This window comes from Grampus griseus (assembly GCF_964374135.1).
Source record: "Grampus griseus genome assembly, chromosome: 9".
Taxonomy (NCBI): Eukaryota; Metazoa; Chordata; class Mammalia; order Artiodactyla; family Delphinidae; genus Grampus; species Grampus griseus.
The window spans coordinates 68,268,336-68,405,161 of NC_139003.1; the positions used below are offsets into that span (position 1 = coordinate 68,268,336).

Consider the following 136,826-nt stretch of genomic DNA (forward strand, 5'->3'; position numbering starts at 1 on the left):
CTTCTCCTTTTTCATTTCTAATTCTATTTATTTGAGTCTTCTCCCTTTTTTCTTGTTGAGTCTGGCTAGTGGTTTATAAATTTTGTTTATCTTCTCAAAGAACCAGCTTTTAGTTTTGTTCATCTTTGCTATTGTTTCCTTCATTTCTTTTTCATTTATTTCTGATCTGATCTTTATGATTTCTTTCCTTCTGCTAACTTTGGGTTTTTTTGTTCTTCTTTCTCTAATTGCTTTAGGTGTAAGGTTAGGTTGTTTATTTGAGATGTTTCCTGTTTCTTAAGTTAGGATTGTATTGCTATAAAATTCCCTCTTAGAACTGCTTTTGCTGCATCCCAAAGGTTTTGGGTCGTCATGTTTTCATTGTCATTTGTTTCTAGGTATTTTTTGATTTCCTCTTTGATTTCTTCAGTGATCTCTTCATTATTAAGTAGTCTGTTGTTTAGCCCTGATGTGTTTGTATTTTTTACAGATTTTTTTCCTGTAATTGATACCTAGTCTCCTAGCATTGTGGCTGGAAAAGATACTTGATATGATTTCAATTTTCTTAAATTTACCAAGGCTTGACATGTGACCCAAGATATGATCTATCATGGAGAATATTCCATGAGCACTTAGAAGAAAGTGTTTTCTGTTTTTATTGGATGGAATGTCCTATAAATATCAATTAAGTCCATCTTGTTTAATGTATCATTTAAAGCTTGTGTTTCCTTATTTATTTTCATTTTGGATGATCTGTCCATTGGTGAAAGTGGGGTTTTAACGTCCCTACTATGATTCTGTTACTGTCGATTTCCCCTTTATGGCCCTTAGCATTTGCCTTATGTATGGAGGTGCTCCTGTGTTGGGTGCATAAATATTTACAATTGTTATACCTTCTTCTTGGATTGATCCCTTGATCATTATGTAGTGTCCTTCTTTGTCTCTTGTAATAGTCTTTATTTAAAGTCTTTTTTGTCTGATATGAGAATTGCTACTCCAGCTTTCTTTTGATTTCCATTTGCATGGAATATTTTTTCCATCCCTTCACTTTCAGTCTGTATGTGTCCCTAGGTCTGAAGTGGGTCTCTTGTAGACAGTGTATGTACTGGTCTTGTTTTTGTATCCATTCAGCCAGTCTGTGTCTTTTGGTTGGAGCTATTAATCCATTTACATGTAAGGTAATTATCGATATGTATGTTCCTATTACCATTTTCTTAATTGTTTTGGGTTTGTTTTTGTAGGTCTTTTCCCTCTCTCGTGTTTCCTGCCTAGAGAAGTTCCTTTAGCATTTGTTGTAAAGCTGGTTTGATGGTGCTGAATTCTCTTAGCTTTTGCTTGTCTGTAAAGGTTTTAATTCCTCCGTCGAATCTGAATGAGATTCTTGCTGGGTAGAGTAATCTTGGTTGTAGGTTTTTCCCTTTCATCACTTTAAATATGTCCTGCCCTCCCTTCTGGCTTGTAGAGTTTCTGCTGAAAGATCAGCTGTTAACCTTATGGGAATTCCCTTGTATGTTATTTGTTGTTTTTTCCTTGCTGCTTTTAATATTTTTTCTTTTTATTTAATTTTTGATAGTTTGATTAATATGTGTCTTGGTATGTTTCTCCTTGGATTTATCCTAGATGGGACTCTCTGTGCTTCCTGGACTTGGTTAACTATTCCTGTCCGATAATAGGGACGTTTTCAACTATAATCTCTATAATCTCTTCAGATATTTTCTCAGTACCTTTCTTTTTCTCCTCTTCTTCTGGGACCCCTATCGTTCAAATGTTGGTGCATTTAATGTTGTCCCAGAGGTCTCTGAGACTGTTCTCAATTCTTTTCATTCTTTTTTCTCTATTCTGCTCTGCAGTAGTTATTTCCACTATTTTATCGTCCAGGTCAGTTATCCGTTCTTCTGCCTCAGTTATTCTGCTATTGATTCCTTCTAGAGAATTTTTCATTTCATTTATTGTGTTGTTCATCATTGTTTGTTTGCCCTTTAGTTCTTCTAGGTCCTTGTTAAACGTTTCTTATATTTCCTCCCTTCCATTTCCAAGATTTTGGATCATCTTTACTATCATTACTATGAATTCTTTTTCAGGTATACAGCTTATTTCCTCTTCATTTGTTTGGTGTGGTAGGTTTTTGCCTTGGTCTTTCACCTGCTCTGTGTTTCTTTGTCTTCTCAGTTTTCTTAACTTACTGTGATTGGGGTCTCCTTTTCGCAGGCTGCAGGTTCGTAGTTCCTGTTGTTTTTGGTGTCTGTCCCCAGTGGCTAAGATTGGTTCAGTGGGTTGTGTAGGCTTCCTGGTGGAGGGAACTAGTGCCTGTTTTCTGTTGGATGAGGCTGGATTTTGTCTTTCTGGTGGGCAGGTCCGTGTCCGGTGGTGTGTTTTGGGGTGTCTGTGACCTTACGATGATTTTAGGCAGCCTCTGTGCTAGTAGGTGGGGTTGTGTTCCTGTCTTGCTAGTTGTTTGGCATAGGGTGTCCAGCACTGGAGCTTGGTCGTAGTTGAGTGGAGCTGGGTCTTAGTGTTGAGATGGAGATCTATGGGAGATTTTCGCTGTTTGATATTATGTGGAGCTGGGAGGTCTCTTGTGGACCAGTGTCCTGAAGTTGGCTCTCCCACCTCAGAGGTTCAGGCCTGACACCGGCTGGAGCACAAAGACCCTGTCAGCCACACGGCTCAGAAGAAGAGGGAGAAAAAAAGAAAGAAAGAAAGAAAAATTAATTAATTAAAGTTATTAAAATAAAAAATAATTATTAAAAGTAAAAAAAATAAAAAGTAATAAAAGAAAGAAGAGAGCAACCAAACCAAAAAACAAATCCACCAATGATAACAAGTGCTAAAAACTATACTAAAAAAAATAAAAATTAAAAACAGAACCCTAGGACAAATGGTAAAAGCAAAGCTATACAGACAAAAATCACACACAGAAGCATACACATACACACTCACAAAAAGAGAAAAAGGAAAAAAAAATACATATCATTGCTCCCAAAGTCCACCTCCTGAATTTGGGATGATTCGTTGTCTATTCAGGTATTCCACAGATGCAGGGTACATCAAGGTGATTGTGGGGATTCAGTCTTCTGCTCCTGAGGCTACTGGGAGAGATTTCCCTTTCTCTTCTTTCTTTACACAGCTCCTGGGGTTCAGCTTTGGATTTGGCCCCGCCTCTGCGTGTAGGTCGTCTGAGGGCGTCTGTTCTTCTCTCAGACAGGACGGGGTTAAAGGAGCAGCTGATTCGGGGAGGGGTATGGATGTGGGGCGTGCCTGCAGCAGCAGAGGCCAACGTGACGTTGCAGCAGCCTGAGGCGTGCCGTGCGTTCTCCCGGGGAAGTTGTCCCTGGATCCCGGGACCCTGGCAGTGGTGGGCTGCACAGGCTCCCGGGAGGGGTGGTGTGGATAGTGACCTGTGCTCGCACACAGGCTTCTTGGTGGCTGCAGCAGCAGCCTTAGCATCTCGTGCCCGTCTCTGGGGTCCGCGCTGATAGCCGCGGCTTGCACCAGTCTCTGGAGCTCGTTTAGGCGGCGCTCTGAATCCCCTCTCCTCGCGCACCCTGAAACAATGGTCTCTTGCCTCTTAGGCAGGTCCAGACTTTTCCCGGACTCCCTCCTGGCCAGCTGTGGCGAACTAGCCCCCTTCAGGCTGTGTTCACACAGCCAACCCCAGTGTTCTCCCTGGGATCTGACCGAAGCCCGAGCCTCAGCTCCCAGCCCTGCCTGCCCCGGCGGCTGATCAGACAAGCCTCTCGGGCTGGTGAGTGCTGGTCAGCACCGATCCTCTGTGCGGGAATGTCTCCGCTTTGCCCTCCGCACCCCAGTGGTTGCGCTCTTCTCGGTGGCTCTGAAGCTTCCCTCCTCCACCACCCGCAGTCTCCACCCGTGAAGGGGCTTCTAGTGTGTGGAAACCTTTCCTCCTTCACAGCTCCCTCCCACTGATGCAGGTCCTGTCCCTATTCTTTTGTCTCTGTTTATTCTTTTTTCTTTTGCCCTACCCAGGTACATGGAGAGTTTCTTGCCTTTTGGGAGGTCTGAGGTCTTCTGCCAGTGTTCAGTAGGAGCTGTTCCACATGTAGATGTATTTCTTTCTTTTTTTTTAAATTTTAAAATCAATTTATCTTTACTAATTTAAAACGTTTTTTTATCCCAGAGCAGTCTCACGATATATCAAAATATCCACATTATAGAAATGATGTCTTCTTATTTTTATATCAAAATATCCAGTCTTTTCTTTTGCAAACTTTGATATGGGAACATATGTATAACTGATTCACTTTGTTATAAAGCAGAAACTAACACACCATTGTAAGGCAATTATACTCCAATAAAGATGTTAAAAAAAAAAAGAAATTGCATCAGGTAAAATCAAAGTTTGCAGTAGATGTATTTCTGATGTATTTGTGGGGAGGAAGTTGATCTCTGCGTCTTACTCTTCTACCATCTTGAAGGTCTCCCATACACTCTTTTTTATTAGAATTTAGTGGCTCCCTTGCTTGAAGATTGTGTAGAGGCCTCAAGTAAGGCAGACGCTTTGTAAGATGACACTCACGGCTCCAAAGATCTCCTCCCACCTACCATCCTGGCAACTGTTTCAATAACCATATCGATAAAAGTCAAATCCCAGCATAGCCTGAACAGGAACTTGAGCCTGATCAGCCAAGGAAGGAGAGGGACTCTACACTGAAGAAGATCCCGGGTCGGGCTGATGTATACACTACCAGTGAGAGCAGGGAGAGAATGTATAGAATGGGATTCTGAGATGGGCTCAGGGAAACAGAAACACATCTGATAAGGAAAAGTTTATTCATGTGGGGTAGTTTTCAGTGGAATAAGATTTAAAAGTCTGACAAGGATCCCCGGAGGTAGTACTAATACATGGCTACAGTGACGCCTGGAAACTTGTAAAAATCGATGGTCTTCCCTAAGTGAAGCATCAGTGTCAGAACTGCTGTAGTGGTAGTGGAGTAAGGGTTTAAAAGTCTCCTGGAAATAAACTTTATATAGTAGATATACTACCTGAGGCTGGCAAACATACCAGTTATTCAACTGGTTCCATGGGAGGGCCTAGGGAACATTCTGTTTACCAAATAAATTAGGCATGCCTAGTGAGAGGAACAGTGGCAGCATTGGGAAGTTCAGTGGAGGATTTCTTCTGTAGGCAATAGCTGATAGTAAGACATTCTGCTCCTAGTCTGGGCTTCATGATCGCGATGGGGATGATGGGATGATAGAATGAGAGGAGCCCAGGTGGCAGCACTTAGCTGTTGGGTACAATGGTGGGTGCAGCTTTCACAATGAACAGCACAATGAAGTTGTAGCCAGGGCTACAGTGAGAGAGGTATGGAGAATTCTAATAAAACACAATATCACTGTAGACAAAATAGGCATCCAAGAAGGGTATGTCTTAATTATACAATGTAAACTAATGGAGAAAAGGGGCATGTGGATGGACCTACAGCAGTAAGCATAGTGTGTGAAGATATTTGTATTGCATGTTAATGCCCAGTAGAGAGCATAAACCCCAGGAGAGAAACTAAATAAAAAGGTAGAGATAATGACTAAAACTGTTAAAGATAGCCAGTTGTTGTCATTGGTCACCCCAGTACTTGGACAAGAGGAGAATAATGGAGATGCTGTGATGGCGGAGATGGAGGTTACACATGGGCTGCCCCCGCTGAATGTTTAACTGGCCAAAACAGATACCAATGCTGAGTTTCATATGATGCCAGCCCTAGAGAACCACTTGGTGGAGAGTTGATTGCACTTGACTTCCCCCACCTGGAAGGATGAGCAAGTCAAATTCATACACTGCTTATACATTTGCCCTTCCTACACACAAAGACTTGATCATCCTCTCTATCTGAAGACATACAGAAAATTGTATTATCTACTGACATAGCATCCTGCATGCCTATGCCTTGAACAAAGGGACTAACTTCATAGCAACCAAGGTATGGCAGTGGGCACATGACCATGGGATCCACTGGGCCTATAATATATAAAACCACCCAGAAGTTACTGGCCTGCTGAATGGTGGAATGGGCCTCTTAAATATGTAGCTGATCATATGCGTCAGTTTGGTTTTAGAGTGTATTACTTTGCTAGCGCTCTCATAACAAATGCCACAGCCTAAGTGGCCTAAACAACAGAAATTTATTTTCTCTCAGTTCTAGAGGCCGGAAGTCAAAGATAAAGGCAGTGGCAGATTTGGTTTCTCCTGAGGCCTCTTCCTTGGCTTGCAGATGGCCACCTCTTGCTGTCTTTTCACATAGTTATCTCTCTGTGCAAGCACACCCCTGGTGTCACTTTTTTTTGTCAAAATTTCCCCTTTTTATAAGGACATCAGATTGGATAAGGCCTCATTTTAACTTAATCACCTTTTTAAAGCCCCTGTCTCCAAATAAAGTCACATTATATGATACTGGGGTTTATGACTTCAAAATATGAATTTGGGAGGGGGACACAATTCAGCCCATAACAGAGAAGGAGGGGTGCTATCCTCCAAGACACAGTATATACCCCAAGTCAAGGAACTTTATATGTTGGTTTGTCCTCAATATCTCAAACACAGGAGACTGGGGACCAAAGAGTTGGAGGTAGCAATCGCCCCACTTCTTATCACTCCCAATGACCCACTAGGAAAATTTGGGCTCCCTGTGTCACCAGGGACACAGTAAGAGTCCCACGCAACTTTCAACTTGAAAGTTGCTGTCCAGTAACTTCAGACTCCTTGTACCAAGAAAACATCAGGAAAAATAGAGAATCACCATCCCGACAGGCATCTTGGTAAGAAACCCACCATAAGCGTCATGCTGCAAAATGGGAGTGAACGTATTTTGTGCTCAAGGGATTCACTGGGGTATCTCACTGCTTCCCTGACCAGTTTTCATAATAATGAACAAGCACAGCAGCCATTGTCTGAGAAGAGCATGGTAACTAGGGACTCAGATCCTTCAGGGACAAAGATCTCATTCACTCTACCAGGAAAACCACCTAGCAAGCAAAGGCGTTAGCTGAGAATGAGGAAAGTGTGGAATGTGTGGTGGAGCAGGGTGATGAGTATTAGTTACTGCTAAGAGGTCACACGAAGCAACTGTGGTTCATCCTATAGCCCTTTTCTTGTAAGTTTCCCAGGAAAGGTCAATAAAAACTCTGAAGGAGCTGCTCCCAGATAGGGAAAACTTACTAGAAGATGTTGGTGGATCTGTACCACTGGGTAATAAACTATAATTATTACATGGTGCTTCACTCAGATACCCTCTATAGGGCTGACACACCACCCCCAGCTGCTGGGAAAACAGCCTGCTGAGAGCTCACTGATACATCCTTTGCTGTGAATTTCCTCAGCTACCGCAGAGAGTGCCTTACCCTTTGTTATAAACCCTTCCAGGGTCACTTATAGCCAGTGACCATGAAGAATGCAAAGCTCTGTCCCCTTGCCTTAATTTGGGATAGCTTTTTTTTTTTTTTTTTTTTGCGGTAAGCGGGCCTCTCACTGTTGTGGCCTCTCCCGTTGCGGAGCACAGGCTCCAGACGCACAGGCTCAGCGGCCATGGCTCACAGGCCCAGCCATCCCACGGCACGTGGGATCTTCCCGGACCGGGGCACGAACCCATGTCCCCTGCATCGGCAGATGGACTCTCAACCACTGCGCCACCAGGGAAGCCCAGCCCTAATTTTTCGGCCAGCACTAATTCTTGCCCCTGCCCTTCACAGATGAGCTTCTTGAAGAGTTGTTACATTTGCTGTTTTTGCCTCTTCACTTTCTAGTTTTTCCCCATCAACTTCAGCTTCCTTTGTGGAGTCCATCATTCCACTGAAATTACTCATACCAAGATTGCCAACAATCTCATTGTTAATAAATCCAACAGAATTGTTTTCAATCATCAGATTACAAAGCCTTTCTTAAGAATGTATGACACTCGTCCTGTCTCCTGAAATGCCCTCTTTCTTGGCTTTTGTGATACCAGCTAGCTTTGTATTCCTTTCACCACTGTTCAAAATTATTGTCAGGCAACTTTATTAACTCCTTATCTTCTGGGACTCCCATAACTATTGGAATTTTCCTGAGTCGTTGGCTCTCTTCTCTCCATATTTTATGATGCTCAAAAGATAATCCCGGGCTTCCCTGGTGGCGCAGTGGTTGAGACTCCGCCTGCTGATGCAGGGGACATGGGTTCGTGCCCTGGTCCGGGAAGATCCCACATGCCGCGGAGCGGCTGGGCCCGTGAGCCATGGCCGCTGAGCCTGCGCGTCTGGAGCCTGTGCTCCGCAACGGGAGGGGCCACAACAGTGAGAGGCCCGTACCGCAAAAAAAAAAAAAAAAAAAAAAAAAAAATCCCATTCAGTTCCTTGGCCTCATTTATTCCATCCGTACCTCTGGTGCTAATCTCTATGTGATTGTCAAATTCTACATTCCCAAACCCAAGTTTGTTTTCTTTCTCACTCGCTCCTCCTCCACTCTCCTTATATACGTACTCCATTCACCCAGCAACACAAATCAGAAATCTAGGAATTTAGGAATAATACTTGACTATTTCTCATCTTTTTCTTCAGTTCATCACAGAGCTTTCTGAAATCACAATTATGTTACTGCCTCACTGACATCTGCTCAATGATCTATACTGTCCCTAAGATAAATCCCTATTTCATTTATAAGACTCCTAGACCTTTCAGGAGCTGAACTCCCTCTCACCAGAAATACTTTAATCATTCTTTTCTATCGAGAAAGATAGGATGATTCAAGAGAATCAAGATGCCTAAATTTGAATTCATCATGTACTATCTGTGTGGCATTTATTATCTGTGTGAGGCAAGAGAATTAATTTGTCCATGTCTTTTTCCTTTAATGTTAAAAGAAATGAATAATAGTATCCATTTGTGTATGTATGAGAATCTATTCATATCTGACATGTAAAATTCTACAATGGTACCTGGCAAGTAGGAACCACTCAACAAATTTTAGCTATCTTTATTATTATTATTACCAATAGTAGTAGTAGTATCTCATTCTAGACATTAAATTTCTTCAGGGAAGGTACTATGGTAGGCATATAATAGATATTAATTAAATGATCATTGTGTGGATAAAAAATACAAGAGCTCTTCTTTTGAAAACCAACTCATGACACTATGTAATAGTTTACTACTTTAAATGCTGAAATAATTGCAAAAATAAGCACATTTCAAAGAATTTCAGTAAGTGTAAATGCTGAACTTATGGCAGAAGGAAAATACTCTGATACGTGTAAAATGAGAAGGGACATTAAGACTATCTCGGGAGACTCAAGCACTTCACGTGTAAGGGCTTGAGAAGCAAATCTTTTCTGAAATAATCAAAAAGAAAATGAAAAGTTATGCCACAAATTTATCATGCCTATGGCATAGGAGAAAGCAAGTTATGCAAAATAAAGCTCAACCAAAGCTGACTCTCAAACTGTCTTATTTAAAACTTCTGGCAGAGACCGAAAACTCAACAACTTGGTTTATCAAAGACCGCAATCAATATAGCAAGGCTTACAAAAGATTGGAATGAACAAGCTGCTCCACAGACTCTGAACATTATTAGAGTTCAGTAGAGTCAGAGCCAGCCATACCATATGGTTGCTGAAAAATTCACTCATCAGGAAGAGCCATAAAATTGCAGTATATTTCCAGAGGTGCAAAACTTCTCCCTAGTAAGGATTAAAAAACAAAACAAAACAAAAGAACAACAAAAAACACAGAGAACTTGCCAGGAAGGAAAGGGAAGCAAGAATAGAAGTCTTCTAAAATGCTCTTAGAGTGTTTGTGGTATATACAGCTACACAGCATAACAGCGACGCACAGAAATTCCAGGCTGTTTGTGAATTGTCTATAGACATTCCTGACTCAGTACTCACCCACTACTGACAGACGCCCTTCCAATGGCCTTTTCACCTACTACGTGTCCTGATTCCACTACTGCCATGCATTTCCTTCTATTCCACAAACTTTTTGGAATAAAGCAAGTATTATGTTTTTCAAATAAAACCATAACATTTAGGTATCAAGACATATTTCTGAATAAAAATAAAATTGACTCTCCGTCACTGGTGAGAAATTCAGTCTCTCATATTGCAGGTCCTCAGGTCCCCCAAATTGTATAAAATCCAGAACGTTTAAAGAGGGCCTCCTGTTTTTTTGGATTTCATTGTCTATTTGTCTGTGCATATCAGTCAAGTGGGACTGGTCTCCTGAGGGTGGGAGGCACCACTGGTTTGTCACCAGGCTGAGGAGAGAGCATTTTGCCTAAATTTACAGCTTCAAAGTCCACCATCTGTTCTCCGAGGGATGTCCTGAAGCTCGTATCTTCTGACGCCTTGCTACCGCCTCCAAAGTAGCAAGAATCATGCGTTGTAACTGATCCAAATGCAACTTTATTTTTGTTTCCTGCAGCCCCATTAAGTCTTAGTCAGTGGTAGAATTCTTCCCTATTCGTGAATGAAAACTTGGATGAAATCAAAGTCCCTTTATTTTCTGCTCATTCTGTATGTAATTGGTCACTTTGTCACAAACACTGTCTCATTTCAGTTATTAACATGTCCAGACCAAGATTCAAATTAACCTCTTAACTTGATGAAGCAAAAATCTCTTCTCTAGCCTAGATCAGCCTTAGGCTAGAGCCTGCAAAAGAGATCGCAAGACTGAGTCAGATATTGTCAGTCAGCTGTACTCCTGGACTTGGCCCGTAGTTAAACTAGACTTTCTCTTGTGATGCACTTTCAGTCACTTCAGGGACCCTCACCTGTGGAAACCTCTATTCTACAGCCCCACGCCAATGTCTATTCTGGGCAGATACTTTGTGTTCTTCCTCAGCATCCTGTGACACACCCTGTGATACCCGCTGTGATACACCGTATCAAGTCTCTCTCAGCTGAGGTCTCCTCAGTCTTCTAATCAGCATTCTTGGCATGATCTTAGGTGACCTCATGCCAGCTCACATGGCCCATTCTGATCTGCAGAACATGCTCTCACATGCTTTGCCCTGAGAGACTCCGCAGTGCTGCAGCATCCTGCTGGCTTGTCACCAAGCAATTAGTTGGCACTTCTGCCCACTAGTGCTTTCGATGTGACCCCCACAACTGCAGAGACACACATATTTTAGCTCTCCAAGTCTTCTTGTGAAAGTCCTCCTCACCGGGCTTTAGGAAGTGGTACAGAGCCATGTGCCTTTGGTGGAGGGTGCCCAGGTTGGTTACAGAGCTCACAGCACCATCTTCTGCACAGGTATTATTCTCAGAAATCTCTTGAATAACATCATCTGCTGAGAGTTCTTGGAGTGGCAACACTGGAACTCAGGTATTTTATGAATATGCATTGCATATAAAGATGTGTCTTATGTCCATCCTGCTACCTCAGTCTCTCTTACTGGAACATATTTGAAACTGAGTCAACATGAGACTCATTCCAGCATCCCGTCATGGTAGCATGACCTGCTAACACCATAGCATCTTCAGTTGGGGGCACGGTCTCAGACTTTATACTCTTGCTGCTCTGTTTTCCTCCTTGTTGCTTTCTCAAAAAATACACACGTTTTCCCCTCAATTTAAATTGGCTTTTAAATCCTCTGTTCTTATAGTGGAGTGGGTAAATAAGATGCAAAGACCAGTCTTATATTTTTCTCATCAACAGATCCCACTATAAGAATAATAAAAATGAAAGCAAGAGTTTCACATAACTGCACAGATCAGTAACTACTGAGAAATAATACGTATTTATTATATAATTTCCCAATAGTAAGGGATAAAAGTATACACTTTAAAATTTTGCTAGCCAAATATCCAACGCACTTGAAAGCTCTGATAATCTTTGCAATGAGTGAGACATCTTTAGTGCTGTTGAAATATTCCTTGGACATACGATGAGCGTTCAAAAGGAAATTTAAAACTTTTATGGAGGGCAGATATAACAAAACCAGTAATCACAGTCAACAACCTGTGGTTATTCCCACAGATACTGTGACAGGTGAGAGCTAAGATCATTCATCTCTAAGTTTCCTTTCCTCTTCTTTCTCTAGTTTTTGTCAAATGATGAGTGTACCTGGGCCTCAGTTGTGTGCAGAAGTATAAATAATGCAATGAATAATCTCAAAAGAGGAGCCATTTATTTTTCAGTTAACAAAAGAGAAAGACAGGCACCAACCTGAAATACTTGCCTGGGGTCCCAGAGCTGAAGCTTGATACCTGCATCTTAATAGAAGTTTGAAATTACACCAAGTATTGGAATAGAGAAGTATGTAAAAAATGACAATGATGTCAATTATTGGAGACATCAGGTAAAGCATCAAGTAAAAAGCTCATGTGGGGGCTTCTGTGGTGGCGCAGTGGTTGAGAGTCCGCCTGCCGACACAGGGGACGCGGGTTCGTGCCCCGTTCCGGGAAGATCCCACATGCCGTGGAGCGGCTGGGCCCGTGAACCATGGCCGCTGAGCCTGCGTGTCCGGAGCCTGTGCTCCACAACGGGAGAGGCTGCAACAGTGAGAGGCCCGTGTACCGCAAAAAAAAAAAAAAAAAAAGCTCATGTGGATAAGGAACTCGACTGTAGATGTGGTATTGCTTTGCTGTCTACACATAAAGTATTGCAAGGGAAGGGCAAGAAATATTTAAACTGCCAAATGAATAACTAACAATGCCACTTATCTCCCTCCAATACAGTGAACGTTCATTTAGTTCAATTCAAAATTATTTTTCTTAAGCTTCATTGTTTTAGTTGGTCATAGAATTTACGCGCGTGTGTGTGTGTGCATGCGCATAAATGGAGTGAGACTTAGCTCATTAATGGTACGGAAGTAATACAGTTGATGAATGAAACTGGCAGTGTGGGAGAAGAGTAGTTCATTGTAAATGCTGTGCAAGGTATGATATATTTACCTGTGATCAGAAAATAAGGAAGGGAGTGATGGTGTTCCATTCTCTACAACAGGAGTGTGTTTGGGGTGTGCTAAATGACACATTTTTAAACGTATTGGGATGAACAATAACTCACTTAACAATGTGCAATTAAGAAGAGAAACATGACACCAGTTAACATTTTAAAAATGACAGAAAGAGCTGAGAATGTTTTCTCTGGAGAACAATATTCAGTTGGACATGTAAGCTGAGGGACGTAAGTACTATCTTCACATGTTTGAAACTACCATGTAGAACAAGGGATAGATATTTCTTTAGATGCCAGAGGAAAATGAGCAAAAGGTAGAGGGAGATCATGTTTGATCAAAGGTAAGATGGGATATCTCAGAAAGAAGGAGGTTCTCTGCCATCTGAAGTGTTTCGATAGTAGATGTTAATCATATCTGAGATAGAATCTCACTTGCCTCATGTTTCTGGACTCATGAATCCCGGTCCATCACCTACTAACGCATTGGACTTATATGGAACATATTCCAATAGGTTAAAGAGGCAAATGTATAAGACTACCCCTTGGCTCCCTATCCCAATTAGGGACCCCATATTGACTACTACTGTTGAGCCTGGGGCTGAGTAGACATGATAGCCAAATCACAGAATTCTTTTGTGTCTTAGACCTTTCAAAGTGGATAGCTCCCTCCACTAGGCTCTGAATCAGTTCTAAAGAATCCTCTATTTCTTTGTTCAATTAATCCATACCCTCCTTTTCTGTTTTCAGTCCTGAAACTATTTTTTATGGATTTCATAACTTAAAAATTCATGTGACACACTGACAGACCAAAAAAGCACTTTTCCTTTTCAACATCTGTACTATTGTGATTTATGACCTCTTTTTATTTAGTTTGCTGTCCTACATTTTTTAAGCAGTAGGTAGAAGAATGAGAATCAGTTCTTTGAACTGTATTGTATATAAATATCTGAGCTGAAGTACAATAACGGGTCTGTTGTGCATCACAAAGTAAAACCAGTAAGATAAATAATGTAGCCACATAAAAATATCTTATTATTATAAACACCTCTGATTTTACCTAAACACGGCCAAGTACAGAGTAGCCATATCATCCTGGTGTTGTGCATAGCAACTGTGAAGCACATAAACTTGTATGGGTATTTGTTTTCAATATTTTCTAATCATTAAATGGAGGTTAGCATTAGTTCATCTTTAAATTCAGAGCATTACTCTATACATATGGAGCTTTAACATTTTTTCCCATGTGGTGTCATATTTATTTCTACAAAGGAAAAGTGATGACAGAATTTTTTTTTAAAAAAAGTTCCAAAAAAATATGTATTAAAACAGCAGTAGATTTCCCATTAAGCAAAGAATTCCGTACCTCATTTTTCAGCCAGTTGAAGGAGCACCGAGAATGTACTGGCTTTAGAAAGGATACGTCTTTCCAGCCAAAGTCTTCAGAAAAGTTCAATAAGAATAATTTCCATTCAGGAATTCCATCTTTCATATGCCAGGTGTCAGGACTGTCAAATCTTTGGACTGTTTAGTCTTATCAAACCTAATAAAACAATCATACATAACCACTAGGAAACATTTTGTTGTTCTTTTCTTCACAGCATCACTTTTAAGTTCAACTTGGTTTACTAAAAACCAGTTTTGCGTTCTTGAACATCTTGTTCAGATTTCTAAAGAAAATTTTCTTGAAAGTATGTCAATATAAGGAGTTATTCAAATATACACATAATACAAGAGTGATATTCAGATGCTTGTATATTGAATGTAAACTATGAGACATAAAGTTTAAATGGTATTCTTTCTTAGGGAAAAAAAATCAGTGGTTGAAACCTTTTAGCCTTATTTTACTGACAGTTCATGGGGAGTTGGATGATGCTGGCTGGATATTTCTTTGTGCCAAGCATTTGAAATTCAGTAGAGAAAAGGGGTGTGCAGATGGCCTTCTTGCACCATGATTCAGTTTTGTGATATGATGGCTTTCCTTGTAGAGCTTTGAGTTGAAGGGGTCCTTGTTTTCCTTAGTTCCCATAACGTGTAGTTCTACAAAAGGAATGGGGTGGAAAGAATTTCTCAAATCAAATATTTTAAGTGTCACCTACAATTGATATTGTTAAAACGAATTCCTTGGCTTAATAACATTGAGGTCTCTTAATTTCTTCTTCAATATATTAGTGAATAAGAGGGAGCTTTATTTTCAGAGGGGGCTGATGCGATTGCTAACTGTTGCTCTGGCACAGGATGAAGCGTGATATAGACTGCATTTTTATAATCCTCTGTGGGTTAAATTTCTCTGGATTTATGAGAGAATTATAAACAGTAAATGCTGGAGAGGGTGTGGAGAAAAGGGAACCCACTTGCATTGTTCGTGGGAATGTAAATTGATACAGCCACTATGGAGAACAGTACGGAGGTTCCTCAAAAACCTAAAAATAGAACTACCATACGACCCAGCAATCCCACTACTGGGCATATACCCTGAGAAAACCATAATTCAAAAAGAGTCATGTACCACAATGTTCACTGCAGCAGTATTTACAATAGCCAGGACATGGAAGCAACCTAAGTGTCCATCGACAGATGAATGGATAAAGAAGATGTGGCACATATATACAATGGATTATTACTCAGCCATAAAAAGAAATGAAATTGAGTTATTTGTAGTGAGGTGGATGGACCTAGAGTCTGTCATACAGAGTGAAGTAAGTCAGAAAGAGAAAAACAAATACCATATGCTCATATGCTAACACATATATATGGAATCTAAAAAAAGAAAACGGTTCCGAAGAACCTAGGGGCAGGACAGGAATAAAGATGCAGACGTAGAGAATGGACTTGAGGACATGGGGAGGGGGAAGGGGAAGCTGGGACGAAGTGAGAGAGTGGCATGGATTCACTTTGTTGTACAGCGGCAACTAACACAACAATGTAAAGCAATTATACTCCAATAAAGGTGTTAAAAATATATAGATATAAATCACTCCTTTGCATACCTGTCCTGGAGTGGTTGAGGATGATCTTACTGCATTTGAAAAAGAGATAGAAACTTTATTGACCAACTGTCAGATAATGGGCCAGGTGCTTTTAGGTATATTGTCTCCTCTCACAGTCTCAGTTGTCCCTGAGGTTGTCAACCAGTCCTGCCATTAGTTAAGAGGAACTCTAAGCCATGACTTGTTTTCAAATCATTGGGGCCACTAGATCTTTTTTTGACTGTAAATTATACTTCTAAATTCAAGGATTCTGTGTTAGGTTTAAAACCAAGTCCTTGACCTTTGTATCAGTTTTAGTACAGGAGTGTTTTGGTTTATTCTTTCAGTACTGGCCTGATACTTGAGTTCATCCAAGAGTACTTGGTTCTGTTTGCTTTAACCATGCTTCTCCAGAGACTTGAGTTCAGTCCTAATAGTTGCCACTGGGTGCTGATGACCAGTGGCATCTGACCTCCAGAACATCCAGTCATTAAACTGTTGTAGCCTCTATGATAACCATTGCTTTAGAATTACCACTAGTAACTAGTGGGATAGAAATATTCATAAGCCTGTATATGCTCATAGCAGGGCAATGCATTTGAATATCAGCTATCATATGTGCCACTTTAAAAAAAAAAGTTGAAAATCATCAGTTGTAGGAATTTTGAAGGTACCGTCAAAGTACAGTTTGTCATTTTGTCCCCTGAGTGCATAAAATCTTCAAAGCCAGAGAGCCCTTTTCATCACTGTATTCCTAGCAACTAAAATGGGGCCTGGCCCCAGATGCCTGTGTCCTATCTTGAAAAGGCAGGTCTAGTTGCTACATTCTAATCCTTTCCAGTCTATTTCCAGAGTTTGATTCTAGTATCTGATAGCTTCTTTTTTTAGAGCCTTAGGAGCTTAATTTTTTAAAAAAATGTTTAAATGAGATTAGCAGTTGCAGAAGTTGGTGGCAGAGCAGAGCAAACGGTAAAGAAATTGACGTGAAAGGGAGAAGAAAGAAGGTATACCTCTTATTACCTCCAGAAAATATCATAGGTGATTTTGTGATTGGTCATAGAACCATATTTGACAGATAACATTTAGTTTTAAAAGAAAAGCTTAGTTTAAAAAATGGATATTTTAGGGGGAAAGTCATATAATTGACCTATATCATCTTCTTGAAGAATACTTAATATACTTAAATTACAGTTTTTTTCCACATCAGTTCCCATGGCAATCGATGTTCCCATACCTGACACTGTGTGGTCATATCCACGTTTAGGCACCAAATCTAGAATTTTCTCCCCAGTGGTCAAGAAAGCAAGGAAATGAGGATGACACATACAGATTATGTATTCTTGGTTCTTGTCTAATCACTTCTAAGTAAAATTTATATGTTTATAAATTAATAAAATTTACAAATTTGATACATCTAATCTTGTTAGTAGGAAATGTTTAAGCAAAAACAACCATTAATAATAATTATGAAATAAGATATGAAGTGAATACTAACGAAATGTGAAGGTAAATCTCTATACTCGTAAACAAGTACAATTGGAGGACAGAAATATGAATTATCCAAGAGAACAAATAATTTAAGAAATACAGGAGAAATCATTTGTTAGGCAAGAGAAATAGTTCATATTTTATAGAGACTGTGTTTAGTCTGCTTTGGTAAAGAATAGCATGTCCTCTCAAACATTAAGTTAAATGATCATGTAGCAGGTGCAAAAGAAAATATTTTGGAAATATGCCAAAATTTCATAACTTAATATATGCAAGTTCCATAAAAGAATTTCTAAGTGATAATTTTTACACGGTGGCGTATAAACATTCTTGTAGCTTATAGAACTCAGCAGTATATTACCCTTCTTGAAGAAATATTCTTGAATCTCAATGATGATTTACTGGGGTTTGTAAGAATATTAAAAGTAAAAACCAATAGTTACAGTGATTGTAAAACTATATATATAGAGAGAAAGCATTTTTCAGAAAATGTACACAAGTAATTAATTTGGGGTTGAAAAAACATTCCTTCAGAAGATAGTAAGAAGCAGTTAATACCAACAAACTTCATAGCAACATGTTTTCATGGAATCTCAGTCACATCTATATTCTTATCTCTTGTCTAAAATCTCCAGCATTTCACTGAATAATTTTAGTTGAGATTTTCAGACATTGAAAAGCTGACTCTGTGAGAGCGTACATGTGAAATACCTTCTAAAGTGGGTGCCTTTATTCTTTGTATGTTAATTTTACCCATATTTTTACTCTTCTATTTTTTTTCACATATTTTCCTTCAAACTTTGACCTGCATATCCTGAGAGGAGATCGCCCTACTTCCTGACACTTCCAAGTACAAAACTCTCTCACTCCGTACGTCTCATGGGGATCATGGTTTCTTGTCATGAGAAGGGGTGCTGTGAGAGTCAATCTACTGCCACTCAGTGTAACATCTTTCTAATCCTGGGTGATGGTCAGAGGTCCAGGTGGCATATAATACTGTCACACACATACCACAGTGGAGCATAAAGGATGAATATTCATATTTAAATGCTTACAAGGATATCCATGATGACACAGTTGTTAGTAGAATTTGTGAGAAACAAGATTTTTTTAAAAGTCTCAGCTAACATATCTTCAGGAGATTATTTGACGTGTAATTTTAAAATAGATTTATGCTTTAAAAATACAATCTTGAAGGAAATATCATAATTATAATTCATGAAAAATCAAACCACAAATAGTGACCAAAAAATATTTTCAGCAAGTTGAAAACTACATTAATTTTCATAAAAGTATCAGTTTGATCATCTTTTGAGACTTAGTATTGAATTATTTTCATACGTTTGAAATTATTTTTCTATTTTATTTCTAAATTTCTCATGCCATCCATGTAAAATCATACTTAAAGATTCAGAAACATTTCATAAATGTATTTATTTATATATTATATAAATATAGTATACATTTGTATATGTGTATATGTGTGTATATATCTGTACACACACACACACACACACACACACACTTTGGAGAATAGAATATTTATCTGTGTTTCTCTGTTCTGCCTTGACGTAATTCGAAGCCTGTGTTTTGAATAAGATTATTAAGTGGTTTATTGGTTAAAATTTAATGAAATACTCCTCGTTTTTTGCATGTACATTCTCCTTAATGACGATGCTCATTTTTTTAGCTACCTTCTCTACTACAAATTATCATTCCAGATGGCATTCCATTGTTTAAAAATTGATGCCACTTGCCTTCTTTTAGGAAAAGATTGTATTTAATAGGAAGTCTGGGCAGTGTTTTTCTACAGAAAGGCAGAGAGGGTGTAGCTTGAGGAACAATATTAGGCTTTGCAATTGAATTGTTCTTCTATGAATTACTTCCTAAAAACTGATGTAAGCAAATAACTCTTCCAAGTCTCTAAGAACTGTTTTACAATAGGAAGTATCTCAACAATTTGCTGAAAATATTTTCATCCCTTCACTCAGGAAGTGAAGATCAAAAGTGATTTATTATTTCTTTTTCCTTAAAGAAACACATCATAGGTGCCATGTGTCATAGAACACACACCTTAGCTGTGGGTGTGTACCCGTGTTGGAAAACACTAGTACACCCTTGAAAAGAAACATCTCCCTTCCCCCGCTCCTGCCGACAATACGTTTTTAAATAAATTAAATGTAAAGATCCCTGGGAGTAGGAAGAGACTTTTATATACTATGGTCATCTCAGTGCCTAGCTCAGGGTCTGACACAGATGCTCTATAAATACTGACCAGATGAATGACAGAAAGCTGTTGATAGTCTCAGCTGCTGAGCGGCGATCTGAGTGAACTAAAGGATGCTGGGCTCTTTCCTCACTCACTATATTAGCCCCATAGCTAAGAAAGGCCTCAAGGATATCTCAGTATCAGTTTACCCTTTCAGGTGATAAGGTGATAAGAACTGTCTATATTATGTCTGGGAAACACCAACTGTGGAGATAAAGGCTATATAGAAAATTAGGAGGAAAAAAAAAATCACACAAGACTGAGCCAGGTAGGGACCAGATTATCACTAGCCTGTTGTTAGGTGGAGGAGATGGTCTAAGTGTCTGGATCTCTTTCAGGGTCTATATTCTATCATTCTGTGACCATTTTGCCCACAACATACACTAAGTTTGCTTATATACATGGGTGTTCTTGTACTAACAATAAACAAACCTAGATTAGATATTTTAGGAACTCCAGAAAGTCACTCAGGAATGTAGAACCTAGAGGGTCCTAGCATCTTCCCTAGTTCTGTTTTTGACCTTTCTCTACTCTACATGTAGAGTAACTTTCTCTACTCTACATGTAGAGTAACTTTTATTTCAATTTCAGTTTCACACTCACTTTGTAACTTTTTCATTGGTTGAGATTCTGCAGGATGTGAATTTTAAGTGCTGTAATAACTATTTTTTAAGGAATGGATTTTAAGGTTATAGTATAGTAGTTAAATTCTGGTTCATCAGTAATCACTTCCCTTTTTTCGTTTCCTGTGGATTTTTCAACTGGCACCCACTGTGCCCTAGACTCACGAAGTCATGCTGCTCTTTCTCTTCTAACGTTCCAGTTAATAATGTTGATCTACGGGCTTCCCTGGTGGCGCAGTGGTTGAGAATCCGCCTGCCGATGCAGGGGACACGGGTTCGATCCCTGGTCCGGGAAGATCCCACATGTAGCAGAGCAACTGAGCCTGTGTGCCACAACTACTGAGCCTGTGCTATAGAGCTCGTGAGCCACAAGTACTGAGCCCATGTGCTGCAACTACTGAAGCCCGCGTGCCTAGAGCCCGTGCTCTGCAACACGAGAAGCCACCACAATGAGAAGCCCGTGCACTGCAATGAAGAGTAGCCCCCCGGGCTTCCCTGGTGGCACAGTGGTTGAGAGTCCGCCTGCCGATGCAGGGGACACGGGTTTGTGCCCCGGTCTGAGAAGATGCCACATGCCGCGGAGCGGCTGGGCCCGTGAGCCATGGCTGCTGAGCCTGCGCGTCCGGAGCCTGTGCTCCGCAACGGGAGAGGCCACGACAGTGAGAGGCCCGCGTACCGCAAAAAAAAAAAAAAAAAAAAGAGTAGCCCCCGCTAGGCCGCAAATAAGAGAAAGCTTGTGCGTAGCAGCAAAGACCCAACACAGCCAAAAATAAATAAATAAATTTATTAAAAAAATAATAATGTTGATCTAAATATCCCAGTAAACTTTATTTTTAGTGAAAATAGGAATGACAAGTTCCAAATTTTTTAATTTTATATATGCTACATACTAAACTTTTATGGTTACAGTAACTTACATAAGGGCATGCCATCTAAGAATTCTGAGCACTTCACTCATTTACCACATTTCTTATACTGAGAAAAGACAAGGGACTGCTTCTCCCAGACCCTTGGTGATGAACCTGGAGCAGTTCATGTCTCACTTCCACTACAGGTTATTCTACTCACTTTCACTCTGCTGGGGCCTTTTATAGTGAAGAAACATTGTTTCTACCAGCCCAGCATCCCATTCTCCTTCTTCTGATATAAATACCCTGATTTTTCTTAGGGAGCCACCCCTCCCTGAGTCTCAACTACATGGTTAGAACGTGCCTGACATTGCTACTAGATTCAGGACAGGACTTGTAACCCGAGTTTGTCAGATCATTTACATGACATTGACACAGCAGCTTGTTCAAGGATAGGTGTGTCACTCAAGCCAGTCTAAGAAAACTCAAATATAGAACTTTATTTGGAACTATTAGGAAAGAGAAACTTTTACTGGATTTAAAGGTGGCACAGATATTTTCGGCACCGTAATGTGGAAGAGTCCTTGGGAAAGAGGATAGTATGGAGGGATAAAAAGTGATACAGAGACTAGTTATGACATTATTTAAGGCATGGATTCAGCTACACCAAAGCCACGAGTCTCTGCAGTCTACAGTTATATGAGGCAACAAATACCCTTTGTCTTTAAGAAGTTTTTTGGGGGAGTGGGGTGGTATGGTAGTCAGAAGATAATAGAGAGATAAATTGTCACTTGTAACTGATAGCATCTTAGTAGCTAGTTTTAGCTTTCATTTCTGGAATTTCATGGAACTTTAAGTCAAATTCCTTCATTCATATGCAGAATAATAAAAACTCACCTAAATTTCAAACCTTATACCAAATCATCTGGAAATGGACCATGGACCTAAATATAAAAAGTAAATCTAAAAAAAAAAAAAAAAAACAGCAAATCTATAAAATTTCTAGATGAAAGCATAGAAGAAAATATGTATGAACTTGGGTCAGACAAAGAGGTTTGTGACCCAAGTTTGATGACTCAGACACCAAAACACAATGCATGAAAGTAAAAATGGATAAATTGAACTTCATTAAAAGTAAAATTTCTCCCTGCAGAATAACCAGTTAAGAGAATGAAAGGACAAAATACAGTGGGGGAAAAGAAAACCTGTGCAAAGTATATATGTGATAAAGCTGTCGTATCAAAAAAAATTTTTTAACTCTAAATAATCAACAATTAACAAAAAGCGAATAGCCCAGTTTTTTAAATAGGCAAAAGATTTGAACAAACATTTCACAAAAGAAAGTGTAAGAAGGGCTAATAAGCATATGAAAAGATGTTCAAGATCATTAATCTTTAGGGAAATGCCAGTTAAAACCACAATGAGAGACATGATAACACATCGATTAGAATGTGTAAAATCCGACAACTAGCAATACCAAATAGTGGTAAGCTTGCTGAGCAGCTGAAACTCACATCCATTGCTGGTAGGATTAAAATATGTCTCAGCCATTTCCAAACTGGAAAAGAATTTGGCAGTTTTTTAATAAAATTCAACATACACCTATTGTATGACCAAGCAATCCTACTCCTAGATATCTACCTAGAATAAATAAAAAGGTATATTCACACAAAGACGTGAGTATTTATATTAGCTTTGTCCATTATTGCTAAGAATTGGAAACAGCTACGTGACCTTTAACTGCTGAAGGTATAAGCAAACTGCAGTATGCATATACCTGCAATGAAGTATTAGCCATAAAAAGAAGCAAACTATTGATCCACACAACAACATGGATGAATCTTAAATATATTTTGCTAAGTGAAAGAAGCCAGTCCCCAAAGGCCACATATTATATGATTTCTTTTATATGGCAATAGAAAAGGTAAAACTACATGGTGAAGGACAAGTCAGTGGTTGCCAGCAGTTGGGGAATGTCTAGCTTGGGGGGAATGTTGCGTGATAGAACTGTTGTATACGGAATTGCTGTGGTGAACAAATGACTCTATGCATTTGTTAAGACCCGTAGAATCGTACACAATAAAAAGAAAATTTTATTAAGTGTAAATTAAAGAATAAATCAGCCAGGTAGGGAATGTTGGGGAGGAAGGAGAAGCAGTATTACATATAAATCACTTAATCACATTCGAGGGGACGGGGGCAAAAGGAGCTAACACAATGTGTTCTAGTGTGTAAATTTCTCTCAGGGGTATGGATTAGAAGTCTAAAACTATTTGTATACTAGGACTGAACAAATAATTAAGTAGACATAGATAATGAGATCCAGTCTCATTCTAGCAGAGAGCGAAGTTGTAATAAGGAAAGGGGAAAGGTGAGAATGAATCCTGCAGTGCTGGATTAGTGTGGATGGTACCAGTATTGACTTATTAAAAAAATATAGGTCTATACACACAGGTAAATCGAAAAATAGCTATGGACATGTGTGCATGTATGAGTTCGCACACATATTTCTTAGCTTTTTCCACTGAATGGGGCTAGCATCAGTGACATCCTATTCGCAGATTAGCACACCTCATGCCCAGATATCGGTTTCCTTTTTTTAAATTAGTTAACTAATTAATTTATTTGGCTCTGTTGGGTCTTAGTTGCGGCATGCGGGATCTTCGTTGGAGGCTTCTCTCTAGTTGCAGTGTGTGAGCGTCTCTAGTCATGGCACACGAGCTCCAGAGCGTGCGGGCTCAGTGGTTGCAGCACACGGGCTCAGTGGTTGGAGCATGCAGGCTCTCTAGTTGTGGTGCATGGGCTCTCTAGTTGTGCACGGACTCTAGAGCACGCAGGCTCTGTAGTTGTGGTGCGTGGGCTTAGTTGCCCCGTGGCATGTGGGATCTTCCCTGACCAGGGATCATACCCGCATCCCCTGCATTGGAAGACAGATTCTTAACCACTGGACCACCAGGGAAGTCCCCAGATATTGGTTTCTAAATGCTACTGTCTAATAAAGGAACAAGGGCTCCTGGGAGAATGGTTTTCTCAAGGTGTGAGGCAGGAAAATATGAGATGAGCCTGGAACATTATGTAGTGCCAGAAGTAAAGGAGTGTGGAGAAAAAAAGAAAAGGAAGGAGGTAGGCATATGGAAGGACACAGGAGCCAAACTGAAGGATCTCCCAATGGACAAAGTTTGAATAGCTTGAACAACAGAATAAGTTACTGTGGTATTTGAGATTAAAAACCCCGAAATAAAAATCTATAAGTATATAATAATGTAAATAAATTAATTAATGCATAAATTTAAATGGGAAAAATCAGTGACTCTCCTTACAGAATTTCACTTAACACATTCAAAAGTACTAAGAGAAAATAGAAAACCACCATTTAAATACTAGAGTAAAAATTATCACAGGCAAGATCCAAAGATGGATGCTAAAATGAGTTGGATAAAAGTTTAAGCTGAAACAGGATATTTGCACAGTATTTCTCTATAGTATTTAATAATTACAACAGGAAAAAAAAGTTTAGAATGAAAAATCTCAGCAGACACTTCCATGACCAAGTGGTTAAGTTTACCATCTCCAGTCATATGTACTGACTTCATGTAGCCCCTGATACAATGTATTGAGAAGGGCACAGCACTTCTGTGATAGTCTTCTCATTAATCCGCAGTGTCAATCTAATCATGAGAAAACATTAGACAAACCCAAGTTGAGGGGCTTTCTACAAATAACCAGTACTTTTCAAACATGTCAAGGTCATAAAACACAAGTAATGACTGAAGACTGTCACACATTGGGGGAGACCACATAGGCATGACAATTAAATGAAATGTGGAATCCTGGATTAGATCTGGAACAGAAAAATAACATTAATTTTTTAAATATGGTAAAATTTGAATAAGGCCCGTACTTTAATACTAGTGTGTCAAGGTTAATTTCTTAGTTTTTGATAAATGTTTATAAGTATAAAATTTTCCCAGTATTAAAAAAAAACTAACTAATTGATCATTTTAACCAGGAGTAGGCTATCAGTGCTATTTATTCCATGTTGCCAATTTGAGTTTTTATAATTTAGGACATTTCCTAATTTTCCCCAGTGTGTTTTCTGTGATCATAGAGAAAGCATGGAAATACTGCAAAACATCATGTATATAATTTTTATTAGTTAAATTGACTAAGTTTTATCGGCCAGACACCAGAGAATCAGTGACTTAAAAACTACAGTTCTCTATCCAAAACAGTACAGGGTGGGGCTTTGAGGGTGTCAGGCAGCTTTGGTCCACAGAGTGATTCAGAGATCCGGTTTTCATTCATATTTTTTCTTCACCATCCTCTGTGGTGTCTTTCTCATATGTTACCACCATGTCCAAGTTAGAACTGATGGGAAGTAAAAAGAAAAACTCAGGAAGCTCTGCCTGGTCTTAAGAAATTATCCTGGAAGTGGCACATATCACTTTCACTCACATAAACTGGGACATCTGTAAGGATGTCTAGGAACTGAACCAACTACAATTCTACTGCTATGGAAGAAGAGAAGGAAGAGTTTGGTGGTTGGCTAACAGTCTCTAAAGAGCGCTTTTTGGAGATTCCCAACTGTTTTCAATAATGAGGAACTTCATATATAGAAAAGAATCTTCAAGAAATATGAATAATGTCATAAGTATTAATGGTAATAGCTGACATCTGAATAGTACGTTATACTTCAAAAATGATTTTCCTGTGAAATGTCAACATTTAATTCTGCGAAACAAATATATTAATCCCAATTTACAAAGGAAGAAATTAAAGCAGAGAGAGATTAAACATTAAATAATAGTACTGCAGGAATACAGTTCTAGATTATCTGACCCAACATGGGCATTTTCTTTATAGACTGTTCATGGATTCCCTCAGTTTAATTGTTAAGAATGGTTTGAAAATTTAAAACTCTTACCTCAGTATCATTCAAATTGCATTGCTAGAAAATTGTATACACTGGTTTCAGGGAATTAGGAGTTTAAGAATGAGTCAAGCTCTCCTTCTGAACATGACCTCACTATATTTGTTCAGTTTGTAATGACTGAATGTTTTATTTAGACCAAAGAACCACCAATTCTAGGCCCTGGTTAAAAGCCAGACCTCAAAGTCTGCTATTATTCCAAGACTACATTTCTAAATATTTTATTTCCTTAATTTGTCTCATGCACTGGTTTTGTCCCAGGCAGTTCTCGTTCACCTCCAAGTTCAAACAAGAGCCTTCAGTCTCACAGTCTCTCATCTCTCCCCCAATTTGTTTTGGCTGATTGCCTCCCACTGTGGCCACATGATTTCTCTCATTTGCACAATTGATGCCATAAGTCACGGCTGTTGGCAAGGGAGTACTTGAAAGGGCAGGTTCCTCCGTAGAGAGTGTGGTTAAAGGACAGATCCCAGAATTGAGGACCTCTCCAGTCCATAACATTCCATGATCAGTCTCCTTGTGGAGTGGTAAAATAAACATCACCCCTATAGAGCACAAGATTCTAAATAAGTATGCTGTTCCTTTCCTACCCACATAAAATTGATAATAAGATTATAATGAAGCTGCCAAAAATGTTAATTTGATTTTTCATTAACGGAAGTTTAGGTATCTGAATGGAGGAGTGGCTATTATGTCCTCGCTCTGTGATAGACAAAGCAGACCAGAAACTTTAGGCAAAAGTCATGGTCTCACAGCTTAACAGGCCTTTTTATAACTATGTAACCGTTAGAGAAGGGAAAGGACTCAGACGTTCCAAGATGAATAAGAAGTGTTCCTTTTAAGACTGGAGAACAATTGTCTCCAAATATTTCAAAGGCAGCCCTGTAGCAGCCCTTAATAAGGCATCATTTTGCATTAGCTAATAGGGAAAGCTCAACTTTGGCATTTATTAGAAATCATATGTTAGCTCAACATGAAGAAAAATAGTCATAAACATAAGAGCTATCTGAAAAAAAAATGGGGATATTTCTACAGTGAGCTAGTTTCTCGTCCCTTCAGGTACCAGAGCAGCAGTATCAGAGTCTGTGGTTAAGAGAATAAATGCTGAGCCATACTGCCTGGGTCTGCAAACTTGGACACAGTATACTTTAGCATCCGTGCAACATAAGTGGAATAATAATGCCATCTATTTTAAACAGATTTGTGGTAATTAGTTTATATGGAAAGTACTGAGATGGGTGAATCTTTACTAATTCTAAATGCTCAATAAATGTTGTAAATATTTTGTAACAGCCAGAAATGGAGAAAAATGTGATGTAAATGGAAAAGAAAAAAAAACATATAGGAGATTGAAGAGCTGCATTGAAGATTATAATGGATCTGTAAACTCCCCTTAAGACTCTATATGGTCTGCTTTCCATCTTATCTTTATTAAATTGCAAAGTATTAGAGGGCAGAGAATGTATGAAGAGAATGCCAATTTGAAGCCAGGGAAGATAGGGTAATGCACTGTTTTACAACCAAACTGTCATGGCTTATTAATGGGCTGTGAATGGGTTACGGATATAGTTACAGGAGATAACAAAATGTAAATCCATTTTATAACCATTTAAAATTTTTATCAATTGAAATTATTGTATGGAGCTATTTCAAGCATCAAAACTGATATAAAAGAAGTTATGTGGGCTTCCCTGGTGGCGCAGTGGTTGAGGGTCCGCCTGCCGATGCAGGGGACACGGGCTCGTGCCCCGGTCCGGGAGGATCCCACATGCCGTGGAGTGGCTGGGCCTGTGAGCCATGGCCGCTGAGCCTGCGCGTCCAGAGCCTGTGCTCCGCAACGGGAGAGGCCACAACAGTGAGAGGCCCGCGTACCGCAAAAAAAAAAAAAAAAAGGAAGTTATGTTTATTTAGCAAGTTTAAGTTCACTAAAACTTCTGAAAACATTGATTGAGACTTTTTATTACTGATAAATAAAATACAGAAAATATGATGTTTCTCATCAAGTCTCACATAGACCACCCCACCCCTGAAATCACTTCCAAATGATGCCAGTGTGCCGATTAAAGATTATGATTTTCTACATATTATGACATTAAAATGTATTAGAAGTACTAGATTCCATGCTCTCTTATATAGAGTGGTCCATTGATACCTGCGGGGGATTGGTTCCAAGACCCTCCCCACAGATAACAAAATACAAGAATGCTCAAGTCCTTTATATAAAATGGCATAGTATTTGCATATAACCTATGCACATCCTTCTGTATACTTTAAATTATCTCGAGATTATTTATAATACCTAAAACAAAGTAAATAGTATGTACATAGTTGTAAATACAATGTAGATAGTTGAGAGTACACAGCAAATTCCAGTTTTGCCTTTTGCAAGTTTGTGGAGGTTTTTTTTTCTTTTTAAATATTTTCCATCCGTACTTGGTTGAATCCATGGATGTGGAACTTGTCAATACAGAGGGCTGACTGTAATCTTCTTTAATTATTTATTTATATCTTTTACTAAATCCCAATATAAAAATTGCAATAAAACCAAGTTAATCTGGTCATAATGTAAGTTTTTGTTTTTGATTTGAATTTTATTTTATTTTTTTATACAGCAGGTTCTTATTAGTTATCTATTTTATACAAATTAGTGTATATATGTCAATCCCAATCTCCCAGTTCATCCCACAACCCCCCAGATCCCTCCCTTGGTGTCCATACGTTTGTTCTCTACATCTGTATCTCTGTTTCTGCCTTGCAAATGGGTTCATCTGTACCATTTTTCTAGATTCCACATATCTGCATTAATATACAATATTTCTTTTTCTCCTTCTGACTTACTTCACTCTGTATGACAGTCTCTAGGCCCATCCATGTCTCTATAAATGACCCAATTTCGGTACTTATTATGTCTGAGTAATATTCCATTGTATATATAGTACCACATCTTCTTTATCCATTTGTCTGTCGATGGGCATTTAGGTGGCTTCCATGACGTGGCTATTGTAAATAGTGCTGGAATGAACATTGGGGTGCATGTGTCTTTTTGAATTCCGGTTTTCTCAGGGTATATGCCCAGTAGTGGGATTGCTGGGTCATATGGTAGTTCTATTTTTAGTGTTTTAAGGAACCTCCATACTGTTCTCCATAGTGGCTGTATCAATTTACATTCCCACCAACAGTGCAAGAGGGTTCCCTTTTCTCCACACCCTCTCCAGCATTTGTTGTTTGTAGATTTTCTGATGATGCCCATTCTAACTGGTGTGAGGTGATACCTCATTGTAGTTTTGATTTGCATTTCTCTAATAATTAGTGATGTTGAGCAGCTTTTCATATGGCTCGCGGCCATCTGTATGTCTTCTTTGTCTATTTAGGTCTTCTGCACATTTTTTGATTGGGTTGTTTGTTTTTTTAATATTGAGCTGTATGAGCTGTTCTTATATTTTGGAGATTAATCTTTTGTCTGTTGATTCATCTGCAAATATTTTCTCCCATTCTGAGGGTTTTCTTTTCATCTTGTTTATAGTTTTCTTTGCTGTGCAAAAGCTTTTAAGTTTCATTAGGTCCCATTTGTTTATTTTTGTTTTTATTTCCATTACTCTAGGAGGTGGGTCAAAAAAGATCTTCCTATGATTTATGTGAAAGAGTGTTCTTGCTATGTTTTCCTCTAAGAGTTTTATAGTGTCTGGTCTTACATTTAGGTCTTTAATCCATTTTGAGTTTATTTTTATGAATGGTGTTAGGGAGCATTCTAATTTCATTCTTTGACATGTAGCTGTCCAGTTTTCCCAGCACCACTTATTGAAGAGACTGTCTTTTCTCCATTGTATATCCTTGCCTTCTTTGTCATAGATTAGTTGACCATAGGTGCGTGAGTTTATCTCTGGGCTTTCTATCCCGTTCCGTTGATCTATATTTCTGTTTTTGTGCCAGTACCATATTGTCTTGATTACTGTAACTTTGTAGTATAGTCTGAAGTCAGGGAGTCTGATTCCTCCAGCTCCGTTTTATTTCCCTCAAGATTGCTTTGGCTATTTGGGGTCTTTTGTTCTGTAAAAAATGCCATTGGGGGCTTCCCAGGTAGCACAGTGGTTGGGAGTCCGCCTGCCGATGCAAGGGACACGGGTTCGTGCCCCGGTCTGGGGGGATTCCACATGTTGCGCAGCGGCGGGGCCCGTGGGCCATGGCCGCTGGGCCTGCGCGTCCAGAGCCTGTGCCTCACGGCAGAAGAGGCCATAGCAGTGAGAGGCCCGTGTACCGCAAAAAAAAAAAAAAAAAAAGCCATTGGTAATTTGATAGGGATTGCATTGAATCTGTAGATTGCTTTCAGTAGTATAGTCATTTTCACAATATTGATGCTTCCAATCCAAGAACATGGTATATCTCTCCATCTGTTTGTGTCATCTTTGATTTCTTTCATCAGTGTCTTATAGTTTTCTGAGTACAGGACTTTTACTTCCTTAGGTAGGTTTATTCCTAGGTATTTTATTCTTTTTATTGCAGTAGTGAATGGGATTGTTTCCTTAATTTCTCTTTCTGATCTTTCGTTGTTAGTGTATAGGAATGCAAGAGATTTCTGTGCATTAATTTTGTATCCTGCAAGTTTACCGAATTCATTGATGAGCTTTAGTTGTTTTCTGGTAGCATCTTCAGGATTTTCTATGTATAGTATCATGTCATCTGCAAACAGTGACAGTTTTACTTCTTTTTCAGTTTGGATTCCTTTTAATTTTTTTTCTTCTCTGATTGCTGTGGCTAGGACTTTGAAAACTTTGTCAAATAATAGTGATGAGAGTGGGCATCCTTGTCTTGTTCCTGATCTTAGAGGAAATGCTTTCAGTTTTTCACCATTGAGAATGATGTTTGTTGTGGGTTTGTCATATATGGCCTTTATTATGTTGAGGTAGGTTCTCTCATGCCCACTTTCTGGAGAATTTTTATCATAAAGCAGTGTTGAATTTTGTCAGAAGCTTTTTCTGCATCTATTGAGATGATCATACGGTTTTTATTCTTCAATTTGTTAATATGGTGTATCACATTGATTGATTTGTGTACATTGAAGAATCCTTGCATCCCTGGGATAAATCCCACCACCTGATCATGGTGTATGACCTTTTATTTTGTTGTTGGATTCTGTTTGCTAGTATTTTGTTGTGGATTTTTGCAACTATATTCATCAGTGATACTGGTCTGTAATTTTCTTTTTTGTAGTATCTTTGTCTGGTTTTGGTATCAGGGTGATGGTGGCCTCCTAGAATGATTCTGGGAGTGTTCCTTCCTCTGCAGTTTTTTGGAAGAGTTTGAGAAGGATAGATATTAACTGTTCTCTAAATGTTTGGTAGAATTCAGCTGTGAAGCCATCTGGTCCTGGACTTTTGTTTGTTGGAAGATTTTTAATCAGTTTCAGTATCATTACTTGTGATTGGTTTGATCATATTTTCTGTTTCTTTTTGATTCAGTCTTGGGAGCTTATACTTTTCTCGGAATTTGTCCATTTCTTCCAGGTGTCCATTTTATTGCCACAGAGTTGCTTGTGGTATTTTCTTAGGATGCTTTGTATTTCTGCGGTGTCCATTGTAACTTCTCCTTTTTCATTTCTAATTTTATTGATTTTAGTCCTCTCCCTCTTTTTCTTGATGAGTCTGGCTAAAGGTTTATCAATTTTGTGTACCTTCTCAAAGAACCAGCTTTTAGTTTTATTGATCTTTTCTATTGTTTTCTTTGTTTCTATTTCATTTATTTCTGCTCTGATCTTTATGATTTCTTTCCTTCTATTAACTTTGGGTTTTGTTTGTTCCTCTTTCTCTAGTTCCTTTAGGTGTAAGGTTAGATTGTTTGCTTGAGATTTCTCTTATTTCTTGAGGTAGGATTGTATTGCTATAAACTTCCCTCTTAGAACTGCTTTTGCTACATCCCATAGGTTTTGGATCATCGTGTTCTTGTTGTCATTTGTTTCTAGGTATTTTTTGATTTCCTCTTTGATTTCTTCAGTGATCTCTTGGTTATTTAGTAATGTATTGTTTAGCCTCCATGTGTTTGTGTTTTTTATGTTTTTTTCCCTGTAATTGATTTCTAATCTCATAGCATTGTGGTCGGAAAAGATGCTTGATATGTTTTCAGTTTTCTTAAATTTACCAAGGCTTGATTTGTGACCCAAGATGTGATCTATCCTAGAGAATGTTCTGTGTGCACTGGAGAAGAAAGTGTAAGCTGCTGGTTTTGGATGGAATGTCCTATAAATATCAATTAAATCTATCTGGTCTGTTGTGGCGTTTAAAGCTTTTGTTTCCTTATTAATTTTCTGTCTGGATGATCTGTCCATTGGTGTAAGTGAGGTGTCAAAGTCCCCCACTATTTCTGTGTTACTGTCTATTTTCTCTTTTATAGCTGTTAGCATTTGCCTTATGTATTGGGGTGCTCCTATGTTGGGTGCATATATATTTACAATTGTTATGTCTTCTTCTTGGATTCATCCCTTGATCATATGTAGTGTCCTTCCTTGTCTCTTGTAACATTCTTTATTTTAAAGTCTATTTTATCTGACATGAGTATTGCTACTCCAGCTTTCTTTTGATTTCCATTTGCCTGGAATATCTTTTTCCATCCCCTCACTTTCAGTCTGTATGTGTACCTAGGTCTGAACTGGGTCTCTCATAGACAGCATATATACAAGTTTGGTTTTTGTATCCATTCAGCCAGCCTCTGTCTTTTGGTTGGAGCATTTAATCCATTCATATTTAAGGTAATTATCAATATGTATGTTCCTATTACCATTTTCTTAAGTGTTTTGGATTTGTTATTGTAGGTCTTTTCCTTTTCTTTTGTTTCCTGCCTAGAGAATTTCCTTTAGCATTTGTTGTAGCGCTGGTTTTGTGGTGCTGAATTCTCTTAGTTTTTGCTTGTCTGTAAAGCTTTTGAGTTCTCCGTGGAATTTGAATGAGATCCTTGCCAAATAGAGGAATCTTGGTTATAGGTTCTTCCCTTTCATCACTTTAAATATATTGTGCCCCTCCCTTCTGCCTTGTACAGTTCTGCTGAGAAAGCAGCTGTTAACCTTATAGGAGTTCCCTTGTATGTTATATGTCGTTTTCCCCTTGCTGCTTTCAATAATTTTTCTTTGTCTTTAATTTTTGTCAGTTTGATTACTGTGTGTCTCGGCATGTTTCTCCTTGGGTTTATACTGCCTGGGACTCTCTCCACTTCCTGGACTTGGGTGGCTATTTCCTTTCCAATATTAGGGAAGTTTTCCACTATAATCGCTTCAAATATTTTCTTGGGTTCTCTCTCTCTTCTCCTTCTGGGACCCCTATAATGCGAATGTTTGTGAGTTCAGTGTTGTCCCAGAGGTCTCTTCATTTCTTTTCATTCTTTTTTCATTATTCTGTTCTGTGGCAGTGAACTCCACCATTCTGTCTTCCAGGTCACTTATCCATTCTTCTGCCTCAGTTATTCTGCTATTGATTCCTTCTAGTGTATTTTTCATTTTATTTACTGTATTGTTCATCTCTGTTTGTTCTTTAATTCTTCTAGGTGTTTGTTCTTTAATTCTTCTAGGTGTTTGTTCTTTAATTCTTCTAGGTCCTTGTTAAACATTTCTTGCATCTTCTTGATCTTTGCCTCCATTCTTTTCCCAAGGTCCTGGATCATCTTTACTATCATTATTCTGAATTCTTTTTCTGGAAGGTTGCCTATCTCCACTTCGTTTAGTTGTTTTTCTGGGGTTTTATCTTGTTCCTTCATCTGGTACATAGTCCTCTGCCTTTTCGTTTTGTCTGTCTTTCTGTGAATGTGGTTTTCGTTCCACAGGCTGCAGGATTGCAGTTCTTCTTGCTTCTGCTTTCTGCCCCCCCCCCATAATATAAGTTTTGATCAGACTTCGCGTAAGGTTGGCTAGATATTTTTCTTCCAAGGAACATAATTTTAAAATTTTGTAAAAACTGCACTTCAGTGATCTTTTATGGTGTGGGCTATGATCTCCTTTTGGGCAGAAAGGTTTTACCCAATGGATGAAAATTTACCTGAAATGCAAGTTTTTTCTTATGTTCTTATGATCAAATGATGGTCAACTCCACACAAGTATATATTTATGTATAACTTAGAATAACATTTTAAAGTGAATTATTGTGCCTTATACTAAATGTAATATTTATAAATAAAAATTAATGCATTCCACCTATTTACTGTGGGTTTTTTCTGCAATGAAGTCTGGCTCCCAGACCACATCCACCAGTGTTGCAAACCTTCTGTTGAGTGGTACTCATATACATTGGCTGGAAATTTTTCAGTGCCCAAGAAGGCATTGTTTGTTTTAGTCTTGAGTTGGACATATTCAGTATTTTTCAGTTGCTTTTCTTGCTTACTAGTAAATTCTGCTTTTAAACCACCCTGAACAAATTTTGCTTAGGCTATGACATTTTATTTTTATTATAATTGCTCTTCCTCCACCAATAAGAAAGTATAAATGGCAAGTTTAAGTGGACTTCGTATACCTAATGTATTATTATCAAAATAATCTGAGAGCCAATAGTACAGTGAAAGGACAATGAAACTTGAGTCAGAATATTTGACTCTTAATTGTTAAATTACTTTAGACAATTTATTTAACCCCATTGGGTCTATTTTCCCAATAGTAAAAAGAATAACAACATCCCTATTGTAGATCTCTTATAGAGGATTGATCTACTGTAGAAGCTTAGTGATGTGAGCTGTATCTGTGTCCAAATGTTTTTAATGATCAGTTTAGTATTAACATTGTAATCGTGGATTCAAAAAGGGGCTACCAAATAGAAGCCATGGTAAAAAAAAAATCTCCAGTAAAAACAAATGAAAGGAAACAGGCTTTTCTTCAATAAGTTTCTCCCAGAAGAGCCACTGACCACTGACTAGCTGTGATGCAGGCATTCATTTATAAATACCTTCAGGCATAGAGTATAATGACTAGATAGCCGCATGCAATCGTCTTGGGTTTATTGCTGAATTTATTTGATTAACTGTGCATAAATCTGTTAAGATAAATATAGATAAAGGCTAATGGATCCAATCAAAGCCAAAAAAAGGGGGGTGGGGAATGAAGAGGCAAATACAGGTCAATTGCAAAATAACAAGGTGTGCTAGTTAATTTCTAGATGCATATCTTCCATTGTGATTTGCAGAATACTATAATACCAACATGAAACCCACAGAATGATCAGAAATTAACAATACTTAGCAGGCCTTGATGGATGTAAACTCCAATACAAATGTACATTGAATGTAGTTGCAAAACTGAAAATAATAGAAGTAAAGTCATGGCTAGGTTAGATATTGTCAGAAAACTGCACAGGCTGACAGCTGCAATGAATGTTCATGGTCAAAAGTCAGTACTCTTACTGGTCACAATATTCCTGGTGCTTGGGGGCAGAGATCAATTAATTCTGTGAGAATGGTGAGGATTCGGGTTATTAGACTCAGAAGCAACATAAATAAAGTCTTCTATAACAAACTTTCACATTCTATCCCTCATCTGAACAATACCTGTCAACCGTCCCAAATGAAGTAATAAAAAGGAAAAGCAACATTACATGACTGGCAGCCTCAACTATGCCAAGGATATTTGTTATTCTTTCTTACCAGGGCTGTTTCCCCTGGTGGGCACTAGTGGAGTCATACAGGCAGATCTGTGAGGAAAAGCATACAGCCTAGGGAACCTTTCCAGGCACTACTTGGAGGAGACTGATTTTCTGTTGTTAAAGAAGGTTGAAAGAAAAAAGTCTATGTCTTTAAATCTTATGCACATTAACTTCAGGTTACTTATTCCCTCGACTTTTTCTTGAGGTAGAGAATAGTCTGGAGTTATTATATATATGTACAGGAAGGTTTTACAACATGCAGAGAAGAGTATATGACTATCAATTACAGAAAAATTACTTTGATTTTATATTCATTGTATACATGGTTTGGAAAGAACAAAAAGCATCACTTTGCATTCAAATAAATACAAAGAATTTATTAAGACCAAAGGATCCTAAGGAACAGGGATCACACTTATATGGGCTTGTTGTGCTTTGGAACATAAGCTAAATCAGCCTAATAAGCTGATTAATTAGCTATCTTTGGGTTGATAATTGACCATTTTTGCTGGGTTGACAAGAAATCTAAATCTGCAACTCAAAAGGGCTTCAAATATTCTGTTAAAATTATGTGTAAAAGTTAAAAGAAATCCCAATATTTTGAGGATAAATAGGTTTCTTGTAGGGGATACAATTTGGTAGGGAATCATTGTCTCCAGAGCTTTGGAGCTGGATGCCTTGTTGAGATTTTAACTTCTTTTCTCCTTTCCCTGTCAGGCAGGTAAGCAGCTCTATATGTAATCATTTCAGGATAGACGTACGGCAGAAAAGAGGAATGAGTCACAAGTCTTTGTAGACATTTTTCTCAGTGTTTAAGCTCTTAGGAGAGCCTAGAGGATTTTATTATGAAGCCAAATCTTTCTTGGTTTCATGAGCATAAATTTCTGAACACAGAAGGAGGATTGACTAGGCTGTGAATAAGAAGAGTCAGAGAGAAGGTGATAGGTTCACAGACAGGGGACACCAATTCTTGTTCTTCAGCAGTTTCTCTGTGGAGCTGACAGGCTGTTGGATGGATGGATGGATGGATGGATGAATGGATAGATAGATAGATAGGTAGCAAAAGGGTCCTGTCTGCCAAGCATGTGCAGGAAGCAGCAAGGCGTAGCTGAATTCAAAGAGCCTGTCAGCCCTCTACAGCAGTCATCACAAAAGCAAACCATAGGAACCAAAGACTAGAGTCTAAATCTAGGATGACTCACATGTCCCAGGTTACCTAGGACTTCCCCAGTTTTAGCACAGAATCCCCTCAGTCTCAGATAAATCAAGACATTTGTCATCTCCCCTTTCATCCCTCTCCCCCTCCCAAATACAATGTTTAAGTATATGGAACTATGCAACAAGCCTTCTACCCCTCCCCCTACCCCAAATACAATGTTTAAGTACATGGAACTATGGAACAAGTCTAAGGTGAATATTTCAAAAAGGACTAAGATTTCCACTTGACCTAAGGAATGGGGATTGAGATTCAGAATTCAAAAGGAATTATGGATAATAAAGAAAGTTCTATATTTACAAACCAGAACTTGTGTACTAAGTGATATTTACAATAACTGAATACTAAAAGGAAACAATGTCAAGAGTTTTCCAGTGAATATTACTAACCTTAACTTCTGTACTGAGCTAAAACATTGTGTAGACCCACCAAAGAAATAGTGTCATAATTGCAAAATTCAGAAAATCTATCAGCATTCCCGAAAAAGGTGCTTGAAGGACTATTAGTTGATGTAGAAATGAATCAAAAGAAAAGCTCAGGAATTAGAGTAATGAGAAATTAGAGTAGTAAGAAATTATATAATAAGAAATCACATGAAAGCTTGAAGAACAATTAAAATTAAGTCTAAATAATGTTTCAAAAAATGATAGTACAACTAAATGTTAAAAAGGTGAAAAGGTTCTCAAAAAAAAAAGAATTTGACACAAGAATGATAAATCAAAGATAACTTTCATCATGTCGCCTATACACATTTACAAATTGTACCTTCGAAGATGGGGAAGTAAGGTCATTTATTTTTATTGAAGTATAGTTGATTTACAATTTTGTGTTAATTTCTGCTATACAGCAAAGTGATTCAGTCATACATATATGTACCTCTTTTTTTCATATTCTTTTCCATTATGGTTTATCATAGGATACTGAATATAGTTCTTCATGCTATACAGTAGGAACTTGTTGTTTATCCATTCCATATATAATAGGTTATATCTGCTACCTGCAGCCTCCCACTACGTGCCTTCAAACCCCTCCCCCTTGGCAACCACAGTCTGTTATTTATGTTCATGAGTCTGTTTCTGTTTTGTAGATAAGTTCATTTGTGTCATATTTTAGATTCCACATATAAGTGATATCATATGGTATTTGTCTTTCTGACCTACTTCACTTAGTATGATAATCTCTAGTTGCATCCATGTTGCTGCAAATGGCATTATTTCGTTCTTTTTTATGGCTGACTAGTATTCCATTATATATATGTACCACATCTCCTTTATCTATTCCTCTGTTGATGGACATTAAGGTTGTTTCCATGTCTTGGCTATTGTAATTAGTGCTGCTATGAACATAGGGGTGCATGTATCTTTTTGGATTAGAGTTTTGTCGGGATATATGCCCAGGAGTGGGATTGCTGGATCATATGGTAATTTTATTTTTAGTTTTCTGAGAAACCTCCATAAATGGCTGTACCAACTTACATTGGGGAAGTAAGATTAAAATCATTCTGTTTTTAAAGATTACCAAAAAACAGATCAAAAGATTTGTTGACATTTGATTTTTTTAATAATATATAGGGTAAAATAATTGTCTAGAAACCATAAATAGATTTTTTTAATGAAAGAAAAAGAAAGCAAAGGATAAAAGAAAAGAAATAGGAAGATAGTATAAATAGGATACACAAAACAATTACAAAAGTAGGTCTAGTCATATTGCTTATGATCATGCAGGTTAATGAGTTAAACTTAAATTATAAAACTCCATTTACATTATAAAAAGTAATTTATTATATGCCGTTATAAGAGAAATGCTTAACTTCACAGTTATCTTTGGGCCGTCCAAAAGTGCTGAATCTTGAAATCCCATTGTAATATCACTAAAGGGATTATTTTAAAAGACATAAACCCACAAGGATAGAGTAGGAGTAGAGACAATAGCGACAGAACTTTGAAGCCTGGGAAACAGATGAACGAGTGGCCTTGGCCTGATTTGCACCACAGAATCTTCAAAAGACTCAGGAATTGATGTCCACGTGTACCTCAGTTAGTGGGGGTGATGGCTGAGGAAAGGGATGGTGGATGAGAGCTGTTTGAGAAGCAGTTGTCTGTCTAGATCTCCTCTCCCACTCTCTCCCCCAACTGCCCTTCCCCCCCCCCCCATTCATTGTCTAAATCTCCCTGGAAACTTGACAGAGGGATATCTTGACTGAGGGACACAAGGAAAAGTTGAGGGCAGGTGTGCTGTGACAAAAAACAAACAAAAAAATCCGGGGAGATCAAGGGTACACCTGCCAACTGCATAATGAGACTTCCTCCTCAAGTCCCTTTGCCTTTTTACCAGTGTTACAGCCGAGAATTGACTAAACTTCTGGACAGGACTTCAGTGAGTTGTTCAGTGGGAAATACAGTCACCCCGAAGAAGAGGACTAAAGACATTGACATGGAGAGAGCCACAACACGTGGCCAAGTCAAATCATCTTACTGTCAGTCTCAAGAGCAACAGGTCCCATCACAGGCACAGAGCTTATAATCAGCTTTTCAGGTCCTTCAGTCTTGAATATAGTAAAGAACCCAGGATTACCAAGCATTTTAGGAAAGCCTCTAATATGAAAGACAGGCGATCAAAACATACAGTAAAAGAAAACGATTTGGAGGAAAAGAAAATTGTGAAAGGAGGAAAAAACATCATAATCACAGGGAGGTACTGAATCTCAGACATAAGTATACAAAGACTATATTATTTAAAAAATGGCAAATTAGATCTACAATGGCATCTAATTTTAATCTGTCTAATGAAGGTTAAAAACAATAATTATCCATGCTATGAAAGGTATGATGTACTTTGCCAAAACCTGGTAGGAAAGAAAGCTTGAGTAGTAAACCAAGAGACATAAAAGTTCATATGCATTTTTGCCCAGAAAACCCAGTTCTAGGAAATGATCTTATGTAAATAACTATACATGTACAAATAGATACATAAGGACAGTCAATCTGAAAGTATTCATAATAGCAAAAAGTGAGGAAAATTCCATATGTGCATCAAAAAGTGGATGGTTTGCATGTACAAGTGACTAAGATTGTTTTAGTCATTAGAAATCATAGCATGTAACAGTAATTGAAGACTTTGAAAATTTTTGTAATATGACATTAAATTGCAATTTCAATTTTGAAGAAGTTTGGGTATATGTGCGTATGTGTTTAGGTATATATATATAATTAATAAATGCTAAAAAATAAAAGACTGAAAAATATATCAAAATTTAACTGTTTATTTCTGGGTAATGCGGTTATGGGTTAAATTTATTTTCCTTTTATACTTTTTATTCATGTTCTAATTTTTAAAATTCAGAAATAGTAAATATTTTAAATAGGAATTTGAAATTCTCTTCAATTGAATTGGCTAGTGAAAAATATGGGATGAATGCTTTTCCTCCAAAGCATTTGATTGCTATTATAGACATAGTCTTCCTACTAGCAGAAGAAGCCCAGAATAACCAACAAAAGTTGTTCACACAACTGTGCTGACAATGATATTAATACCTAGAACAACATAACAGTTAAGTAAGTGAAAACCATGTTGGGTTCAACTCAATGAGAACCAGGGGAGGGTAAATGCAAATAGAAAAAGATGAAATTGACAGGGAAAACCAATGCTCAGTTCAAGCTCCCAGCCTGGTGGGCCCTTTGGGTGGGAAACTAACCTCTCCAGAGTTTGGGTTCACTGACCACAAGTGGAACAAAGGTTTGCAGAACAGGCCAGATTGAAGCAAGTAGCTATAAAAGTGTTCTGTTCTGTGAACACCACCCTGCAACATAATTGGCCACCTCAACAAAGGAAAACAGTGCCCAGGGTTTCTCCATTCAGGAAGCAAATACGAAGAGTAGGAACTGGAGCCATGTGCCAACACTTCCCCAAGATCAGAGGCCAAGAAAATAGTATAATATCTGAAAAACAAATCTGGTCAATTTCTCATAGGACTTTCTAACTCAACTATTTTGAATTGGCAGTATATTTCTAAGGGTCTGGGTATTTGTTCTATCCTAAAACCATAAGGTTTTGTGAGGTTATTTTTACATAGCAACAGACTTTGCTATATGAACTATCATTTCTGATATTTGAAAGAGAGCTAGTCTACGTGGATTGTGGGAATACTTCTGCTACTTTAAAACAAGACAAAACAACAACTGTATATATATATATATATATATATATATACACACACACACACATATACACACACACACATATATATGAAATTAATAGCCTCAATTCCTTTTTTTCATTAATTCATTTGAGTATTCAGCCTCAGTTCTGTATATATAAGGCATTGATTATGCCTAGGCATTGAAGGGTATACAAGACAAGTCCCACACATTCGTCTTCAAACCTAGTGGGAAGGGAATAAGATTAATATATAAATGCTTTATTTTTGTGATTATAAATATAAAGGGCTCTTATCAGTCAGTATAGCTAGACTATGTTGCAATAATTGAAAAAAAAACCAAACACCTTGATGTATCAGTGACTTCATATAATAAAGCTTTATTTATCAGTCATAAAAGTCTAAAGAGGGCAAGAAGTTCTCTAGAGCAAATCTCCACCAAATGGTGACTCAAGAATATAGGCCAAAACATGGCCTCCAAATTTGCTGCCAGAAAGAGATGGAAGATGCACACTGGCTCTTTTTTTTTTTTTTAATTGAAGTATAGTTCATTTACACTGTTGAGAGTGACTCAGTTGTTTATACACATATACACATTCTTTTTTTATATTCTTTTCCATTATGGTTTATCACATGATATTCAGTATAGTTCCCTGTGCTATACATTAGGACCTTGTTGTTTATAATTCTAAATATAATGGTTTGCATCTACCAACCCCAAACTCCCAGTCCATTCCTCTTCCTCCCCCCTCCCCCTTGGCAACCACAAGTCTGTTCTCAATGTCTATGAGTCTGTTTCTGTTTTGTAGATAGGTGCTTTTGAGGCACACTGGCTCTTAAATATCTCAGATCAGAAGTGATATTTGCACGAAGTGTGAGTGTATGTGTGGGTGGTGAGAATATGTAAGATCTACTATCAATAAATTTCAAGTATGTAATACAGTATTATTAACTATAGTCATCATGTTGATTTATTCATCTCATTAATGGATATTTGTACCCTCTTACCAACTCTCCTCACTTCCCCCCCAGCACCTGGCAACCACCCTTCCACTCTGGTTTTATGAGTTCAACTTTTTTAGATTCCATATATAAGTGAGCTTATGCAGTATTTATATTACTATCTGCCTTATTTCACTTAGCATAATGTCCATGTTGTCCAGATGGCAGGATGTCCTTCTGTTTTATGGCTGAATAATATCCTATTGTGTGTGTATGTATGTGTGTATATATATATATATATATATATATACACATACATATATATATACATACATATATATATATACACACACACGCCACATTTTGTTTATGCATTTATCTCTTGATGGACTCATAGGTTATTGCCATATCTTGACTATTGTAAATCATGCTGCAATGAACGTGAGTGGGTAGATATCTTTTGGAGATACTAATTTCATTTTGTTTAGATATATGCTCAGATGTGAGATTGCTGTTAGTTCATGTGATATTTCTATTTTTAGTTTTTTTAGGAACTTCCGTACTGTTTTCCATAATGGCTGCACCAATTTACATTCCCACCAACAGTGTAAAAAAAAAGTTCCCTTTTCTCTATACCCTCTCCAACACTGGTTATCTCTAATCTTTTTGATAACAGCCATTCTAACGGGCATGAAGTGATAGCTCATTTTGATTTTGGTTTGCGATTCCCTCACGATTAGTGATGTTGAGCACCTTTTCATGTACCTGTTGGTCATTTGTATGTCTTCTTTAGAAAAATGTCTATTTAGGTCCCCAGTCCTTTGCCCATTTATTTTTCCAGGTATTTAATATGTTTTATTCACCAAGTTAGGGGAGCTATTTTAACATTTGCTAATGACACCTGCTGTCCTCTCTCAGTGATTTTCTTTTTTTTTTAATTGGGGTATAGTTGTTTTACAGTGCTGTGTTAGTTTCTGTTGTACAGCAAAGTGAAGCAAAGTTCCCTGTGCTATACAGCAGGTTCTCATTATTTATCTACTTTATACATATTAGTGTATATATGTTAGTCTCAATCTCCCAACGCATTCCACACTCCCTTCCCGCCTTGGTGTCCATAAGTTTGTTCTCTACATCTGTGTCTCTATTTCTGTCTTACAAACCATTTCATCTGTACCATTTTTCTAGATTCCACAAATATGCGTTAATGTACGATATTTGTTTTTCTCTTCCTGACTTACTTCACTCTGTATGACAGTCTCTAGTTCCATCCACATCTCTATAAATGACCCAATTTCGTTCCTTTTTATCCTTTGCCCATTTTTAAATCATGTTGTGTTTTTTGAGTTGTACGAATTCTATATATATTTTGGATATTAACCCCTCATCAGATACATGGAATGAAGATATTTTCTCCTATTCCATATGTTGTCTTTCCATTTTGTTTACTGTTTCCTTTGCTATACAGAACTTTTTAGTTTGATGTAGTCCTACTTTCTTATTTTTGCATTTGTTGCCTGTGCTTTTGGTGTTCTATCCAAAAAAATCATTGCTAAGACCAATGTCGAAAGCTTTCCCCTACATTTTCTTGTAAGAGTTTTACAGTTTCAGGTCTTACTTTTAAGTTTTTAATAAATTTCACGTTCAATTTCTGTGTATGATATAAGATAAAAGTCCAATTTCATTCTTTTGCATGTGGATATTGAGTTTTCCAAACACAATTTATTGAAGAGACTATCCTTTCCCTGTTGTGTATTCTTGGCACCCTTGTCAAAGATTAGTTGACCATATATGCATGGGTTTATTTCTGGGCTGTCTATTCTCTTCCACCGGTCTATGTGTTTGTTTTTATGCCAGGACCACAGGGCTGCTTTAGGCCCTGCAATTGGATGGAGGTCTGTGGGCCTGCCTCCAGGGGCCAGGATGAAAGTTTCTCCCACCAAGTGTCTGAGCAGGAAGGACTGCTGTCAGACCATAGCTGAGAGGGGCTGAGGCTGAGTTACACAGCCATTTCTGGATCTGCTGTCAGGCTGAGCATGGCCGGCCTGCCTCAGGAGGGGTATGTAGGGGAAACAGGTGGTGTGTCTCCTGCCTGGTCCCTGGGTGGGCAGAATTGCCTCCAGATCTCAGTCAAGATGGGCTAGAGTCAGGCACAGGACCACACCCAGGACCAATGTCAGCAGGTTTGTTACCCAAGGCACCTATGGGCGTGAATCCTGCTGGGTCCCTTGGGGGATGGTCCTGGGGGCAGGACCAAGGCCGAATGGGGCTATAGCCAATTCCACAGGGGGATGGGGCTATTTCTGGGTCTGTATCCAGGACCATGGTTGGTGAGTCAGCCACCTGGGCATGGGCCTACCTTCTCAAAGTACCCCTCCTCGGTCTTGGGCTCCACTGGGGTTTCACAGTCACCTACATGGGTCCCAAAGTTCCCACAAAGGCACTTTTGTCTGTGGCTGGCTGCCAAATTATTGTTGCTGAGGGGGCATAGGAGCAGGGGACCTCCTATTTTGCCAGCTTGCTGAAGTCACCTCTCTAATTTATTATTTTTGTATTTAACGTAATAGCCTTAGTAAAAAGTGTTGATACCATTTATTTTAAGTTATAGATCTGTTAATGTAAACGAAGGAGCTTGCTTAGCACAACGCCAGCACATAAAAAACTCTTCATGACTCTTTTGACACATTAACTAAGAAACAATAATAAGAAAATAATTCCTTAGCAAGCACAAAATAATATCCATGAATGACATGGGTAACTGTTTTTAAGAAACACTCTTTAAAACCAGTAAACTTGACTTGAAAAGAACTGGAAGAGATAAGTAATCAGGTAGAGATTCTAGAAATGTAAGATCAGCCCTTAGGCCCAAATCAACCAAAGTTCTAATGCAAATTAAGAAAACAAAGGAATTTTAAAAATTCAAACCCATAGCAGACATAATTTGTGATCTTTTTCACAGATCTTTCTACCCACAACTTTGTAGGAATTTCTCAAGGAACTTCATTTCAATCTTAATTGTTTTATCCTACCTTTTTCTTCTCTTTTGTTTTTAGTTGGCTCCTTTTTTGTGTAATTATGCTACTCTTATATGATGATTTCCACATTAGATGATGCAGAATTACTATGCTCTGTGATTATTTTGAAAGTGGGTTAACGCTCAGTGTTTCCGTTGCATTTTGCCCTTCACTAACCAGTACCAAGAGAATGATACCAGCTTTAAAATACACAGTACCTAGGTTTAAACAAGCATCTCTGTTGGAAAATTACTGTTACTGAAACTAGCTGCAAAGAAAATAATGTACTAAATTTAAAAGACAAAAATCCAAACAAATGCATTAGAGATATTTCACCCACACCAGTATGGCTTGAAATTTGGACTTCTCTGATTCTAATGGCCTCTCTCATTCTAACAAAGGAAAATTCTAAAGAGAAGTAAGTTCCAAAGACAATGACTGCTGTACAAAACCCTAAAACATTGCTCCTAAGCATTTATCTTTACAGCAGCCAGAATACAGTTCTCAACTGGCTTTAGCTGCCAAAACACAACCCAAAGAGGCTATAAAAATCCAAGAAATTAAATTCAACTGTTTGAGAGAATGGACTTGAGGACACGGGGAGGGGGAAGGGTAAGCTGTGACAAAGTGAGAGAGTGGCATGGACATATATACACTACCAAACGTAAAATAGATAGCTAGTGGGAAGCAGCCGCATGGTACAGGGAGATCAGCTCGTGCTTTGCGACCACCTAGAGGAGTGGGATAAGCAGAGTGGGAGGGAGACGCAAGAGGGAGGAGATATGGGGATATACGTATATGTATAGCCGATTCACTTTGTTATAAAGCAGAAACTAACACACCATTGTAAAGCATTTATACTCCAATAAAGATGTTAAAAAAAAAAAGCATATTTTGGAATACCTACTATATGCTGGGCCCCACTGGCCTCTGGAAATACAAAAATGTATACGGCATTTTCATGCTGATACTGCAGTAAAGACATTTACTCAAACCCTGATACCAAGACTGGATAAATTTTTGTTGTCTAAAGAATATTCCCAAAGGTATCCATTAATGTTAAGACTCAGTCAACACTTGTACTTAAATAATAAGTCATTTATTAAGCTCCCACAGCATTCTGGACTCTGAAATCCACCTAAGTATTTAGAACTCTCACTCTCATGGTGATACTGGGAATAATGGTCCTATTGTACTAAGATCTCTCATCCCTAATTACTTCTTTATCTGAAAAAAAAAAGCACTATGTACATTTAAATGCTTTATTTCATTTTATTAGAGGTAAGTTTACACATGGAGACTGCTGAGTACTCTGTACGTATGCTGCACTATTTGTCCTTAAGTCTAGGGATTTCCTTTACTTGGCATGAATTATAGGAGAGGTACCTAACACCCAGACTGAGTGAGTTATTCTAGCTTATGGTGGTGTTGGAGAGAAAAGCGCATAAACCAGAGGATGTCATTAGACCAGTGACAGTGAAGGAGAAAATATCCAGCGCTGATAGCCCCACTCACTTGCAAGCTGATGGGTGTCAACATACAGAGCAGTACAGACAGAATGGCTTAGGAAGGGGGTTGCTGCATCTGGCGAGAAAGGAAGTGTAACAGCAAAAAGAGAACAAAATATTGTATGTCTGTGTTTGCTCCACCTAGGAAAAGCAGACACAATGAATCTACAGTATGTATAGAAAAGGTACTAACCACATGTATTAATACAGTCTTTGTGCCTCAGCTATAAAACAGGTTCTGGACTTGTAGTTAAAGTGGCTGCCCAGATGGGGCCTTTTTCCCTTTCTTTGCAATATTCCATATTCTAATTATGACTTGCTCTGCTTCTGGCACAAAAGCAAGGCCGCTGATGTGGCCCCAAGTGTAGGCATGATAAAAAGCCAGGACCATGAACTTGTGTGACTGCTCTTTTCCACTTCCCTTCTCCTCCCTCAGCTAATTCAGTCTGTGTTTTTATTTTTTTGACAGCATTTGGAATTCTTCAAGCTGTCTCTGGTTGCTTTTCACTCACTGAAAAAAAAAAAAAGAAAAAAAAGTTCAGATCTTCAGAAGTAACTCTATAGTTACTGGCGGGAGAGGAAGCACAGACTAGTTAATGATGTAGTTTAAAACCCCACAAGCATATAAAGTGCTAATAGTTGATTACAGTGAAAAGGACCTTTTGAGAGAGAGTGGAATTGTCCAATGTTCTACATAAAATGCAAGTGCAAATCTACACCATGGGTGACAGGTTTCCCCACTTCATATGGTACTTCATTTTGGCCCTAAATGTTTAGGTTTACCATTTTAAACCATAAAAAAAATAATAGCATAAAATTAACGAAAATCACTAAATGAGATGGTCGAAGTCACCTTGTTACATTTCTGTGATTGCTACTGGAGGCTTGTAGGTTTTCTGTTCTATACAAATTGGTGTTGAACTATTGAGTATTAGAAGATGCATTGAACTATACCTTAACATTCCATCAAACTCTTAAGAAGGACAAGTGTTCGTATCAATGAGTCTCATGTGAGCTATGTAGCTATAAATATAGGAAAGTATACTACACAATTTGTCCTTATGTCTTAGCTCTTTGAATATAGTATTAACATAATTCTCAGGTAAAGCGTCTTCTATTTTAATGTAAATATTTGATACTTCTTCCCCCTCTTTTTCGCCCTTGGAGTCATTTTTTCCCTGAGATCTCAGGAATTTGTCATTTAATAATCATGAGTGGGACTTCCTGCAGTGGTTAAGAATCTGCCTACCAATTCAGGGGACATGGGTTCGAGCCCTGATCCGGGAATATCCCACACGCTGCAAAGCAGCTAAGCCCATGCGCCACAACTACTGAGGCTGCGAGCCACAGCTACTGAAGCCCACGTGCCTAGTCTGTGATCCGCAACAAGAGACCCCACCACAATGAGAAGCCCGTGCACCACAATGAAGAGTAGCCCCTGCTCGCCACCACTAGAGAAAGCCCACGCGGCAATGAAGACCCAACACAGCCAAAAATAAGTTAATTAATTTAAAAAAAAATCATGAGAATTGTTGTATTCATTCACTCATTTATTCATTCAACAAATATCTTTACTGAGTGCCTGGAAATACAGTAGTTAACACACCAGAATGAAACCCATACTTTACCAAAAGGAGATATATAATAGATAAAATAAACAAGTAAAATATATAGTAAGCTAGATATTGATGGGAGTTACTGTATAGAGAAAAATAAAGGAAATAAGAGGAATAGGGAATGGAATTTTAAATATGGTAGCCAGGAAATGCTTCACTGAGAATCAGCCTATTTATACTTCAGTAGAAACAGACAGAAATCCAGTCATGTGCATTTATGGTAGAAAATTGTTCTGTAGAGAAAAACGACTGCAGAAGTTTTGAAGGCAGATTATTCATGGAGTATGAGAAAAGCAGAGTGGCTAATATAACGAGAATGGAGCAACCAGCAAAGTTGACCACAGAGACATAACCAAGACCAGATTATGTAGATCAATATAAGGACTTCAGCTCTTACTGTGAGATGAGAAGCCACTGGAGAGTTTATATAGAAGAGTGACATATTTGAATTTATGCTTCTTAAGGCAGCTATATTGATAATAAACTGTTGGGGAGACAAAGGCAGAAATGAGAATACTAGCTAGAAGCTTGTTATGATCATTCATTCAAAAAATGATGATGGCTTGGACTAACGTGATAGAAATGAAGGAAGTGCAAAATGCCTGGATTATAGATTTATTTTAAAGGTACAGTGAGCAGTGCTTGGTGATGGATTGAAAGCAGGTTAGGAGAGAAGGAGAAAAATTGACCCCAGAGATTTGGGCCTTGGCAAATGAAATGTGGAGTTGCCATTTACTGATATGGAGAAGACTCTGTGAAGAACAGACTTGAAAGGAATGGTAAGAGCACGATTTTGGACTTGCTGACTTGGAGATGCCTATTACATATCTAAGTAGAGAGATGTTTGAGTTTATAGAAGAGGTCTAGGTTGGAGATATCCAACTGGGAGCTGTCAGTGGAGAAATGATTTTTGATACCATGTAAAAGATGTGATTGGCAAAATAGTATAGGGAGAGAAGAGAAGGGTCTGAGGACTCAGCCCTGAGTCACTCCAGTGATTCCTGGTCAGGTGATTAAGAGAAACCCTCAAAGGAGTCTCAGCTGAAGCAGCCAGTGAGAAAAAAGAAAACCTGAAGAGCGTAGGATCCTGGAGTCCACATGGGGAAACTTTCAAGGAGGAGGGAGTGATCAACTGTATCAAATTCTGTTGATGGGTCACGTGAGATGGTGAACAGGAACTGATTTGGATTTAGCAATATGGAGGTCATCAGTGATTAAACAGCAATTTCAGCAGAGTGGTGAGTTCTAAAGCTTGATTGGAGGGGCCGTAAGAAAGAAAGGTAGAAGAATTGTGGACTGTTACTTTAGAAAACATTTTGAAAGTTTTTTTAGGTAAAAGGATATGAAAATTCAGTGGTAGCTGAATGGAATGATAGAGTCAATAAAATCCTTTTCCTTTTTTCAGACGAGAGTAATAGAGCATGTTTGTTATAAATGCTCTAGTAGAAAATGGAAGAAAATAATAATTGGAGGGAGAGCAATATCTAGAAGTAGGAAAATAAGCAAAACAGTCTCCTGCCAAGTGGAAGAATTGTCTTTAGATAGGAACGCCCTTAAGTCATCCACAGTCAAAGGAACAGATGCAAGTAGGTGGTTAGTTATTATGGTAGGACTTTGTGGAAGCTCTCTTCTGTTCATTTCTATTTTATCTGAAAGCAAGGTCATCACCTGGGAGTTAGGATTTAAGAGGAAGCATTAGAAGTTTGAGGAGAGAAGAAAAAGTAGGAAATATTTTTCAGGGAGAGTGGGAGAATGAATGGACTAGGGGAATATAATATGATTGCCAGGCAATATTAAGAGCCCACTTGAGATTAGAGGTCATAAATTTAAAGGAAGACAATCGTTATGGTTGTGTTTTTCTGCAGCCATATTCATCTGTATGGGAACAGATGTGGAGTAGGCAGAGAGATGGATTTAACCATGGATTAACCATGGGTGAAATTCTGCAAGACAGATACAATGCAAGGAGAGAGAAGAGAGAAATTATAATGACGGGTCATGGCATATAAGGTAACTGAATAAGAAAGGGAGTTCATAAGGGCGACAATGAACAAGTGGTATGATCAACTGATTTTGGCCACCATGAGGTATAAATATGCAGGAACTGGAAAGACAAAAGGTAATAGTCATGGAGAAAGATTCCTGACAATGCAAATTTTGGAAACTAAGAGTTGTTAGTAAAAAGAAACTATATGGTATAACCTTAGTACTGATTGTCTTATGTAGATGGGAGGTGATCATTTTAGAGCAGTGGTCCTCAGCCTTTTTGGTACGAGGGACTGGTTTCATGGAAGACAATTTTTCCAAGGACCAGGGTGGGGGGGATGGTTTTAGGATGATTCAAGTACATTACATTTATTGTGAACTTTATTTCTATTATAATTACCTTATAATATATAATGAAATAGTTATACAATTCACCATAATGCAGAATCAGTGGGAGCCCTGAGCTTGTTTTCCAGTTGATTTATTATGGTCTCTGTGCAGTCAGACCTCTCTGCTAATGATAATCTGTATGTGCAGCCGCTCCCCAGTGCTGGCATCACTGCCTCAGCTCCACCTCAGATCATCAGGCATTAGATTCTCATAAGGAACACACAACCTAGATCCCTCTCGTGCTCAGTTCACAGTAGGGTTCGTGCTCCTATGAGAACCTAATGCAACCGGTGATCTGACAGGAGGCGGAGCTCAGGCGGTAATGCAAGCGATGGGGAGCGGCTGTAAATACAGATGAAGCTTCCCTCGCTCACTCACTGCCCACCTCCTGCTGTGTGGCCCAGTTCCTAACAGACCACGGACTGGTACTGGTCTGTGGCCTGGGTGCTGGGGACCCCTGTTTTAGAGGAGGGGAGGTCAAGGCACCAAGGAGCTAGACTGAAGGAGCATCTGCATAGATTTTGAAGTCAGCAAGAATTAAGACAGCAGTAGTTTAAGAGAGAGTGACTATTATCTAAGAATTAAAATCTTAAGAAAAAAGGGAAAGTGACCGAGTGGTCAGTAAATGAGTGCAACAAGGAAGGGTAATATGAGCTCTCACAGCATGAGCTTTAAAGCAGGAAGAATTGATGAAAGGGGGTTAGAGAGGATTGCTGAGAAATGACAACAAGCAACAAGTGCATCTGCCCCATCTCCAGGCCCAGGGGTAGGAGAGTGTAGAAAAGAGCCAGCAATTAAGAGGACTCCTAAGGAAACTGTCCTCGAGGAAGAACCAATTTCAGGTACAGGCATGGTCCTCAGACTTGGCTGCTCATCTCGTAGATTGATTAGATAGCTAATAGATAGAATAGATAGGTAGGTAGGTAGATAGATTTATTTTAGATAAATATTTTTCAGTGTCATTTTTAAAGCTTTCCCCCACAATTCTCATAGAAATCCTGCCATAGGATTAAAACAAGTAATTTTTCAGTCAAGTAAATTCCATGAATGACGTTACTTACATCCTCTATTATGTAGTGAGAAAAGTATCCACGGTCATGCACATAATCAGTTTTCATTATCCCAGAAGATTTAATCACATGCAATTAGGCAGGAAATAATCTCACTTAAACATTCTTTGAGTATGAAGAATTCTCCAACAATAATAAAGACTAATCCTTCTTCATGTGTAACATTGAAGCTCTGGAATTGTGTGTGTCACTGGGTACAACTCCGAGATGGCTGCTGATACAGCCGCAGGAAGGCCATGTAGCCTTATTGAACTGGATGTCCACACTGCCTCTGTTACAGGCACTGTCCCCAAGAAAACCTAGAAATACAACTGTAGTCTTCCATGTTTGTGAGAAAAGCTGTGTTTATATCATTCCTATAAGGTATTATGGTATATAGTTCATTGTGAATTAATGTACAATTGGTGCTAGAGAAAACGTTCAAGTGCTTAATTATAAGAGACACAAGAGGCAATTCATAACTTTTTAAGGCTGAATATTTTATCATTTTAAAATGTGTTCATTTATTCCTTCAGACGACAGGTTCTGAGTATCTAATATGTGCGAGGCACTCTGCGGGCTAATGGGCACACAGCCGCGAATGAAACTCTAACTTCCCATAGTTTACATTCTTCTTCACTCTGGTGAAGAGTCTTTTTTATTCACCATCCAAAAAGCAAGATATATGAATGTTCCGGATAAATATAGGGGGCTGGAATTAACTTTCAATTGGATATTTCCTCCTAAAATTATTTCCTGATATCCCTTGTGAAGATTTAAGATATATAGGAGTCTTACAAAACTTGGAATGAGAACTCACAAACTCAGAGAAAACTAGTTTCTTAGTAAATCTCTTGTGATGTTTGTAATTTCAAAAATCAGAAACAAATGTTTCTGTCACCCCCTAACAAGTGGACAAGGCAGCTAAAAACTCATACATCTTTTTTTCTTTTTTAAAGATGAATACTAAAACATAGATGAGATTAAATATGAACAAGAGAGATCTGAGGGTTTAAAAATAAAAAATGTGGCCATAATTCCTCTGAGAGGAAAAGCTAAGACAAAATACAGTGGTGCTGCAGAAAGAAATGAAAATCCCCAAGGCAACCCGGCAAAGGAAGAAGAGGTTCTCTTAAAGTATAAATGGGTCTTTGTTGAATTTTAACAAGCCCTCAAAGGACAGATTCCCGGAGATGTCTGAAGTTCTTCATTTAACGTGAAAATACTTTACACTTTCCTTTAAACAAAGAAATCACCCCACTGGCTTGGAGCCAGAGCTTGCGCATTTTTTGAGGCACCACAGGAAAAGAGAAAAGAAGAAAGAAGCCAAGCACTTCCACATTCACCCTAGGGGAAGAATGCGCCCCACTTCCCAGAGTTCTCGTCAGTGGCAGTTCTGAATCCTGATTAATGAGTCCTTCCATGCTCCTGGCTTTGCCGCCCCCAATGCTGCTCTCCAGTTTCAATTTTCACCCCAAATCTGGACGTGGCTCCTCAGTGAAGAAAGCCCTGAGATGATGTGGAGGGAATAAAAGGGAAATGCAGATATTAGTGCTACCTGACTAGCAGGAAATTTGAACTGTATCAACTGAGATGGCCCAAAGAGCTGTTGAAATGGAAGATAAAGTTCCGAACAGGATTACTATGCCATGGATTTTGGGGAGGGGGGCGGGCAGTGAGAAGCAGTTTGAACTAAAAGTTTACCAGTCAGTATGGCATACCATCACTTTTTCATTGCCTCCTGCTCTGACAGGGGCTTCTTTTAGTCACAGCTGCAGTGAAGATTTTTACTTAACCTCCTGAAAAGGACTTTTCGCGTCATTTGGGTGGCTGAGCTGGGATACCTTATCTGTGGGTTACGATTTATTTAAGTATGTGAATATGATATTCATGGATACAGATAATCATAACACCTACATTTCATACTATTTGGGCTCTGTAAATATAAAATAAATTAATTTCCATAACATGGCCATATGGCATAGCAATGGGAGACAGGGAATGTCTATGATTCACTCATGGTCCCACAGCTAGGAGATGGCGGTCAGGGCTCCAGACTGTGCTCTCAAGCACTCAACCATCAGCATCTCCTTTCCAAGGGAAACATTGATATGAGCACTAACTGTCACTTTCAAAGATGTACAGATGCTCCTTTAGTCACCAGCAAAGCTCACTGGAAGCCCACAGAAAAATAAGATGAAATCCAGGTCAAAGCTCTGCCCTCTTCTTTTGCGCTTAGTCTAGTTCCCTTGCCTGTAGGGGGCCACCATGTATAGAGGTCTTGCACCTAACACATGGGATTAGAGTTCCCAGTGCAGAACTGCTGCTGCCGACACCTCAATTTGGCTGGCCGTGTGCATAGATGCGCCTCCCGCCCCCACCCCCGTACTGCAGCTGGCAGGCCACGTGCAGAAGCGCTGTCCCTGGCACTGCGATCTGCAGTTGGAGCAGCACAGCTGCACCTGCCCCGGAAAGCTTCCCTTTGCTTCTGAACCAAACTCGGTCTCATTCTATTGGTTTGAAAGACACCGGGCAGGAGGACCCTTCTTAGGGATTGACTGAGGAGGGTGGATAACACTTTGAAGAGAAACTAACATTTTTAATAAAAGCAGAAAAGGAAGTATCTAAGAAGGCAACACAGAGCAGCAGTAAAGAGTTAGGACTGAGTTTCTTTTTATTTTTTTTAACATCTTTATTGGAGTATAATTGCTTTACAATGTTGTGTTAGTTGCTGCTGTATAACAAAGTGAATCAGCTATGCGTATACGTATATCCCCATATCCCCTCCCTCTTGTGTCTCCCTCCCACCCTCCCTATCCCACCCCTCTAGGTGGTCACAAAGCATCGAGCTGATCTCCCTGTGCTATGCAGCTACTTCCCACTAGCGATCTGTTTTACATTTGGTAGTGTATATATGTCAAGGCTACTCTCTCACTTCATCCCAGCTTACCCTTCCCCCCCACCTCGGTGTCATCAAGTCCATTCTCTACGTCTGTGTCTTTATTCCTGTCCTGTCCCTAGGCTCATCAGAACCACTTTTTTTTAGATTCCATATATATGTGTTAGCATACAGTATTGTTTTTCTCTTTCTTACTTCACCCTGTATGACAGACTCTAGGTCCATCCACCTCACTACAAATAACTCAATTTCGTTTCTTTTTATCACTGAGTAATATTCCATTGTATATATGTGCCATATCTTTATCCATTGAGGAGAGGGTGTGGAGAAAAGGGAACCTTCCTGCACTGTGGGTGGGAATGTAAATTGATACAGCCACTATGGAGAACATTATGGAGGTTCTTTAAAAACCTAAAAATGGAACTACCATACAACCCAGCAATCCCACTACTGGGCATATACCCTGAGAAAACCATAATTCAAAAAGAGTCATGTACCACAATGTTCATTGCAGCTCTATTTACAATAGCCAGGACATGGAAGCAACCTAAGTGTCCATCAACAGATGAAAGCACTGAGTTTTGATCCCTTCTTCGTCCTGTTTCCTAGCCGTGTAGCAACCTTGTTAAGATTCAGTTTTCTCATCTGTTAATCAGGGTAATGATAGTAGGTTTACTTTAAAGATTAAATGAGATGATGCATAATAGATAGAACATAATCTGGACAATAACATTATAATAAATGGTGGCAATTAATTTAGTGGCTTTAACATGCCTCCAAATAATCTAATAGTGAATTCACCACAATGGAATCTAAAATTTCCACTTTTTTTACTCCCAGAATATATATTAGAAGATGGTCTTACCTAGCTCAGGGGTTGGAAAATGGCAGGGATATTTTTGGTTACAAGAAAGAATTGTGAAAATTAATTGGAGCACATCCAAATTCTGGCAACAAGCTGACAACATGAAGCAAATAATTAAACTTAGAAGAAACGGAGAAGCGGCTGTCCAAGGAAAATCAGAGCAAGTAATGCATCCTTCTTAGTTTGCTCCCCAAATTGTCCCTCAGCCTTAGATGTCTCCTGGGCTGTTTAGTTTCTAGTTGCTGTGCTCCTGGAGCAGCAGTTGCTTAGACCTCAGCATTGTGGTTTCTAGCACCAAAGGAAGCTTTGTGACCATATCACTCTAAGTCATTGTGTTTCAAGCTGCCAAAGACTTTGGGGTTAAGAATGGTAGAGGACTTCTATAATTTAAGACCAGTTTTCTTTCTCTTTTCTTTCTTTTTTTTTTTTTTCCATTGGAGCAATTCAATGTGCATTGTGTGCACATGTGTTCCAGTACCGATGGAGACTCAAATGACTATCAGACCCTTTGGTGTGAGTTCAAATTTCCTGAAGGTGTTGGAATGTCTGTAAAACATCAGATGCCCTTCTGCTTGAGTTTTTCTTAAGTAAATATATTTTAATTCTCTGCTGATTTGAAATCTCACTTTATTTAGGGAAAGGATTGGCAGTATCTCTGAAAAATTGTTCATAAAAAAATGTTTTTGAGTTTCTGGCAGGTAACTGATTTTCATATTAAGAAGTTAGATCTAATTTGTCTATAAACAAAGACCAGGCATTGTGTTTGTGTGTGTTCCCTCCCACCCCCAAAATCTAAAATCTTTGTTCTTGTTCCAATACTATTAGTCATATTTTAAAGAATTATTGGTGAGCCGCTGTCATCACTCTTACAATGCTTTTTCCTACTTAAGCTTCAGAAAGGTTTTTCAGGGAGGCGTGGGCAATGTTATCACTGTAAGTGTTGGGGTTTTATTTCTAAGCCTTTCGATAACTGTAGAGTAGCTTCCTCTGACTTCATTTTAAACAAATCGCATTTGTCAAAGAGAGGAAAGAAGCCTCCCCCAATACTGTGCTTTGAGTACGGGATTCTGCAGTCAGTGGCTTCCACCAGTTACCTTTGTAGCCGAGAATCAAAACGTTAAGAAAATGCTGTGAAAAGGCGAGGATTTGTGGCAGATAGAATCTTTAGTTCACAAAATTTTCGTACTCAACCAGAAACTGAAAACACAAAAATATCCATCAGTTAGAACATCATCAGCAAGCAACTTTGCAGATGTGCTGAATATGTAGCTGCTTTTATAACACGGTTTGAGGTGCATTTGTGGTTTCTGTTTGCCCAGCTATTCCCCTACATAAATCTCTTGCTCCCTGTCCCATGGCAGAAATTCTACCATTAGAGTCGTTCCTATGGACTCCAAACCAGAGACTAAAGCAATGCTGCTAGAATGCTCCTGGGACAATATAATATATGATACTGGTCCCCTCAGGATAGGCTTGCTCATGCTGTGGGAGCAAATGACCACCAAGTCACAGTGACTTAAAATAATAGAAGTTTTATTTTTTTCTTGTTTACATGAGATGTCCATCATGGGAGCAGAAGGCTTCTGCTCATCACAGACATTCAGGGAGTTCTCTCATCATCATTCCAAAACAAAACGGGATCCCTAAAATAGTCTTTTTTTTTCTTTTTTTAATGAGCAAGACAGGAGGGGAATTTATTTTAAAATTGTATTTATTTATTTTTGGCTGCATTGGTCTTCATTGCGGTGCGCAGGCTTCTGCTTGTGGTGGCGGAGCACGGGTTCTAGGCGCATGGGCTTCAGTAGTTGTGGCTCGCGGGCTCAGTAGTTGTGGCTTGTGGGCTCTAGAGGGCAGGCTCAGTAGTTGTGGTGCACGGGCTTAGTTGCTCCGCGGCATGTGGGATCCTCCTGGACCAGGGATTGAACCCAGGCCCCCTGAATTGGCCGGCGGATTCTTAACCACTGCGCCACCCGGGAAGTCCCGAAAATAGTCTTGAAGTTACAGCTGGGTACTCAGATCTCCAGAGTTACACATATCACTTATAATTACAATTCATCTGTCATTACTGGTCTCATGGCCCCCACAACCACAAGCACGGGCCAGCAAGCGCATCCAATATGTGCCTGAAGTGGTGAGAACCCGAAAGCATTTGGTCGGAGAACTAAGGACTCTCGACATTTATCTCAAAGGAGGAGTTCTGAATTTGGAAACATCCTTTACCCTCTGGCTCCAGGAATTCTCAAGATTAAGTGCTGGATGAGCAGAGGGGAAGTAGAGCAAGCCTCATTAGGTTGAGAGGCTTCATGGGATGAAAGCCAGAGGGAGAGGATCCTGGTTGTTTGGAAGCAAACAGCAGATGTTAGAAAGGGAAAAGTAAGACGGAGATCAATTCGCTATGCAACTTTGCTTAAAACTATATTGTTGCAGTTAGTGTCAGAGGTTTTTTGTTTTTTTGTTTTGATGTAAATATTCTTTAAAAATAATGCAAAATAATAAATACTGTATGTGAGAATATTATCATAAAAAATGTTACATACTTGTGGACTACTACAAATAACAAAGCCGGGTCATTCATTATTTGCTTAGCATCAAATGAAAGCAGCTGAAATTTGAAATGTACAGACACTAAGGTTTATGTGTACAAGTTTCTAAGTTTGCTTAGGTAAGTGTATTATAAGTATCCTCAGAATTTACTAATATAGATAACTACTTGTCAGGAAATCAACATTTTTTTTTTTTGTATAAGAGGCCACTTACAGTTTGTTTCAATCTTAGATGTCAGTGTTTTTAAAATTAATTGCACTTATTTTTATAGTCACTCTCTCTAACCATGAAGCCACTCATGAATACTAGATTACTTAACTTTTTCTTAAGTGTGTCTCAGGAGTTAATTCCTTTTTATGTTGCAGAGTATTACATTGTATGGATACATGTAATTATTTATCAAATGATCTGTTGAGGAACATTTGAGTTGTTTCCAGTTTTTGGTATTACAGATAAAGGTGCTTTGAACATGCAGGCACAAGTGTTGTATGGACATATGCCTTCAGTTCTCTTGGGCATATACCTAGGACTGGAATTATTGGGTCATAGGAAAGTGTATTTTTAACTTTTCAAGAAATTGCCAAACTGTCTTCCAAATGATCGTACAATTTTCCATTCCTTTGAGCATTGTATAAGAGTTCCAAATCCTCCATATTTTCACAAACACTTGGTTTAGCCAGTCTTTTTACTTTTAGCCACTCTCATAGGTGCATACTAGTATTTTACTGTAGATTTAATTTGAATTTCTCTAATATTGAGCATGTTTTCATATGTTTATTCACCATTTGAAATATTTTGTGAAGTGTCTATTCAAATCTTCTGTTTATTTTTTGGGTTGTTGTTTTTGTTGTTTGTCATTGACTTGGAAGAACTCTACATATTCTTGATACAAACCTTTTGTCTGATACGTGTTGTAAAGAGTTTCTACCAGGCTTTTTTTGCCTTTTCATTTTCTTAACTGTGTTTTTGGAAGAACAAAAGACTATGTTAAAAAAAAAAAAAAAAGGCTTCCCTGGTGGCGCAGTGGTTGAGAGTCCGCCTGCCGATGCAGGGGGCACGGGTTGGTGCCCCGGTCCGGAGCGGCTGGGCCCGTGAGCCACGGCCGCTGGGCCTGCGCGTCCGGACCCTGTGATCCGCAACGCAACGGGAGAGGCCACAACAGTGAGAGGCCCGCGTACCGCAAAAAAAGAAAAAAACACAAAGTTTTAGAAGAATTAAAAAACAAAGTACAGGCAACTTACTTCTTAGGTTAGAAAGTAGCTTTTCTAAAGAAAGGGACTATCCTCAAAGTTGCATTGCAATCCTTCTGAGTCTAAGATACTACATACTGTTAAGGTATGAACAATCCAGAACTAAAGATAATCATAACAAAAACCACCACCACAACAATATCCATTTCCTGAGTGCTGACAGTGTGCCAGGCAATGTGGTTGGCTACTTAAATAGGAAGTGACTGAGACAGAAGCCTTCCCAACTGCAAAATTATACAGTTTTTTTATCTCTGCCCAAGGCAGCACATTTCTGGTAGTGTTTCATAACTACTCTGACAACTTAAAAAACAGTGAATAAAAAATACACATTTATAAACATCCGCTTCTCTGACTCTCTTTTAAATACTGTGATACTGAGACAGAAAACTAGGTTGATGCAGGTGATATCTCAAAATGCAGGATCCAATCGCTTTGCATTCATCTCACTTGTTAAGAACTGATCAAGACAATGATATAGCATTACATCAAATAACTAAGAGGTTTTGCTTGTTTTTATTTATTTTTAAATTATTTTTTCTTAATATTTACCTAACTTATTTTTTAACTATTAAAACAAGTTAGTACACCGTGAGGAAAATCTTATGAATTTTTAAGGTAAAACATGTAGTTTCTGGAAAATATCATTCTTACATTGGATTATTTCAACTGTACCCTCCTGGCACAGGGTTTTTTAGTCACTGGCATTTGTCATGTGGTGCTCTCTGAGAAAATAGCCAATAACTGAGTTGCAAGTCAAAGGGAGTTTGATGTTTAAGTCTTGAAGGGTGGTAAAAATTTACATACGTACCCGTGCATACGGTAAGCTCTAGCTTCAGTGTAACCAGTTACAATTTTCAAGCAAATGAACTGAGATTAAATAATATAAAGAATTCAAACCAAAAGAGGTAGAAAGTAGAGGAAATATGTATATACAAAATGTATAAATATCATAAATAAATTATAAAATATAGATTTAAACATAAATATGTCAGTAATTACAGTAAATGTTAATACATTAAATTCCCTATTGAAGCCAAAGATTTTAACTGAATTTATCAACAACAGCAACAATTCTGTGCTTGTTACAAGAGACACAGCTAAATAGAAAGTTAAGAAAATAATTAAAATTTAAAAAGGAAATATATGAAGAGCAGAAACTAGACACACACACAAAAAGCAAATGTAGTGATAATAATATTGAGGTGTATAAGTCAGAAAGCATTAGCAGAAATAAAAAGGAAATTTTCCTGAGGATAAAAGGTTCAATTGACCATGGTGATAAAAGGTTCAATTCTAAATACCTAATTATATAACTTAAACTTTACGAGACAAAAATTAACTGAAATTCAAGGAAAAGTAAAAAATTAATATGGAAGAGTATACAAATTATGATCACTGGGCTATAAAGCAAGAAATGAAAGTAATATAAACCACAATGTAAAATTTTTAAAGAAAAGATGTACAAACCAAATCTTGCAAGATGTAAAAAAAATTATTCCAATCAGGAAGGGATTATTCAAGTGATGCTTGGTTTTCAAATATTGAACTATCAGTATATTTAATTACATTAAAGAAATAGAGAAAAAATCCTGATTTTCTTTATACATTCAGAAAAAGAATTAACACAAATTGCAATAACCATTACTTATAAAAAACTTTTATAAAACTGAATTAAAAAAATTCCTTCATACTAAAGTGTATCTTCACAAATCTATAGCAAAATACAGTCATAAAATATTAAAATCTTTTCCCTCTAGTGTCCTGTTGTCAACACTGTTATTCTACTTTTTATTGGGTTCCCTAGCCATTATAATAAGACAAGAAAGGAAATAAAATATATATGGAATGGAAAGAAAGAAAGAAAATTGTCACCCTTTGCAGTCAGAAAATCCAAAATAATCTATACATAAATTATTAAAATAAGTGCGTACATCAAGGTTGCTGGATATAAGGTTGTATTTGGGTTCTCCAGAGAAACAGAATTGAGAGAGAGAAAGAGAGCGAGAGGGAGATGGGGGCAGAATTTAAGAGAATGTCTTACATAATTGTGGGGGCTGGCAAGTCTGAAATCTGTAGGGTGAGCCAGCAGCCTGGAAATTCAGGTTAGAACTGTTGAATTCTTTTTTTTTTTAATTTATTTATTTATTTTTGTCTGTGTTGGGTCTTCATTTCTGTGTGAGGGCTTTCTCCAGTTGCGGCAAGCAGGGGCCACTCTTTATTGCGGTGTGCGGGCCTCTCACTATCGCGGCCTCTCTTGTTGCGGAGAACAGGCTCCAGACCCACAGGCTCAGTAGTTGTGGCTCACGGGCCCAGTTGCTCTGTGACACGTGGGATCTTCCCAGGCCAGGGCTCGAACCGCGTCCCCTGCATTGGCAGGCAGACTCTCAACCACTGCACCACCAGGGAAGCCCAGAACTATACAATTCTTGAGTCTGAAATCTTCAGGGCAAGTCAGCAGACAAGGTTTCCAATACTGCAGCCTTACGGCAGAATTGTTTCTTCTTTAGGAAACTTTAGTCTTTGCTCTTAAGGCCTTCAACTGGTTGGATATAGCACCACCACCACCACCACCCCTCCCCGTGTTATGAAAGGTAATCTACTTTACTCAGAGTCAAATGATTTAAATATTAATCATATTTTTAAAAATAGCCTCACAACAACATCTTGATTGGTGGTGAATAAATAATTGGGCACCATAGCTTAGCCATGTTGAAACATAAAATAAGCCATCACAGTCTACCCCTTGTCAATTTGGCACCCATGCACATCTTTTCCAAACATACTTAAACTCTAAAGACATTATTAAAGTCATACTTCTGCTTAATATGATACAACTATCCTGTGTGAAACCCAAGTCCCCTAACCCTTTCACCAGAAGATGATGCAAAATGCTTGAATGATAATCAGTCTTCCCTTCATATTCTGTAACTCAAATACTATGATGTAAAGTTAACAAAACTTAACTACTATGAATCAAAGTTAATACATCTCGTTATATGATAAGAGAGGAAAGAAAAAAATATTAGGTATACACACACACAAATATATTCATAACAAAATAAGAAATACTCAAAACAATTATATTCCTAGTTTCTGCAACTGGTCACGTGGCCATAACTGGTATTTAAAACTACCTATTCCTCCATCTCTTCCATATTGTCTTAGCCCTCAGAAAGTACTTCAGCTGGCTGTGGTCTATACCTGGTAGCATGACTCAAACCTTCATTCCTGAAGGTGCTAGGCCATTAGTAATCCTGCCTGAATTGAGTTGTTGTAGTTTTGTTTTGTTTTTTTAAATTTATTTATTTTATTTATTTTTTATTTTTGGCTGCATTGTGTCTTTGTTGCTCTGTGCAGGCTTTCTCTAGTTGTGGCGAGCGGGGGCTGCTCTTCATTGTGGTGCGCGGGCTTCTCATTACCGTGGCTTCTCTTGTTGCGGAGCATGGGCTCTAGGTGTGCGGGCTTCAGTAATTGTGGCACGCAGGCTCAGTAGTTGTGGCGCACGGGCTTAGTTGCTCCGCGGCATGTCGGATCTTCCCGGACCAGGGATGGAACCCGTGTCCCCTGCATTAGCAGGCGGATTCTTAAACACTGCGCCACCAGGGAAGCCCAAGTTGTTGTAGTTTTCTACTGACTTGAATCACAGGGCATTGTAGTACTACGAGATGCCCTAAAGGAACTTCTGCATTGCAGATCTCCTCTTCCTTACCTCCATTTTATAGTAGCAGTCCAATTTCCCTTTGGCAGTCAGGATCAGTCCCCCTAGTAACTCCCTTAACTGCCTGTTGATTCCGAGGCATGAGGAGCCCAAAGTGGTCAGGTGGCCATCTTCCCTTCCAATTCAGTGGAATCATGCTGTGTTTACTGATGGAAGCATTCCTCCCTTTGGAGACCTCCAGACCAGGGAAACATAAGATGGTGAGGACAAGAAGAAAAATTTTTACTGATGGATCACTAGCAGTAATAATGGTGCCACTTCCATTTCTACTCCTTGATCCCTGGACCCATGAGTCCTGGATATGGTAGAAACAAAACCATATGTTGGACACTGATTTTCAAGATTCCTTGATATTTATATTATTTTATATATTTGTATACATATACACCTACATATAAATCCATATATACATACATATATATCAGGGGGTCTTGAAAAAACTAAAAGGAAAACACAAATTAAAGAATAAGTTATGAACTATAATACTATTTTATATAACATATGAAAGCACACCACAACATTATTGTTTATACATATATAAATAAGTAGTAAAGTATTAAAATCTGAACAGAAAAGATACACAAAATGCAAGAATAGGGTTATTATTAGATACATAAAATGATATGATTGGAGAAAGGTATAAAAGAACTTTCATTCATAAACTTATTTAAAAAAAACATTCTGAATCAAATATGGCAAAACACAAAATTTTTCAAATGGGGCACCTAAGTCTATGCTATGGACTGAATTGTGTCCTCCCAAAATTCATATATTGAAGCCTTAAACCCAATATAATCATATTTGGAAAGGGAGTCTTTGGGAGGTAATTAGGTCTAGATGAGGTCATGAGGGTGGGGCCTCATGATGGGATTAGTGCCCTAATGATAAGAGACATCGGAGAGCTTACTCTCTCTCCATCATGTGAGGACACAGCCAAAAGGTGGTCATGTGTAGCCCAGGAAGAGAGATCTCACCAGAATTCTACACTACTGGCATCCTGATCTCAGACTTCCAGACAGCAGAACTATGAGCAAATAAATGTCTGTTATTTAAGCCATGTTGTCTATGGTATTTTGTTATGGCAACCCAGGCTAAGACAGTCATCATTACATTATTCAAAATATAATTCCTTATATTTGAAAAATCACCTTTCCTTTAAAAAAAAATTCATTGCCATGAATATCAAGGTCATGTTGCCCAAAGGGTATATAGAAAAGCAGAATACTAGAAAAATTAAAAGTGAAAGCATTTTTCAAGTTTAAATGACTACACAACTATCAGATACTGTAAAATCCTTAAAAGTAGGAACTATATGAGTATCCCTAGTGCCTAGTGCAGTATGTGCCATATACCAGTGCTTAATGTCTGCTACATACAGAGTACATAAATGAAACAGAAACTGTAAAGCTCCACAAACTATTGTTCTTCTGAAATCCCATAATAAAGAGATGAGGTTACAACAACTGCAAAAATAAATCTTTTCAGGGACATTTTATCATGCAGCAAGTTTTCAAACTTTAATGTTGCTATAAATAACATGGACCTCTTGGTCTGGTAAAAACCAGTCTCCTAATATCCTCTTTACACAAATTATTAATTTTGACTTCTACAGTTGTGATTAAGCCCTTTTCCTTGCTTTCTTTACAATCTCCTTTCCCTAGTCTTCCTTTCCTAGTCCAAATCCTGGATCATTTCATACTAAACAGGCGCATGTGATAGCTTCCTTCTTTGCTGTCATTTGAGCTAATCATCCCAAAGAGGGAATCACTCCTATTTTGTATCAGTCCCAAGAGGTGTACTTCAACTTCTTCAGGAAAAGTGATCGCATTTTATTAACCTGCATCACACAAAGTTCAGAAAATTTTTTGATATACCAATAAGCTGTCATTGTAGAGAACCACATCTAGATTATGGGCCTGGATAGAATCATAGAAATGGAGCTATCAGGGAAAATCTAAAAAGAAAAGCATGGCTCCAAGTAAGAATTGTATGTATGGTTCTTTCTCTCTCTCTCTCTCTTTTTTTAATATCATATGTGTTTATACTTTCACTAAATTTGCAAACGTGTTAATTCAAATTGGTCTCCTAAGTATTCCCTTCTGTTGGTAGCATTTAGCTGTATAGTAAAATGAGCAGCTGCCACAGAGCATTTGCTAATGCTTCCTTTCTCAAAGGGAGATTAGTACAAGTTTAAGTTTGTGTTAATCCCCACCTGTAGCGTGATGACCTCTGTTGGGTTTTCGTGAGTTCCAATAATTGCTACAAAAATAGTTTGGTCTTATTTGCATAATATAGGACTATAGCAACAATATCTGCACTGTGTCATTAACCTGTTTTGCAGTAAATGGTGTTTACATATGGCCTTGGACATGTGGTATCTATTAAGTAACATCCCCAAGAATGGACGCTTACTTACTTGTTAAATAGAAACCAAAGTGTCAAAAATAATTTGGGGGAAAGAAAAAGTAAATGGCAAACGTTGACAGTCATGAGGCTTACTGAAGTTATCAAAAATGCAGATTACTTAGACATTAATAAAAAGAAATAATAGTAGCAGCTTTTCAGGCTTGACTGGGACCATTTATGGCACGATTTCAACATCACAAAACATGACACATTCATATTTTCCCAGTGCAGTTTTCAATTATAATATACAAATTTTATTAGTCATCTAGTAATACTGTAGAATAATTGAAAGAGGCAGTGCATGATTTTTAAAATGGGGACATTGATTCTGATTCTATGAGGCCTTGATTTAAGAAGAAAATAATTAAACATTTTTTATGTAAGGGAAAAACATCTTCCATGGTTTTATCTTCCATTGTTGAATTTTTCGCTTTATTTCAACTGTCTTTAAAAATGATTTGTGGGCTTCCCTGGTGGAGCAGTGGTTGAGAGTCCGCCTGCCGGTGCAGGGGACGCGGGTTCGTGCCCCGGTCCGGGAGGATCCCGCATGCTGTGGAGAGGCTGGGCCCGTGAGCCATGGCCGCTTGGCCTGCGCGTCCGGAGCCTGTGCTCCATCACGGGAGGGGCCGCAGCAGTGAGAGGCCCGCGTACCGCAAAAAAAAAAAAAAGATTTGTAATGGCCTAGCATAAACATAATGAACACGCGTTAATTACAAAATGTTTTTAAATGTAAATGATCAGGACCCATTTGAGAGAGAAGAGTCTTGGGTACTTTGGCCTAAGGATAAACGTGGTATCTCACCAAGTGTTTTCTGCTCCTAAAGAACTGTTGTTGCTGGCATCTCCTGTGACTTCAGGTCCAATATAAGAAATGTTCAGCTATCCTTCTCCAAGACTATGCTACTCAGAACTCGAGCAAGAATTCTTCTGGGAAGTTGTTCTGCACAGTTCAACTACCTCATTCGTAGTGTGAAAGAATGATGGGAACAGATACAGCATCAAAAATTGTTGGTACCACTGCTAAGTAAACACTTTTTTGAGCGATGCCACCATTCAGCCCTTAACGTAGTAGATTATAACGTGAATTCCAAGACTGAAGGAAGTTTGGAGAAGTGCACTATATCTATGGATAGGTAGAAGAAAGAACTAAAACAAAAAAACCCTACAACTTTGGATCTTTAATTCTTCAATTTACCAGTTTTCATTGATAAATCATAAAAAAACATAATGCAAGACATCTGTGTGTCTGTTTCTTATTTAATGAAACTAATTTCAAAACTGAGTTTCCATCCTGCCAGGCTGGTGGAAGATTCAGCCTAAGTTCTTCTGGGGATCCTCCTACACAGAGGTCCCAGTGTTAAGAAATAGGAAATCTCTCTGGCCAGTGCTGACAGTTGGCCTTTGCTGCTGCAGGTTGCTTGAGGTTTTGTTGCTCTCAGGAGCCCTGGTGCTTCTCTTCAGGCATCTTCAAAAAAGCTGAGAAGCTGAGAATCTCATCAAAGTTCCACAGGGTTGTGTGATATCTTGGGTCAGAGAAGAACCCCATATTTTTGTTTCTCAAAGGCACACCCCTCTCCCTTGCCCCCAGAGGATTCCAAAACAGTATCTTCACTGATTTTAGGAGGAGTCTGCTATATGTACCTTCTATTTTCTGCTCTGCAAGAATCTTCAAGGAAAGGAACGACAAAGGGCAGCTACCCATCTGGAATGCAGGGACTGGCAAATTTGTAGGGTGCACAAATGCTATGCAATATTAGAATAAAATATTGCCATAAAAATGAATAAAAAATGATTGCCAGAAAATTTTAATTTTAATGGTAACTGAACCAAAATGTGAAAAAATATTTTGTCTTGTCCCTTCAGTGCAACGCATTCTAAGATGTCTTAAAGCACATGATATATTTTTTTCCCAGCCATTTTTGTCTGGTTTCTCTTGGACTCAAACTAAAACTGACCTTATCACTCACTAGACTCTCCTCTCCAACCTCCCCAATCCAGTCACTTCTCCCCTCTCGTCTTGTCTGCACTGGAGACTTCACTGCTAAGGTAATGTACTCCTGAGAAGGGGTACATCTTATATTTATTGACTCTCAGTGTTTCAGAAATAGTGATTGATGCAAGCTAGATTCTGTCATTCCATATTCCTCCACCAGTCAACTGGAGAAGCTTTGCTCACTATACACTCAGTTACTGCGTCCTATTGATTTTACTTTTGTCCATGAACTTCTTTGTGTTGGCATTTTTATGATGCTCTGGTTACCTTACAGCACTTCATCCAGAGCCTTCTCTTGAGGAATCTGTCTACATGCAGATTTTCCTTCATTCCACCCTGTACAACATCACATGAGTCTTCTGAAAATACTGGTTTAGCTTGGTGTCCTTGGTCTTGCCCAAAAGTGTTCATTCTTTCCCTCTTGTCAGAAGGATTAATTCCAAGCTATTCAGCATGGAGCTTCCAACCTACAAAAATATGGACCCAACTTTCTTCTTATATCTATTTAAAAAAATCAGTCTAGGCATGACTTTATAGTTCCTTCTTTGCAACCCACAGGTCCCTCTCCTATTGCTCTCCTGCATCTGAGGAAATCCCTAATATTTTTTAAGTCCGGGTCAAGACCTGCCTTCTCCAAAAAAAAAGTGCTTCACACCCTGTAGTAGAGACAGTGGCTTCTCTTGTCTGAAAACTTCCAGGTTTGCTTTCTGGTAGCCATGTATTACTTCCTTGAGTATAAACTTGTTTAGACTTGTTGTTGCTCTTTTGTATTTTTAAATCATTCATACTACTAATGAAGTTTTACCTGTGTGGCTATAGACCGTGGGCTTTGAGTGTGAGACTGGTTCTTCTGTATAGAGATGGGCACAGCATGTGAAGCTGCTTCATCTTGCCATCAAGATGTCAAATGAATGTATAGCCATGCCTCAGCCTGAAGACTATGGCCGAGTATAGAGAAGAAAATGTTTTTGGTGAAAATTAACATAGAATAAATTGTCTAATATGTGTGTATATATATGCATATATATGCACATAAGAATGTATGTATATCTATAGCTTCTATTACAAATAAAATGGCTAAGTACACATCTTAATTTTTGATAGGCTTGGAGAAAGAGGTCCGACATACCTCTGGAACAAAGAAAAAGGAAATTTAACTAGTGTAAGGGATGTCTTTCCTCCAAAAGAAAGGAGAAACCTTCCTCCAGCAACCAAAATCCAATCTAATTTTTAAAAAGTATTTTGTATGCATGTAAAAGTGGATAATATTTGAATTATCCATTCATCAAAGCGTTAAAACTCAAAAACTCATTTCTGCTCTCCAGAATGGCGCCATCGCACATTTCTGCTCCAGAATAATTCGTGTAGACGGATCTGGCAGCCAAACATGAAAGTGTGGGTGCTGAACGGCTGGCAGCTGGCCCAGTGTTTAACCCTGCTGTTTTAGAATGCCATAAAATAAGCACAATTTAATCTTTGCAAATCATTTGGTCATTGGCTGTGATTTCCGCAGAAAATAACTTCAAAGAAGACAGGCACCTTTGCTGATGCTTGTTTAAGCAGCCTTGAGCGCCAATATATTTAAGAATAGGAAACAAAAACCTCAAAGCCTGTGATACATTTTTGGGATTATAAACCAAGGGGGTGTGTAAACCAGCCTATTAATTTTCCCCGGTGGTAAGGATGTGCTCAGATTGATACAATTAAGAGGTAATGTCATCAGCTAAAAAGTCATCACAGGTGAATAGATACTGCTTGTTAAAATCTATCCAAGCAGAGACTTTGCCATAGATACAGAGAACAGATTGGTGGTTGTCAGAGGTAGGGGGTACTGCTCAGTGAAATGGGTGAAGAGAGTCAAAAGGTAGAAACTTCCAGTTATAAAATATATGAGTCATGGGATGGGATGTGTAGCAGGGCAACTATAGTTAGTGTTATCCTGCATATTTGAAAGTTGCTAAGAGAGTGAGTCTTAAAAGTTCTCATCTTACTCATTCCACGAGGCCACCATCACCCTGATACCAAAACCAGACAAAGATGTCACAAAGAGAGAAAACTACAGGCCAATATCACTGATGAACATAGATGCAAAAATCCTCAACAAAATACTAGCAAACAGAATGCAACAGCACATTAAAAGGATCATACACCATGATCAAGTGGGGTTTATCCCAGGAATGCAAGGATTCTTCAATATATGCAAATCAATCAATGTGATAAACCGTATTAACAAATTGAAGGAGCAAAACCATATGGAGGTTTGTATGGAGGTTCCTTAAAAAACTAAAAATAGAACTACCATAAGACCCAGCAATCCCACTACTAGGCATATACCCTGAGAAAACCATAATTCAAAAAGAGTCATGCACCACAATGTTCATTGCAGCTCTATTTACAATAGCCAGGACATGGAAGCAACCTAAGTGTCCACAGACAGATGAATGAATAGAGACGATGTGGCACATATATACAATGGAATATTACTCAGCCATAAAAAAAAATGAAATTGAGTTGTTTGTAGTGAGGTGGATGGACCTAGAGTCTGTCATACAGAGTGAAGGAAGTCAGAAAGAGAAAAACAAATACCGTGTGCTAACACATACATATGGAATCTAAAAAAAAAAAAAAAAAGGTTCTGAAGAACCTAGGGGCAGGACCGGAATAAAGACACAGACCTACTAGAGAATGGACTTGAGGACACAGGGAGGGGGAAGGGGAAGCTGGGACGAAGTGAGAGAGTGGCATAGACTTATATGTACTATCAAATGTAAAATAGATAGCTAGTGGGAAGCAGCCGCATAGCACAGGGAGATCAGCTCGGTGCTTTGTGACCACCTAGAGGGGTGGGAGGGAGACGCAAGAGTGAGGAGATATGGGGATATACGTATATGTATAGCTGATTCGCTTTGTTATAAAGCAGAAACCAACACACCATTGTAAAGCAGTTATACTCCTATCAAGATGTTTAAAAAAAAATAGTTCTTATCTTAAAATTCTGTAACTAAGTATGGTGACAGATGTTACATATGCTTATGGTGGTGATAATTTTGCAACATATAAAAATATCAAATCATGATATATACCTGAAACTAATAGAATGCTGTGTGTCAATTCTACTTCAGTTGAAAAAAAAGTGAGACTTTGCTATGGGGAACACAAATCAGTGTATAAAATTGTGATGTCCTGCTATTGACCTAGAAAAAAACAGACACACACTTATTTAGGATATTCCTCACAATAACCTCATTAATTTATGACATCGATCTGAAATGCAGATTGCATCATTTTATCTTATGGTTACTTGGAAACTTATAAGAAACAATTATTTTTTTTAATGCTGTCATTTGACAGTTTGGAGAATATTATGTGATTTATTTCAGTAATTGTTTCTATCATATGTGGAGACAAACTCTATGGAAAGTAACTGATCTCCCTTGACCAAAGCAGAGGATGGATATATATATATATATATATATATATATATACTTTTTTTTTTTTTTGCGGTACGCGGGCCTCTCACTGTTGTGACCTCTCCCGTTGCGGAGCACAGGCTCCAGACGCGCAGGCTCAGCAGCCATGGCTCACGGGCCCAGCCGTTCCATGGCATGTGGGATCTTCCCGGACTGGGGCACGAACCCGTGTCCCCTGCATCGGCAGGCAGACTCTCAACCACTGCGCCACCAGGGAAGCCCCGCAGAGGATATATTTTAAATTAAGAAAACCAAACCTTAAGTATTCTAGCAGGAGGGACCCTGTTGTCATAGTTGAACAAATTTTATCATGGTCAGTGAAACTCTGAGACATGGTTCATTATTAAGACCATCTCACCTTGTCTTGATTTAAAAAAAAAAATGTATAGAAGACCAAAAATTCATTATGTTCCCAGTGCATTCATATGACTTAGACTACACACAAAATAGAGTAGTTCAAACCAAAATTACTTCTAATATCAATAATACAAAGCAATTTATCTCTTATTTACCTTATCATCAGGAACTAACATAGATGTCACATCATGTATTTTATTAAGCACCCTAAGGTGCTTTTTCTGTCATCAATTTTGTCCCTTATCTCTTGTGCAAATATTCTGTTTGGTCTCCTTTCTTTATATTTTCTGGTGACAACTTTTAATTATTTTACTAGTTAATAGTCCCTTATGTAGTTCAACACGTCATCGATTTTTAGTTCCTTGATCTCTTTTATATGTTCATTGCCAATTATATTTATATTCTTCCCTCCAAAACTAGGATGCATGATTTGTCCTAATACCATCCTCAAATTGCTTGCCCTTTGAATATCCTTATGTTGTACAATTTCTATCTCTGGTTTACTCGAGCCAGTTAAGTTCTCTGTTATTCTTCCTTGGCTAGAAATGATTACCAGAAAAAAAATAATAAAATGGCCTAACTCTACTAATAAATGCCATTACAATCATGACATTGGACGGAGCAATCTTCATGCTGATTCCCGTTTCACCCAGAGATTGTCGTAGATGTTTACATTCTTCTTAAACCTACATGATTCACTCTGTAGATGGTCTGTCCTCCTTAACCACAGAGTAAAAATTTCTCCTCTCAAATCCCACAGGGATAAGGGTCTGGATCACCCCACTAGGAGACAAACCTAGACCAAGGGAACTACTAGTTGAGGGTGAGGGGCATCTAAAACAGGTGGTGGAGGAGGGGAGGAGAGTATTAATTATTCTCCAAAAGATGACCCACTGAATAACCTCCGAATAAGCCCAATACTTTCTGATCCCTCTTGTAGCAAAGCCCTACCTTTCCTTAAAGATTGATGTGAGTCACCCCTGCCACTATGGCGACTTATTTGCTTTCCTCATAGTCTTTAGCATAGGAGCCTGAAGTAACAGATTAATAGCTGTAGCATAGAGTTCAGTGGGACTATGTGTCCATTGGTGGAAGGGTTCTCCTTTGGGAACTAGCACCTCTCAATCCACAGAACCTAAATTTGTGGCAATGAGAAGCACAAGTTCCCCAAGTATGTCACTGGGAGTGATGGTAATTGATACGGCTGCTGTTTCCACCACTTGGTTCCCAGATTCGTGTACTCTACTTAAAGACAAAACATCAGATGATGGTACTTGATTTAGAGTGTACACTCAGTCCTGAGGATGATGCAGTCCTGGAGGATTATTCTTGCAGGGTATCATTTTCAAACTTGTGCCTCAGCTGTATCTTTAAGAGGTCAAATTACTGTGCCGCCGAGCTAGTGGCTTCTCTCCGGTCGTGTATGGGAAAGAACGAGTGGATCCCTTGGTCTTGTTTCCACTGCCATATCTCCTCTGATGTAATTATTAAATTATTTGGTATTATGTGTCAGTGAATAAAACACTCCGTAAATCCTCAGATACTGGGTCCAGACAAGGCTTTGCTGGCATAAAAGTTGATCCCTTACCAAGTGTGTGTGTCGATTACAGTCAAGATGAGTTGCTGCTCATTTCAGAGTGGAAGGATCCAGTGTAGTCAAACAAGAAGCTGATTGGACTCTTCAGAATACAGTGCTGTAATAGGGTCAAGGACTGATCTCTTTGCTGACAATTTGGGCGTTTAGCAGGGGCAGTCACTAGACTAGCATTGGTGAGTGGGAGCCCATGCGTAGTCTCCATGACTTCACTCTTCATGTATCCATTGTGCCAGCACTAGAGTGAACAATGATGGAGGCTGGCTGACGTCTACTGGCCAAGTCTCTCTGTCAACTTGGTTGGTTAATACCTCTTTTGTGGACAGTGTGTGCATTCTCTGATGGACATTGACAGGAACTTAAGATTGTCACATTTTGCGCTTATTCCATAGGTGCAAATACACGTCACTTCTCCAGACCTCCTAGTCCCTAATTTTCCATTCTTACTTCTCTATGCCCCTGACCAGTCAGCTGGGCTATTTACCACTGTCCATGAGGTCATGTACCCTTGGGCTATTTCTGTTTCCACACAAAGTGGATGCTAAATTCACCACTCTGAGCTCTGCCTATTGGGAGAGTTTGCCTATACAGTTTACTTTCAGGGAAACCCCTGGATTGAACTGCAGTGAATCAGCCATCCATTTTCAACTAACACCAACATAACACACCAACCCTTTAGTGAACCCATTACTGAGGAATATTCTTCTCCATCAGCTGGTTATAAGGGACCTTCAATGCTGCCATAGGTGTGACTTGGGGGAAATCTGCTGATGAAACAGTGCTAGATAATGTGAGGGTGGGTCTGGGCCACCTGCTTATGCATTTACTTTTCTCTCTGTCCCTGCTTATGCCTGACTCTGAGTGTACTACTTCCATCTTACAATGACTGCTGGGTCCACCTGGCCATATTAACTCAGTAATCTGAGAGGACTAAGTTCATGATGGCCACCTCTGGATGCTTGGTCACTTGATGTCACAGGGTCAGAAGCTCATTCCTGCCAAGGCCCAGTTTCATACCAGGAGGTATGCAGTAGGTGTATTTTTAGTAGGTGTGTAGTTCTTTGCAACAAATTGTATGGCCTGTTGCCAGAACCCAGGGATCTATGTTTGAATACTCCCACTGCAGGTACCGTAGTCTATGCTTTGATTCTCCCATCAGAGATACATATGGTACCACAGTACAGTATGGCTCAAGCGGCAGGTGCTTGCACCACATCATGCCCTTTCTTCCTTTAGGCCCCACAAAAAACTGGGAGCCTACCATGTCACACAGAAAATGTGTTGGAACATTATCCTAAGTGCTGAAGATGATGGGTGCAGAATTCAGAGTTTTGTGCTTCATTTTCAGATTCTTTCTATCCACACTTTTCCTAAAAGTATATTTAAATTTCTACCATGGCCAAACTTTGCCTTGGACCAGGGGTATACGAACGTGGATAGGAAAGATTTTACCTCTTTATTAAGCATTTTCTTTCACTATGTTCCACAGTTGTGTTAGCGATACCTGTTACTTTTTCATTAATAGAAATCACGGATACTTTCATGCCACATTACAGTTATTCCATATATCTTGAACTATTGTTTCTTTACTTAATCATTTTAATATTGTGAGTTATAGATCTGCCTGTGAGCTCTTGAGTTTTGATAGTTTACAAGTGTGTATATTACTGCATCAAAAATCCATGATTTTTTTACATATTTGATGTAATGTTTCAATATAGTTGACTCCCTTTATAGTTCTATATATTTATGTTATGTATTTATAAATATATTTCTGAGAAAGAATCCATAAGCTTCTACAAAATTCCACAGAGCTCTCGTTCATGGCATACATTTTTGGAACCCCTGCCTAGACCAGGCTTCTCTCTCCAGCACGCTCTTTTATGACCCTCAGGCTTTGGCTTACATGGCAACCCTCACAGGCCTTCCTGACCACCCATCCTTAAGGCAGCCTCCTGGGCACTTCTAACCACGCTATCCTGTTTTTCTTTCATCACAGTATTTATAAACGCCTTATATTTCCTTGTTCACATGGCTGTTTGTTGGCTCAATCTGTCACATTTGATCTAGTTGACATTTCCTTCTTAAATGTCCACTCTAGTATTTCAGGCTTTTCCCTCTGGATTTCCTTCAAGGGATAAATTTCCTTTAAATGATCATTTTCCTTAGTTTTTGTCCACTAACCTTTCTTCTCTAATTCACTTTCCTACCTGAACAATTTCACCCATTCCCACTAGTCCAAACATGATCAAAAATGTATTACTCCCAAGGAGATATGCAGGTCCACAATCCGTGATCTCCCATCCTGAAATCCATAAAGCTCCTTTTTCTACGAAGTTCATTGGCAGCAAAACAGCACCTGAATTCACAAAATAGCCTTTATTCATCTCATGGCCTGTGGATACGCATACATTTCACCAACAGAACGCATACTTCGGTTTATTACGTGGTGCGGCCCAAGATTCTGCTAAAGATACTACCTTTCATAGGATGTGAATACATAATAGTTTTCAAGTCTGAAAAACTGTGACATTGGAAGGGCTGAGATCATTTGTCTATTTCTAGCCCACATCTAGAGAAGGACCCAGCTGTCTTCTTAGTATCCCATAGCGCAATGTGATTGCCTTGCTCTTCTACTTATAAGCCACAACTTCAGTCACTTCTCTAAGGACATCCAGTGTTTCAGCCACATCAGACTAGGTTCACGCACGCACCTCACTTCTCCACACCCCTGCCCCTGGAAAATAAATCCTCCTGTGTAGTCCTTGTAATGTCTGCACGTCTCTGAGAATTTTTCCTTAGCCTACCAAAGCAGGATTACTGAATGTCATTTGGGGACACTTTTGATTGAATAATTGTTGCTGAAAACTCTTACAACATTAAATTACAAAAATGCGTGTCCTGGTATTTCTCTTGCCACTATGTGAAGAGCTCCATGAATGGAGAAGCCATGTCATATTCCCACAACAATGTCTGGCTCTGTTCTCACACTATGTTAGAGAAATTTACCATTTTTCCCCAGCTCCCTTCTCCCGTTTCATTCCGTTTCTGTTAATTGCACTAACAGGTATCTAGTCACTCAAGCAGCATTCCTTCATTCTCCCTCCCATCATTCTCTTTATAACATCAGTCATTCATGCCTTGTGAATCCATCTTCTCTTCTCTATCTCCTATGCCACTGCTATATGCCCTCATTATCTCTCGCCCAGTGTTTTGAGACACTGTCCTTTTTCTCTACCTGAAAACTCACTTTCTATGCAGTCTGTTATTATTCTAAATGAATGGTCTAATTGTGTTACATGCTAATTTTAAATGTTTTAAAATGACTTTACACAAACTATACAATGCTCAAAATCATTAGCATGGCATAAATATCCTTCAGAAGTTGCCTCAGTCTACTATTCAAGCATCACTCCGTGTTATTCAACCCCCAAATTTGTACTTTCCAGCAAATCTTCTGTGACTTGAATCTTCTTGCTCTTTCTGGAATATAAGCCTCTATATTGGTCCCATGTCAAGTTTCAACTCCAGTTAAATAGCCAGCTTAAATACCACCTTTAAAAAAAATTCTCCAAGTAGAGAAGATGGACATCTCAAGAAAAGAGAGAATTCACCTTTCTTCTGCCCATCCATACTGGTGAGGGTGGATCTTCTTTACACAGCCTACTGATTGAAATGCTAATCTCTTCCAGAAACACTGTCAAGGATACACCCAGAAATAATGTTTCTATTATATAATAACATTTCTATTATTCTAATGTTTCTATTATTATACCCAGCTATCTGAGCATCACTTATGGAAGTCAAGTTGACCCATAGACTTAACCAACACAGTTAGAATTAAGATAAGGGTATCTGTTATCACCAGTATTATTTAATTACTCCATAAAGTCGTCAACAAATAATAAATGCATTAAACAACAACAACAACACGCATGAAGCAAAATTTTAATTATTTGTAGGTTATATGATAATTTCTTTAGGAAAGCAAAATAACTATTGTATAAGTTATTAGAAATTATAAAAAATTTCAATAAAGTAGTCATTTGCAGAATAAATTCTTTTCTTCTACAGCAGTATCACATAGAAAATATATATTTGATTTACAAAATCAATAAAAATATACCTTCAAGTAAACTTAAAAAAAAGAGTTATATCCACATGAATATGATTCTAAAACTCTATTAAGGGACATTAAAAAGATCTTTATTGAGATATATATTGTATTACTGGAGAGTAAAATTTAAAAATATTTTAAAATATCAATCCTTCCTAAATTACTGTGAAAATTCAAGGCATTCCCAATGAAAATAGACATTTGTTTCTCTTTGGTCTCATATCAAATGATAAAGCTGAGAAAATTCTTTGAAATATAAGCAATGAGGGTGACCTAGTCTTACATAGCATTAAATGTCATTATAAAGTTAAAGTGATTGGAAACATTCAGTACTGATGGAGAAACAAACATATCAATGGCACAGAATAGAGAATCTAAAAAACAGATGCAAATATGCATGGGAAAATAATATATGTAAAAACTGGCATTTCCACATAGTCTAGATGATTAATCAAGTGGTATTGGGCCACCTGACTTATAATTTGGAGAAAAAAAAAAAAACTCCGGAAAATAAACCTTGACAATGACTTCACTTTCATCAAAATAACTCCCAAATGGACTTCAAAGCATTATAATGTAAAAGGCAACAAACACAAGAAATCATTTTCAAATATCTTTCATCTTTGGGGTACAGAAGCTTTTCTAAATATGTTGCAAAATTCAAAAACCATGAAGGAAAAAATAAATTTTAAAACATAAAAATTAAAAATAAGAAAAAAAGGAAAATCATTAACTGGGTGGAAAGACAAAAATATAATAGACAAATGGGTAATAATTACAACAGAGAAAAAAGTCCTATAAATTATAATGTAAGCAAAGAACAACACAAATGAAAATTTAGCAAATTGCCTGGACTGGCATTTCAAATACATTCAATAACCTAAAAACATATGGTCAAGTTCTTCATCTCAACAAGACAAAAAATTTACGAATACAAACAATGAAATATTATGGCCATAGGGTTAGCAAATATTTTTAAATGATTAATAAGGTAACTTGGCAGTATTTACCAGAATTTCAGTTGTGCATATTGTTTGACTCCATATTTCCAATTCTATATGTCTCTTCTTCACAAATACACAAGTGGTAAAGATTTCAGTATGAAGTTAATATAAAGTAATTTTTGTAATAGGGAAAACCTGAAAATAACCTTGGTCAACAGGAGAAACACTGTTCAATAGGAGAAGGATTCAATAAATTAGCATACGGACTACATAATAATATACAGCCGTTAAAAATAAAATAGAAAGTTATTTGTGAAACATTTTTTAGTGAAAAGGATGCTGTAGAATAAAATATCAAATAAGATCGTATTTTTTTTTAAAATTAATTATTTATTTATGGCTGTGTTGGGTCTTCGTTTCTGTGCGAGGGCTTTCTCTAGTTGCGGCGAGTGGGGGCCATTCTTCATCGCGGTGTGCGGGCCTCTCACTGTCACGGCCTCTCTTGTTGCGGAGCATGGGCTCCAGACGCGCAGGCTCAGTAGTTGTGGCTCACGGGCCCAGTTGCTCCAGGGCATGTGGGATCTTCCCAGACCAGGGCTCGAACCTGTGTCCCCTGCATTGGCAGGCAGACTCTCAACCACTGCACCACCAGGGAAGCCCAGATCGTATTTATGACTGACAAGTAGTACGTACATTAAGAACACATGCCCAAATAGAGATTTTTGGAAATGCACAGAGATGGTGGCAGTGGAGAGGGCAGAGAGAGAGCTGTGTGAGTGAGGGAAGGAGACGAAAGAGAAAATAAAAATTGCCTTTTAATCTTATTATATACAGTTCTATATTGCTAGACGTTTTTTAGATTAGCCTGTATACTTTGTATTATTTTAAAAAGGTAAAGGGAAAAGAGAGAAATTGTGATAAAATTCATGTTTGTACAGGAGTAATAAAACAGGCATTTTTTATTTTGACAATTTTGTTGGCAATGCAAATTATTACAGTTTTTAGAAAGCATTTGTTAGCATCAATAAATTGAATAATGTGCATACACATTGAGCCAATAATGATATTTTCAAAAATTACACAATAGCTGTGTAAACCTAAGTATGCAAAACTGTTTATGAGAGAATGCTCAATGAAGAATTGTTTCTAATAGCTAGAATTTGGAAACAACTTAAATATTTTATCAATAAGGAATAGGTTAAATAACTTATTCAGTTTTAAGTAAAAAGACACATGTTTCATTTTCACCAAGAATTTTATTGAACAATGTATTCATTAACCAAACAAACTTTTTGGCCAACCCAATATTAAGAGAATACAGTGCAATATTAAAAACACTGGAGCATATCTCTGTGTATCGGCAGAGGAAGTGGCCCATGTAAAAAGCTGCAGGACAGGACCCGTTTCTAACTAAACTAAATTCTATCTGGTTTCTGTAATTTACATAATAATATGAACCATTATTGTATACACTGTTGGTGTATACATGTGCAAAATTAGAAATAATATACATGAATCTGTTAACATATATGCTATATATAAATACACATATGTAATCTTTGTTATAGTTGAAGGGTAAGATTAAGGGGATTCTCTAATTTCTGCTCTCATATTGGTGATGATTTAGAAGATGATTTAATACTTTCAATATCAGAAAAATAATAACATTATTAATTCAAAACCACCTAAGTTTTTAGATGTCCACACAAATATATTAACATGAAGCATAACTTGGTGAAATTAAATAAGTTGTCTTCTTTGCAAAAAAACAAGTTAAAATTAATCTGATGCATGTAAAGACCTATCAATTTGATGTCACTCTTGTTAAAATATAAATATCCAAGAGCTCAGATACTGCCTCTTGGCACACTGCGCACCACTCACTCAGGTGATGTTCAAGGGTAGGAAGACCTGCAAATTATTCTCATAGAAATTAGCTTCTCTTTCTGTAGACCTATGCACTACAATGTTCATATCTAAAACTTGGTATTGTTTTCTCATTCAATCGCATAAAAATCTTTCACAATGACAAGGTCTTTTAGCCTTACCTCTGTGGGTTACCTTTGAGACTTTCCTCTTTCACAGAATTCTGACTGTGGAAATGGATGAACTATATCATTATTAACCAACCCATCTTCTGCATGACTTGTACACTCAAACAATTAGAGGCTATATTCTCCTGCAAAAAACTTTATTCCCGTAAGATATTATGACACTGAAATTGAAATTCACAAAGGTAATATTAAAAAAGACTATGTTTTCAGAGGATTTTATCTTATTTCAGACTTTGGTCATGATTAAAATCTCAAATCACTTCTAATGTGTGATAATAAATATGAAAATTTTTAGTTTAGTAACATGCATTCTAAATATAAGAAATCAAAGTAACTTATGAACTCAATCTAATATATTTGAAGTTAGGAAATAATGTCTTCAATATCTAACTTACATAGAACTGAAAAAGTAGAATAAAAGCATGATTAACATGATCTCCTTAGATGTATGTTGAGTAAAAGACTACCTTAATGATAATATTCATTTTTTTGCTTTAATTTGGAGTTAATTCTGGAAATTTCAGTTTCTTAGACATATAGTATTTATGCATCTAACAAACTCAATAATTTTCATTTTATAGGGCGTCATAGGAAGGCAAAACTCTAAAAACTCAAACTCTAAAATCCAAGCTGAATGAAAATAACACCAGGATATACATATGCATATTTGTTGGAGGCTCTATCTTATAAAGTCAGAGTTTGCAAAGTAACATAAATGAATTACCATTCCTTTTGCACTTATAGTTCTATATATATATAATACACATATGCTTGCTGCGTTACATATGTATGTATACATATAATACCTACGTATACATATAACACACACACACCCCTAATACTGCATTTCCTGGACTCTAGAAGCAGGCACCTCTGAACCACAGTCACCCTCACTTAACAGTTTAAAGGAAAATTTACTCCATCCTTTAATAAGGCTGTTTTTAAATTTTGAATCATTTCCTCTAACTTTCCATGGTAAAGTATATTTTTTAATATTTTATATATATAAAAATAATGAATGGCCTTATTAGCTGCGAGCTATAAATGCCACAAAACAGATCTGGAAATTGGAACATACCCAACATAAATGGTTACCAACAGTGAATGGGAAGGCATACGAAACAGGGCAATAAAGCCACCACACAATATGAGGAAAATCATTAAACAATCTGGAAAAGCATCAAGATGGCTGGCCTCTTTGTAGTTCCAGCACAAAGACTGAGCCTTATTTCTAAATATTTTCCCTGGTGGGGAATAACAGCTTGAAAATAATCCCAGATGTATTCGTTTGTGTAACCATTTGCTTCTTGTAGCATATAGGCATGGAAAAATTATTGAAGGCTTCAGTTCTGGACTTGTATTTTTTTAAATGTCAGGCTTTTGAAAAATAGCACCATTTTTCTTTAAAACCGTTCATTTACCTGGAATGTTGGCCAGCAGGCCTATAATATGGACTCGGTTTTGTTAAGATTGAAAAAATGCCCAATGGCAAAAGAAGAATGGGCAATTTTAGTGGATATAACTAAATATGAACCCAAACTCAACTGAGCAAATGTCCAAGCAGGGTAAAAACCAGTGCTTTTATGATTCTAAGCTAGCCAAGGAATTCTAGATCTTGTTAAAGAAATATCAGTTTAGAGAAAGAAAGTAATCTAGAAAGTTTTCTTTAAAGAAACTGAAAGCAGAGCATTTGGAATAAAGTTTAAGACAGTACTTTACACTCAGGCATTTCTTTTTTCTTGAAAGTATCCTCTCATTTTGAGATGATTCTAGATGTTGAGACAAGGGTTCCAAAAGCTAAAAGTCATTTTTTAAAATCAATTTTAAAACACAGATGAAACAATTCACAGTTCTCCATCAACTGTTGACAACTTCATTTAAACTCAACTTTTCTAAGTTCTAAAAATGTATCAGATGATCTGCTAAGTATTAATTCTGCTTTCTACATTTGAGTATACATTAATTTTTTTTTTTTTTTTTTTTTTTTTGCTGTACGCGGGCCTCTCACTGTTGCGGCCTCTCCCGTTGCGGAGCACAGGCTCCGGACGCGCAGGCTCAGCGGCCATGGCTCACGGGCCCAGCCGCTCCGCGGCATGTGGGATCCTCCCGGACCAGGGCACGAACCCGCATCGCCTGCATCGGCAGGCGGACTTTCAACCACTGCGCCAGCAGGGAAGCACCTACATTAATTATTTTTAAAGTAGAATCTCTGCTTAGTGTGGTGTAGGTGTGTTCGTGTGGGTATGTGTGTAGAGAGAAAAAGGGAGAATGAGATTTCAATGGCTTTTTTTTCCCTCACGTGATCAGATTTTTTTTGTTTTAAAGATCACTAGGAAATAGCTAACTTTTTTTGGTAGGCATTGCTAAAATGTTGTTTTATTATTATTATTATTATAAACTAGATTGTTGTTTAGAATGTGAAGGGGTCCATGTTTGAATCCATCATCCATTTTACAGATATTTAATGAGCACCTATGCTATGCCAGGCACAGTTTAGCAACCAGGGCTTCAACAGGTGGTAGGGAAACCGCAGTACATCACGCCTCCAGAAGGCTTCTTCAGAAAAACTAGAATCACACTCCTGATTACCTAAGGGAAGCAACCTGGGACAATAAATAAATAGGGGAGTATTTTTTCACTTACAGAACTCTAAATATTTTGTAAACATTACATCAGTTTCCCTATAATTTATGTAAAAGATTTATCACCTGAGTATGTGTAACTGATATCCTGTAGCTTAGAAAAAAAGATCTCTTTGACTCAAATGATCTCTTGCTTTGAGACATACTATTAGCCACATGACAATGACCAGAAGGAATGGATTAGATTAATTTCAAGTGAAAATAAGGAACTCAATCTAAACTATGTAAAACTCACCTCACTATGATTTATTGCTTTTTTCAGACCATTGAAGCTGCAAATAAAATTTATGAGGGAAGAACAATAAATTAGGACTGGATAAAGGCATAATTTTAGGCCTCAAGTTGCTTGTACAGTCAGATTTTAACACATAAAATTGGGAGCATAATACTAACAAGTTAATAAAATCAGCCAAGTGCTGACATGTAAAAACATTTTTTTTTAACAATTGGTTGGTTCAATCAGTTAGCCTTGTTGACAACCTGAAATTTCAAAAATCTACATTACTTACATTCAGTGAACATTAAAAATGTAGAAAAGTTCATAAATGCATGCGACAGAAGTTCACTGGTCTTGGAATATATTTGGGGAGTAGGGGTGGATAAGTTGCCTTTAAAGTTAAAACTGTAAAATTACCACATAATAAAAGCCTGCACTTTGAACACTAATTGCCCCTTTATTAAAAAATACATAAATAAATAAAGCTCTCTTCCTACAATTATGAGGGTGTGATGTATAAACTCTCTTTGGTTTTACTGAGATGTGTTTTATATAGTTTCAGTTCTACTGCTCTTTTCCATTTATTCTTGACTTTAATTCTACTAATATGCATAGCATCAAGAAAGCATTACATCTATGAAGATTCCTACAGTGTTTTAATTGAGAGTAAATTGCCTTCAATAAATGGGGCTTCCTACTGGCCTGGAAGGCTGGCCCACCCTAGTGTCTGGGCACAAATGTTCATTAAACCGAGAGTTAAACCGAGGCACGATAGCCCACTTTGTCAGCTGCCTAGAGGGAAGTTGTCAAGTCTGGGACCCTGCTGCTTTATTCCTATAACTGTGTTTTAGAAACACCTCACAAGTGGAATTGTGGTTGCCTCATCCAGAAAATGTGGAAAGGATTAATGTGGCATGTAAAACAAATCACTCCTGAGCTCAGCTGAGAAAGTGGGTATTAAAAGCACTCCAGTCAAAAGAGCTTCAGTGAGAGGGTCACGGTGATATACAGTCAGCATATGTTGGGCTGGTAATGCTGCAGGGTGTTTGGAAATGGTAATGGTCCATGGGTGTAAAGTCTTTCAAGACCTCTTAAAGGCACATGTGTTTCTTGAGCATGTTCTCCAAACAAGGACCTGTTATGGGTTAGATTCACTGAAGCTTTTAAACTTTATTGATTGGTTTGTGGGATTCCAGGTTCACTTATTGCTTAAAAAAAGAAAAAAAAAAACCTGTTGATAAACACAGGCAAGAATCCCACTTTAATCTTAACCTTATGAATCAATAAACAATGTGGGATGTTGCCTCCTCATCGATTATGGTACACACTGTTTATTTTTATTATGCAAGTGCTTGCTAGTTTTCAGAGTTAATGGCAATAGATCTATGTTGTTCTTCTAAATCCAGGTGCTTTGTAGATTTATTTTTGAGGGGGAAGAAAAGGGAGACGTGAAGATTTCTTGCTATTTGAAATATGAACCATGGCCTTAATAAAAACTTGTGGGTTTCAAGTTGAGAGAGAACAAATAAACGTACAAAGTGTAATTTCATAAACTGAAACGACTTTCTTTGGTATTCCCACTTTAGGTACAAATTCTTTCAGAGCTCATGTTATAATGCAAATACGTAATTGTAGCCACAGTTGAATGAACTGTTAAAGAAATAAAATGCACTAGTTTTCTACATATAAGTAAACTATTTTTTGCCAATTCTCCTCCGTTTGGTTTCTATTTGCACTTTTTTATGGGACGCTTATATTTTTTCTAGCATCAATTCATTCATTTTTCTAAATAACCTACACCAAAGGATCATGCAAAATCTTTGAAAAGATGAAAGCACAGGCAAAGTTTGCTATAAATAAGGAGTGATGCATTTAAGTAGTTGTCAGCACATGGACTCAAAACAAGCACGTGATTTTAGGTAAGACCTGATAAAACATCAAGACAGGTTAGCAGGAAGTACTGGTTAACTAACCTAAAAATCTCATCAGTGAAACTAAACAGATAAAAATATTACATGAGACTGGCAAAAGACAAGGTAGTGTGCTTTTGGGTTTGGGTTCAGTGCTCCTGAGTTTGGCCCCAACTTACAACCATGACTGCAAATATTTTTTCACCAACTTCAAGCATGACATTATTTGTTACCTTTGCTTTACTGCAGGCCTGGTAAAAGTCAAGATCAATAATTTCTCAGGACCATTTCCACTCTGCACTGAAATTACAACCAGCCTGAGGGACACAGCAGATATAAAATTTCTTGCCATCTCTGTAAAACACATAAAGCATCAGCATCGCTTTGTTTTTTAATTGAACTTCCCGTCTTAGTCCCGTTTACGTCACTACCCTCTGACAAATACATTTGGCTGGGAGGAAGGTGTATGATGAGCAGTCATGGTCATTGTATTGGATATGAAATTGATGTGTATAGAAAGAAGATGAAAATGTTACAAAAGCTAGATGGTAAGGACAAGGGAAGCTGTCGATATCACTGTATTTTTGCTAGGCAAGCATGGAATAGTATAGCTATGACTACTTTATATTCAAAGAAGCAACTAATGTTGCTGCTCTCCACATGCCCAGCTGTGGCTGAAAGGGACACTGAGTTTTCTGTGCAAAATGCTCAGTATACATGAGTCACTACCCATGCACCGATTGCCCTTATAGCCTTTGATCTTCAAATGCATTTATTTTATGTGAATAGCCTTCTTCATTGATAAGCACGCATGAGTCTGCAGCTCTGTCTTCCCAAGTTGCTTATAATTACTCTTTCAGGGTATTTCTGCCTTAGATATAAATGGACGTAACTTTTATGCTCTCTGTTAGAAGCCACCACTTCCAAATGTAAAACTACTCAAAATTTTCTATTCTAGATTTAGGATTTTTCACATAATTTGCTAAATATGATAAACGTCCAGAAGGTCAAAGTGCAATGCTTGTCTGTTCCATATTATTGGAAAAGGTATTTTCTTTTCATACTGGAATGATGATAGGAAGTGGATGATCCTGACAACAATATTTCTTTCGTTGTTAGGTATGTGTGAGCCTGTACGTGCATGTGACATTTTTGCCACTTTACACTGAAAATGGTTCTGGGCCTGAATGGTAGATTCTGAGATGTCTAACTAGTACTGAGTTGGGAAAATCCCTGTGCTCAGGGGTTCTGACTTTGAACACTTCCCCAAACACACTAATTGGGGACCTGGACTGTGTTGAGTTTTGGAGGTTTCCACATCTCCCAGACAGACTGCACCTGAGGGCAGACTAACCCACACCAGGATGTGCTGCACACCTGTACAACAGATGACCAATTTTAAATGTGCAAAGAAAAACCTCCACAGAATAACGTGGTGTTTCCTTCACATGGTATACATGCAATTCAGACAGCTAAGGGGCTAAAGCGTGCCATTGAGCTGTAAGTTTTCATTGCTAAAGACATTTTATAGGGCTTAAATTTTATATAGTCCAGTATCAAGTAGTACTCCTAATTGCATGACTTCAAAGTAGACATGTGAGCCCTACTTTAATATGATTTTAGTGGTAGGCAGTCACTGCCCTTCCAATTGTTCTTATGAGGTCCTATATTAACACTATTATTGGGAATTTTATTTAACTTCAATTTTAGTGAAAACTATGCCTCCTTCTCTGAATGGCAGTTTGAACACTGAGATTAAATTGATAGAGAAAATCAAGCCTGAATCAGCTTATAGCCCAGAGGCACATTGTGAATCCCATAAAGCATTGTTGCAGGAACCTGGTTAGTGTTCTGTACACCTGCTTAATGTTTTTTTCATCATCACAAATGTCAAAGTGCTCAGTAAGTCACTGGGGTTTGAATGACAGCCGTGCACTAAGCAAGAAGTTATGTTCTTTCACTACCAAACTGGACCATAAATGATGAAAAAGAGGTCAAAAAGGAAGTATGGAACCATACAAATTTGAAAGGGGAAACTGCTAATAGCCATAAACCTGGTGCAATCAAAGGCTTGGCAAGTCATTGCAAATTACCTGCTCTGTGCATTACTGATCACACTGCATTATGATATAGAACTTTCTAACTCCTTTCATCTGTAGTAACAGGGCTTTTAATAGCTCACAGATCAAAAGCAAAACACTGCCAGTGGAATCTTGATACAAATAGGCCAAGGTTGCAAAAGTATAATGCATGTGAACAAAATGGTAATACATGTCCAATATTGCTTTCAGTTGACAGATTATTTAATATAGTATATGTGTTTTACAAAGCAAACTTACCAACATAATACTTACAGAAAGGGAAGATAGGTAAGGCATGCCTGACTAATATAAAAGGAAGAGTGAAATCTTGCATGATACTTTCATTAGGGATTCATGTAGGTTGGTATGCTTTAAGCAAGATCTTGGCAATCTTTCACATGGAAGATGTCAAGTCCCTAAATCCTTTTCTTCTAGCCCAAAACTCAGACATGTGGGAGTCAGGGGTACTACAAATTATCCCTCCAAATATTTTTCTTATGAGGGAAAATATATGTATCGATAAGTTTCTTTTGCAAAATGTGAAATGCCCATAAAGTGGGAAGTCTGGCGGTCATTTGCATGCCACTATAATCAGATTGTTTTCCTCTTGCCCCCTTGCTGAAGATCATGGGTACTGATTAAATGGACATTTTTATTCTACGTAAAAAAGTCCCAGGGAAAAGAACAAAAAAACCCTGGACCATCAGATATGTTATAGCAAAGATTTGGCTGAAGTACTGCCAAGCTAGATTTTTGCACTGATGCAAAAATACCCTGATGCCTGGGAGGTGGAGAGGAGGAAGAAGCAGATGAAGCAGACAGTTGCCAAAGAGAGATTTTCAGTCATACTTGGACCCTTTATACTTGATAATAACTGATATGGCTGAAATAGAAAATTATTTCCTTATTGGTTCTTGGATCTAAGTTCTTATGTAACCCACTGTAATTCTTTTGTAAGAATAATTTTTTTCATTTGTGATCAATTAGTGTTACTCCTTGCTCTAGCGTTAAACGCAGTGATGAAATAAGAGAGCTAGCATTCTTATCTTACAGGAGATGCACATAAGTGGCCACAATGATATAAAGAAATACAAATGGTGACAGTGCTATAAAGAATATAAACAGAAGGCTGGGAAGATTTTGAATAGGGATGCTATTGAGGGGGGATTGTCAGGAAAGGCTCACAGATGAAATGCCGTTTGAGCCGGGATAGGATCAATATGAAAAAGCTAGACAAGTAAAGAGCAGGGTAGATGGGAAAGATAAGATAGAAAGGAAGAATAATAAAAACAAAGGTCCCAAGTATGTGAAGGGCTAAGAGTAGTTGATGAAATGCAAGAAATACAATGTGGCTGGACCACAGAGAGCAGGGAAGAGAATAGAAGATGATGGGGGCAGATGATGTAAGGCTGTGAGTCAGAGTAAGGAACAGAGCACCATGTTATAACTAGCTATTCTAGGAGGAACAAATGATCTGTGAGAAAGCACTGAAGCAAAACCAGCTAGGTAAACACTGAAGTGCCCAAGTGAGAGATGATGGTGGTTTGGATGAGGGTGGTGGCGGTGGAGGACAGAAATGAAAGCAATCTGACTCTACACCCATCACGTCCCCAGAGAAATAGTGAAAGGCTCTCAGCCTTCCAGTCCATGTGATACAGTAGCCCAACCTTCTGGTTAAAGTGTTCCAGGAACAATACTCTACCCCCAACCTCCAGACAGAGAATTTGTCTCCCCCACCAATATTCCCTTGAAATTGGTATAGGATTTTTTTAAGTCTATTGAATGAGCTAAGTATAGAACTCAGGGAAACACATGAATTACTCCTGCAGTGTCTATTTTAAAAGTGATTTCAAATCTTTCTGGCACCAGGTGGGGTGGTCAATAAATCCACTGGTCAATAAGTTGCAGCTGATGAAATCTGAGCAGCTGAGGTGAAGTTCTATATATTATGAGAGAGAGAGAGAGAGAGAGGGAGAGCAAGGTTGCTGGGGCAAGGAGTGTGAGATTAGGGAGGACTTTAGGAAAAATGAGTTCTCTTCTATACATTTTTGCTTCTTGTTTTTACAAATAGCTTTCATTCACGGTTCTGTATTTTGTATAAATTAAGAAAGTTTATTTTAAAATTATTTTAAAGCATTTGAAAAGAGTATCTGGAGACTTTCCGCCCTCAGTACCAGATCAAAGAGGGGGAGGCATGAGCATGGAACGGAAGAGTAAACAAGACAGGTTAGAGGCTGTTGAAGGACTGTGTAACAGAGAAATGCATTAGTCTGTGCCTGGGGCCAGGGTCCTGGGAGGGGCAGCTGGTAGATAATACTGGATAGTAATGCCTGCAAACCACTTATAGTTGCAGTTGCTAAATAATTATTTCATGAACCACATATAGTTTGTTATAGAGGACAGGCCAGGGTTGATTGATTCCTTTATGTTTTATAATTTCTCACGAGAGGAGGAAACTTTAATTCGTTAGTGAAGGGAGGAAGATACACACCCTTGGTCCTTAAGTTGCCAGTAGCCGCTGCCTATAAAAAGACCAGTAACCGATATGCCTTGCTGCAGGGCTTCCCCATGCTTTTCTTGTCACAGCATACAGAGAAAATGACAGGATTTGTATGGCTCATGGGAGGAAACTGGAAGGGATTTAAGAGTGTCTATAAATAACTTTGGGGGCAAAAAGTATTACATTTTCTTGACATTTTGTAATTACAAACACACAGAGCATTAGAGAAAATACTAAATGTTGAAAATTTTATCACACTGGCAAATAAAATCTTTTCAAATATCCAGTGAAAAACTGAGTTAACTTTCATGTACAAACTAACTACCTTTGAAGAAATCATCATGTCTTTCACTGACAAATGCAACCAATGTTGGCATTTCTGAGGAGAAAATAATTTTTAATCCAATTGAACTTTTTCATATATTTCAAACTAGAACTCAGAATGTATGCATTGCTAGAGCATCCAACGTGCAACAAGCTTAAATGTCACTGAGAACACAAATGTCAAAAACTTATATAAGTATCCCATATATGTAAAGACAGAGATTGAGGCTGCCACTCCCATCTAAACCTAAGAGTCCCTGCAAAATTTCTTTGTCCCTGCAGGCTGTGTGCCACTGTCTTTGGGGATCTGAGACCTAAACTCAGTTACAATATGTTAGGGTGCCCCAACTAACACAATCTGAACCTGAGTCCTGAATAGATGTTCATGTACAGCAGGGGTCCCCAACCCCCGGGGCCATGGACCGATACTGGTCTGCAGCCTGTTAGGAACCAGGCCGCACAGTAGGAGGTGAGCGGCAGATGAGCAATCGAAGCTTCATCTGCTGCTTCCCGTCGCTCGCATTACTGCCCGAATCGTCCCCCACATCTGTGGAAACACTGTCTTCCACGAAACTGGTCCCCTGGTGCCAAAAAGTTTGGAGACCGCTGATGTACAGAACACTCCTTAGCCATTGAGAGAGACTTCATTTTTTAACTTTTTTTAATTGAAGTATAGTTGATTTATAATGTTAATTTCTGCTGTACAGCAGAGTAATTCAATTATATATATATAAAATACATTGTTTTTATTAAAAAAAACTTTTCCATTATGGTTTATTGTAGGATACTGAATATAGTTCCCTGGGCTTGGGTCCAACAGTAGGACCTTGTTGTTTATCCATTCTATAAATGATAGCTTACATCTGCTAACCCTAGCCCCCCACTCTATCCCTCCCCCAACCTCCTCCTCCTTGGCAACCAGAAGTCTGTTCTCTATGTCCATGAATCTGTTTCTGTGTTTTAGATAGGTTCACTTGTGCCATATTTTAGATTCCATATATAAGTGATATCATATGGTATTTGTCTTTCTCTTCTGAGTTATTCAGGTAGGATGATCATCTCTAGTTGCATCTATGTTGCTGCAAATGGCCTTATTTTCTTTGTTATGGCTGAGTAGTATTCCATTGTATATATGTACCGCATCTTCTTTAGCCATTCCTCTGTCGATGGACATTTCAGTTGCTTCCATGTTTTGGCTATCGTGAATAGTGCTGCAATGAACGTTGGGGTGCATGCATCCTTTCCAAGTGTGGTTTTCTCCAGATATATGCCCAGGAGTGGGATTGCTGGGTCGTATGGTAGTTCTAGTTTTAGTTTCTTAAGGAGCCTCCATACTGTTCTCCATAGTGGCTGCACCAATTTACATCCCCACCAACAGTATAGGAGTTTTCCCTTTTCTCCACACCCTCTCCAGCATTTGTTATTCACAGAATTTTTAATGATGACCATTCTGACTGGTGTGAGGTGATACCTCATTGTAGTTTTGATTTGCATTTCTCTAATAATTAGTGATGTTGAGCATCTTTTCATGTGCCTACTGGCCATCTGTATGTCTTCCTTGGAGAAATGTCTATTAAGATCTTCTGTCCATTTTTCGATTGGGCTGTTTGTATTTTTGCTGCTGAGTTGAGAAAGACTATTCAGATTATCAGGTAGCTGAAGGTATCACTTGGCCTTTCTTGCAACCCAGTGTTTGGGGGTCCTTATCTATGAATCATTTCAATGTCGCTTATAGCAGGAGGCTACTGAACCAGGATGCCAGGCACCCCAGGCCCTATCTGGATCTTCCAGGACTGAGGGGATATCTTGCTGTAAATCTGCAACTCAGATTTACAGCAAGAGGCCACGTACAGGAAAATTCTATTTTACAGAACAGTCACTGAACCAGGAAGCTGCCTCTCTACATGCACACTAGACTTTAGACCATATAGGCCCAGTCATACCCCAACAGAAGTGTAAGCTCTTTGATACACTCATTCCCAGCAGGCCACAGGGAAATGGGAAAGAAGTGGAAGCAAGGAGAAAGAATAAACGACTGGCTTCCCATGAGGCTTACTGAATTTTTCTCATTAGCATATATTTTTGGCTAATATTTACAATATGGCATGTTCTGGCCTCTTTCTGGAAAAAAAAAAATACAGAAATGCTCCAAATCCTTTCCTTCCTACCCTGTGGAAATGAAAAAAAAATAAATTCAGACAGCACAAGTTCACTGCCAGCCTTAGGTGGTAAAATTAAATTTACAGTGACAGAGAAGCAGGCATATTAATTACAGTAATGAGGAAAGAAAGATTACTATTAATTTTGATTAAAACACCTTAATATTTCTTTCTGAAACACTGATAGCTAATGTTCCTCAGGAAACCAGTTTGAATATTTAAAAATACTGTCGCAACCATGTTATCAGAGTGTAACTCGTCCAATGTTGAGTTGGAATTTGGGTCGCTCTGATTTTCCGTCTTTGCTTTGTTTGCAGTTTGTGCTCATTGCTAAACTCCTGTTTCATAGTTATGGAATATATTTATTTAAATATTTCTCTTCACATGGGCCCAAAGCATATCCAGAGGTGTCACAGAAAATTAATCTATCAAAATCAAAAGAGTATGTTTCTGTATATATATACATGCAGCACACTATTTTTGAATCACAATCTATATTTTTCCAGCGTTTTTCCACAATGTGTATTTTTCTCTGAAAAAGAGAATTTGAAAAGAATTGCCAAATCTGTCTTGGAACTTCCACTTTAAAATTCAAAACAGATTCCCAAATGTCTACTGGGATATATCTCTAGTATGACTAAGAATGTGCACCTGTGATTACCTAAACTAGCCAAAGAATGGCACCATTGCTTCACATAAATGTAGTCACAGATATTTTTTATTTGGTTATAGAATTTTATCATAAATCCCATGGCTCAGTGTAGAATTCTATCTGTCCTACAGGCCCACTTTTTGCCTTTAGATAACATTTTACAGCAAAAACCTGATGTATTGCTTCTGTCACACTTTGGCCACTAAAGGAACTTAAAACAGCACAATGGGTGAATAATAAGGAGACAAAGGGAATTCTCTGCCCTTTTGGCTCAGTCCATGCATATGGTCATAATTTTCCAACTTTATGACAATAAGGGGAATGCATTTATCACTCCTCTGCTCCTTCTTAAGTTGATCCTCCATTGTTAAGTTTAGCAGTTGGCCATATGTCTTATAGAATTATTAAATAATGTGAGATGGCCACTTGAGTTTTACAAGGAAATAATGAATGAATGGTGGAGAAAGAGTGGCAGGTTTGAAGGGCAGGTTCAGAGAAGCATTAACCCAATTGGATGATTATCTTAACAGTTTCTGAGAGTTAAATAGAAAGCTAAAGATAGCCTGACAAGTCTCAGGCTAATCTGTTCTGTCATGTTCTGTTGCAGACAGGATAGGCCCACAGCAGCCCTGGAGTAATTACAATAACAAATCTTATCTTTTTTCTTCCTTATAATTGTAGACCACACCTAATAGTCCTTTACCTGATTTATCTATAATTGCTCCATACAATTTGGATGGTTCCTAAGACTGAGTTTTCAGACAACTAATTAAATGACACGGTGATTTCACTTGTATTCAGTATTGCCCACTTTTCAAAATCAGGCAAGGAACACAACAGTCCAATTTTTAAAAATATGCAAAAATACTGGACAGTTTACAAAGGAAGATAATAGAGTGTTCCATGTCATGACTCATCAGCAAATTGCAAATTAAAATCACAATGAGATACCACTATATAATCACCAGAAAATCTAAACGTTAAAAGACAGAAAATGTCAAATGTTGGTGAGCTTGTAGAGCCACCAGAATATTCATACATTGTTGATGAGAATGTAATACCATGCAACTACCTTGGGAAAAGATCTGGCAGTTCCTATACAAAACTAAACAAAATGCCTACCTCGCAATCCAGCAATTCTACTCTTAGGTATTTACCTAAGAAAAATGAAAACGTGTACACCAGAAAGACTTGCACAAGAATATTCGCGAAAAGCCTAAACTGAAAAACTAGATCAAGTTTTCATCAAGAGAAGAATGGATAAACAAACTGTGATATTTTCATACACTGGGATATTACTCAGAAATAAGGAGGAACATATCACTACAACCCCATGGATAAATCTCAAAAACATAATGCTAAGTAAAAGAAATCTTATACAAATGAGTGGTTACTATGTGATTTGTTTGAATGACTATGAAGACTAAAATGGCTAAAAGTAATCCATGATGTAAAAACTGGAACAGTGATTGTCTCTGTGAGCAGGGGGGCTAGGAGATGAGGATTATGTTGGATTTGGCATAGTAATATTCTATACTTTGAAAGAGGTTTTAGTTACGTGGATGTAGATACACATCAAACATCATCAAATGATGCACAAGATTTGTGCATTTCACCTTACATAAAATTTACCTTAACAAAAAAGAGTCAATAAATATTGAACCCTGGTTGATGATATTCATACTGTTTTGAGGTGAAGGGCACTGATATCTGCAGTTAACTTTAAAATGTATCAGATAAATAAGATAGGTTAGTGGATAGAGAGATTAGTGGATAGAGAGGTGAAAAGTAAAGCATGCAAAATTATAGAAACTAGATGCTGACTGTATGGGTATTTACTGTGTAAAAGTTTCAAACTTTATGTTTGGAAATTGCCATAGGAAAATATTAGGAAAAAGAAATCAGGCATCGCTGATTTTTCCTTCTTCTTTTGTACTGAAAACCTAAAGTTGAAATGAAAAAAAAGCAAGAGAAATACTGAATATAGCTCTCCAGTTTAAATAAGGCTTCGATGTTCTGCCTGCTATTCTGTTTAAACCCGCATCTCCATGATTATTTAACGTGGAAATGAATGACTTCCTTACCCAGAAGGACTCTGTTCTCACAGTAAAGAGCAAGCATGGAAAGCAATGAAGCAAGTGCATTGGCCAGGGGATGCACGATGAGCCAGGCATATGAGAGGCCTGCTCACAGACCTTGCCTGTGCCAGCAAGCAAACAGCAGAAGTTCTTCCTCTACATAAGAGGCAAGAAGACACAGTGATTAACTACAAGGCTTTGAAGTCAGGGGCATCTAAGTTTGAATTTGGGCTCTCCCTACCATTACCTTTCTTTCCCTATCAACATTAGGTTCAGAAAGGTTCACTTTCTGAGTTTTGGTTTCATCATTTACACAATGGACAAATTTTTGGCATGTACTCTTGAGGGTCTTTCTGAGGAATAATGAAGTACTGTGGGTATTAAAAATTATTGTCACACACACAGACGCTCACACACAAATGGAGAAGAGAGAACAGAGATGAAGAAATTAAGTTTGACGGAATTTAGAGAAAAGTAAAGTTTCTGGAGCAAAGGGTGTAATGATAAAATAAGAAGCTAGAAACAAACTATCAAACTACACAACTCCTGGTTTTCCTTTATTGCTTTTTTGTTTTCTTTTTTTGTACTACATGGGTTGCAGAAGTCTTTTTTTTTTTTCCCTTCGACATTAAAGCAGTGACAGCAATGATTATTCCTAAGCACCGGTCTGCATAAAAAGCCACACTATGGAATATTTTACTTTCCCTGTAAATCTCCTCACAACCTTCTCATAAATAAATGGGGCTAGAGTCAAGGAAGCTGGGCTAAATCCCTCCCTTACTGTTTGGACTATTCCCAAATCATTCATCATGGACACCGGAGGATGGGGGCTTCTCTGTGGCATATATCTTAGGGAGGTCTGGCAGGGTTAAAAGAAAGAGACAAAGGAGCCTATGCTCAAACATCCAGGGCATTTTTGCCAATCTAATGCTCAAAAAAAAAAAATGCATGCACAGCATACTTTTGTCAGTAAATCCTCTAGGTGCTTACACTGAAGGTGGTGAAAATTGCTTAGGTCGTTCAAAATTGTCTCTGGAGCTTTCTGCAGTCCAGTGTTCTGACAAGTGAAGATGATCTCTAGATCCTAAACTCAGTGACCTCCGAGAATTGCCAGTAGTTTTCTATTGGATTAGAACGGACTCTTTCAATTTGAGTGGTATCTATTTCGATTCTACCATTATTTCTGAGCAAGGAGGATGATCTTGTGCAGGGGAACTGGGCCAGTTTTAGGGCAAAAATATCCTGGTCCCAGGGAAACTATGCATGTTGTGTAAGAGTCACAAAATCCACGATAGATTGCTCTGCACAACTGCTCTTAAGTCTGCCTAGGAGTCCATGTCCTATTTTAAATCTTTGAAATGAAACTTTATGCCATAGGGTTCTCAATGAGAGAAAAGGGTAAAGGAAAGATATAAAGTAAGGCTGAAGCAAGACAGCGCATCTGTTATGGTGTGAATGGCTCTTACAAAATCTCTTCCTTTCACTCAGAAAGTCATATTGTTAACTGTTTTATTTGGGGGTATAAAATTATTTATGGGGTTTAGAGTAGAAGGCCACCATGTTTTATCTTTTTCTGGCTTCTATGCTTGAGAACAATTGCCAAATTGTGGTTGTGTCAGGAAGACTTTAAGTGAAAAGCATTTCATAATTTCTTTACTTAAACATGATCAAAGGCGCCCTTCGAGCATTTGAATGAGCATTTTCCTAGTTATGTGGCACTGTCTATATTTTAACATAGCCATTGGCTCGATGAACCTGTTGTTGGTTCCATAGTTCCTTCTGCTATGAACAACCAAAATTTTCCACTCTTTGAAACTTAGTGTTTTACTATATACAGATGAAACACACCTGTTTCTGATATACAACCACTTTCAATTCTTGTTAACTGTGAAAAATTCATGAAATGGATAAAAATCTGTATTCCCCTTTCTGGTGCAAAATATAATTTGGAGCTTCACACTGTCGATTGAAAAACAGCGAGCACCTACCATGTGCACGGAAGGCACTATGAAATTCAACAAATCTGAAAATGTTCATTGAGCACCTACTTTGGGGCAGGCTCTCATGCACCGTCTGAAAGGTGGGCTATGAAAACAAAAAAAGAAAACCGGAAACAACACCAATAACAAGCAGAGAAGGAAGGGGGTGGGTTGACGTTTAAACAGGATGACCAGAGAACTTAGTACTGGGGGAAATAAGCTTATAATGGGAAAATATGAAGAAAGATGGATAGAAAAATGAGGGTGCAAAAAAATATAGGTTGTTGGGGAAGATCTTTCCCAACAGAGGGAGCCACAAAGGCCTTGAGGTGGAGGAACACTGAACACTTGAAGAAAAGAGGCCAGTGATGCTGTAACTGAACACCTGGGGCGGGAAGAAGCACAGGATGAGTTCATAGAGGTAACAGGGAGCCAAATTATACAGGGCCTTGTAAGCCACTGCAAAGACTTTGGTTTTTACCATGAACGAGATGGGAGCCTTTGGAGGGGTTGAATAAGAGAAGACATTATCTAAGTTTAAATAATACCTAAATCAGGATGGTTGCTCTCTTGAATAGACATAGACACACACACACACACACACACACACACACACACACACACACACACACACACACACACACACACACACACACACACACACACACACACACACGGTAGGATGTGAGTGTAGAGACAAGAGAAACCAGTTAGCAAGCCACTGAGTATCCCGGATGAGAGATAATTATGGCTTGAATCAGGGTCATAGACATGAAATGATGAGAAGTAGTCAGATTCTGAATATATTTTGAAAATAGAACCAGCAGGATTTGTTGAAAGATTGTATGCATGAATTAAGAGAAAGAGATGAATCGATGGTTCTAAAATGCTGGTTGCCATTTACTAAGGAGGGGAAGGTAAAGCAAGTTTTGGTGGGGCGGGGGTTGGGGGGAATTACGATTTCTGTTTTGGACACATTTCATGTGAGATGCCAAGTGAGGAGGCAGGTGAAGATGATTCGGCACACAGGTGGAGATAAATCTGGAGTTGAGGGAGAGATCCAGGCTTGATAATATATTTGGGAGTCATCAGCATTTAGATGGTATTTAAAGCTGTAAAATTCTATAAGGTCATCTTGGGAGTGAGTGGATATTGATCAAGTTAAAAAACCAAGCTTTACTACATCGTGAAGAGTCCAGACTGAGGAACTAAAACCAAAAGAGGGAGAGAAGGAGGGAGGGAAAGAGTGAGAGGCCAAGAAGAAATGGCCAGTGAGGGAGGAGGAGAACTGAGAAAGCATGACGTCCCACAAGCCAAGTGAACAAAAATAGAAAAGAGTGAGGATTATACTTTTTGATATACAGAAACAATTCTTTACCTTATAAGGAAGATAGATATAACGATATAAAAATATTCCAGATTTAGTACAGTGAGTGGTAAGTGCTACAAAAGATCTGTATTCCAACTGCTACAGTCACACACAGAAGGGACTTCCTGACCCTCAGTTCATGGGAGGCCGGCATGAAGCAGGTGGCATTTAAACCCAATGTTGAGAGATGTGTGGAAATGTGACGGGTAGAAGGGGAGGAAGAGAGGACAGTTATATCAGAGGGAACATCTTAAAAAGAAGCTCAGAGAAGGGAAAGAACAAGGTATATTTAAGGAACAGGGAGTAGTTCAAGCTGGCCTGGGTGTAGAGGATGTATAGCCTACTTTCTGCACACCTCTAAGGCAGGTGATGTTCAGATTTTGCTATGTGGTTTCTGTTTTTGTTTCTTATTACCTCTCCAAAAGCAATGGGTATAAGAGGTCTTAACACAACCTTGAAACGTTTTCAATCCTTTCCCCCAGTCTAACTAACTGTTACCTACCAAATCTTATATTTTCATTTGTAAATATGGTAACAGTCATGGAAAACATCTGTATCTGTTTATCATCTGTGGAGTTCTTGTTCTGTTTAAACTCTGGTGGGAGGAAAAAAAGAGTAACAAATATGCAAAAATATTTATTGTACTACGAGTCCCTACTGTGTTTCAATTCTGAAGTTGGGAGGAAGAAGTTGTTAGAGAAATAGGAAAAAGATAAGGCTCACTCTTTGAACAGTTACATAAATTTATGAGGACAGTCCGCCTTAATGGTTGGAAAATAGAAAATTCGTTCTATAGATTTGGAGTTTGGCCCAGCATAATCTGACCTCTGCTCCAGTTCCATGGAGACGAGAAAGTTGTGTTGCCTGCAACCATATACAGAATTCCTTAAAAATAACAGTCGTTATCTCTGGGGTCTGATCAACTCATGGCACTGAAGAGAGAAAGAGATAGAAAGAAACATGAGGAGGAATCACATGAGATTTTATTGTCAGTAACAGACAGGAAATATATTAATAGATTCCACCCCTCAAGAAAATGAACATGGTAAATTTTCTTACAGATATTTTAATGTGAATTTTAATTTTAGGGCCAGTTGCACAAGTTTTTCCCCCATCTTTGTATTGCCAATGGCACAGTGGGATGAACAGAGAACCTATTATCCAGTTCAAACTCAGACACCAATTTAAGCCCCCAGTCTCTTTGCTCCTCATGGGTCTCATTTGCAAAATTGAGGGAGAGGACACTGGTATATAATCAAGTGGGAAAGACTTTGGAGTCATACAGATTTAGTAGCTATATGATGTTGGGCAAGCTACTGACTGTCTGAATTGCAGTTGTTAAACTGCAAATTAGAGAGAATAACAGCTCTCACACAGTGCTGTGATGAGGATTAAAAGAAATCATGTAGGGAAAACTTCTGGCACATAGTAGACCCTCAATAAATATTCATTTCCTTCCTTCTTTTAACTTGAGCATTTCAGTTCCAGTATAACGTCAAGCCCTAATTTGGGGGAAAATTTTTTGAGAGAAATTACAGAGTTTACCACTATTAGTTGTTTTAAATTTTTAAAAATTGGCATCCAGTCTGTTTCAGAAAATAAGACAGCCTCTATCTTTAGGGTAAAAATAAAGAATTTGTAGGGAGCACGTACTACATGGACAGTGAGGAGAAAACTGGTATTCCCCTCAGGAGAAAGTTTAAGATTATTGGGAAAAAAGAGAATGGAAGGAAGGGAGGAAGGAAGTTAGTTGATAAATAGTTTTAAAGCCTATAAATTAAAAATGAACCAAGTAAGAGAAAGAAAGAAAGGTATTTGCTCTGCTGCCCTTCCCATTAAGATGGGTTAGGTATTAGGGCTGGCATGACACAGACATCTCTCTTGTTCCTAAAACGGAAAAAAAATCTTTTATGAAAGTGAGTGAGTTTACAGCAGGAATGTCAGCTCAGTGAATGATTCAGTGCTCTAGGTAAGTGGATATATACTTTACTACTTTGACCTTTCTGTATTTTTCATATTTTGCCCGACAACATATTGCAACCATTCCTTTCAGTTAGCAATTAAAGTCTAATTTGCAGCTGCCTTTATAAAACCAGAGCTTCCTTGCAACAAATGAAAATTTTCAAGTCCTCTTGTTTGATCTCTAGTATCATACATTTCGGTATTTCAGACATATAAAACGCCCAGAGCATGGAAAAAACACAGTAAATAGTCACCGTCCTTTAGCACCATCCGTTACTCAATGTTTCACTTTGTCATACAGTATGAAATATAAATGAAGAAAAAGAGGAAGGGAGACACAGCAGTAATTTATGCCTGTCTAGAAAGTTTGGCACTGCAGCTCCAAGTATAGGGAGCCATTTACAGGAGAAAAACCGTAACCAGAGAATATGGAAGTGTGGAAGGTGAGATCATCCGCCAGCAGCAATCTTTCAAATTCATAGACACTTTCGGATTCATGAGGTGAGAATGAGCAGTGCAGAGAACTGTGAAGTTCATTTGTAGTGTTTGACTTTGTTAACACGCACTCTCAAGCTGTCCTTGTTATGAGATGGTGGTCGAATAGTAAGTGAAAAAAAAAAAAATCAGTATGGAAAATATCCCCATTAATTGGAAATAATAATAGTGTTACACATAAAAAAGTTAAAGGACTATATGTAACTTGAAAGTGTTATTTAAAAGGGAAAAAATATGTAAATTTAGCAGAACCTTGTACCAATCATTTAAAAAAAATCTTTACCTGAACTTTTAAATGATTAATTTGAATTAATTTCAATTTATCTGAATGCATTTGTCTTCTATTAAGCATGGTCAAAATTTGTCTCGAAACATTTTTTTTTAAACTAAACATTTTCTTCAAGGCAGAATTAAATCTATCAACAATTTAATACAGTCAAGAAAAGTAATTTATGGAATGAAGCAATGATCCAATGATCCATGCCTTTCTTAAATTTCTCTCACTAAGCCCCACATAGATGTTACTTCAATTTCAAAATCAGAAGAGGGAATGCCCAATATGTCTTAGTAGTTTCTCTAGAAACAGGCAAATCAAAATCTAGTAATCAAATGATGAGAGTCTTTAAGGTGTTTCGGGGTGAGAGAAGGGAGGGGACGTAGCATCAATATGCTTTGGGGGTCTGAGTGTGTACCAGAAAAATTAAAATACCGTGCATCAATAAAGTGTCACTTATTCTGAAAGACTTGTCTAGCAATTCAGAAATTTTAAAAGTAAACATTTGGGTTAACAAAAATATACAGGTATAATAAACATGATTAAATTAGGCATAAGATCAGGAAAATCTAAAAGGACACGTAAGGACCTTAGCTGTATAGACCAGAGCTTTTCAAATTTTAAAGTGCGCACAAATCGCTTGGGATCTCATTAAAATACAGATTATGAATCAGTTAGTTTGGGGTGGAACCCAGGATTCTTCATTTTTCACGAGCTCCCAGGCCATGCCAATGCTGCTGGTCTACGGACCACACTTTACGTAGCAAAGCCCCAGATCACGATAAAGGAAGAAGGTTTATCCTAGAAATTGCATCTAGAGAAATGTGAATATCATATGCTCTTTCAGAGCAACCCCTGTTCCCACTCTGTTATTTTCAATGGAATTTACTCTAGAAAACATAATTGAAAGTAACATATTCAAATAAACACAATGTGATATCCTACTAAGGTAAATATATGAATTACTTAACTCAGTTCTCAAAAGAGCCTGTGAAGTAAAGACTTTTATTATCTTCACTTTATGGAAAAAGAAACGGCCTTGGGGAATTGAACTAATCAAGTCAAAACCACATATGCAGGATTTAGAAACAGTTCTGAATTTGGCAAATCTTACTCCAGAGCCTAAATATTTTTGTCAGTTTTACTACAATTGTCAAGATTGCCCTATTGCATTCTTAGTAATCTTGCAAACAAAGCACTAGACACAAAAGATACAGTAGGGATACAATGGTGTATGAACGTTGGGCTATACCATCTTCATTGACAGCATCTAGAACAGGAGTCACTCAAGAATAACTGCTTGTGACATTAGAGATCTCACATGTGTGGTGAATAGCAGCCTTGATGCAATAAATAATCTGTTTCAAGAACCAGAATGAATGAGAGATGAGGATAAAATACTGGATTAAGCTCCTTACGCTAAAGAGTGGACAAATAGATTCTAGACAAGGACATACTGGAGGTTCCACAGCCCTGAACATATGGGATGACCACTAAAGCTCCACGTCAGAAAAAACAGCCCTAGATTTTAGAATCCCTAAGGGACTTTTTTACTCTATGAAGGGTACACTACTAAATACTTTATGCATTCTGTTATTATTAAAGGGTATAATCCTTCCCCTAAGGTGTGCTGGCCCCAGGGTCTTTGAACAAGTCTAGACCAGAATTAATTAGGAGCCATCGTTTTCATTACAAGTACGTTATAATTATGTCTGCTTATTTCACACTGTTCAGTATACTCCCTCCTGTTAAACTACAGCACAAGGCCTTTAGCACCTGTTGCTTATTTCTGCCAGACTGAAAATATTCCTTTCTCTTTATTGTTCGTGTGCAAGGCTAAGATGGACTTGCCAAGAGCGGTCATTCTTGAATGCACCTGCCAAGTGTCAGATACTTTAATAGGTGAAATGCTTATAGCATATGCTGTGTTTGCTGCAGCTTCCAACTTCCAGTGCCCAGTATTTCACAAGAGATTGAATATATTCAGGATGACCGATCCATTCCTTGATACATGTGTATGTGACCATATGCCCATGCGTATACAACACACTTATATAACACACCCCCCAGGTTAGCTTTGGCTGAGAATATATCTTATAGTAATTTACTACCTTACATCTTCAACTTTAAAAAGATAAACAAGAAATCCCTTGCACTATACTCACTGATTTGTTGGCAGTTGTTTTCATGGCATCAGTCTGAAAAATAAAAACATAAAATTGAGTTTTGGGCTTCAAGGTAGCACCCTACGTCCTGTTTTGATAAGTTCTTTGCTTTCCTTTTCTGAGGATGCTAATCCTTTTCCCACTCTCCTATTAGGTCTTCAATCCATCCAGATAAGAGTACTGCAAAGCTCCTGTAATTGAGGGATGGGGCCTAGAATAAAGGCATCCATCCTCGATATACTGAGGTACCCAGCAGGGTGAAGACGGAAAGGAATGCATCCCTTTTCCGTGAGTTATTCAACTTTATCCTGCCAGTCTCATCAGATGTTATCAGAGGTGTGGAATGGAAGGAAGGGTAGAGAAGGTTTTCTAGAATGCTGACGTGGGACTAAATGCCAAGAAAGATGGAGTGATGATGGTTCTGCTTTCGTAGCTTTACCACATTCCCAAGGATGAGTGAGGGCTTCCACGTTTTGTTCAGTTTCCGAGGAGCCCATGTGTTTTATGTTTACCTTCCCTGCCCGGCAGAACATTAACTTCCCTTTCCTTGACAGATATCAAAAATCCATGTAAAACTTTCCTGCAATCCGCAGTAAAACTGACGTCTGCAGTAGGAAGCAGTCTTATTTTATGAGCACCCTTCTTCAGGTAACCTCAAGATAGAACAATTTAGACAATTTTCCCTTTTGAAACAGTAGAGCAAAATATTCCTAGACCTCTCTCTCCCTCTTTTTCTCCCTCACTTTCTCTCTCTCTTTTGCTTTCACTCTCCCACCCTCTCATATATGAAAACACCATTCAGAGCTCAAGCTGCTGGGTAATTAAAGAAGGAATTATACATCCTAAGGCCTTTACTATTAGAATATACATGAGTTTAGTTCATGAACAGCAAGCTTTCACGAACCAAGTGGTCAAGAACCTTGTTGATATAGCACCACCAGAATGAAACCAAGGGACCTTTCTCAGAGGAAGAATTTCCCATATAAGTAAGTCTACAAACCTGTACACTGACAATTCATTACACCTTCTGGAAAGGGAGGTATTGCTGTATAGGGCTGTAGTCAAATTGGATTTTTCTTATCCCAAGTTAACTTATGCCTTGGTAACTATACTTCCTGGGATGCGATTCAGTCACAAGTGGGATTTTCTCAGAGGTTCTTGGCACACTTAATTTCTAATTGATGCCACTGATAACATAAAAACAGGATTGGGTTATACTTCAGGACAAAAAAAGATTCTTCAGGTGCACTCCGAATGAGCTCATTTCATCCAGCAAAGGAACGGAAGAGCATCTGCAGGTAAGGTGACTACAACTCTACTACCTGTAAGCAATAGTATCACTGGATCGTTACCTAGGAAAACAACCCTAGAAAAAGGTCAAAGCTGGTAGCTTTCAGAGGACTCAGAAAAGCACGCAGGGGATAGAATTCTCTTTCTTTCAGAGCCTAGGCCACACTGATCAAAGAATTCCAAAGAGAATTCTGTGCACAGTCACTGATAAAATTTAAAAGGAGTTTAGAGGCCCCTTTCCAGCCAGAATGATCTGAAAGCCCTGACATGTACCATTATATTGTTTGATGAACATTTCCAGAAGAATGAGATGTCCATTTTGACCTTTGCAGTGTGAGTAACACATGTCGAAAGGAGGACAGAAGGCTTATTTTTATACAGATAGCAGAAAGTTGCTCCCCTTGTTAAGAAAGCGTGGCAGGCTGATTTTGTCTCTTTTTTCCTTTGTAATTTGAAAGTCCTCCCAGATAAACCTTTGCAGTATACAACTTGGTTTTGACATCCTGGCTTTATGCCTCTAACTGTTTATAAGTCATGCAAGGAAGTCATCTATCTTGACCAATATGGCTCAGACATATTTTCCATGTTAATTACACATGTTTGGACTGACATTGCAGTGATACAATTTCATTTGTTTAAAACAACAGAATGGATGGCTCTTTAACTCAACAAATGTAGGTAAAAATTCTTCCCAGAGTAAATGCAACAAGTCTGGAAATTATAAAGGCACAGGCACTAGTGGCTGAAACCCCAGAGACTAAGAAGCTGATATTCTGCAAAGATCCCTTATTTAGATTAAAAGCATGTTGGAAAACGACGACATAATTATCAAAAAATTATAATTATAATATATGTGTTAGACACTCCAACAAGATGGGTGTCCTAAAAATAATCACCAGCTGAAAAGGAAGCAGAAGCATTTTTAACTCTAACCCAATGGAACTATTCGAATTTGGGCTGTGTTTTTGAGCAGGACCTCCACATTTTTTTACACTTACCAGAACACCAGCGGTTAACCCCGTAATGGCCAACTGCTAGTTATTACCCTACATTTGGTCCACAGCTGCATGGTTCTGCTCACTTTATTGTCATTTCAGCCCTCAGCCCGTTAGATGCCTGGTGACCGCTTGCATGCAGAGGGGCCTTTGGTTAACTAAATCCCCATCAGGATCACAGCTGTTGTAAAACATTCGGTGACAAAAATATCCATGTGCAACGCATAGTAGATAAATTTGCGAGCCAATTTGAGCAAAACTTGGAAAACAAATGAGGGGACTAGTCGAATTCTCTGGCTTCTGAACTACATTTCCTCTGTTTTGGGGGAATATGCTTTGTAACATTCCAGCATTCCCCTCTCAGTGCGACAGATGATTGGGGCTAAATTTCAGAGTGATAGGCCCAGTTAAGCAAAAAATATACTTTTCCACCTTCCTTCACTCAGCCTCAGCAGTTAGAGAATGAATGTCATGTTCAGTTATTCAGACAGATTCCTGACTTTGGCATAATACTAAGGTCAGTATTGGGTATTTATTCACGATGTGCCTCAGCTTAAGACACCAAACCCTTGTTTCAGTTTCTTCCAGCCTGGAGGCCTAGCACAGTGGTTGCATATGTGCAAGTGTGTCTTACCCCAATCGTGCAACAGCCAGTGCTGCCAGGTCCAGTTCATTGCACAGAGGGCCCTGAAAGTGCCCTGTAGGTGATTATGGTTGGTGTTACAATGGTCAACCCCATGTCCGGTTATGACACTGAGAGACTGTGCCGATTCTGCTTCACCTCGCTACCTGCAAATGTTTCAAAACAGGAAGAAGACAAGGAGATAAATGACCTACGCCCCAAAAATAGAATGAAGAGATCCATTTCTCGATTGTATCATTGAATGCCACTCCTTTGTCACTTTTTGTCAAGATCCAAGATCAAGTAACAGATGTGATCTGAGACTCCAGATCACAGATCTAACCAAATTTAAACCGACAAAGGGAGAGTTCATTCTGGTTCTAACTAATCTGAAAGTTGGTTTGTACATGCCTGTGTTGATTGATTGAATTCCTACCCCACACATATTCTGTTCATTCACTAAATTGTTGAGATGTTGCTTAACAGTCAGGGACCTAGACTTTTCTCCTCCATTAACTCATTCAGACATGTCTTAAGCACTCACTATGTGCCAGGTACTGAGGATAAAATATTAATAAGTCACAGTCCTGGCATGCAAGGAATCTAGGGTTCAGAGGCATATAATCTCTCAAATGTAAGAGAGGGAAGCTTCTTTTTTTTTTTTTCTTACCCTTCCATTAATTCTCCAGTCCTCTGCTGCCATAAATTATACAAATTTTTGAGAGGAAAAAGTGCCATTAGTTAGTTTTAGGTGTTTCCCCAACTTGGTGAGGTAGGAGAGAACTCGTGTATATTACCTATGCACTGATGAGTTATTGACTTCTTAGTAATGTTCACTGAGGAAAAAAAGATTTTTTAAATTTTGAAACTAAAAATTATCAGGTAGATATCTGGAGCACAACCAATGTATTATGTGCATGGAGTTAAAAAATATAATTTATACATTCTAGCTTTAAAGAATTTAAGTCAGGGAAAACAAGATTATGACAAATAATTAAAAAACAATTGTGTGTGTATGTCTATATCTATGTAAGATGTGAAAAATTATGTATAGGAGAGCTCTTGGTATAGAATGGTCACGGCAAACTTAATTAGTTTAGATTCTCATAATCTAAATTATGTTGCCGCACTTCATGATACTTTACAGAGGGTCCCCTCCATCCATAAGATAAAGCACTGGAAGGGCTGTGTGGAATCCGTAGGTGAGTGCAACTCTGCTACGTGAAGCCTGTAAGCTTATTAAAGATTTGATCAAGACCAGTGAATTCCAAGCCTACCTTTGGTCTGTCTCCCTTTTCTACATATTTTAGCTTTTTCTTCTTGTGTCTCCTCTCTATTGGTTAATTCTGTGCTGTTATTTGAAGGCAGGTCATGGTTCATAAAATAGAGGTTGTCTTTAAAGTTAAAAAAATAAAAAGAACTTTCTGGATTTGAATGTGAGCTTCTTCCTGACCAAGAAGACCTATAAGATATATCCCTTTACACTAAATATATAAACCTGGGGCCAAGGATTAGCGATTTCTCCTCCTCTAATGTAATAAGAAAGTACAATAGTAAACATTTTCTGAACTTGTTCAAAGTTTTTTAAAAACTATAGAGCAGCTCACTTCTTATATTTCTCATAATAGAGGAGAAATGAAGACATGGCATTCAGTTTAGTCCAAAAATTACGTATTGAGAGTGTGTGTGTGTGTGTGTATCCATGCTAATACCATATATGTATATATGCTATTAGGTGAGATATTGTGAGCACAAAGGAAAATAAGACAGTCCCATACATAAAGTTACTTCTAATCATCAGAGAAGTAGAAGAGGAGCAAAGAGCTTAATCATGATACAGACAGATTAAAAGAAGGAGGAAACGTATCATAAAAATATGTATAAGGGGGCTTCCCTGGTGGCGCAGTGGTTGAGAGTCTACCTGCCGATGCAGGGGACACGGGTTTGTGCCCTGGTCCAGGAAGATTCCACATGCCGCGGAGTGGCTGGGCCCGTGAGCCATGGCCGCTGGGCCTGCGCGTCCGGAACCTGTGCTCTGCAACGGGAGAGGCCACAACAGTGAGAGGCCCGCGTACCAAAAAAAAAAAAAAAAAAAAGTGTAAGGATGAGCACCTGGGCCATACCAGATAGTCTCTCAAGAGGCAGGTAAACTAACTCTTAAAAGAAAAGCAAAATTTAGGAAATCAAAGAAAAAGAAATGACACAGACTCTTACTTCCAAGGAAACAAACAGTTTTTGAAAAGAACGAACAGAGACATACAATATGTTGAATTTTCGGGAAGAGCAAATAACTCAATATAAAATGCAAGAGTTGGAGAGAGAGAAGAGATCGGAAGAGAGGGGGCTTTATATACCAGATTACAGAGTTTGGAATTTATTAGATGAGGAAGATGCATTAAAAATTTTTATGAAAAAGAATACCACGATGAGCTAATAAGGGCCTATGCTAAGCACCATTTGCCGTGAACAAGAAAAATAAACATATTGAATATATTCAGGAAATAAAATTGATACGATTTCACTTGGAAAATGTAGAGGAAAAGCTGGTGTCAAATGTGATTTGCAAGTTTTGCCTTGAGTGATTGAGTGATAGATGTTACTACTTGAAATAAGAAACAGAAAAGGGAAGGGGGAGCAGAGGTGGAGGCCTAAGGCTTAAATAGGAGGTAGGGGAGAAAATATCTGAAACTGCAAAGGAGACAAAACATAAAAATATAAATGAGTGTTTTACTCACCAATTTTCTCTGAAAGCTAGATATATGTTTTCTGACAGATTCTTAAAAGAAAGATTTTCTTTTAATCTTTATTGGAGTATAATTGCTTTACAATGGTTAGTTTCTGCTTTATAACAAAGTGAATCAGTTATACATATACATATATTCTCACATCTCCTCCCTCTTGCATCTCCCTCCCTCCCACCCTCCCTATCCCACCCCTCTAGGTGGTCAGAAAGCACCAAGCTGATCTCCCTGTGCTATGCGGCTGCTTCTCCCTAGCTATCTATTTCATGTTTGGTAGATATGTCCATGCCACTCTCTCGCTTTGTCACAGCTTACCCTTCCCCATATCCTCAAGTCCATTCTCTAGTAGGTCTGTGTCTTTATTCCTGTCTTACTCCTAGGTTCTTCATGACATTTTTTTTCTTAAATTCCATATATATGTGTTAGCACACGGTATTTGTCTTTCTCTTTCTGACTTACTTCACTCCGTATGACAGACTCTAGGTCCATCCACCTCATTACAAATAGCTCAAGATTACACTTAATAAGATTGAATCTGAAAGTCAACCCTTTTAACTGAGAGAAATAATCCATATTCTGAGAATGATAACTAAGAACAGTATTTCCTAAGAGCTCTAACTACAAAATTTTGTAGTTTTAGAAAACATTACATCTCACCGTTACCTGAAACTAGATTTCTTTATGTAACATATAAGCTTTGCATTTCATTTAAAGTGAAAATACTGTGCTATCTTATAAAATAAATATTGGAAACTATATATTTCATGAGATATTATTCAATTTTTAATTAGAAAATTTATAGGCCAGCCATTTATATGAGAGAGAGAGAGAAGGAGAGAGAGAGAAAGGTAATAATATGAGCGAGAGACAGAGAAGTAATACGAGAAAATATCCACACACACAATTTAAGAAAAAAAAAAATGTCATGAAGAACCTAGGGGTAAGACAGGAATAAAGACACAGACCTACTGGAGAACGGACTTGAGGATATGGAGAGGGGGAAGGGTGAGCTGTGACAAAGCGAGAGAGAGGCATGGACATATATACACTACCAAACGTAAAGTAGATAGCTAGTGGGAAGCAGCCGCATAGCACAGGGATATCAGCTCGGTGCTTTGTGACCGCCTGGAGGGGTGGGATAGGGAGGGTGGGAGGGAGGGAGACGCAAGAGGGAAGAGATATGGGAACGTATGTATATGTATAACTGATTCACTTTGTTATAAAGCAGAACTAACACACCATTGTAAAGCAATTATACCCCAATAAAGATGATAAAAAAAATGAAATAATTTGACATCATTGTTTACCTATCAGTTGGCAAAGTTGAAGAAATGGTAAGAAAACAAGCACTTTTAAATACTGTCAGTGGATAAAAAGAATTTCTTATATAGCAGTTTGAAAACATAGATTAAAACCTTTAAATTTTGCACACCGTTTTTATCAAGCATGTTATTTATAAATTATGGGTGTATTCAAGAATTAAGCTGCAAATACACACACACACACACACACACATATATGTAATCCCTGTTTATGTAGTACAAATGAAGTGGTAGTTTTTAATCAGTGTTTTTTAAATTTTAAAGAAAACATCATCCAATATTCAAAAATACTTAAAAAATGAAAATTTTCATATTCCTCAAAAGGACTTTTGAATGGGTATTTTGGTCATACTACACAGAAGTTCCAAAAATCTTCCCCAGTTTATCGTCCCTAAAATCCTCATTACAGTTTGGCAGCCGCTCCCAATGTCTCTGATTCTCTATTACTCTCCAAAACTTTTTTCTACAATTGAGCACTGGCCATTTATTCTCTCTCACCTCTTTTCTCCATCTTTTCAACTCAACATTTTTCTTTTCTTGCATGTGTCTTCCTCACATGGATTAACATAGCCTCTTAGACTTACACATTGCTCTAATTCATCCGTTTCCTGGATCAACACAGCAAAACCCCACGCCTGAAATTGCCAAAACAAAGTATCCTTCCTCTTTGGAAGGTAGAAGAGAATGCTTTAGAAGAAGAAAGACAGCTGAAAATATGTATATATGTTAATTTTTGAAAGTATCTGTCATAGAGAATTTATCGTATTTGTCATATTTATAATTGAGAATATTTGAAATTCTAATTATCCAACAACAGATTGGTTACATTAATTATGCTAAATTGATGCAGTAGAATTTGATGACATAGCTTTCAAAAAGTGTGTGTGTGTGTGTGTATGTACATATGAAGTACATTTAATGACAATATTCATATACTAAATTTTAAATCTCTAGTTTAAATAAATGTGTGTAGAGTTAATTTCTCCACTTTTTATTACTGGCTTTGTTGATATATCAAAATATATCAGTAGGATAAGAAATTATGTTTTTCTTTTGTCCTATGTTTTCTAAATGTTTCATAATTAAGTTATTTGTAAAGGTGAAAATCTTTACTGCTCTAATATAAATAACATGTTAAACTCAGAGAAATGAAAATGTGTCTAATTTCATCCACACTGAATTTTTTTAAAGTCTCCAATTGACATTCACTTACAATCATGTATGCTAGTAGTTCTAAAAACAGATGTGAGTTATTTTTAGCACAACTTAAAAAATATAGAACAGTTTCCAACTATATTAATTTGCTGCCATAACAAAATGCCACATACAGGTGACTTAAATAGCATAAATATATTCTCACAGTTCTGCAGGCTGCAAGTCCAAGATCAAGGGGGTGGCAGAGTTGATTTCTCCTGAGGCCTCTCTGCTTGGCTTATAGATGGCTGCCTTCTTGCTGTGTTCTCACATGGCCTTTCCTCTGTGCACGTGTATCCCGATAATCTCCTCCTCTTCTCATAAGGACACTAGTCCTACTGCCAGAAAGTGGATCTCAAAATAATAGAAAGATACAGTTTATACAGTAGCACTACTGTATGTTTTATTATATTTTAATTCTTTGAAAGTGTGTTATCTACAAAATAATAAGAAGTATAATTAATTGAAGATGCCTTTTTTCAGTAATGCTAAAAAACAGAAAGAGGCTGAATGTATTTCCTCCATTTTTAATCTAGCTGTGCCATTACAAGTGTCACATACACAACTGTGCTAACAGATACAGTCATCTACAATGCATAGCTAGAAAGGAAATACTACACTCCAGGGAATGCCTTAAAAAAATTAGGAGAGCTACTCATTAGTTGTTCTTTGTTTTCTACTTTGAATTACATCAAACTGACCCAAACTCCTATTTATTACTAGTCCATTAAAACAAAAGCAAAGTTTAGACAGAGAACATTAATCAATTCATATTTCAATAAGCACAAAGACTACATAGGCCAATAAATCATGCAACCAGCTGTGTCTTTTTTTTACAAGCATTGGTAAATAATCAGTTCGACTGAAATTAATTGCATCTTTTCTTCCCCCAATCCCTCATACACATAGCAGTGTGAAAGTATCTGGAGACAAAGAATAAACTGAGATTCAGTCATAAATAAGATAACCAATTTGTCACACAGACCAAGTAGTACATGGTGAGATCATTGAGTTCTTATGTATATAGCCAAAGCAAAACGGAGTGCTAAGAAATTAGATCACAAATTTTTCCAAGGGACATAGGTAGTTTTTCAGTGTGTAAAAATTCATCCATATATGAGGACTTTTTTCCTTTTGTGGTATCACCATCATAATGATTTTATTTACCCAATTACTTTTCTTAAACTTTCATCAGATAATTTACTCAAATGATTTCTGATTGTAACACTTTGTTGGAATTGTGGTTTTCTAGGATTAGCTATGTGAAATAAGTCATCTCATGACCGGAGGCTTCTACTTCATCTACTACCTACACCAACTTGGCAAAAATCCATGCCCAGAAACTTCCTAAAAAATGAAGTATCTTTCCTCTTTAGAAAGTAGCACATGAGAGTTGATTCAGGATGCTTTTATGTTAAGTATTCAAAACTATACCTTACAGTGTTAACTACAGTCACCATGTTTTACATTAGATCCTCAGACTTTATTTACCTTATAGCCGAAAGTTGTTACCCTTTTACCAACCTCTTCCCATTTCCCCTACACTTCAGCCCTTGGCTACCCCTTTTCAACTCTCTCTGTATGTGTTTTTTTTTTGTTTTTTAAACATCCCCATATATGTGATATCTTGCAGTATTTGTCTTTTTCTATGTGGCTATTTCACTTAGCATAAGACCAAAAGGTCCATCCATTTTGTCACAAATAGCATGGTTTCCTTCTTCCTCATGGCTGAATAATATTTCATTATATATTTATATATATATACCACATCTTCTTTATCCATTCATCCATTGACTGACATTTAGATTGTTTCCATATCTTGGCTGCTGTGAATAATGCTGCAATAAGCATGGGGATGCAGATATCTCTTTGATATCCTGTTTTTATATCCTGTTTTATTTTCTTTGGATATATGAAGTATGAGGATCTAATGTAAAATATGGTGACTACAGTTGATAACACTACATTGTTTAATTGAAATTTGCTCAAGGAGTGGAACTTTAATGTTTTCACCAAAAGAAAAACAAACAAACAAAAGGTAAATACATGAGGTGATGGATGTGTTAAGTAAATGGAGGGAATCCTTTCACAGTGTATATGTATATCGTATCGTCACGATGTACACTTTAAGTACATTTTACAATTTTATATGTCAACTGTACCTCAATAAAACTGAAATAAAAAACTACCTTGCAGCTGATTTTTCTTCTTCTTCTGGGGACATAATGAGGACTAATTCTGTCACATCTCATACCGCTGTTTACTTTGGTCAGCCCTAAATCTGAGTCTTCCAAGTCATCTATTAACTCCAGGACTGCTGAGAAGCAACACAGCCTGGTAGTTAGGAATGCAGATCTAAAATCAGGCTGCATGCACTCTAGAGCTCGCGAGCCACAGCTGCTGAAGCCCGAGCGCCTAGAGCCCGTGCTCCGCAACAAGAGAAGCCACTACAGTGAGAAGCCCGCGCACCTCAACGAAGAGTAGCCCCCGCTCGCCGCAACTAGAGAAAGCCCGCGCAGACAGCAACGAAGACCCAGCGCAGCCAAAACTAAATAAAATAAATTTATTAAAAAAATTATACTAAGTGAAAGAAGCCAGACACAAAGGTTGCATATTGTATGATCCTGTTTATATTAATTGCCCAGAATACGCACATCCATAGAGTTCGAAAATAGATTAATGGTTGCCAAGGAATATGGGGAGTTACTGCTTCATGAGTATGGGGTTTCTTTTTGGAATGATGGAAATATTCTGGTACTAGATAGTGTTGATAGTTGCACGACTTTGTGAATATACTAAAAACCACTGAATTGTAAACTTTATGTATACATTTTATGGTATGTGAATTACATCTCAATTTTAACAGTAAAAAAACAAATCAAATAAAATAAAATCAGGTTGCAACTTACTGTGACTTTGGGCAAATCATTTAAATTTCCAGTGCGTTCGGTTCCTCATCTGCCGAAGAGGGAGATACCACCTACCTCACCTGTTAGAAGGGTTAAATGATAATATTGGTTAAGCATTTAAACAATGGTTAGCACATAGCAGCCTCAAACAAAGAAATATAGTATATCCCTTAATCGGACCAAATGCTGCCCTCCCTCCCCAATCTTTTTCCTAGGCCCAGAATAGGTAGGGCCAGCTTCATGGGCATGTTACCTGTGCAGTCACGCAGGACCCCACACTTAGAAGGGCCCACATTTGACATAATGTTTTGTTGCCATCTTGAAATACATAACGATTCTTTTTTTTGTAAATTTATTTATTTTTGGCTGCGTTGGCTCTTCGTTGCTATGCGCCGGCTTTCTCTAGTTGCGGCGAGCGGGGGCGGCTCTTTGTGGTGGTGCACGGGCTTCTCATTGCGGTGACTTCTCTTGTTGTGGAGCACGGTCTCTAGGCACGCGGGCTCAGTAGTTGTGGCTCGTGGGCTCTAGGGCGCAGGCTCAGTAGTTGTGGTGCATGGGCTTAGTTGCTCCGTGGCATGTGGGATCTTCCCGGACCGGGGCTCGAACCCACGTCCCCTGCATTGGCAGGCGGATTCTTAACCACTGCACCACCAGGGAAGTCCCGAAATTCATAATGATTCTTGAACATGATGTTCTGCATGTCCATTTTGCACTGGGCCCTGAAAATTATGTAGCCAATCCTAACAGTATACTATCCTGAGATTTCCTTATCAATTCAGTCTCTTCTCTGAGCATTATCTTTAATTAATGTTTTAATTATCTTTAATTCTTTAATGATTTTCTTACCTTAAGTCCTGATGATACCATCTTCCTTGTCTGATGCAGAGGTTTTGGGGTTTTTTTCTATTATACCCCATATACCACAGGACCAGAAGGTAAGGGGTTGGCTACGTATCACTCCCTCCCATCTGAAGCTTGCACCATCAGACTAAACCACATCTCCTCCTTATTCTCATATTTTGACCCAGTTTGTCCCTCTTGACTCATTCTCTTCTCCATCTCAACTCCATGCCATCATTCTCGGTAACTTCAGAATGCACATGGATGAACCATTTACCCTGCCTGTCAGATCCTTCCCTTCCTCACCTTCAATTACCTGTTCCTCCACCCGCTCCCAACCAGTGATGCTGGTTGCATCAGCAGTAACTCACCATCCCTGAAAACTTAAAATCAGTCACTCCCTTCCCTGGCTGCCAACTGCTGTTCTTTCGGCTTGCATTCCCAAGTACTCATTTTGCCAGAATTCCTCAACTTCAGTGAAACATCTAACCCATTGCCTTCACGTTTCACTCTCTTCCAACTTAATTATGTTTCCTCTTCCCCCTTTAACCTGGCTTTTAGTCCATGTTACCTAACTGAAATAATTCCCTTTTAATTATTTTACCTTGCGTGCCTCCTTTTTTCTCTAGCACGTTCCCCTGAAAAATCCCAAATATTGGCTGAAACCATTTAAAATTTTTTTTTCACGCCAGCATCTGAGAAGCTAAATGTAATTGTAGATAAACAACTAGGAAGAATACAACCACTTGAAATTTATGCTAAAATTTTCATACAGCTATTTAACACTGCCAGGCAATCCTACTGCACTCACATAGTAGTTTCATTTCCCCAAATAAAATCATAAACAGCATTTTTATACTCTCTTCAGTCTTTTCAAACTACTGCCTATTTCTCTGCTCCCCTTCATTGCAAGGCTGCTAGGATGATTTTTTTTAGTACTTATTAATCCTATTTCCTGCCATTCATTATTCAACTTATGACATTGTAGGTTTTTTCCCATCACTCCCAAGAATCTATTCTTTTGTTACAGTCACTTATGACCACCATCTTGCCAAATCTGCTGTTCTGTCCTCTTCTTACTTGACCTTCACCAGCATTCTATGGTTGACAGTCTCTCTTCCTTTGGTTTCCAGATATTTGACACTTTTCTGTCTTGCCTTTACCTACCTCCTCACTGGTGAGCTCTTCTAAGATTCTTTCCTCTTAATATTTTCCTGACTCAATCCTGGTGTGTGATTTCCTTGGTTGCTCTTATCCAATTCCATGGTGTAAATACCATCTACATAAGGTGAGAAACTACCCCAGTTTGCCAAGGAATAAGAGGATTCCCAGGTCTTAGAACTTTCAGTACTAAAACAGGGAGAGTCCTGGGTAAACTAGGATGATTGTTCACGTTTTACCTATGTGCTAATAACTCCCCAAATTATGCCTCTCGTCCACACCTCTCTGATGAGCTTTATTTCCATTTTGGTGTGTAATATACATTTCAAACTCAAATTTGTCCAAGCCAGAAATCTTGATTTGTGCCTTCAATTTTTTCTTCTCCCATTAGCTGCATCTCCATAGATATCATCATAGTATACCAGTTATTATGTAAAAAAAAAAAAAAAAAAAGGGGGAGAGAGAAAAGGAAAGGGAAGGAAAGGAAAGAAGAGAAAAGGGAAGGGAAGGAAACTAGAAATCATCCCTGGCTCCTCATGACTCTTCCTTTTCTATCCTCCAGTCCAGTTACCACCACCTGGCCCACGCCACCACCATCTCCTACTTGCACCACCACAGCAGTCTCCTAACTACTCCCTGTTTAACTCTTGATCCTTTCCAAGCCATTCTGCATGATGAAAGCTGGGACAATTCTAGTTTTAAACTAGAAAATTCTTTTGTACGATATATATAAAGAGTCATTTCTTTTTAAAACATTTCAGTGGCTTACTACCTCTTTGAGAATAGCAACCAAACATCTCTCCAGGTTTTATGACAGTGCTTCTCTATCAACCTGTGGAGAGGATAAGTTTGTTTTAGTTTATGCTTTTGTTTTTTCTCTATTGCACCATGGACTGACATACGGTCCTACTGCATATGACTGGAAGCAATCTGCAACATGAGCTGCACCATCCAACTTCAAACTCACCTGAACTGAGGTGAGTCTGGTGATCAACGGCTGGAACCTCAGCAATGTCAAGCTGCTATAAAGGGTTTAAAATTTAAGTACTTTTCCTGTTTGCTGACTAGAAGTGGTTCAACTCAAACTTTTATTAGCAGTGGTCTATAAGTCTCTGCCTCCCTGACCTTAATCCACACCACCTATCCATGTGCCCCTGACACAGCTGGTGCCCTGGCTTCCTTTCTGCCCTTCAAATGAACTGTCAGGCCTGTGGATTCAGCTTAGAATATTCTTTGTCCAGCTCTCCACAATAAAGCTCACTGTTATTCTTCAGGTCTCAGCTCGGACACTTTCCTCAGACAGGCTATCCCAAAGGCTCCCTCTCTCAGGTGATGGTCTCTAATTACTCTCTGAATCCTAATAGAGTTTATTCCCTTTACAATACATTCTAGAATGTTAACATATTTTTAATTTTTGTGTTTTAAATTTTGAAATTAATTAGGACTAGTATAAGAAGTAAAACCAGCCTTTGCTTGCCAATTCTACACTTTCTGAGGAAACCAGAATTAAGAAATAGATAAGTATCATCTTTTCAGTACAAATACATATAAACACACACCTTTCTTTGTTTTTTTTTAATGGACCCATTCTCTACATATTACTCTGTGAAATAATTTTTCACCTAAGAATATATTTTAGACATTTCTAAAGTCTATAGACCAATACTACACTATTTTATGGTTTCTCTTGAAGGAGGTATACATAACTCAGGTAGGTAGTTTTACATAAATGAGATTTTTGGTTATGTTTTTAACTGACAAGGCTTGTTTTCTTGGTTTGCCTACTTCTTCTCTGTTCCCTTTCTTCACCTGCATCAATTCACCCTCCCCCATTATGATTCTTGTAAAAACTCTGCCGCTTTTTATAGTGTGTGTTGTGTGTTGTTCTAGTTGTTTCTCTGCATCTTGCTTTTCTCACTCAACAACTCACTGTCATAATCGCTCCAAGACAAACGACACAGGTCTTACTCACTGTTGTAATTGCTTTTTAATAGCCCATAGTGTAAATGTATCGTAATTTTTTCTCAGTTGAAGGCCATTCACTCTTTCAGACTCTTGCCTCTACGAAAAAGTACAATAAACATGCTCGTATGTATATTTTTGTACAGTGGTGCTTTTACTTCTGAAGAATGGGGTTGCCTCTAAGGCTATGGTTATTTAAAATTTTAGAAGCACTGCTAAATTGTTTTCCAAAATGATGAGAATAATGTATAATTCCAGTAGCAAAGAATATGTAATTCCCTTCATCCCCACCAGCAGTAGGTTTATTGAAATTTTACAATTTTGTCAGTCGTCGATGGTGAAGTGATACTTCCTTGTTATTTTAAGGACAGGAAATTTGAGTTTACTCTTTTGTGAATTCCCTATTCATATCCTTGAAGTATTTTTCTATTGAGTGGTTTGTCTTTCTCTTTACAATTTGTAAGGATTCTTTCTGTATTATAGACGTTAAATGCTCATCATCATCTGGGTTGCAACCTTTTATGTCCTTCCCCCAATTCCATCGTTTGTCTGCTGACTTTATTTATGTTAGTGTAGTGGACACTTGTCACGTTTGTGGCTGTTCCAGGATCTACTGAACACTTTTTCTATGTGTGGATGATTTTCCACTTATGAGTTCTGTCTCCTAAGCCAGAAAGTAGAAACTTGCTTTCCCAGGTTCCCTTTCAGCTAGGGTACTAGAACATGCCCCAGCCCCTTCCTATTAGATTCACCTGCACATAACTCTAAGGTGGAAATGATCAAGGCAAGACAGTGAATGTGGTATTGATGTCCTACAGAGACAGCAGTGCTATCTTCTCAAAAGCAGTCCCTCACTATAGTTGTTGCATTTTCCCTTCCAAATTGCTTTTCTGAACATACAGTTAAAATGTATGTTGTTTTCAACCAAGAACCTTAACTGATACTGATATCAATGTGTATACAAAAGTTATAATTTTTATGTCAACTATATCTCTTTATTTTTTCTGGGTTTCTGGTAACATTACGAAGTTTCCCCTTAACCCCTACATTGTATAGGTAGCCTTGGTGATTTTCTTCTGTTTTATTTTTAAATTTTAAGTCAATAGGGAACAATTAAATGCACATGTATACATATATATTTGTATTTTTATGTTTATGTAAATATTTATAAACAATATATACATGTAAATATTATACGGAGAGAGAGAGAAATCAGTGCTGTCCAACAAAACATTTTGCAAAGCTGGAAAGCTTCTATAATCTACACTGCCCAATAAAGTAAACACTAGCCACACTTTAAAACATGAGTAAAACAGCTGAGAAACATAATTTTTAAATTTAAGTTCCATTAAAATGTAAATAACACTTGTGGCTAGTGGCTACAGCACTGAACAGCACATATAGTGAGAGTGGACCCAACTTAGTTTCCCTCTGGATAAATAGCTATTTGTCATCCGCACTTAATAAATAAGTCACTCTTTTCCCACAGAATAGAAATACTAACGTTCCCATATATGAAATTTTCATATACAGACATTTATTTTCTAGATTCTCTATTTTTCATGGATCCATATGGCTAATACCATATTGATTTGACTGTAGTGACTTTATAGTCTGATGAATGATGTGTGAAGCGTATTTCGCAGCTTCTGATTCTCCTATAATCAAACTTTTCTTGGTTGCTTCAGACATATATTCTTCCAAGCGAACTTTTATTTCATTGTATCCAATTCTGAAATCAGCCTTGATGAAGCTCTATTTATTATTAGTGCCTCAAATTTATAGGAGAATTTTGAAGAATTGACATTTTTACTGTATTAATTCTTCCCATCCAAAATCACACTATGTTTTTCCATATTTCAAAGATTGTTTTATGTCCTTTAATATTCTATGAGTAAGATTCACAGATTTTTTTTAACATAGGTCCTGTGTTTTCTTTTTAAAAGTCATCTGTGAGAATATTATGCTGTTTACTATAAACAGCTATCTTTCCATTTTCATTGCCATTTGCTTATAGACAATATAGACAAAAGTTCTTGGTCTTAACATATTTATCTTGTTTTTATCTTAAATTCTCTTATCCATTATTTTTCATTGATTCTGATTTTAATTAGAATCTTAGGGTTTCTAGACATACAATACTGTCATTAGGAAAAAAAACTTCTATTTTCTAACGTTTTTACTAAATTTTTTTTAACTTACCATTCCAAAGCAATGGCAGCAGTAGACATTTACATCTAATTTTTCATATTAATTGCAATGAGAATTTTCTAACTTAATGATAATTAGTTTAATTTGAGGTTGATTATTTTGTCATATTTTCTTATTAATTCATAAATTTAAAAAAATATCTTTATTGGAGTATAATTGCTTTACATTGTTGTGTTAGTTGCTGCTGTACAACAAAGTGAATCAGCTATGCGTATACATATATCCCCATATCCCCTCCCTCTTGCGTCTCTCTCCTACCCTCCCTATCCCACCCCTCTAGGTGGTCACAAAGCACCGAGCTGACCTCCCTGTGCTCTGCGGCTGCTTCCCACTAGCTATCTATTTGACATTTGGTAGTGTACATGTGTCAGTGCCACCTCTCTCACTTCATCCCAGAGCGTGTTATATATGTGTTAGCATATGGTATTTGTTTTTCTCTTTCTAACTTACTTCACTCTGTGTGACAGACTCTAGGTCCATCCACCTCACTACAAATAACTCAATTTCATTTCTTTTTATGGCTGAGTAATTTTCCATTGTATCTATGTGCCACATCTTCTTTATCCATTCATCTGTTGATGGACACTTACGTTGCTTCCATGTCCTGGCTATTGTAAATAATGCTGCAATGAACACTGTGGTATGTGACTCTTTTTGAATTATGGTTTTCTCTGGGTATATGCCCAGTAGTGGGATTGCTGGGTCATATGGTAGTACTGTTTTTCATTTTTTAAGGAACCTCCATACTGTTCTCCATAGTAGCTGTATCAATTTACATTCCCACCAACAGTGCAGGAGGTTCCCTTTTCTCCACACCCTCTCCAGCATTTGTTGTTTGTAGATTTTCTGATGATGCCAATTCTAACTGGTGTGAAGTGAAACCTCATTGTAGTTTTGATTAATTCATATAATTTTTTCAGAATGTATTGATATTACCATATGATTTTTTTTAATAGATTGATGTACAGCATTTATACTGATAGGTTTCTGGATATTACAACTATCTTTTTTTTTTTACAAAGATCTTTGTGTATTTACATAGGAGTTTGAGCTGCATTTTTGTTTTTTATGATAACTTCATAAGGTTTTATATTAAGAATTTTTTCCAGGGGAGCAGTAGCTTAAGTAACATAGGAATTATCTATTTTTTATAAAGACTTGATACAATCCAGCTGGGAAAATCTGTAGCCTTAGTGGCTTTCATTAATGGCAGATTTTTAACCTTCTCAATCACTTTTTGATTATTGACTTTTTTTTACCTTCTCTTGGGATAATTTTAGAAATTTAAATTATGTTAGAAAAGCATCTATGTCACCTGTGTCTAAGGTTTTCAGATTTGTTGTCATAGAATTGTCTGCAGACATACTTTATTATTTTATTACTATTTTAATCACACCTCTAGATATGTCTCATATCTCATTCCCATTCTTGCATATTTTGCCCCTTTCTAGTCCCTTAATCAGGCTTCTTTTTCTTGCTCTTCAAATCTCACTTGACTTTCAGTATAGTTCAGTAGTTGAAGAAAATGTGACCTCTGAAGTCTGAATAGCTATAATGGTATGCTATTATAAAACATTTGTCACTATGAATAATAAGAAATTCTGTCATTACCTTGAGTCTTCAAATGTAGCTCAATCAGAAGGTCGACTCCCATTCAGTGATCAAAACTCAGTCCCCCGTTGAGGGTCTATCAGGGGAAGAGAGGAGAGATGGGGCACAAACTGTATTTAGTAAGCAGGTGAGGGCAACTGCTTGTTGGCAGCAATCGGGAGAAGAAGGAAGCAAAGAGAACAAGAAAATTCTTGTTTGACTGACATTGTTCTGAGCCTGCATTGTTCTGAGGCCTGCAGACATAAAGCTGACTCAGAGTGTTTCTTAGGTTCTTCAGAAACCTCCATCTCTAGGGAAGAGGTTGGTTGATTACTCCTTTTGTATCCATTGAGAATCCTTCAGGGTCTGGGCCTCTTCAGCATCTCTCCCTTGAGATCACATCCTCTCCTTCAGAGAGGAGCCTGCAGAAACTGAGATGATCTCATGCAGGTTCTTTCTCACACACGGCCCGTATATGGTGCGGGTCGGATGGCTCAGGTGTCTTTGAGAACTTCTAAACACAAGAGTTAGTCCCTGCTTCCCCCCTCCTTGGCTTATTTACCAGCTGCTGGCTAGTCACTCATTTGTGACCTTTATACTTAACAGCCGAAGTCAGACTCTAGGCTCCGGTGTCTCCCCCAGTCTGCCATGGACTGAACTAGATTCTCAATGTTCTCTTAAAGCCCTCTCTTTAGATCAGAAGTGAAGAACAAAATAAGCCCCACTCTCTGCCTTTATAGTGTGAATTCACAGAACAGCTATTTCTAAATAATTCCTTTACTAAATTATAACAACGGTTCAGACTCAGAAAAATGAATGAACTTAAGCAATTTTAAGCAGAAAAACGATTAACTCACTTAACTGGTGCCTACCAATCCGGGCAAGGCAGCAGAGGAGGCTCCAAGTGGGCCTGGAGGACTGACTCCCAACCACTGCAGAGAGGACCCATCAGGACTTGGCCACTCCTGCCACAATCAGGAAACTCCATCCGACACTATGTACCAGTTTCTACTGCAGTTCCTGAGGATGCAATGGTGAGCAAAGCAGACAGTAAATTCCTGCAACCGTGAACTCTTACTTTTGGGGGGAAAGTGGGGATGGGAGACAGGGAGCAAGCGAGGTAAATATGTAAAATATACATTATGTTAGATGCTAATGATTGCTATGGAGACAGATAAAAGAGGCATTTTGCAATTGCAAGTAGGTTTTTACGGTTGAAACATTGTTACTTTTCTTACAAGATTGATACATACAAACATATCTGAACATTTTTTGAATAATCCTTGATATTTTCTGCACGTATTACCTCTTGGGATAACGCCCCAAGTCTCTCAGCCAGTCTCTCTGCCAGTAAATGGGGAGTGAGAATTCAAACTCAGGACTGGCTGTCTCCAAAGCACATGCTCTTTCCACTACCCACTTTTTTTTTTTTTGGCGGTGTGTGGGCCTCTCACTGTTGTGGCCTCTCCCGTTGCGGAGCACAGGCTCTGGACACACAGGCTCAGCGGCCATGGCTCACGGGCCCAGCCACTCCGCGGCACGTGGGGTCTTCCCGGACCGGGGCACGAACCCGTGTCCCCTGCATTGGCAGGCGGACTCTCAACCACTGCGCCACCAGGGAAGCCCTACCCACTGTTTTTTATAATAAAATATAAATGAGTTTTAGATTTGCCACATCTCAGTTCTTTTATTAATGTGCATATAATTAAGAATTGATATCATTTAGAGAAATCACTGAATCTAAGTAGATTAAAGCAAATGCCTTTGGGTCTTTCTAGTCATAAGGCCATTCCTGGAAAGTTCTGGACACCTGTCTTAATGCCTAGTTATTGCTCAATCTGAAAATGGTGCCTTGAGTTGGACCTTGTTAGATGGTAACCAAGATGGCTGCAGAGTTGGTGAGATGTGTTTGATGTTATCTGTACATTCTCCCAGAACTGCTCTAGTCCTTCCAGTTTATATATTGAAACGCTCAGGAGTAATCACCATTCTTAACAGACTGGATCTTGTCCAGGCCCAGATTCTTGGGCTTCTCTGAATCTCATATAATGGCCCCGGAATCAAACCCTATTAACTGCTAAGGACCACCCAGGAGTAGCCCTTAAACTGGTTGTAGACATATCGAATTTCCCAGAGCTCCTTCAGGCTAAAGTGGGTCACCCAGACCACACAGAGGCAGGATAGGAGATCTAGTGGAGTTTTGGGTTGGACTCTACTTCCAAAGAATGTGTGATGTCTTCTCCAGCACCGAGAAAACAAGCCAGAAAGGCTAGAGCCTATTCACTCATGGAAACAGCTTGGATGCAGTGTATCGTCCTACCACTTGGCTTCAGTAATGTGCGTGAGTATCCACTGTCCTCATCTGAGGATCACAGCTTATGAATCCTAAATTGTGAATTCTCCCAAGAATGTTGTAAAAGCCATCTGTCCAATCTAGCCTAACCAATAGATTAAAGAAAGCTTTCACTTTGTTTTCTCTCAATTGTCTCTGTCTGATTCTTGGTAAATTCAGATTATTTTCATCAGTATTTTTCTAGAAAATTATTAACTAGGTAATTATATGTGCATTACAATTTTTAGATGACATGTGTTATATATGTGGAAGAGTCACATCGTTTGTCATTCAGTTTATTTCTGCCCATGAGTTTTGGGAACACCTCAATCAGAAATATCTACAACATGAAGATTATATCAGAGTGAATTCTGTGAACTGACAGTAGTAAATTGGGATTTGCTTTACTTTTTTTAAAGCCTGATTGTGCTGGTACAGTACTTGACCTTACACCTAGTTGTATGTCTTTGTTTTATATGAGCAAAAGTGGAAAGTGATAAATGAGCATATTGAACCATTCTCTAGCTGAGAATTTTTGACCTTCTGAGTATCTATTACCACTGCCATGTTCTAAGCCTTTCTACTAAATCCCTTGAGCAGTCCAAAATTGATATTGTTATTTAGAAGAAATTTTTCTTGTGTAAAGAGATATTAGCATGGTTACACTACAAGTCACCATATAATCTGATCTAAGCATAGCAATGCCTCTGAAAAACCCAGGATGCTGCTTTTCCTTTAACCATCCATCAACCCGATGACTGAGAATGTAAGACAATTTTATTTATGATATTCCACTTTCTGCCGAAACCAAGAACAAGAGGTCTCATCAGTTTATAAAATATTTAAAATTTCATCTAAGATAGATAAATAGATGTGCAAGTGATAGTTCTATAGAGAAAAGAGAAAATTCTGCTAATTTGTCTATTTCTTGAATAAGAGGGGTGGAGGGCTAACCTAAGAGTCATTTGTCAACCACCATGTGGAATCACTTATGCCAGACCGGGCCATCAATTAAATTGGAAAGCACTGCACTGCACTTTCTAGATTGTAGAAAAAATGCTTATACAAATGAAAAAGAGGGAGCAGCAAGACTGTACCTAGTTGATCCAATCCCCCAAGTTCCTCCAGTTCTATTACCATAGACTGTCTTTCATCACCTCCTGGATTTTCACTACAACTGCACTGCAATACCAGCATCCAGTTACATATCCACACCACTGGTTAGCAGACACCCTAAGAAATCTCTCCAGTTTAGTCATTTATGTGTTAGTGAGCAGGGAGCCCCACTTCCCTCATTGCCACAAAACTTACTTCTGCAGGACTGGAGTGATGGCCAAACATTTACAAGCCATTTTCTTTGGCTGACAATTTAGTTTTTAAACCCTTAATGGAGCATCTGCAACTACTGTTGTATTGACATAATTTCAAATGCAGTTGTGTTTCCAGTAATCTATGACAGTTTTAAAAGTTTGAAGAGACCAGGAGCTGGAGACAACAGTAGAGCAGATGTGTTTCACTGGGATTTGTTAATATCTTACTAAGCTATGTTATAGAGACATTTCAGGAGGCAGGCATCAGCTCAAGCAACAACTCATCTTTAAACACACATACTTCCATGTCAAGTGATAAAATGAGAACACACAAGCCACCGAACACCCAGCCCAGTATGCAACTATCATAGATATATATAAGGTGAATGAGTAAAACAGTCTCGTAAGTTACATGAGTTCAAGGAGCTTCTATTCCAGGGGTGGGGGGTGGGGGTGGAAGGGGAGGGAGTGGCAAAATCAGATTGAAACAAAAATAACAAATAAGTAAATTACAATTCTTCCCAGAAGGTGACAAGTGCAATGAAACGATGTACAAGTGGAACACGGTAAGGGAGCTCCAAAGTACAGGGATTGGCGAGGGGTGTCAGGTCACAGAATCTTAGTCAGTATACTGTCTGACAAAGTGATATTTGAACACTTAAAGGATGTGAGGGGATTAGGAATTATTTTAAAATAATAAATTATCAATTAAATATGAAAGTATAAAAAATTAATATGATAAATTGCACAACAATCTGATAAACAGAGCTGAAAACTAAGTAAGTTGTCAGAGAGCAAGAATGACGGTAAAAACAAACTTTCCTCAATTCTCACTGTGCTCCTCCCAACTGCTTCTTTTCCATAACTCCCTTCTTCCTCATTTCCTGCTTCGCTCTTCTTTTCTTTCCCTGACAAATTCACATGCTTCTTCTCCCTTTATAGGTGTACTTTTTAAATTACATGAATAACTAGAAGTGCTTCCAAGAATACATTATTATTTTCCCAGGAAACCAACATACCCACTTACCTTATTCTTGCTAGAAACACCTTTTTTTCTTTACTCAGGTTGTGACCATCGGAATTATAGTAAGCGCTGTCTCATTTAATGATTTTAATTTTGTTCCTAAAACCTTGCCCTAAAGTGAAAGGTCGTAAATTGAAAGCAAAATTCATTAATTTTAAAGGGAAATTACGAGGTATATTATTCCAATCCAAAATACTCAAAAAAATTCTATAGACTGGAATACATATATATCAAGTGAACAATGAAAACAAGTTTATATAAATAAATAGTATGAATAAATACAAACAAGAGTTTGAAAATAAAAGTCTGAACATAAATCGTAATGAAGTTTATTTTACTCACCGAGGAAGGAAGAGACTGAATAAGGGATGGCAGTCACAGTTGGTGCTTATCTTCAGACAGGAATTTGAAAATTGGATCTGCTAGATATATTAGTTTCCTACGGCTGCCATAACAAATGATCACAAGTTGGGTGGCTTGGAACAACAGACATTTATTCTCTCATAGTTCTGAAAGCCAAAGGTCCAAAAGCCTTGGCAAGCCTTCTGGAGTCTCCGAGGGAGAATCTGTTCCATGCCTCTCTCTTAGCTTCTGGAGATGGCAGGCAATCCTTGGCATTCCTTGGCCTGTAGATGCATCATTTTAATCTCTGCCTCTGTCTTCACATGGTGTTCTCCCTCTGTGTCCCTGTGTCCAAATGTCCGTGTTCTCATGAAGACATCAGTTGTTTGATGAGCACTCACCCTCCATTATGATCTTATCATGACTTGACTACATCTACAAAACCCTATTTCCAAATAAGCTCCTATTCACAGGTACCGGAGTTCAAGATTTGACCTTATCTTTTTGGGAGACACAGTTCAGCCCACTGGAAAAGAATTTCTTTAAGACTGTGATGAAATAAAGGCTAAACCTGAGAGCAGTGGAACACGTGGACACACGTGGAAACATGTACAAAAGAGACTATAGATTCAGAAGATGCAACATCTGTCTTCTCACCTGGCATCCTAACGCAGAGCAAAAATGTTTTGTTTCATCCAGACATGATGCTCGATTTGAATTTGTTGCAAATGATATTCTTATTAGAAATTATTGTGTTAAGTAATTGGCAATTGTGACTTTTCCTGGAAATATATTGTTTATAGTTTTCAGTACATTTTGGGATGAAACCGTTATTTCAAAAAAGTGTTATTTTGAGAAAAGTGAGCTGTTATGGTGAAACTGGTCAATTGAACAGTCATAATGTGAAGTAAATCTATATCTCTAGATTCAAGAGCAACTCAACTGTAATCTAGATTCATCATTTATTTTCATGATAATATACTAAAAGCAGTATTTCCAATGTATGCTACTGAGTAGGCCCTTAAAATTCTTAAATATCCCTATAGTGTATAATTTCTGCATAAAAATGGAGGGAGAGAAAAAAGATTGTTGCCATGTGGATGTTGCAGGTTCATTTTCTGATTAAGTAATTTGAACACCAACTGTTATTGGTTGAATTATGTTCCCTCAAAATATATGTTGAGGTCCTAACTCCTAGTACCTCAGAAGGTTATTTGGAAATAGGGTCTTTGCAGATGTGCTCAAATTAAGGTGAAGTCATTAGGGCCCTAATCCAGTATGAATGGTGTCCTCATAAAAGAAATGTGGACAGAGTCAGACACTATGTGAAGAGGTTTCACGAACCTTTATCTTCACATAGATAAAGGCAGAACACCATGCATGTACAGATGAAGGCTGAGATCAGGGTGCGGCATCTATAAGCCAAGGAAAACCAAAGATTGCCAGAAAACCACCAGAATCTAGGAGAGGCGTGGCAAGGATTGTCTCTTACAGCCAATCCTGTCAATACCTTGACCTTGGATGTAGCCTCCAGATCTGTAAGACAATAAATTTCTGTTGTTTAAGCCACCTACTATGTGGTATCTTGTTATGGTAGCCCCAGAAATGAATACATCTCCTACTGTCAGAAAATTTTATGCCTCTTGGTGTGAAGGGGGCTAAAATTGATATGACATAAAAATTTAAAGTTATTTATTATATGCCATGGACCTTCAAAGTTTGGTCTTGAACAATGGAAACCTCAAATACTGAATGCCAGGGGTCTATCCTTTACTGGAGCTTCCCAGTACAACTGTGTCCCTACCTCTCTGGGAGAGTATGGTTTAATTATAGCTCCAATGAGAGATGAAACTCAGGTTCCTATAACAAGGGTGGTCAGTGGATGAAGTTGCATCTCTTCTCTTTCACTTTGGGTGACTTAACTCCAAAGAGGAGTCTGAGATGGCACTGAAGTGTAACATATATGTAGCAGTAACTCCTCACTACCAGCATAACCTCCACGTTTTTACTCCTTCCTTTGTGAGAGAGGATAGCGGAAGGCAAGTACCCAGCTAAAAATATATTTCTCAGCTTCACCTGCTCAAAGGATGCTCAGTAAGATGCACGCACATCTTATAGGCAAGATGTGATAAACAGCTGGATGAGACCTCTGGAAAAGTTTACTAAGCTGACAAGGGCCCCTTCTTTTCTTCTTCCTCAAAAACTGGTTGTAAGGTGTTGAGGTCCAGCAGTCACTTGGGGACCATGAGTGGAAGGCTAAGAAATTCATCCCAGAATCCCTGACACTCTTGTGCTATTGAACAGCTATCAGTAACTGCCTATCTCTATACTTTTTATTGATTGACAAATATACATAGATATTTAAATCACACAAGTCAGCAGCCTGTCACTGGTAGCCAAATGCAATTCTCAACTGATATAAAAATCTATTCTTGCAGTACACACTCGCTTGGTTTCCAAGTTTCCAGTTAGCTTGATCTGAACTTGTCACACTTTACAATGCAGATTAATACACTAACATTCTTCATTTTTTGTCACTGAAATAAACATTTGACCATGAGAACATTACTGCACATTTCAAGGAACATACTTCTAATGAAACCATAATAAATGTTTACTCTGAGGATTATTCTTGTTTTATCAGGTGACTACTTCAGAGATAAAGAAAATTCCCCCTCAAAAAAACCTTTAAATTACTTAATTTTTTAAAAATTAATCAGAACAAGTAATCAAGCCACAAAATGGGTAAGACCTAACTATCTGGTGTGAGTTTCACAGAGTTTTCAATTTTGTGGGCAGCCAAAAAGAGATGAAGGTGGCAATGGTTATTCAGTGATTCACTGAGACCTCTCCAAATAGCTTCACTAGCAGAGGAGTGGAAATTAAAAAGGAAGAATATGAGGGATTCTTTGGGGATATTAACCACCTTTTTGGAACCCAAGTAATGTCTAGAGCATAATTCTAAGAGTACTGGTAGGTGTAACATGGAAAACACTTTAAAAAATATACCACAGAACCACTTACCTGGGTACCTACCAGGTAAGTTTGTTTTATTCATGTCTTATGGATAAGAGATAAATGGAAGCCATTCTTTGCTTTTAATAATTCCTCTTTCCTTTCTCCATTCAAAGAAAAAATTTTAAAAATAGAGGAAAAAGAAGGCGATCATCTGAATTCCTTAAAAATTGAGGTTACAGCATTGCCTAAGATTAAGCTTATGTAATCTTCAATATTATAAAGTTAAAAGCATGTGGTCAAAATGTTGTTATTGTTGTTCTTTTTTAAAGAAAGTGAGGTTTTAAGAGATTTCCCCATGCTTTCCTAGTTAAAAGAGCTTATTAAAAACCTATGCTTTTTTCTGCAGTTTCCCCCTTAAAATTGTATTATTTCACTTAAGAAGTCTTAGCTCAATTCAGTTACTTGGCGTTGTTTCTTTGAAGGTGTCATCGTCCATGTGAAAAAAACAAGTTGCCCATGATGACCAAGTACCTGAGATGCTTCAGATGGTTTGCCTTTTCTTTTTTTCCTTTTTTTTTTTTTTTTGCGGTACGTGGGCCTCTCCCTGTTGTGGCCTCTCCCGTTGCGGAGCACAGGCTCCGGACGCACAGGCCCAGCAGCCAAGGCTCACGGGCCCAGCCGCTCCGCGGCATGTGGGACCCTCCCGGACCGGGGCACGAACCTGCGCCCCCTGCATTGGCAGGCGAACTCTCAACCACTGCGCCACCAGGGAAGCCCTGCTTTTTCTTCTTGGCTACAACATCTAGGCTCAGCAAAACTGTCTTAGTCAAGGGCACAGGTAAAAATATTTTTAATTGATCACCATTCCAGAACAGTCAGCCAATAAAGCCTTTTTAGGATAGCTCTTCCTGGGCTTATAATAAGCTCTTCCCGGGCTTAGGATAGCTCTTCCCGGGCTCACTCATTGACAATTTTAAGCAACAGCAGACTTCACTTAAAAAACACACTGTAGTTCTTAGCCAAAGGAACAAAAGTCACAAGTGGTTCCAGCATTCTCGTCTTTCTTTCCTCCTAGTTGCAGATTTTCACTTTAGGACTTCTGATTCTGCTAATATTGTAAGTGCTTCTTCTTCCCTTCCAATCACCATTCTCTCATCTTTTTATTTTCATAGCCATTATCCTTCCAAATCCTGTTTCTGAATGACATCATTCTCGAGTTCTTTGACATCTACCTAGATACTTGAGTGTAACATCTCAAACGTGTTTGGCATCTTGGAGTATAATGAGATTTCATGTTCGTTATCTTATTCCTGAGGAGGCAGGTCAGGTAGGGAGAATCATAAATACAAGTTCTGACACTGAGGATCAGAACAGCTACTTATAACTCAGCCAGTATCACATATATGCTAAGTGACAGAGCCAAGACTTAGCATCCAGTCTTCAACTTCCTCGTCCAGCTCTTCATTCACTCTGCGGTGCTTCTACACTCACTTTTGAAATGGGTACTTTTGCCCCATCAACTAGGAAGGTGACTGAAGTGACTCATGGGAGATAGAATTCTCTCCCAGTCAGACATGTCTCCAAATCGAATTATTAACATTGCTGAAGGTTTAAGAAGCTACTAAGGTACAGAAAAATGTTATTTTGAAACAAACCATTTACATTATGTTACTCTCGACAGTTAGGTCATTTACCAAAACTATAATATTCAATGCCATTCATGCAAATCTAACACAAAGCCATTCTTAAAAGCTGAACAAATGACAAATGTTTCCAGAGGTATCCTTGGCCTGAAATATGTGGTTACCTTCGGGAATTTTATGAATCCTGGTACAGGATGTCATAACAATGTCTGCTTGGGTCAGAGAGCTTCTGCTCCGAGATTTACAGGACATTTGGCTTGTATTCTTTGTTCCTCTATCTCATCAGTTATTTCTAAGGAGACCTGTATTGCCACAGTCTTGAAAAATGGTCTTCAGGGTTAGGGAAGGATGAAGATTGGTGGCAAAAATCCAGTTTTTCTCCTCTGTTCTTCCAATTCCCACTTAATTTTAGCTCTGTCTGTAGCCATGAGAATCAGCCTAGCGTAAACACAAAAATAAGGTTGAATAAGCACACCCAGAGCCTAAATAAATTAAACCAAACTTTGTAGGTGAGGGTATGAGTAGCTGGAAGCTTAAAAATCATGTATACCTGTATTTTGTCTTGATTATTTTTGTTTTTTCTTAGCCATCTTTGTTGGAGAGATATTCTGAGTTTATTTATTAGAGAAAAAAATGTTAAAACTTCTCTCACATTAGGAAGTAATTTTCCGGGACTTCCTTGGAGGTCCAACGGGACTTCTAATGCAGGGGGTGGGGAGTTCGATCCCTGACTGGGGAACTAAGATCCCACATATCGTGTGGTGTGGCCAAATAAATAAATAAATAAATGCCATTTAAAAAATAAATAAAATGGTTAAGATGGTAATTTAAAAAAAAAGGAAGTAATTTGCTGAGTCAATGATCCATTCAATAAGTACTTACTGAGAGCTTATTTTGAGAGACACTGTGGTAAGTACTGGGGACAGAATATGAACCAGACAAGTATGGTCTTGCCTTGATGAAGCTTACCGTTGATGGAAATGTACAAAAGTACAAATAAAAATTAAACATAATAAGGGCTGCAACAGTGAGAATATCGAATTCTATGAGAAAATTTAGAACAAAACATTCCTGTGGGTATAGCTAAGATTAAATACAATCCACTGTATATCTGGTTTAACTCAATTCAAACTTCCTCCTACTCTTAAGAAATTATATAGAAATAAAAATAAATACGGGTGATATTATTATAAGGATAACCTTGAGCTTGCTGTAACATAGAGAAAAATGTAGGTCATTCTTATATTTGAATCCATTAATAATTTTTGTATTCTATTAATTGCAATGTAGTGTCTTCTAATACTATGTGACATCCTCTTTCTAAATATGAAGAGATTATTTTGAACATTAGTTTAGAGTAAAATAAAAAGACATGCTCTTTTATGCTAATAATTATTTTGTAACAGTAGGACTCCATCTTCCTTGATTTGTGTCTCGAAGTGGCTGCACTTATGGGTGTAATTCCATGTGAAAATAAAGCCACCAAAATCCATTAATATGGTAGGAGATGGGCAGCTACAGCTAATGTTCATCTGTACTTTTAATGAAGAAATTATAAATTATTTATTACTTTTAATAAAGAAATTATATTATTCTACAAGATGGTTACTGCTTTAGTGCGGTCATACAAATATATCACATTTTCAAATTGCTCACCCAAATTCACTGCTAAGAAGGTATGCCTGATAACCTGATACCGATTTTAATAAAAGAATAATAATGAACTGGAGCACATTACAAGTTACTTTTCTTAACTCAGCAAATTTACATAGTGTTTCTACGAGAAATAACCAAGAAACCTTGGCAAGATTCTATACTGACTTTACAATGTCATTCCAGGGAAAGAACTTGCTGTGGTAGAACCGCTATATCTCCACTGCAAAAATCTTAGCGCTGAGTTGATGATTTGACAAACAATACCAGCGCCACCCAAACTGAATGAACATGAACATTTATTTCTATTTATGAATATGTACTGCTATCATATTGTTTAGGAAATATTTTCCACAAGAACTTTATTCCTATCATCAGGACAGCCTAACTAGGACATATGATAATAGATGCTCCAAGATTAGCCAGCTGTAATTTGAACATTTATCATAACTTGAAATACCTTTAAATTTTGATAGTAAGGATCCAGTCTATTGAATTTTAGTCTTGAGTCAGGCCAGAGCTATTTTGGTACTAATTTAATAAAGAAATACCTTGTTGAAGATTTACTTCTTCCTTGTCTTTTTAACAGTATACATATCCACTTGATCAGTGATGCAAATCTAACTACAGGAGATCCATGGAACTGACAGGAATCATGGTAATCCAATCCATAGAATCTGAGTAAATGTTTGCCAGACTCAGATTTACATCAGTCTAAAATAAATACCTTCTAGTTTCTCTATCTAGTCGTGTTTCCTAAAGGGCTACCAAGTCTGACAGCTGCTATAGCTATAGCTATAGGCAATCCTATTTTAGAGCTGATAGTACAAAAGAAAACAAAAAACAAAAAACCCACACACACACACACACAATTTTTTTAATGTTCACATTTCCCAAGAGAGTAGCTGTCAGCTATCCAGGGAATGTGTCTATGTGGGCCAAACCACAGAGAAATATTCTTATCTAGTGTATATTTATTTTACCATTTGCCATATTATAAATATAATCCAAATTTCCCTTTCTTCATGAAATGTTAATACATGTGTTCTAATCTGAAGCTGGAAATCTGTGTCATACCAGTGCTCTTAAAAGAATAGCAAAATAAAAAATTTCATATTATATCCAGATATTTTTACTTAATACATTTAAAAAAATCTACATTTATATAACTAGCCTCAAATAATGATTAAATTATGCATAATATTAAAAAATAGAAAAGTGTCCTTAGTCTTTAAATACATTTCAAAAAGAAAGATTCTTATTCATGAATTAAGTAATATACTTTCTGTGAATGTTTTCATTGAGTATATGGTATATAGTACATGCTTGAAAAAGATGTTTGAATTTATTGAAAGAACAAATTAAGTATCTAATTGTATACATATATCTAATCACATTAGCATAATATTAACTGTGGTATTCTAAACATTCATATATCCAGTCCAATATAAAACTCTTTTTCACTAATTCACTTAAAAACTGCACTTTCAAAACAATAAAAAATAATCATACTTACTTTTAAAAGTTTCTTGCTGTCTTCTCTTTTAAAAAAAATAACAGTTTCTAATTAAAATTTGACTTTTTAATAATTTGTAGCTTAAGGAATTTGAGCACACATATTTGTTTTCCTTTCCTGTGGCACCCCACTTAAAATGATAGTAAAACAAAAACAACAATAAAGAATACACTTATAACAGTGAAAGAAATAGAAGGACAACAAAAAGTAGATGAGGAGAACTAATTTTCTGGCAGTTGGGCAGCCTAGATACTCTAACATAACTTGCCCTGAAAACAACTAAAAATGCTGGATACAATATACACAGCATCAGTTGAATTTGTGGGTATGCTATAAAGAGGTGAGGATTATTTAGGCAAAAACTTGGTTTTACCTTGAAGATATTTGTCAAACCCAGGTAATCTTGAGCTATAGTTTCCAAAATTTCACAAATCATGGGAAACATGAAGTAAACCCTAGAGCCAAGCCAATATGGAACTCTTACAGATGATTTTTCTACGTAAGCCAGAGGGGACAAGGTGCCATATTCTTGATTTGAATATAAGTGAATGTTATCTCCTACAATCCCCTACCTTCCCACCCTCACCCTACCCCTCCAGCTTCCACCACCACCTACACCTTTTCTGCTAATGATAAAAAGAAAAATTTCCTGAATTGAAATTTGGTGCTGGCAGAGGAAAAAAGAATTAACTCACTTAAGAATTCATAAATAAGAATAGTTTATCAGTGAATTTTACAAATCAATGCTATACTAGCTGGAATGCCTAAAGAATTTTAGGTCATGAGCTTATTCTGAAGTGGTCCAAGATCAGTAGTAAGTACAGGCGCTGGCAGAAACAACTTCTTTTCTGAGGGACATCAGCCTTAGACCAAGGCCTTAAGGAAATACAGGCTAAACTTCAAAGAAACATGAACTCATACTCAAAAATCACCAAACATATAGGAAATCAAGCACCATGAAGGAAAGCCAGCAGAATTAACAAATAGCAGAATCAGACAAAAATAGGAACAAAGAACAAGGGCAACAATGAGAGAATAATAATGAACATAGCAGATACTAATCCAACTACATCAATAATCACTTTGAATGCCTAAATGCACCAATCAAAAGATAAGACGTTGGGCTTCCCTAATGGCACAGTGGTTAAGAATCCGCCTGCCAGTGCAGGGGACATGGGTTCGAACCCCGGTCCGCGAAGATCCCACATGCCGCGGAGCAACTAAGCACATGAGCCGCAACTACTGAGCCTGCGCTCCAGAGCCCGCGAGCCACAGCTCCTGAAGCCTGGGCGCCTGGAGCCCGTGCTCTGCAACAAGAGAAGCCACCGCAATGAGAAGCCCGTGCACTGCAACGAAGAGTAGTCCCCGCTCACCACAACTAGAAAAAGCCTGCGCACAGCAACAAAGACCTAACGCAGCCAAAAATAAATAAACAAGATAAATAATAATAAAAAATTTTTTAAAAGTACACGTTTAAAAAAAAAGATAGACGTTGTCAGAGTGGATCTAAAAACAAGATCCAATTATATGCTGTCTACAAGAAAACCACTTTTAATATAAACACAATTATAGATTAAAAGTAAATAGAGAAAAGTATACCACACTAACACTATCAAAAGAAAGCAAGAGTAGCTATATTAATTTCAGACAGAGCAGAACTCAGCAACATCATCGATCAGCTGGGTATAATTAACATCTAAAGATTACTTCATCCAACAACAAAATACACATTCTTCTCAAGTTCATATGGAACATTCACCAAGATGGACGATATTCTGGGCCATAAAATACACCTTAACAAATTTAAAAGGACAGAAATCATTCAATGTCTACTCTTAGACCACAGTGGGATTAAACTAGAAATCAATGACAGAAAGACATCTGGGAAAGATACTGTATTTGAGAAAAGCCCAAAATACATGGAGATGACACAACACACTTCTAAATAACACGTGGGTTAAAGAAGAAATCTCAAGAGAAATTTTAAAATATTTCAAACAAAATGAAAATTAAAATCCAAATTCTCAAAATGTGTTGGGGGCTTCCCTGGTGGCGCAGTGGTTGAGAGTCTGCCTGCCGATGCAGGAGACACGGGTTCGTGCCCCGTTCTGGGAAGATCCCACATGCCGCGGAGCGGCTGGGCCCGTGAGCCATGGCCGCTGAGCCTGCGCGTCCGGAGCCTGTGCTCCGCAACGGAAGACACCACAACAGTGAGAGGCCCGTGTACCAAAAAAAAAAAAAAAAAAAAAAAAGTGTTGGGATGCAGAAAAAGTAGTGCTTGGGGGAATATTTATAGCACCAAATACATATATTAGAAAAGAAGAAAGATTTAAAAATCTATCATATAAGTTTCCAATACAGGAGACTAGAAAAAAAAAAGCAAATTACATCCAAAGTAAGCAGAAGACAAGAAACAATAAGAATTAGAACAGAAATCAATAAAATTGAAAATAAGAAATCAACAGAGAATATCAATGAAACCAAAATTTATTTCTTTAAAAAGATGAATAAAATTGATAAGCCTCTATCCAGACTAAGACTAAAAGAGAGAGGACACATTATTATCAAAAATGAAAGAGGGAACATCACTCTGGATTGCATAGACATTAACAGGATAATAAAGGAATACTATGGACAACGCTATTCCCACAAATTAGAAAACTTAGATAAAATGAACCAATTCATTGAAAGACACAATTTGCCAAAATTCACACAGGGAGAAATAG

The 136,826-nt window shown here is 38.0% G+C and overlaps 1 long non-coding RNA gene across 1 annotated transcript; it reads right to left on the reverse strand.

Moving 5' to 3' along the window:
- Window positions 1-78,034: 78,034 nt before the first annotated feature.
- On the reverse strand, window positions 78,035-121,416 carry LOC309827247. Its single transcript, XR_014297196.1, has 7 exons — window positions 121,344-121,416; window positions 113,559-113,638; window positions 110,816-111,003; window positions 107,314-107,427; window positions 105,405-105,559; window positions 102,486-102,518; window positions 78,035-78,392 (listed from the first exon to the last, which is right to left on the reverse strand). It is a non-coding gene; the product is annotated as an uncharacterized lncRNA (long non-coding RNA).
- Between the last annotated feature and the right edge of the window lie 15,410 nt (window positions 121,417-136,826).